At 28.0% G+C, this 144,179-nt stretch overlaps 4 protein-coding genes across 10 annotated transcripts in view; all 4 read right to left on the reverse strand.

Annotated features, from left to right (window-relative positions):
• Nucleotides 1–5,735: 5,735 nt before the first annotated feature.
• LOC123294591 (circadian locomoter output cycles protein kaput) lies at nucleotides 5,736–17,960 on the reverse strand. Of its 5 annotated transcripts, none has more exons than XM_044875671.1 (12): nucleotides 17,932–17,960; nucleotides 14,440–14,630; nucleotides 14,198–14,379; nucleotides 13,939–14,122; nucleotides 13,480–13,549; nucleotides 12,663–12,901; nucleotides 12,443–12,590; nucleotides 12,145–12,385; nucleotides 11,509–11,748; nucleotides 10,631–10,843; nucleotides 9,875–10,104; nucleotides 5,736–5,944 (listed from the first exon to the last, which is right to left on the reverse strand). In XM_044875671.1, exons 2-12 carry the CDS (start codon nucleotides 14,624–14,626, stop codon nucleotides 5,908–5,910), a joined length of 1,971 nt encoding a protein of 656 aa, XP_044731606.1. In that variant the 5' UTR covers nucleotides 14,627–14,630; nucleotides 17,932–17,960; the 3' UTR covers nucleotides 5,736–5,907. The 5 variants fall into 5 exon arrangements, with proteins under 5 accessions (XP_044731606.1, XP_044731607.1, XP_044731602.1 ...); XM_044875672.1 differs by lacking the exon at nucleotides 17,932–17,960 and adding an exon at nucleotides 17,315–17,343; XM_044875667.1 differs by lacking the exon at nucleotides 17,932–17,960 and adding an exon at nucleotides 17,748–17,895 and having other exon boundaries at nucleotides 5,737–5,944.
• A 2,260-nt stretch (nucleotides 17,961–20,220) lies between these two features.
• LOC123294592 lies at nucleotides 20,221–24,261 on the reverse strand. 2 transcript variants are annotated; one of them, XM_044875674.1, is made up of 4 exons: nucleotides 24,161–24,261; nucleotides 23,697–23,894; nucleotides 21,477–21,746; nucleotides 20,221–20,970 (listed from the first exon to the last, which is right to left on the reverse strand). In XM_044875674.1, the coding sequence occupies exons 2-4, from the start codon at nucleotides 23,796–23,798 to the stop codon at nucleotides 20,326–20,328; spliced, it is 1,017 nt and encodes a 338-aa protein (XP_044731609.1). In that variant the 5' UTR covers nucleotides 23,799–23,894; nucleotides 24,161–24,261; the 3' UTR covers nucleotides 20,221–20,325. The 2 variants fall into 2 exon arrangements, with proteins under 2 accessions (XP_044731609.1, XP_044731608.1); XM_044875673.1 differs by lacking the exon at nucleotides 24,161–24,261 and having other exon boundaries at nucleotides 23,697–23,955.
• A 3,078-nt stretch (nucleotides 24,262–27,339) lies between these two features.
• LOC123295553 (LON peptidase N-terminal domain and RING finger protein 3) lies at nucleotides 27,340–94,231 on the reverse strand. The gene is made up of 8 exons (XM_044876942.1): nucleotides 94,002–94,231; nucleotides 69,999–70,319; nucleotides 33,471–33,640; nucleotides 31,998–32,220; nucleotides 30,476–30,777; nucleotides 30,137–30,406; nucleotides 29,813–30,076; nucleotides 27,340–28,924 (listed from the first exon to the last, which is right to left on the reverse strand). The coding sequence occupies exons 2-8, from the start codon at nucleotides 70,312–70,314 to the stop codon at nucleotides 28,706–28,708; spliced, it is 1,764 nt and encodes a 587-aa protein (XP_044732877.1). The 5' UTR covers nucleotides 70,315–70,319; nucleotides 94,002–94,231; the 3' UTR covers nucleotides 27,340–28,705.
• A 43,689-nt stretch (nucleotides 94,232–137,920) lies between these two features.
• LOC123296688 (hepatic leukemia factor) overlaps nucleotides 137,921–144,179 on the reverse strand; it is a 91,900-nt gene continuing 85,641 nt past the window's right edge. The window contains exons 3-5 of one of the 2 annotated variants that reach the window (XM_044878270.1): nucleotides 141,752–141,962; nucleotides 140,315–140,556; nucleotides 137,921–138,421 (exon numbers count right to left, since the gene is read on the reverse strand). In XM_044878270.1, coding sequence (XP_044734205.1) covers nucleotides 138,335–138,421; nucleotides 140,315–140,556; nucleotides 141,752–141,962 — 540 coding nt within the window. In that variant the 3' untranslated portion in view covers nucleotides 137,921–138,334. Of the gene's footprint in view, nucleotides 138,422–140,299; nucleotides 140,562–141,696; nucleotides 141,963–144,179 lie in introns of both variants that reach the window. The other variant, XM_044878271.1, reaches the window with a different exon arrangement.

The following is a 144,179-nucleotide window of genomic DNA, read 5'->3' on the forward strand; positions in this document are numbered from 1 at the left end:
TTTAGATTACAAAAGTAAATATAATTTTCTAATTTTTCGATATATATATATAAAAAAAAGTTCTCTATTAATAATAATAGCTTTTTTATTTTGGTCCATTTTTTCATTTAAAATTTGTTTTAAATGGATTTGTACTTGATTCAATAATATTAATGGCTTTTAAAGAAATTCTAATCATAACCTAATCTCTATTTCTTCAAAATATTTGTTGAAATAAATAAAAAAACTTCATTTTGTAGTTAAATTTTTGCATATCGTTTCAATTTAAAAATTTGAAACGTATGTAGTATATGAATTAAACATACAGAAAATGGTCCGATTTTTATCACAAAATTAAATAATCTGGTTTTCTTTACAATCAAGTCAATTGGGCAATACATTCAAATTGAATTTCTTAAAATTTGGGCTTAAAAAACAACTTTAGATTCCAATCAAGACTTTAAGTTTCACCAACAAAATCAAATAATTTGAACTGTGACAATAATTAATTTTGAAAAATTGTATCCGCTCTTAATTTAAACAATACCCATCGAGAATTTTATTTTAATATATTAGTTGCGATATCTACGATACTACAATAAGTGATTAAATTTCGATTACGTACAAGAAGTAATCTGGAAATCGTTCGAGAAATATATTTTTTTTAAAATTTCTGGGTAAGTAAAGTAAATTAAACCTTTCTGCTTATGCATTATTAAAAAATATAAACTGAATATTTCATGGTTTGTTAAACAGAGCAGTACTACAGAAAGTAATTAACTGAATTTATGAGCAATTGATTATCTTTTTTGCTATACATGTACCAAATCAAACTGATGATATATGCTAGACCAATACAAATAGAACGAATGTATAAAAACATTTTCTCAGCTATATATACAATTGAGTTGTTGAACAAGAATTTTTGTTGACAAAAATGGAACAATCGCCTTTTAATTTTATAACAAAACTGTTATTATTTTTGCATAATAATTTGAAAGTGACATAGAATTTTAAAAATATTTTCGCCCGAAGAAAAATTTTTCGTAAAACATCACGGGACGTAATAATTTTAATAGCGCAAATCACGAACATTAATTTACTTATATTTAATTATACAAAGCTTTTAAAAAAGTTTTCCTGGATAAGTTCAATATTATTTATGATAAAGAATTGAAATAAAATTCAAAAATTGATTATTATTTTTTATTCAACAACCCAATTTACATGAATGTCTATTGTCACAGAAAGTTGATGAGTTTTTAAATTAGGATTTTCAAATCACCATTTTGTATATTCGATATTCATACACGAAAATTTTTTAATTAAAATGAACTTTATATATATTTTGTTATATTTTTAAACAATTTAGAAATAAATTTATATTCAATGTCGTTCTACATTGATAATTTATCACTTTTCTGTGTGGTTTATACTACCATTGCACTAAAACCTGTATCTATATGAATTTTTATTCTTTAACTATCAGGTAAAAATATCACAATAAATTTTTTTACTTCTTAACAATAAAAATGTGCTAATAAACATTTCCCTGAGGTGTTACAGTCCATTTAAATTTTGAATTTTGTTCCGTGTATTTTTACCTGATACAAATAAAACAATAATTAATTATATGTAAATATTCACTCTAGATTAGCGAGTTTTCTTAGATAAAATTTAGCTATTTTCCGTTTATTAATAATAAATTTATTCCTAATTTTGTGTATATGTATGTTTACAGAAATATTTTTATAAAAATTAAATATGTATATAATAAATCAGTAGTTCTCAACCATTTATTTATCGCGAATTATTTAAAAATATATATAAAATATGTAACAAAGCTAGACAATGAAATTATAATTACTTAAAGTATCGAAAAATTTAAGTAAAGTCGTGTTCCATGAAACGTAAAACTAACGCATGAATTAATCTCAAGTAGCCATTCATAAATTATTCTAGTTTATGTTGTCTTTTTTTTTCAAAAAATGAACAAATACATTGTGAGTACTTGATAAAAATTATAATTAAATTTGCTTAAATTGTAACGAAGTTCATTCCATCTTTAGTTCTAGAATGATATTGGAGAACTAAAACACTAGGCATATTACAATTTCGTCAATTTTTTCTGTTTTTATTTTCATTTATATGATCGTAAGCTGCAATAACTATCATAATTTAGCCTAAATAAAAGCGAAACGTGTCAGCAGTGTAGGAGATAACTCAATGTAGATAGTAAATTTAACTCGGAATTCTGGAAGCTGTGGAGAAATCGGTTTCTCTACATCGAATCGATTTCAATATACTAATAGTGTAAGAGTCAGCGACACATTTCGATCGTCATTTTACTTCGTCTGATATTTTATATGATATATTTCAAAAATTTTTGAATATCAACTAGTCCAGTAGCGATGGATTTAAGGATGGCAAATTTTTACAAATTAAACAACAACAAAAAAGTATTCTCCCCGGCTTAAACCTAGCTGCAATTTTTTTTCAATTTAAATGAGAAAAAGCCGTCATCTGATGTTCTGCACTGTATTTTTTACTGCGCCATGAGATCTTTTCTCCAAAGCATTTTTTCTATGTTACAAACATCTTGCCATTTTATGGATTATTGTTACTGATGCCAACTATTATACAGCAAATTTTCACACGGAGTGAAATCGCTTAGCTAAAATTGAAATATTTTTCGTATTTTCTTAAGTAATTGAAGTATAGTCCACCGCATTACGGATAGTTTTTCATACTTTTTTAAATAACAGACGTATAGTCGACCGCATTACTATCTGTATCTGTACATCAGTCTATGACATACTGAATAAATCAATTTTCAATCGGAGTGACTTCATTTATTGCGATCACCTGACGTTCTGCACTACTATTTTCACTTCGTAAGCCGACGGACCTTCCTCGTCAAATTAATAATTTTTTCTGTATAAGATCAATCAATAGAAAACTACAAATGGAACAAAAACAAAAAAAAATACAGTCTTTTAAGTACCTAATTTAATTTACACCAATCATTTGCTTAAATTTCAAAGAGCATTGTACTAACGGTAAAGAAAACGTAACACTAGTTGAGAATCACTGTTAAATAGACAATTATTACAAAAATTTAAACAAACTATAAAGTAGTAGATAAATAAATAATTTGATGGTTATATTTTGTCCATGAATAATTTATATCCGAATGCGAATACTTTACATATATAGATAAAATTTTTTAATACCCAATAAATATCGTAATATCATGAAAAATTTATATCCCATTAATTAATAAACTATATCTATTTATATGTATAAACATCTATATAAAAATATACAATTCCTACATACAGTTTTAAAATTGTACCCTGATTTCCTATTTAGAAAAAAAAAAATTGTTTATATCAAATTATTATATCATTTTTTCATTATACACAAAATGTGTTCAAAAAATAGTAATAGTTTCGTGATTATTAGCTTTTTTTTAAATGTTCAGCCATTAAATCTAATCAAACACATTTCTTGATATCACATAAATTTTCATTTTTAAATTAAAAATAATTACCATCACATAACTTACACATACACTACCTACTCGATTTTAAAAAGATTTTAAAATTATTTATAATGTTAATTCAGGCCTTTGAATTTATCATTTAAGTTAAGGCTTAGTTAAATGCAATTTTTTAATGAATATATTATGACGTAAATATGGCTAGATGTTTAGAAATTAACACATCTGCAATATAGATGAATTAGAATAAATAATTCTAGCCTTTAAGTGCAATAGATTTCATTGTTAGAAGCAAGTAATACTTATATTCTTATAAGCCTGCCAACAAATTACGATGAAAGTATCAACTTGAAGATCGTGATATCAAGACATCTAACAGTCTTGTGTATCAGATGTTATTATATTTTTTTCTCTAACATTGGTTAACTTAAATGACTTTTAAACAAAAACTGACATTCCTAACAAAATATTTCAACGCACAAACTCTTTTTTGAACTTTGAAACTTTTTAGATTACTGTCTTACTTTCTAAGCTTTCTTAATGTAAAACACATGCTAAACCAACTATCTATGATAATTGACAGCTAAAAATAATTAATAATTATTCCAGTGGATATGTCGCAGCCAACTATTTAATTAGTCCTTCAATAAACAGCCTAGCCTTTTTACTAAACGACGCCTCCTTTCAACTAGCGGTGGCTCCTGCTATCCAGTGCTGAAACCCACATACTGCCAATATGGCGTCGGAAATGCGCAAGATTTTGTTGAACAATGGAAGAGTGTAGTGACCAAAAGGTGGAAGTAAGTATGCTACAAATAAAAACTGATTTTCAGTTGCAGTACTCAGATACAAACTATGTCGACATTTCAGAGAGTCCAATTTCTTTGAGAGATGTTCTGGCAAGTCAGTCACCTTTTAATAGCCAGGGATTCCAAAATTGTAATTGTAGGCCTGTTGTGAATAAAAATGTTACAATAAAGATAAGATGTTCTTGTTTAAAAAACAAAGCTCTTTGTGGATCCAAATGCCATGGAAGTTTTACTTGCGTTAACAAATAATATTTTAATTACTTACATGTATACTTTGTTATTGAGTTACGCTATTTGATCTCATGACTATGAAATAACAATATGTTCTATTTAAAATTACGTAAATAAACAATTTCTAATGCCAGATATTTCATTTTTTTTTTTTTCAAGTAGTCACCTTATTGCATAAAAGGCCTAATCATCGTCAGTTCATTAAATATTTTATTGGACACTTCAGCTGAATATCACTCAGATTTCTAATTAAACGGCGTCGTTTAGTAACAAGGTTAACAGACTGTCAACTTCACAGCTAAATAAGGTAGTTGAATACGACATATAGATGAAAGCTTATCTCAATTTTTTATACATACCAATTTTTCTTGATATTTTCATAGTATTTTATAAAAAGGATTTTAGTTGTAGATTTTAACTAAAACAATTTATTGCCATTTTCATTTATTTTAGTTTTTGCGCGTAAAAATATTTTATTGATGTAGAAAGTTTTTTAATTTAATTTGTAAACCAATATCTTTTTCCACGTGAAAGTTCGTTCATAAAGCTGTCATGAAAAAAATATAAAGAACAAGAATGTCAATAAAGTGATAAATCAACCAAATCGCGTTTTTTTATTACATGATAAGTTGTAAAAAAAAAGAAGCATTCTGTGTTTATATTTAATCTAACTTTCACGGCAACAACCTCAGCATTTACGTGTAAATAGGCAATTTTGAAGTGTGTGATATTCGAAATAATTGGATATTCCACAATATCATATTCGTTCATAATGACTCTAATAGTGGTTTAAATAGTTATAAAAGCTAGTAATATTTATCCTAATACAACTTTTTAAGAATTACAACTAACAACAATTTACACTGCTAGTTTATCATTTTAAAATTAATTTCAAAGATGTTGATTTCCAATTTGAAAATAAATGTAACCATCAATTTATATTATTTAAAATATACAATCGTTTCTTCATTTTCAAAAAGTATCTCATATTTAAAATATTTGTTGATATAATTATTTATAAAATTGTATTAATGGTAACTTTATGTTTAAATTAATAAATATAATCTTTTATTAAATCTATAAATAAAAAAAACCACTTACGAGATATAAAAATATTTACAACTGAAATCAATTATTTATAAAATTTAATAATAAAATATACTGAAGTGTTTTTTTTAAGAATTTAATATTATGCTCTATTTTTTAATTATAAAAATTTTTAAATCATTTTTGATGAAAATATTTTTCTTTGGCAGTACACAGCGTAAAAAATCACGTTGAAAATCAATCATCAATAATTTTTTTAAACAAATCTAATTTATAATGTAAAAATACAGTAAATATATCAGATGTGTTCAAACATCTTGGTCAATCTGCTTGGCCATCTCAACGTTTTCTTTTTACTGTTCTGTTTTCATTTTTTCTTCAAATTAAATAAAAATGTTTAAAAAAGACTATTAAGAATATGAGAAAGTATTTAAGGTGGTTTGATACGAATATTTGATAGAATGTTATATTAAATTAAGAATGAATGAAAAAATAGTGTTAGATTGATGATACTTAACTAGGTAAGAATTTATCGAAGGAGAAAAATAAAAATCGAATAATTTACATCTTGTACTATGCACAGTAAAATTGTACAAGTGCTTAAATCATCAAATGCAAGTTTGCAGGAATTTGATGTTTATATTTCGAACAAAATTTTCATATATAAGGAGATATAAATCTTCACTTGATTTACGAGACACCATTAGATTCCCAAAATGAATTTAAAATGTGGTTAAAACTTTTTGAGAGAAGGGCAACTGTCGAGATCATACTTTCAACTAGCTTTACAAGTGCATGAAAGATTAAATTTGGCACGAAATCAACAATTTGATGGGGAAGACATTTGTATTCAACAGGATAGCCCAACTAGTCGCATCTCGCGTGAAATCATAGATGTTTTATCTGAAAAGTTCGGATGTCGTATTATTTTATATCAAAAACTCCCAACTCCCTTTTTTTTTTGAGATATCCTTTTTGTAAGCGTTTTTCAAGGTTCAGAAATTGTTTAACATTTTGTTCAAGCAAAATTTTTTGCCAGAAAACAATAATAAGGCCACTATTCTCCTATAAAAAATAAAATGTAAAAATTAAAAGAAAACTTCAAGAAATTAAATTTTAAATATAATTTTTTGCAGAAGCCATGCTTTCACTGAATTCGATTCATCAAAATAAATTAAATTCTTTAATAATAAAAATTTTTAACTTAAATCAAACAACACTAGGTATATAAAAATCAAATATATCAATTCCTGAAGCAGCCGAATCAATCAATCCAATACTAAATAAAAACATAGCAGTAACAATATTTTTCTTTAAAATTAAAATATCATTTGTTGCGAGGTTTCACTTTCATTCTTCTGGCTTCTATACTTCTCGTTTAAAAAATAATTATTATTTTTGTAACGGTTTACCTACCGAACCACCTTAAACATATCAAACACAAATTAATTTTTTCATAATCAGTCTCGTTTTGAAAATTTTAAAGAGTGTAAACATGCGAATAAGAACCAATAACAATTTTTTTTATTCTAAAATTATATCGTTACATGTCGTAAATGAGATTAGCTCGGAAGTTCAATTTTTCAACTGTTTCAAGTTTTCTAAACGAAACCATTATTTTACATAAATAATTCACAAAAATATTTTTTAAATTGTTAGTAATAAAGCAATTTACAGCTATTAGTACAAAATTTGAATTGCAAATTTATTTTTATGATTAGCTACAATCCATAATCATAAAAATTAGTGAATTTTCTTTTTGATTCAAATTGTAAAACTATTTTAATGGAACTACATAATCGAATCTAAAGATTTCCTACGTGATGTCGAAAGTAATATCATGAAGAAATTTAAAAGGCTTTTAAATTTTTAAGTTTTTACTTTCACCGTTTTCTAATCATTGTAATTTTATATTACAACCAGATAAAACAAAATTTTTTTTTTAAATATTATTTTTTCAACCTGTGTTACATAAAAATTGTAATTGCATCCAATGTTAATTTTTCTAAATAGCAGTGTTGTCAAGTGACAGGATGAGGCTGTGGCAAAGCAGACACATAACGAAGTCTCACCATCATATTATAAATTTTAAACATCAGTCCAAAAAACCAAAAATATCACTTTGTGATGATTTGTTAAAATTATCGAATCTTTCAATTAAACTTGATTACATATTAAGAAATGTTCTATGTATGCTTTTAATTTACTACGCGGATTAAACTTGATTTTCTTTTGTCTCTAACAATGTTCTCTTTGGCCTCTAACAATAGACCTTCTCTCCTGCAGGACATTGCATACGTTGTACTTCATGATTAATTGTCATGAATTAGTCACTAGCATACATGCACTACATGCAAGTTCTTTTGAAAAGTACTCTGATGGCATCACAAACGGACATGTCGTACTCCTGCAGAGTTACGAGACATTGTCTCCTGCAGGAGAGTGTTCATGTATTCAATTTAATTTGTTTAAAACAAATCTATTATTGGGGATGTTTAATCAATAATAGGACTAGTGGACCATTTAAAATCGGGTCCTATTTTATCTTTAATTACTTGTAGGCGTTATTATATGCTAAAATCGAACCAATTTCACAAAAACATTTAAATAAATATTGTTAAATTGCCATTTTATGTGCAAATAATATTACAATGACTATTGTCTTCTTTTTTTAATTTGCTTTTTTGCGTTTACACTGCGACGTAAAATTGTGTTTCCCAAAACAAAGTACCGTCGTAAAATTATAGACCTTATACTCCTAGTTGCTTATACAACCAATTACCTCAAAACAATAAGAGCGCAGAAATATTACTCGGAACAATGCCTTCTCAAGAGACGTTCTTTTTAAACGTACGTAGTTAAACCAAGATTGTAGACGGCATAGAACAAGATACTAATAGTGTACAGAATGCAATTTTTAAATAGAACAATTGCTTGCGGAAGCAAGAAAAGATTAAACTATTTCTACATTTTATCTAATTTAGATTGAATACACATGCACGTGTAATTTTTTTAATAACGTACTTTATAATACACTTTACTTTCAGAGTAATTGTTAAAATACTTTTATGCAAACATTTCAGTTAGTGATCTAAATAGTTCCACTTCAATGAATTTATTATTAATATTTATTTATAATTAATCCGCCAGTCCAACGAAAAAAAGAACTAATGTCTGCAGTTTTTTTTACACTTATGTGAAAATGAGCACATTGTAAGAATAGCATTATTAACCGACTTCAAACCAAAAAAAAGGAGGTTCTCAATTCGACTGTATTTTTTTTTTTTTTTTCACAACAATAACAAGTGCTTCGATTAAAAATATATTCCAATGTTTGATATTTGTGGTTTACAAGGAATCAAAACTTTATTATTTAAAATAAAAAATTATTATTATTTGGCATAAATTAAAATATTTTCTAATATTTGTTATTTCGTTTCTATGGTGTCAAAATTAATTTCTAAAATAATATTTCCATAAATTTACTTCACAAGAATTTAATTTACTTTACAACATAGTAGAATTAGATACTTTACAATAGAACGTTAGTTTATATTATGCCACTGTGGCGCTGAGATCTTAAGGTTGTTAAGAAAGTGGTGGCGGTTTTTAACAACCTTAATAAAGCCCAATAGTGCGGCGTATAGCAATAATGCGTGAAAATTTCGTTAGTATATTTGAGCGTTTTTTAAATTTCGGCCGACATGTTTGCACAATCTAGTATGACATACATTATTTTACACACAAAATTTATAACCAGTCAAATACTGATTATAACCGTTCACAATCAAAACACAGAAGGATTAAAAACTAAATTATACAAAAATTGAATAAATTTTATTTTAATCGATAAAAATGATTAAAAAACAAATCAAATTAAATAAAGCTTCTTCCCCAATTTTGTAGATATTTTCTTTGATTTTTCAAACAATAAATTCACTACTCCAATTTACTTACGTCAACATAAGCATAGAGGTTGGCAGATTGAATGTTTAACGTAATATCATTTGTCATTTGGCGCAAAGTTGTTTTATTTCAATTTTGATTACACATATATTGATTGACTAGTCTCAAAATAATGAATAAATTTAACAATATTTAATAAATGAATTTTCTAAAAATGTCTGAGGTTAAGAAGGTGATAAATGTTGCTTTACTACACACAAAATTTATATAACACAAATATTACTGACAATACAATTCATTTAAAAAAAAAAGCAGAAACCATTTGAGTTAAATTCATCACCATTCGTATTTGCAATTAATAATTAAAATTAAAAAACAATTAGCTAAAATTCAAACTCACTTATTATGTTGAGATATATTTGGATTTGGTGACGCAAACAACATTTGAGCTTGTTGTTGCGTTAATGAAAATGCTGTAGTATCATCCATTGGTGCGCTCGATAGTGGTGCTACTAAACTAGAATCCAATGCTGATACTGGTATTTGTACATTTGCCATTCCGGGGTTTGAACATTGTATCGTATTTGTTGTACTACTTACACCACCAGAACAAACGTAGGGTACAGTTACCTAAAATAATTCGTATAACTTTATAAAAATTTTTAATATTTACAGAAAAATATTCATACGCGAAAAATTATGGAGCAGATAACCCAGAATAATTAGAAATGAAGTACATAGATTGTCTCACGACTAGCAAGCAAATTTTTTGTTAGTAAAAAATTGAAAGGCATCTATAAACTAAAGTGTTTTTATAAGATGTAAGTAAAGGGTGTCTTAATAAAAAATTACGCCATTTTTGGCCAAAAATTACTATATTACATACTAATTAGTATTTAATATAGTCATACTTGTTTATAATAAATACAAATATGACCAATATAATATCTACTTTCTGGTACATATCTCCAAAATTAACCACACATTTTTAAACAAAAATAATTTCAAAACTTATTAAACTGTTTAATGGGTTCTTATTCAAATGATATAAATAAAGTCCATGTAAAATTCTTATCTCCTAGGCCAAGTAATTTTGGTGACATGGATGGACATCGGGCAAAAAAGGTTATTATGCAATATGATTAGCTTATTTTACCAAAGCAGATGTAGCTGACGGCTGTTGTTGGCTGGCATTACTGGGTAAAATTCCTAATCGTGCCATTACTAATTGTTCCGACACCCTTCTCAATTCAGCTTGTTGTTGTCCAATAAGTGCTTGTAATTCAGCATGTTTTCGTTGCAATTGCGCTTGTACTTGTTGTTGACTAGTAGGATTAGTCAATACAATACTACTATCCGCTGAAACAGACTGCAAACACAAAAATAGCAAAATAATTTACATGTTTTGGATCAACAAGAATTTCGGATTTAATTTAAAAATAACAAATTATTATAATTGATCAATTTATAAATTTATTTTAATTAAATTGTGAGGAAACACTCATAACTTAAATAGGAAAATAAAGATACCAAAATTTGTAATATGCTCTTAGTTACAAGACATTCAGATGCATGATATCTGTGTACTATTCTTTCATATCTTGCTGTCTTTTTTCAATAATGAAAATACTTTAGTCTGTTGTTTAGACTATTTTATGTTACTTCAATGACTTGATGGCAAATATCAAAAATTATAAAACATACCGGAGTGGTGTGTAAGAAGATACACAGTTTAGAAGGTATTATTAGTTGTTAATTTGTAAAGAGTATTAGTTATATCGATTCTTTAAACTACCTGAATATTATCTCCATTAACTTTTAATTTTCGTGCTCGATTTGTAGAAACAACGTGTTTTAGTTTTATGATGTAATACGTTTTATTATTATGTATTTAAAATCCGTTATTTTTATAACTATATATGTGAAATAAATCAGTACCGATACAATACAACTAAAGTCAACTTAAATATTAAAAAATTATTATTTTATCCGGCATTCTTGATTGATTCTCTTTATAAATGAATGATCTCATACCGTTGGAATTTGTAATGGTGACACCATAGGTGCTGTAAACGTTGCTAAAACTGGTTGAACTGGAATCGCTGCAACAAATTGTGGTTGTTCAACAAATTGCAGTGTTGAGGTGGGTTGCGCTTGGATATTATGCTGTTGTTGCACAGATTGTTGATGATTTTGTTGTGGCGTTTGATGTATTGGTACTGAATTTGATACTTGAATATGATTTCGAATTGAATTTCGTGTGACGTGTGATTGCTAAAATTTATACAAAAATTTAATTAGAAGTAAGTATTTTTTACTTGGCGTGGCCGGTATTGAAATATATTCCCAATTAATAAAAATCGCCAATCTATAAAAAAATTCGATTTCGATAGTCTATGCAATCAATTACTATTACTAACAATCTTAACATTCCTAAACACACTATCGAAATCGAATATCTTATAAATGAGTTTTTTTTAGACAGGAATATATATCGATAAGAAATTTTTTTTAGTGTGTAATTTTAAATACTATTTTCAGTCATTGGTTGACTAAAAATATCTCACGAATTAGCTCACAAATTTACCATAAAATAAATTATTTTTATCGGTCGGAAAAAAATCAAGATAAGATTGAAAAACCTTACTAATTTTATATGATGATACCTACCGAGGAATGATGAGTCATAATAGTTTGTCTAGATGCTGGCGAATCAGCTGACATTGACGAACAATCTGACGGAGGTGCTTGAGATCGATGAGATCGGTTCATTTTAGATGATTGTGACTGTGATGGCCAAGGCGAAGGTGCATTGTTACTTCCAACAGTTGTAGCACCGGGCGAAACACATAACATATCTGTGCCTAAACTAGCCGAATTTTTTCTATCTTGTTTCATTACATCCGCATAACTAGAATTGATTCAAATTTATTAGCTTAAAATAAATTGGTTTCTAAAATTTACATACCTAACAACTCGATGTGTACAAACAATGAACTCCGGTTTGGAATTCCATTGATGATATGTGATGTAAAAACGTGTTTGAAGCCAAATCCATTGTTGTCCTTTTGTTAGAAACCGATAATAACAAGAAGTACCTTCACCTTTTTGCATCACTAAAAAATTATATCGGACTTAGTAAAAGATTTCATTAACGTAATGTAATACGTAAATCTTGAAATACTTACAAGATTCATGGCAAGAAACTACATCGTCTAAATCGTCTACATGATAATAATCATAACCAGACGTTCCAAGTACTTCAAATGGTAAATAACCAATAATTGGAGGTGCTCTGTGGTCTAAAAATAAAAATTTCCATTCTAAACTATGCCGTGAAGTAAATTCACTTTTACTTGAATCCACGACACTCATTTCTCGAATTAATTGTGGTACTTGTAATCGTCCAGTTCCAACAAAAACCAGCCTATTAAAACAGAAAAATAAAATAATCAACGTCAAAAAAACAGCTAATATAGTTAATTATTTTAATACTCTGCATATGCTTCGTATCAATTTGATCTTTTTATAATTTAGTATTGAAACTTGATGTAAAAGTACATACTTGATTATTAAGAATTTAATTCAATTAAACTTAAAGCTGAAATTGCGGCAAATCTATAGTTTATGAAAAAATGTTTAAACAAAAGTAGTATGTTTTAGAAAAAAAAACGAACATTTTTTCTCATTGAATTTTTCTTATAACAATACAATTTTAAAGACTGATATTGTGGGTCACATAGTTCCTTGACTCATTGTCCTATTATGGAACTTCAAGTCGCTAGCCCTGTTTTTTTTTAGTAATTGTGTTCACGAACAGATAGACTGTCGGATGAATATACATAGAATTAGTAGGTGATTTTTTGAACTTGCGTACAAATGTTTGGTATCTAGCATCAATATTTCTCAGCATTACAAACTTTAAACTAAATTTAATAAAAACTAATGTATTACATATATGCAGATTTTAATAACAAAAATACAATACAAACTTGAATTGATTACCTTGAATCTAATTCTCCGGAAAAACCACTAAATCTATTATTATCAGCAATAGGAGTTTCTATATCAGATCCTGCAATAAATCGAGATAATTAAAAAACATGAATCTTACACATTATTTTTTTGTGGTTTTAAGTAAATTCGCCTCCTTAATTCGAATTTCGAGAGTAGAATATTAAAAAATCTAACAAAAAAAAGTATTCAAAATTTTTCAACACAATGAATTTTTTTTTAATTTTCCAGGCTCTTTCGCTTTTTGATTCTAAAATTCTTAGTTTTCGTGAAAAAAAATGCTAAATTTTGATTTTTTCGATAATGTAATTAAGTATAAATTATAAAATGGGTTGATTTATAGAATATTGATTCAGGCGTAGGTGTATCATGCCCGCAATGAATCTAATATCATGAAATCTAAAAGATTTCTTCTAAGTTCTTTATTAGATATCACTTTTGAAAACTTACGAAAATAGCCAACGAAATGAATTAATTCGTAAGATGGTGATTCAGATGGAGGTCCACCACGCCTTAAATGGCACGAGAATGATACTTGACTATCTGGGCCTGCAGGTCCTAGTAACGCTGCATACAATGTACTTTGTTCTTCTTCATAAACCATATCATATATTGTCATGTTTAACAAGTCATTCTGAAATTAATAAAATTAGAAAACTGAACACTTACTGGTGCACAATAATTTTTTCAGACGACATATATGACTTACCGGTAAATATCCTAGCAATGAAGTGACACTTTCAGATGCGTAAAAGATTTGTCCTGATGATGAAAATACCATCATAAAACCATCTAATGCTTCTAATATTAAATGAGTAAATTCTTCATTTGATAAAAATGCGGGTTTCCAATCTTCTTGAATTTCATGAGCCCTCGATCTTACAGCAATTTCTGTAAAAATGAATTTGTTTTAAACTATCTGCTCAAACTTTTAATAGCATTTTAACTTACCATTGTGATTTTTAAGAAAAGCTATAGTTGATTTTAGTACGGTGGATTTATCCATTTTACGACTACCTGTCGACACCATAGAGCTCAGCTCATTGACCAACATGTTGAATTGATCCCGACGTTTTTTCTCACTCAAATTACGAGACTTTCGTTTTGTGTCATCTTTATCATCGTTGTCTTCATCCATATCACTGCAAGTTAAGAATGAATAAAATAAATAATAAAAAAAAAAAAACTAAACAACATTTAGCCGCGACATTCATTTCAAAACAGGTTACTTTTTGGCTTAAAAGGTAAATAAATAAAAAACACATCCACTTTGTAACAACGAGACCCATTGTTACAATAAATTTCGACTTTTTACTAAAGTTATTGTTCTTCACTTCAAGAGTTTCAACCACTAACCATTTTTCCATTGATATTATTTCAGAGGGTTATATAAAAGTGCATTGTCTTACCGAAAATTTCTTAACTTTTTAAACAACAGTTAGTGCATTTTATTTGATTTCTAACATACTGAAATAATTTCAGTCAAATCATACTTCCTATCTGATGATCTTCAGAATGAAATATTGCTACAAACAATTAAATTATAAGTTTTTGGAATACTGCGTATTCCGCAATAGCTAGGCAGATGATTTAAAAGTTATTAAAATAAAATATAGTTCAACAACTGAAACCCCTACAAAATGAATGATACAAGAAAATAATCATCTGAAATTGTTATTATAAGTAAAATCCACTACAGTCCGGAGACCTCTATAGTTAAAAAGTTTTCCAGAGAACGGTGCGGTCTTCCGACTATAATGACGATTTTACTTGTGTCATAAACATTTTAGAGCTTGATTTTGCAGTCGTCGGGGTTTTAGTTTTAAGCTTTATTTTATTTAAATTATTGTGAGGATATAAAATTTCACAATACATATAACAATATATACATTTTTGAAAGTAAGCTCTTTTAATGGATACTCAACATGGTATTAGTAAATTAAATTTTTTTAGTGCATGACTTTGTCCTCTAGATGGCGCTATATTCAATTTAATGTGACGTCATATAGTCTATAACCAACGTACGATCAAGACGCTTCCAACAATATATATTTTGTCAAATTATGATAAGTAGTTTAGAAGTGATGATGAAACAAATGAAGCAAAGGCATACATACATGCCGTCAGATTAAAAAGTGCGTATCCGTGCACCACAACATCGTAAATTTTTCCAAAAAAATTTACTTTGGGTTGTATACAGCCTACAGAGATCATATAGCTTAGGACACATGATAATACTTCCTAATATGAAATTTACACAGAAAACCTGATGGTGTAAACTTAAAAATATGAACTTTTTATGAGATTTTTTTGAGTAATTAATAATTTGATACTGTCCATGTTTTCTTACTTTTTAGTTTGTTTCGTTATCTACTCAATCTACTGTCATTGGACTTTTTTACTTAAAAAAAAAATTGGTTTCTTTTGCGATTGAACGAAAAGTTATCGAGATGTTTGAAATTGCTTCATGATATCGCCCTTCGTATACGATTTTGAGCGACATTTCAGAAACTATTCACTCAATCCTTTTTGGTGTCAATATTAATCAAGAAAACAAATGTCATAGAAAACGAAAAAATTTCCGAAAAATCACAAACATCGGGTTAATTCAACGATTGTATGAGTAATTGATATCGCCAAAAATCATTTATCATCTAAAAAATAATCATCTAATTGTTGAATGAATTGGATTTTTATCCTTTTGAGGCCTTATTACTCATACTTGTAGACACGAAAATTTGGTTGATTTTTTATGAAACTTTTTAATTGAATTTTACGCGAAGTACTTAAATTTTTTTAACCTCTGTTTGAGACCGAACTAAAAACTTTGTTGTTAAGTATTATTGTTTTGAAATTTGCTCATAAAAACTCATATGCAAAGAATATAAGATAGAAGATAAGGTCCCGTATACAGAACACAAATGCCATCTGGTAATGTATGTCCTGTAAATACTACTGTATCTACAGCAGAATCAGAGTACATGTTATGGACTAGACTCACAATCCAGAGGTCCGTAGATTGAAACTACGCTCTGCTAACAAAGTTTTTTTTATCAAAATTATGGAGATAAATAGCGTTAATGATTGAACTCAACCACAGGAGGCGTTGAAACTCGTATACTCTATTTTTAACAATGCCAGTAATGGAAGCATTCTCCTCTATTTTCTCAAGTTGACTTTTTAATCTACATCTTAAGTAGCTCTCAAACATTGTGCATAATTTAAAATTGACTAGAGTGTGATTATCCTGTAAGTTTAAATCTAACCCGTTGAATATTCTGTACCATCTTAACGAAAAATAATGTTCATAGAATAATATTTAACCAAAAATTGCAATCACTTCTAATCGATTTCATTTTAATAAGATGTATATTTGTTTATAAAGACAGTAACAAAGGTACGTTTAAGTTATGCTTCTATTTATCAAAATATAAAAGAACTTACATCGTGATAAAATAAGGTATTCTAATAAATTTTTCTTTCCTTACTTTTTTGCACACACTTAAAAAAATAAGCGCATCCTGCACTCTTTTTTACATCGATAAATGATGCAATTCAGCATTAAGCTCATATTATACATTTTTACTTGAAAAATAATATAATTTGAATTGTAAAATTTTTTGACAATGCCATTGGGATTTATATTCTAGAAGTTATTCATACTTCTTCCATAACATTATTTAAAAAATATTCAAAAAAAAAATTGTAATTATGCACATATAATTAACTGTTATATTTATAAATCATGGTTACATAATACTACTTATGTAACTTTTCAAAATGGTTTTATTTTCTTATCAATTATCAAACATAAAATTTTTCTTACGAGTTACAAAATTTCAATTTTTAATTTTTGCGCTCGTTGCTGTATATAGGAGAGATTAAATTTTTGTATTAATATTAGTTTAATATAAAAAATACCAATAAAAATTTTTTAAATCAATGCAAATAATTAATAATATATTTTTATATAATTATAAACATATAACATGGTTTTATTGAAACAATGCAATAAGGAAGTAAGCTTTACAAGGTTGTACAAGTGGATATTTACAAAAATTAACCTAACTTAATATCCCCGAGAAACAAAAATATTTGCCAAATTCAGGCCTTAATCTTAATCAATTTCTAAAATTGTTTTTAAACAGCCTACTAATTTACAAAATTGGGATTATTTAAAGGGCGAAGTGTATCATTCTAACCTTACAATTATTGAAGTCTATAGATCAATGTCAACATTTTCCTTTCAAAATACTTACTTAGAACGGCGGCAAGAACGTTTCATGAAACTACTAGTAGACATTATAGAAATAGTTTCAATTTATGTTTCCAACACATAAAAATAATCACAATAAATTGACACATATTCACGAATTTGGAAAAATTGTAATTTCTTACAACTAAATACTATGTTAAATATCATCATAAAATCGTATTACAAACCCAAAATTATATTAAAAACTGTAGAAATTATGTTTTGTTAAATATTGCCCAAAAATTTCATTATCAATGAACAATCACAAAATTCTGTATGTTTATTACAGAAAAATTTTAATATCGCGTAGCCATTTATTGCAACAATTTTTTTAAACTTATTGAATTCATTACTTGAACTTTTTATCACATTAATTATATTCGCACACAATTGTAGATTGTAATTAATATAAAACTAATGTTAATTCGAGTAATTTCATAAGTTTATTTATTAAAAATATTAAATTTATTTTTTAATATATTTTATGGTTCGATCCTCCGATCTGTCATCCGATACACGCGTGCGTCGAATAATATTTTTTTTATTAGAGCCACATATCTCCCAGTATTGGTGCACATAATTTAAATTATTCTTTTGTAAAATGATAAATGATAATAGTATTGAATAATTAGTATTGGAAATTGGTTGTAAGTATTATACTTATTTATAATATTTGAATTTAATCACGAATTCTCCAAAAAAATTTTAATTACCTATTAATTAGAATTCATAATTTATTAATTGGAAAAACAACCTTGCTCAAATACATTAAAACATTTTTCTTATACAAAATTTAAATTTTTCTTGCATTTTGCGTTAATGAACTTATAATTTGAACGGTTTAGATCGACCGTACATTAGAAATTCTGAGAGCACTGGAAAATGATATACAGGATGTCCTAAATAATGAACAGCACTACAGCAGAAAAATGGAAGATAGAGGATGGAAAAAATTCCTTGGGTGTTTTTTGATCTGATGTTAATAATTTAGAACTCCTTTAATATCGTTTTTTATTTTACGAATTTCTCAACTAATACTAAAAAACTTTTAATTTTTATAATAAGGGTTGTAGGAAATAAAATTTACTACAATTTACTATCGAACCCTCAAAGGTAGCACGGGACTGTCGTACGTCGTTAAACGAGTTGGCGGAACAAATGCATGTAAACCTGGTATGGGTACTGGGACACAGAGACATGAAAGAGGATATCTCAAAAAGGGCCAATCGTAGATGGAGGGAGTAACGTACTTGTGGAACGATAAGGCAAATATGGTCTGAGTACAATCGTAAGCGTTCCGAAGATCTAACATCGCTTCAAAGGGCCTCTATTGGCAAAATTTTTGCTGCTATTACAAGATACTGGCGGGGCGGCAGGCATGCTGAATGCCTGGGCCTGACAGTGTAGCACGACTATTGAAGCAGTTGTCACAGTGTTTTAGATTTAAAAATCTTTTAATTATTAAATCAAGTGACTTGAGCCTCTCAAAAAATTATTAGCTTAGCATACACAGAGCATTTTTAAAAGTTATTTAACTCTTCAACTAAACTACCTAGTGGTTAAATCCCAGCGGTTTCACATTAAAGATGATGCAAATTCCATAACACTTGAATAATTATTATTTGAGTATAATAGACTCGCACCAATTGAACTAGTTTTCACCAAATTTCAAATTCGTTATTTGTCAACGACTTATATATGAAATGAAACTATAACAAATATATTATGGTCATTACGTGACGTCATTACATTATATCATTATAACAGTTACGACGTCACGTAGGAAAGTGACGAACTTTTTAAAACTACATAACGTCATTATACATTATATCATTATAAAAATTATGACGCAACGTAGGAAAGTGAAAAACTTTTTTCAGCAACTAACTTTCTTTGATTATATTTGTAATTAATCTGTGTTTCAGCCACCACACAAAAAACTGAACCCTCATTATTCTTAATTCTCTTTGGTGCTGAGTTCTAACTACTGAAAATCTCATTTTGTTTACTTATTTGCTCAAAATACTTTCCGTCGGGCTGCCCTCCCATCCTATGCGGAGTTTTGCGAGACATAGCTCATTTTATTGGTATTACCATCTAAAAATACAAAGTTTATCGCAAAATTTGATGTTAGCAAAAAAGTAAATTAAACCGTAAATAGTGGTCCTTATCTCTTTTTTAAAAAAAAATTCGCCTGGTTTTCGGAATAATTACAGTTCCGGTTTTAATTACATTATAACGAAGTCAGTTTAAATTACATTAAAAATGAAATGAAATATGGGATTATGAAAATTTGGTTATGTACTGTTAATCAACTATATGGAGATTTGGAGTGGTTTAATAACAAATATATTTCCTTTAGGTAAAAACCAAAGTTTAGTAGGAATTGTAACTAACCCCACAGTTCTTTCTGAACTCAGATTTAAAATAGTGATCAGAAGCATAGCCTCTATATTTTTTTCCTACATTCTCGGTGGTACAAAACAGACCCAATTATATCAATTTTTACACAATGCATAAAACATTATTATAAACATGAAACAACAATATATTCAAAGAATTACAGTTTACAAAATACAAAACTATTTGGTAAATTTCGAAATTGTTTGCTTAGTTTTTTGAGAATCGGACTTCTGTTTAGTTTCAGTCTTCTTTAGTAACATGGCACTTTTCGATATCAGTGTACTTGAATATAATTTATCTTGATCAATTAATTTACTAGTCGATTTACTGAAATTCAAAACCTTTGGTATTTTTAATTGATTTTTTATATCCATATTTGATTTATCCATTATTGATTTTCGTTGATTTATCGTGTTATTAGAGATTTCAGTACGTAGAATTCTTTTTGATTTTACATTGCTCAACGATTTTGTTTTGTTCAGTGGTGCTTTAATTGCAGATTTTTCATTAACTCTTGGTTTTAAATTACGATTTGTAACCATTTTTAGGGTTGGAGTTGTTACTGATGAATTAATCGATTTTTTTACTTGGGGTTTAAAATTGTAATTCAGTGTTGGTTTCGTATATTCTGTTGTTATAGCAAATGGTCGTACAAACGTTCCCCTCATCGATTGTTTCAGTGATTGAATGACACGATTTTGTAGTTTCGAACGTAATACAGATTTCCAACCAACAGTTTCACCTTGACGAAAATCTTCACGACTCATTGGGAAATTTCTACGTTTATTAAATATTAACTTCCATACAGTGTTTGTATTACAAAGCTAAAAAATTACTACATTAGAATTATATTGAATGAACTTTCACATCTTTGATTTATAAATAAATTTTGGCGGATTCATTTATAGTGACTGATCAAAATAAACACGAAGAATTTCGAAGTTTAAGCCACGTACTTACTGGACTAAAACTTTTAACTTTGGCCAAAAATAGACAAAGAGAGGAAAACTAAGTTTTTCAGTGTCAAACGTATCAATTTAGTACATAGGCCACCATAATCCAAAATTTTCTGAATAAATAAATTTGTGAAATATAGTTATCCACTCAGGTCTAAGATAGAGAAACAAGATTGTCATGAATTAAAATTAAAATTAAGGATTATAAGTAATTTATGTCCACGACTTTCTCAAAAATATACTAATTTAAGTCTGGGAACCTCTCCAAAATTTTGTCTTAGATGCGTTTCTGTTTTTTACTCTTCTCTACGTTGCTGCTTTCACTTAAGAATGCTGCTTATTTTGAATGAATCCAATCGAATAATTATTTTTACCTCCCAAAACATTTTTGATGTCTCTGACAGCCTTAAAATGTCATGGTACGACAACATACGCAAAATTTTCAACATTAACTTATTTGGAATTGTAGTTAATGTGTATTGCCCAGTTGCTAAATCCATTATATAAAAATGTAAATGATCTCCAAAGACATTGATTATATCCGTTTGTAAAAGTTTGTCAAATGGATAATCCTCGATACTGCATCTTTTAACTTTTGGAAACACATAAGGCCCATGCGCAATATGCCATGAGTTTAAAGTTACCTAAAATTCAGAAAAATTGAATGGTTAATACGCTGGCTCCATAATACGGCTGTAGCCGGCTTTAAAACACTGGGAGTTGCAACTCGCGAACTGGCGATAGTAATACGAACTAATTAAAATCAGAAGAAGACCCGAATTTAGTACTTACAATTTTTTAAGGCCAATAAAAAAAAAATCGAATTCAAATCAGATAAATCCCGCCAACTGGCGATAAAAATTTGTACTATTAAACAGGAAGTGGATCGCTTTTTCAGTAGTTCCAATTTAGACCACCTGATTACTTACCATTTATCAATACTTTAAATGTTTGTTTTTTGTGAATACTGTTAAGGTAGGTATTATTATTTTACAAATAAATCTCATTTTATACTTTTTAATTACTTTTTACATGTTTTTTTAAAATTATACCACCGCTAAAAGTAAATACTCCAAGGGCGCTTTTTTAATAATCCACCTTTCGTACGTTTTACCGACCCAAGTAATTAAAAAAATGTTCATCCCTTCGCCCTCTCTAGTCGTTGAATTTTTATTCAAATATAAATAGAAACACTCGGGAAGTATACACAAAAAAACTGACTAAAAATAGAACTCTTCCTTGGATTTTTCGTCGGATAAAAACATATAACATATTTCTTGAATTTATAGGAGCATTTTCAAGTCGCTAAACTGAATTTTACCGTATTTTTTTTAGTTGATTGATTTGATATATGATATGATCGTGCCAATTCATAATATTTCCAACGCTATTAGTCTATTTTTAGGTCAAAAGGAATAGATAGTTTTCTTTTTGTAACATTGAGTAGCATTTAAAAAAATAAATTATCATAAAATTAGCTAGATCAGGGCTTCTTAAACTATGGGTCGCGACCCCATTTGGGGTCGCGTAGCAAAATTCTGGGGTCGCGAGAGGTAAGAATACAATTTAACAGAAAATATTTATATTATTTTTTACTTGTAAAATTATTGTTATAAAGATAAAATAACAATTATCGTAGATAAATATATCATAAAATCTTCTAGTTCGGAAAGATTGTTTGTACCTGCATTTCTATTAAGAGTATTATAATAACTTGAATAACATTTACTATGAATTATGAAATGTTATTGGAATTAATAAAAAATATAAATTTATTTTTGTCAATCTCTAAAAGCCGAAATAATCCCGAGAAATAATTATCAACAAAATTTCTAGGTATTAATGCTGAAGAAACAGCTTTAACACATATTAAATCCCAATATCGTTCAGCGATAAAAAATGTTGAAGAGGTTTTACGTCCAGCAGTTTCAAACATTCCACCAAGATTTGATTTGTTATGCGATAAAAAACAGGCACATCCATCTCATTAAATTTTTAACTTTAATTTAATACTTACCATGCAACTACTTGAATTTTATAATTTTTTGTGCAATTTTTAATTTTAGATTTTTGTATGTTTCAAAACGAATTCTAAACTTATATATTTTCATATGTATATGTATATTGTTACCTAATAAATAAATCATCAAAAAATATTAATTTATTTTTCTTTTATATTTGTATGGGGTCGTCAAGAAACTGGCAATCATAAATGGGGTCGTGAATTACAAAAGTTTAAGAAGCCCTGAGCTAGATAATTAATTTTAAAATAATTCATATTTATGTATGTAGCTTCAAATTTTTCATTGCTTTTCTGAAATCATATTTTGTTTTGGGGCGTTTAATTATTTTTGATGTTTTCATCAGGCCCTACATTATTTTACATGCCCTAAATTCACCCATATAAGAAATAATATCGACCTCATAAAAAAGCACAATAAATTTTATATCTAATGCAAATAATTTTAAATCAACACGTATTTTCAAACAACGTAGCTGGTATTTTCTCGCCCATTTTATCACCCAAGCCCGTGAAAATTTTACTTAATATTTACACATATGGTTTATACATTTATATAGTTATACAAACTTACAAGCTCATGTGTTATACTTAATCCATGATAGTCTCGACTAGGTGCTGGAGATGTACCATAAATTTGAAACGTTTCTTGCTGTATACGTACATCTTTTTTCATGATATCGGTTTATTCCCAAATTCTATTGTTGTATACAAAACATTCCCAGTTTATATTCTGTATTCAATTCATGGATGATTCGTTTTCTAAAAGATACTACAAATAAAAAAATATTGATATTAGGTGGTACATACATTACGTTATATGGAACGCCTTAAAATCATAACATAGGCGCAGATGCGAACACGATCAAAAATAGTGTTTTAATTTATATGATTGAAACTAATTTATTATTAACTGATCTAATTTATTATATATACATAAATTAAATAATATAAATTAAAACTGTTTATTATTGATGCGAAAATATAAAATTATTATCTGATTTTATATTCCACATTGCCCGTTATAAATAAAATTACCAGATGCTTAGAATTTGTATTTATTTGAGATATTTTTTTTTTAAAGTGGAAATGGTTGATTTTTAGTTTGGAGTATTTTTGTAAATAATAATTCGATTAGGTACTTTATGTAAAAAAACAATAATATTTATTTATGTAATGTGTCTGTGTGACTCTTGATCATTTTTAATGTTAAATAACTAAAATTTAGTGCAGGCGCTGGATGATGTTGAGTATGCAAAAAAAAGAGCGTTGGTGTTGAGTATCATCCACATAACTTTTTGTTGCATTATGTATGTTATATAAATTAAAGTTGACAAAAAAAAATACGGCTTTTTATTTTAATTCAACTAAAAGTACAAAATAGTTTTTAAATGTAATGTAAAAAAATTATGAAAAATGCTCTATTTACTTACATAGTTATACGGATATCGAGCATCTCACGCTTTTTTATATTAAATTTGCATTTAAAAATTATTTTGTAATATTTTTTCATATTCCAATAACAACATAATTACTTTTATTTTTTTAATTACTAAAAATCATATTTGTTTATTATCGCTCTCACTTTCAGTTTAATAGTCCATCGTTTCCACCAAATGTTTAATTTGTATCGCATTTTTGTAGGCATTTTAAATGGCCATATTTATTATTCCTGAAATTGGGAACAATTAACCGTAATGATAGCATAATATAATATATACAAAAATACATATTAATAGGTAGTTGCCTCATGTCGAGTTTGCCATAAAAAATGTAAAACTAGGCTTGATATCATGACAAAATTTGAAGGTGAAATCAAAATTGATTAAAAAACGAAGAAATTATAAGCATTCAAAGATTGTTGCTCATCTCTTTTTAGCAAAACAAAGTTTTATATGTATTTTATATGCATCTCTATGGTGATATCGAGCACTATATCTTCTCCTTTGTTTTATTAGGAATTTTAAATGTTCGTATTTTGCGTACTTCTAAGATTTTCAAAAATCAACTTCCATTTTCTGCCCGTGCAGTGAGTCTCTTCACTTAAAGTTATTTTGTCAAGAAGTTTATTAAAAGATACATTTTATACCAAAATTTAATTTTTATAATTAGAAACCTTCTGTTAATAACGAGACCCAGAGTTATTTGAAACGGGGCATTAGAATAATCACTATGTACCTTAAAGTTTTAAATTGGAAGTTTTTCATATTTTTCTTTATTTATAATTTATATCTCATTGCTTATTGCATAGTTATAACCCGATATCAACAGCTTCAAAAAATTTTTTTCTAAAAATATTTAATTAGAGTACTTACTTCATTAGTAAAGATGATAATTAAATAAACGTTATCCTAAATATAGGATACTAATATACTGTTTTGAAAAAAATAATTTAATTCAATTTTTTGGGTTCAACAATTATTTATAAATATGGGGTCACAGTATTCAGTAATATCAATATGTATGCTATTATTATATACAAGGGGTTTTTCCTTTCTTTAACTATATTGAAGATTGAGTTTATATGCCTAATTATAAGAAACCTAAAAATATGAAAAAAAAACTTTTCAAGTGAGTTTAAAAAATTTTAAAAATCCCCCACATATCGGCCAAACTTATAACACCCCTCTTTTTGGTTTGGGGATTAAAAATTAATCTTAAAATTTCTATTCCTTCAAAGCTATGGTTACCATTCCATACTTATACTAAAACTACAAATTGTTGTAAATATTATCGAAGATAATAAATGAGAGCTCCAGGGTATTTCGAAATAAATTTCGATTTTTGCCCCAATTTTCTAGATCAGTTTTTTGTATTTTATAAATACGTATTTAGACTACCAAGTAGTCATCATCAGTATGAATTAGCTAATCGTAATTACTGTTATTATGTATGTTACTCGTTGCTAATTTGGTGGCGGACTGCACGATTGTGTAATAAACACTGTCCATACATGGTATTTCAACAGTTAACTCAGTCAATTGATTGTTTCCACTTGTTGAATATGGTATAAGTTTTAATTTTGAAATGATAAAGAAAAATGCATGTCCTCTATATGTTCTGCATTTTCGGGCCTGTGAATGTACCAGGAAAATCACCGATCGGTATGTTTTATAGATTATCAAAAATTCAGAGCCTTCAAAAAAAAAAAAAAAACGAAAGGTGCGCTTTAACTGATTTGATTGAATTATTTTTTTGTTTTATATATAGGTCCTAAGGAATAAAGAACTAATAAATGGTCTTTATTGATGGATTTTTAGTACGCGGGAGGGGGCTAATTAATCCGCCTCTGATCGGAACACTAAATAGTTGGACATCAGAGGGGTTTTCATAGATTTTCTATAAATATATGAAATTTATTTTTTGTGAGTGATTTTTTCTTCGTATAAGAAATAATGATGCTTAGGTAATTATTATTATATTAATAAACAAATTTTAATATGTTTAAATGATTTATTAAAATTAAATATTACAATAATATTGTAAATTCAATATTTACATATAAAGTATGAAACGTTTAATTCGAATTTTATCACAAATGTATACCTTATGTATGTATTGAATTATTACAGATATATGTATAAAAAAAATTAAACAAAATTTGTATCCATAATTTTAGTATTATGTTATTTTAAAATTTAGTGAAAAAGTAATTTGAAAATATTTTTTTTACGGATAAAATTTTGTCTTTATTTTTAAAAAAATATTTTTTTAGTATATACATTTTTTTACTAGTTTTTTATTTTATTTTTTTTGTTTGTTAATTTTTTAATTTTAATTTTTTTTTTTTTTTTTTCAGAAATATAAAAATACAAATATTTTAAATTTAGAAATACTACTTTTTACTCTTATGAAAAATAATCATGTTTTAAATACTATTCATTATAATATAGATAAAGAGATAATAATTAATTAAATATGAAAAACAATACTTACTAAAATAAAAATATAATATAAAAATAGAAGGAAAATAATAATAAATATCAATATAATCTATTCATTTTTGTGGAAGAAAATTATCACAAGAGGAAAAAAAATTTATAAGCTGAATACATCAAATGAAAAAGGAATCATTTTAAATTTTGGTCCAAGGATCATGGTTCAACTAATTAAAAAAATTTTCTCATTTCTACCTTTTTTCCTTTTTATTTGATATATTTCATTTGATCTTCTTAATATAAACTTAAAAATAAATAAAAAATACAAAAAAACCATGTTATTGCATTTTTTTAGTGACGACTTATATTTGGAATAGTTTTATTTATAGTAATCTTTTATGGTCATGACCAAAGACAATATATACACAGCTCAGCAATACCACTACTAAGAGTTCGTATGAATCGAACTTTCTTTAAACAAGAAGTTAAACTTTAAAAAAATTATTAAGAAAAAATTTGTATCTAATACCGAAAAATCATAATAACATCAGTTTGATATAATAATTTTAGTTTTATATCTATAGATAACTTTTTTTTAAAAGAAGACTTTCCACATTTTTTTGAAAATTATGTTTCTAGTCTCTAAGTCTAAGAGAAGGTTCATATTAGATTGTATTATGTCTCCCGCTCCTCCATTATTTAAATAAAGGAGTTGTAGATTTTTAAGTGTTATTCGGTTACAGTATCACAGCAACTTACATACTAAAATCATTATTATGGTGAACGTATACTGGTTGTTTAATTTACATCATGGCATAGTACATCTTCCACGAATATGAGAGAGTACGTATGTATACATTAAGCAATGCATAAAAGAAAGAGGTGTTATAGGCATGTATTCTTGCTATGAGTTGAATGTAGCTTCGATACGCGTTGAGCTTCGATACACAGCATACACAGAAGCAGTAGAACCATCGTACAGCTTAAAAGGAACCGAAGCTACAACACTTGTGAGAAACATATAGCATCTATAACACCTCTTTCTTATACGCATTGCTTAACACATGTACTCTGTCTTAATCGTGGGGATGCCTAATCCAAGATGTAAATTAAGCGCATGCTATAAGACGTGATTAAGGTAAAATTTATGAAATTTTGCATTGGTATTGCTAGTCTATGCCAATATATGGTTTTTGATCATAATTAACCGATTTTAGCACAAATTTTTTAGAGTGGATGATTTTCCTACCTAGTTTTTACTCAACTAATAACGTCAGAGCTAGTCTGTCTAAAATATTGACAAATTTCTTCTAATTCAAATTTTGCATGTTCAATAAAGGAAGTTTTTTTCAAAATTGTACCATTTATTTAAAAAAAATAAGGTTTAGGCAATCAATAATCTAATACAATGAATTTGCCGGAATGTCTTGTCGAATGAAAATTCATAAATTTATGCTTTAGGTTTAAATATACACAAAGTTATGTGCGTTGTTACAGACAGCTAACTCCTAACTCCTAGGCTACAAGATATTACTGCTATATTAAGCAGATGGTATCCGAATTGTTGAGCGATTTATTTTTAGTGCCAAAGATTAATAAAAAAAATCTTTAAAACTGATAATTATAATGTGATTTACAATTCATAGATAGAAAAAGAGTCTTCGATAGAATTTTATCAAGAACCCCAACAAAATTTGATATGCAATCACAGATTAATCGGCTGAGCTTGTTGTGATGCTGTATTTTCTAAACGATGTTGTAAATTATTTTCCGTATTTGCACATGAAAAATTCATATCTCTTGTTTCATTATTACAGTACGATGAATTGTTATCGACTGCACTCATTCGAGCGATTACATGCTCCAACGTTTTATCAATGGCACGTAATCGTTTTTCTAAATTTGTAGTTCCAAGAATTCCAACCTAGAAAATAAAACATATAATTAATTATCATGATATGAATAATTTCATTTGTAATTTTTATATTGATAGTAGGATTGATTTAAACGGATTTAACTTAAAGTCAACTTGAAAAATTTAGATGATTTTGTAAAATTCTATATTAATTAAGCGATAACTGTAACATTGTCCCAAGGCTTAAAATTTCAATCACCAGGAGATGTCATCGTGAGTGATATGAGTTTTTAATTTGTAATCTAGGATATTTTTACTTAAAATAGAGTTAAAATTATTTAAAAATATGTGAGAAAGGGTAAAAACAAACAATTGACTGAGTTTATTGTTGAAATACCATGCATTTTACGTCATGTAAGTAAAGAAAGATAGCCACTCTTAGATAGCCAAACATACATAGACATCACACACACATAACTGATATTCCCATATAATACATACTATACAATTTGCGTCTAATTTGCGCTCTCACGGATAAACAGTGATGTTTACGAAAAAATGTTTCAAACAAAAGTTGTTTATTGCCTTATAAGAAATATTTTTTACATTTTAACTTTTGTTATATCTGTAACGGTTTACAAGATGGGTTCTATGGACCCAAGATCCAATTGATTTTATGTCCTGAGCACGCTATAAAAATTTCAGCTTGATATCTTTTTTCGTTTTTGAGTTATCGTGTCGACAGACAGACGAACAGACAACCGAAAATGGACTATTTAGGTGATTTTATGAACACCTATACAAAAATTTTGTTCGTAGCATCAATATTTTTAAGCGTTACAAACTTGCGACTAAACTTAGTATACCTTGATATATTTCATAAATAAATAGTATAAAAAATGTAGTTTTGGAGGACCTACTATCAAATTTAATAAGGTTAAAGATGTTGATACTCACTTGCAATTGTAATCCAAAAGGTAATATGGCCATTAACCACCAAGTCCATGTAGGACCATCAGGTAATCTATGCCAATTAAATTCAGGTTCAGGCATGGCACCAAATGAATGTTCAACTTCTGATTGAATATTTAAACTTAAAGAATTTACCCACACTTTTGCTTTGTAATAAATTTGATCATGAATTTGTTTTAACAATGGCAATTGAGAATTTGATATTGGCGTATCTTGTATATATTGGACAGACGCGGTGTGATATCCGTCCTAGAAAAAAAAAATCCAATTTAATATAATTTTCATTATGAATTAAATAGAAAATTTTACCTTTTCTCCAGATTCAATAAGGCGGAATCGTTTAACACCAATAGTTGTTAAAATGGTACATCCATCTTGTAATCTTACAGCATCTTTTATTTCTAACATTGTTCCATATTTAGCAAACGGTTCGTTGGGATTAACACTTGGTGCTGCCATTGCAAATCTTCGATTTTGGGATTGTAAGCATCTCCGTGCTAATAATCGATATCTTGGTTCATAAACAAATAAAGGGCATGCAATACCAGGAAAAGCTGTGGTGCAGACAAAAACTGGAACCTATTAATACAAATGGTAGTATTAGTAAAAATATGTCGATCTTTATTTTTCGGAAAAAAAGATAATTACCTGAGAGTCTATGCTATCAATTTCTTGTTGACGAACTCTTAATCTTTCATTATATTCAGCTGGTATCACAAGTCGAAGTAATCGTTCTATGACAACCGTAGAGCCCCTTGACAAATCAGCTCTAGATATTGGAGTTACACATAAGGGGCATGAATTACCATAATCCAAAACACGTTCTAAACACTCTCTACAAAAAGTGTGCCCACATACTGTTGTCACAGGTTCTAATAAACATCGACTACATAATACACAATCTAATTCTACCGTAGATATTAATCGGGAGGCATTATTTGGCGGTATTCCTGAAAGTAAAAGGAATCGTTTTATTAATTATGGGAATATTATTCCTATAAACATTTGTTTAAGGAATAAAGTGCATGGTTATTAAAGTATGTGAAAATTATTCCTACATTTATGTAAATTAATGATCGGGGATTCCAAAAGTATAGCCATGTTAGTACTCTTTCAATTTCAATGTTTCAAAATTATAGTTTTTTTCCCGAAATTATTAAATTATTGTTAATAAAAATAATTGTGAAAATAACTGTGAAAAAAACTAAAAAAATAACTTCTATTAGTAAGAGTTTAGAAGTTATCATAATAAACAAATATATAAGAAGATACATGCGTTTTTTTTTACGGAAAACAGAGAGACACGAAATTTTAATTTAAAGCCATGGTAATTTTGGAGAGGTGAAGGATCAAGAATCATCATTGGAGATTTGATTAAAAATGATAGACAAAATAATATAAAAAGACGGCTAAGAAAATGATTTAAAACGGATTCAATGCAAAAGTTTGAGTCCATTTTGCAAGCTGTTTTCTCACTGTTTTCCGTTAAAACTCGTATGTAGGCTTCAGTATAGAAATGTTCTTATGTTTGCTTCAGAACTACTAATAAAACCATGATTTTTAGTTTTTAATTCTAAAAATTGTTCTGTACTATTTAATTACTTTGAAAATTTATTGTGATTTCCATTGCCACCACCAAATTTCTAATTTCAGCTTGATGATTAAAATTATGATATGAGATATGACCATTAGAATGCGTGAATGTCGACTTCTTAGGCTTGTTTACAAATATACAAATCAATTTAATTTGTATTTTTTCAAAGTTTCAAATTAATATGATCGTTAAAATTGGGTGGATATCGACTTCTTAGATTGGTTTAACGTATTAAGTCCACGTTGGTTCTCTTTAGGGTTTAGGTGGATGCTTTTTCACCAATTTATTATGTGAGGTATCTTCGAAAACCATAGTCAGAATGTCAGATCTTTTGGAAAAACAAAAAAAATATCGAAAAAATTGTATGGTATCTATTTAAAAAAATTATTATTTTATAAGAAATGTGGGCAGAAGAGTGAACAAAAATTTCAGTAAACCATTTTCAAATTTCAGAAGATTTTGGGATACTTCACATAGTTTCACATTATGTGTTAAAAGTATGAAAGTGAAAATGCATATGTAAATTTATGAAATAAAAACAAATTGCTAAAATACATCTTAAAACAAATTACTTACGTCTAACACATTCTAATTCACGAACAATTCTCTCAACAAGTTTTCGTAGGTCAGTAGAATTTGAAATGCCTTGCATAAAATCTTCATCTCCACTAGATGCTTCATCTGAATCACTTGCAACTGGTACATGATTTCGGTTATCTATTCGGGTACATGGAAACACACCCGAAGCAGAATAACGTGCTCGTAGTGAACGTTTTGCAGACAGTAAATTATTTAGTACCTTTAATGAAAATCAATATTGTTATTACATTGTTCTTAAAAAATTTAAATCTATTTTTATTATACGAAACTAATTAGTTAATTATTTAAGAATGTTATTTATTAATTTAATGTTGGTTTATGATTTTTATTGATAAGTTAATAATAGGTAAATACTAATTGATTTGAATCAATTGTCAATAATTTAATAACGAAAAATGCATACGTGCATTGAAACACGACTCAATTTTATTTTCATTTACAATTTGTTTTGTGAATTCTAGGAACTCTTAATCTTTTAAAATTTATTGCAATAATATCAACTTGATACAATACTTGTAATTTTATATAATTAATAATTCAGAGCTAACAATTAAAGCTAGTTCAGAGAAGATACAAACTTCAAAAAGGAAAATTTTCTTACTGGAAAACTTAAATTATTTGACAAAAACTAGAAAAATATCCATTATATATGAATTGGGGATAAAATAACATTTTTATAAGATATAAAACTGACATTATTACTAAATGTCAATTTGTTAACATTTCTTATGTAATCAATATTTAAATTCAAATTAATTGCAAATTAAATGCAAAAATAATAAAATGTACACTAATTCAAAATTGATATGTATATTTATCATTTGATTACAAAAGACGTAGCCCTTAGGCAATATTAGCTGCTATTCAGCACGTGGCTTTATTATCATGAGAATTACTCGGAAAAATTCTGTGTCATGCGCCACTTTTCTTATAGCCACTGGACAATTTTTATATTAGTTGAAAGTAAGTATTTAAAAAAATAGTTTTTTGTCCTAATAAAATGAACCGCTTTCGGCACCTTCAAAAATGCAGTTTTTGAGGTCACGGTACATAAACTCAATATTTTTGCATGACAAAATGATTTTATTACCTACTTATATAATAAAAAAAAATCGGATGTTCAAAAATTGCTACCTTGCCGCTACCTTATAAAATCGGCGCCCGTAAAAGAAAATGGTGACTGATAATCAATTTTTTCGAATAATAAATAATGCGTCATTCTAGTGATGATGAAATCACATATGAACCATTTTTTAATCGCTAATGCGTTGTAACAAATAAGTACCCTTTCGAATGGTGTCTAACAAAGATTAATTTTATTTGACTTTTGGTAACTCGATATTTTGTGTTTCTACGTGAGATTAGTATTTTCGTTATTTTAATGAATTAATAATTTGTAATGCAGTAAGTTTTAAGCACGTTAGAATTAAATAAATCATATTATATTACCTTTTCTACAACTTGACGGAAAGATCGATTTTGAGATTCATAAATTGTGGCCAAACAGAATGCGGCAATACTTTCTTCGAGATGTACTTTTGCTCGTCGTCTATATGCTTTACTCCATCTCCGTCGAAGTTTTATGTTGTCAGTATTTGGAGGTGCAGTCAATGATAACTCTGTAACAATAAAAGTATTACAATTATTATTTGAAAATAAGCCAAAATTGATTTTTCAATGCGAAATCAAATTATATAACGAAACTGTATTTTTCTAAATTATGAATTATTTTTTAAAATGAAAAACAAAAACAGATTTTAATGAATAAGTTTTATGGTGTAATAAGTGAAAATACGTGTTACTTATTTCACTAATCACGCCATATTTTCGTAATTGTTTTGGCATTTAAATATACAACAAATTAATTTTGAAATAAAGGTGAATCAAAAGTCATTATATATCCTTTATGTTAAAATAAGTTTACTGAAAACTTCAAATGACTTGAACTAATTTTTCTTGGGATAACTTAGAAATAATATACTAAAAAATAGGGTACAATCATATAATGTACAAAATCCATCGATGTCTCAGCCCATCTTTGAACAATCTTATTCGTGAAATTGAATGGTGTGGCGCAGTTTGTTATAAAATATGTTAGAGTGTCTAACCAGCCTGCGCGTGCACATTCCAATACAATTAGAATGTTTAATAATATTACGACTTTTAAATCACATCTACATTACTATAAAATAAATTATATTAATATTAGAAAACGAAATGATTTAATAATATTATTTGATTTAAATTATACAAAAAAATACTTCTTAATTTAATTGAAGTTTTTTATGATCTAGTTGATTAAAATTTTCGAAGTTTCGGTTAATTTGAATCATTTTCTAAATTTTTTGTTTAGGTATATTTATTTTATTGTATGTAAACATTCCTTTAGTTTTCAAGTCAAAAAAAGAAAAATTTGAAAACATTTCGTTCATTTCATTATTGACGGGTTGTATTAAAATAATAAAATTTTAAATTTATGGCGTTTTATCAAAAACTTCATCTTATAATTGAGAATAACATGTTTGACAAGACCATTAATGACTAAAAACTGAACATTAATATCGTGTAATTTATTTTTTTTTTTTACTTTTTTAAATTAAATTAAATTTTATATAAAAACTTATATAAAAACACAAATTAGGATTTGTGTCTACAGACAAGCAATGAAATTCCTTTATAGTAGACCGTAAGGTAATAGCAGATTATGGTTCTTCATTTTCTTACGTCTGCCTCGGAGTAGACTGAAAAATATTTTCGTGCTGACTTAAATGAGAGAAAATTTCAAGTGATATGAATGAGGAACATATCGAATTAATTGACCACTTGCAGATCCTGTGTCAATATTTTTTGTTAACTCACGGAGTCTCTTTTTTCAATTTTAATTAGCAGCAATTTTTAGTCCAAAATTCAATTTGTGTTTTGGCTAATTTGAGACTCTATTAACTGTCGTTTTCCGATGCCAGAGCAAGATCCTACGATAAAATTCATTAATTCCGTGACCATAACAAAATATTATATCTAGATAGGCAGGTAAATAGGTTGGAGGGCTGGTTCGGCAACTCCGCCACTTACTCGGAAACAGCAAGCTCGTTGTGTTTTACGATCATTTTCGATTACTTCAGGCGATTATTTCATAGAGATTTGATGCTTAAACATTGAACATGATATTTCTTAATATTACACATTTAACAATACAAATATACTTAATTGTCTTGTGCAGTCGCCCCTATATTATAAGAATTTGTATGTTCATATACACATTATTAATCATAATTTCCTTATTGTTTAAGTAACACACCTAAAAATATTATATAATTAATAAATATAACCTTGGTAACAAATAAATACACCTCCTATTTTCAAACAGAATATTCATTTGTTTTAAAACCTACAGATAACACACTTTTTACTAGTGAAAAAATTTAAATACGGTTTTTTCGTTGAAGCTCTCTCCAAACTTAATCGATTTTCATGAAACATAGCTAAGAACACTCTCCATTAAATTATCTTTCAAGTAAGAAAACCTTAATCGTTCCATCCGTTTTGGAGCTATGATGCCACAGGCAGACACATATAGTACTAGTTTTTTGGTAGTTTTTTAGAAGCTTTGGAAATAAGTGTTAAACAATACGGCAGTTGCCTGATGTAGAATTTGCCATATTACACATACAAATGTAAAACTAGACTGATACCATGACAAAATTTGAAAGTAAATTCAAATTGATTGAAAAACAAAGAAGTTTTAAGCATTCAAAGATTGTTGATCATCTCTTTTTAGCAAAACAAAGTTTTATATGTATTTTATATGTGTCTCTATGGTGATATCGGACAATGACGTCACTAATCAATATCTTCCTCTTTGTTTAATAAGAATTTTAAACGTTCACATTTTGCGGGCTTTTCATTTAAGTAATGATCCTTAATTTTCATTATTAATAGGACCAAAGCGTGTGTTTACCGACACATGTTTTTCATACTAATTCGTAAGTTTTGATAAATCCTATTTATTATCCCGTTGTGCAATGACAATTTATTCCCCAACTGAGAGTACCGTGTTATTGTTAAGCGACTTAATACTTATTTTCTAATAATTTAAATCATGTTGAAAAATAATTTGATATTGAAATAGTAGTAATTTTATTTTATTTATAATTTTATTTATTAATCAACACGATCGTCAGTCAACTGTGAAAAGTTATTTTTAAGTTACATAATAAAACGTGTTATCTATCATCACGTGAATAATAACAAGAAGCAATTTTTGTTATTTTTCATTTTGTTAATAATTATTAACTAAATGTTGTAGAAAAAACTTTTTTAATTTGAATATTTCTATTAGCAAGTTATACGTTTTTGGGGTTTAATCCTTCGAGTGTATCTTCTAAGATTATTCACGTGTACGTTCGAAACTTTTAATATATAATTTTAAAATGCATAGTTAAGTTTTCGAAAATCATCACCAGCTCTCCCTTTTATAGTCGAAACCATTTAGAAACTACTAAAATATTAAGAAACCTTTAAATTTTCATTAAACGGAAATGGATCCGCTCGATTAAATAGGAAATTGGCCTTCTGTGATACTTTTTTAAACCGCTCAAAAAATGTTACTTAAATTTTGTGGTCGTTAAAAAAACCTAAATATGCATCCTGTAAACCACGCAACAAAATCGCGATCACTTAGTATTTTCATTAGACTCAAATTGTGATTATTATATACTTTATACTTCATTAAAGAAAATTTGTTGATAATGTTTTTTAATGCGCAGTTTTGTATAAAAGCATAGATTTGTTGTTTTTTTTTTCAAGTCATTATAAAATTCTAAATTTTGGCATTAAATAACCAACGTGTTGCAAATATTTTAAAAATATGATATTGTGTAACACCACAAAATATCAAACAAATAATTATAATCACAGTAAATACGAAATGATTATTGCACAAGATTGGACTTCGAATTGTACACAATACATGTACAATATATAATCGGCTTTATAATTATTTTAGTCTGAATATTGTTATTATAAGTTTATGTAACTCCAAGTAATAAGTATCATAAATTATATTTCAAGGAGATACTCTGATACAAAATATAATATTCTTGTTGTCATAAAGACGACACACCAGTCTTACTTACGTTTTATATTTAAATTAAATGTCTTTCATGTAATCATTTGCTTTCTGGTAGAAAGTTATTGTATGCTTTTTAAAAAATCGAAACAAAAGTTAAAATTTAATTGAGTATGCAAAATAACACCATAACACTATCAAGGATAAAAGCGTCATTTGCATTTTAAAATACATCCCCATATATTATAAATGTGAAAGTAAGGATGTTTGTTTGTTTGTTTGTTACGATTTCACGCAAAAACTAGGGAATGGATTTGAATGAAACTGCACAAAAATATAGCTCATACGTCAGAATAACACATGAGCTATAATTAATAGATATATATTTAAATAAAAGGGTCAGAAAATGACATTCATCCTGAAAAACTCACAGTTCCTATGGGATAACACACAGAAACCGTATTTTTTAAAGGATTTTGTAAAAGTTCGTGAAATAAATTTTTAGCGGATTTTTCTCAAAAAAGCTTGATTAATTTACACCGTAACGATAAAAACTCTCAATAGTTATGCATATGTATAGAATATATGCCGTTTAAAATCTATCATTTGGTACATTAATCTTAAAATAAAACATGATACATTAATCTTAAATTTAATTCTGTAGCATTTTTACGTAAAACGACGGCCATTGCGCTTTTTCTTAAATAGAATTAGTACCTTAAGCACTGCTACGGCATATCCGAAGACGCATACATATACAGTATGACACTTGAGAAAATTATTATTATGATTAATCAAAAATATAAGTTTTAGAACATTTACTCAATAAAAAAATTATGGATCTTGCTTCTTTAAGTTATATCTATGTTGTTTTACAGCATAATAAATTAATGATATTGGAATAATTAGACGAGATAAACTTACATGACAATTAAAACGTAATTTAATTTACACAACATTTGAGTTAAGGTATTATTTTACAAAAAGGTAAAAATTTCATTCATGATAAGGTTGTTAGTACCTACGTAGATGTAATAAAAATAATTGAATCAAAAATTATGAGTTAAGAGCCAAACAAAAAAAATTACTTGAATTTATTAAAGCTGATTTGAGGATTGGTTACAGTAGTTGTGTACACACACATACTAGGAGTCAAGTAGATGCTTTCGAAAAGGTTTTGTTTTCCGAGTTATTGAAATAAATTTACTAAAGCTGAAAATTGTTATACAGATTGTATATTGCATATAAATAAATAACAGTTATGACTGTCAGTCAGTTAAATGTTAGGGCAGGGCCCCTTTGCCCTAACATTTAACTGTTTGACTGTCATAATTGTTGCAATATACAATATGTATAACAATTTTCAACTTTAGTAAATTCATTTAAATACCACGGAAATCATATCCGTTTCGATAGCATATATCTTACCCCTGTTCTATCGTTCGTTTGAGTGACTATATACTATAGTCTATACTATAACCAATCCTCAAATGATCAGCTTTAGTAAATTCAAAGAATTTTTGTTGACCTGGTTTTCCCATTATTATTATATTGAAATCAAAATAAATTCATGCCTAAAAAAAATTTGCCAGCTTTAGGTTAAATAGTAAACTTCCTTCCTTGAATATTTTGTCTATTAAAAAGTAGTTTTATTTGGTACTTAAAAAGTAATTAAATTCATACCATTTGAGGTGTTTAACAATAAACATTTCATTCATGCTTGACATGTTAGATGTAAAACTATAATTATTAGATTATTATGATGTTAAAATAATTATATATTATAGAGGGAATTATATATTTAGACTAGAAAATAAATAGATTATACACTTCTGAAAATAATACATAAAAGTCAAATTATTTTTTTGTAATACATGGAAAATTTATAATCAGAACATTTCTGTGATTTCCAACTTTACGCAGTTTTTGGGCTGTCTTACCAAGACATTTTGAAAGAGTACACAAAAATAAAAATAGAAGTTTTTTCGCTGCGATGAAGTATTGTTTGTTACCAGTTTTCTCCTTCAAATTGTTATGACTGACATTAAAGATAAGGGTTTTTCATGCATCGAATATAATTTCCTGGATAATGCTCTAAATTATCGAGCTCTTTTGTTTCTATAATTTTTTACGCCTGATTTACAAAAATATTATAAAAAGGCGTCGATGTTGACATTTTTGAGTACTTAGATACGTTGTTCGTACACGTTAATTTTTTCCAGGTGAGCTATTCTTCTATGTTTTAAAAGTACCAAGTCGAGTAATGTAAGCAGTGCCAAATCAGTTATCGAGTTGGCCTTAGAAAAAATGGGCTAAATTTTTTCTATTTCTTACATAAATGTCGTTGACATTTATGAATAAAATTTCCGTCTAGAAACTGATATAAATTTAAAGCATTCATTATATTATTATATGAACTGATTTGAATTATATTATACTCTTGGGTCTTGGTAATAAAGAAAAGCATTTACAACTATTGTTATAGTATTTAAAAAAAAACGTTGAACTTGAGTTATTAACTGAACCAATAAAAGTTTCAACAAAAATAATTTATAGTTATTTATAGAAACGTATAAGTTGCTAAAAAATCAAATTAGTTTTATTAGATCAATGAATTCTCAAAAGTACTGAGGGATATATATTTGATATATATTGATTATACTATTTTATTACAGAAATTGTAACTCATTAAAAAATCATTGCTTTTAAAAGATGAACCACTTTGAGTATTTTTGTTTTAATAAAACAATTTTTTAAGTACATACCAACAATTAAAAAAAAAAATCCAGCTACAGAAAATATGGAAAGAAGAATAAATTAATATAGAGACAGATCAAAATCCTGATTCTATTTGGAACGTTTTGTATTAAAAGTTGTAGTCATATATTAAACAATTTACGAGTGTGAAGGAACACCTTCGATTACAAATATTTTAATACCTTTCGAATAATTAAGAGTTTAGATTTTTCTCTATATTTCATTCTTATTTTTATCTTTTGTTAAGTTGGATTTTAATTTTTAGCTTTTACTTTATTTTTTTTTCTGTTTATTAGCCACTAAATATGAATTCCATAATGTATTGTTAGAATATGCTTTAAAACAGGCATGGGCAAACGTGGCTTAGATAAGTCCCTCAGACTTCTGTATCTAAAATACGAGTACCTAGGACAGTGACAACCAAAAGTACGAGTAAGACAGAGAGACAACATTTGTTTTCTACCTATCTGATTACTGAGATAGGTAGAAAAGTCGTATACCCGTCTCGCTTCCTCCTCTATGAGCAATTCGGACTTGGATAAAGAGACACACAATAAAGTTTATGGTACACAATAAAGTTATAGCAATGGTGACCTCGACTTAAAATAACTCGCCCATGCCTGCTCTAAATGACCTTTCATTTGATACTAAACAAGATATTATGGGTTACAGGCGCCATATATTGTTTGTTTTACTGTTAAAATATTCAGTCTATACCAAATATTGACTCATATGTTTAATGGAAAAAGTCTTGAAACATATACTATATTAGGGTAGGTTAAGAAGTTTAGTGAATATTTTTTTGATTTCGATTTTCGAAGATTGGACATACGACATACACTTGATAATTATTTAAAAGTGGATTTTAAAAGTTTTTAGAACTAAAATCAGAGTAAAAACAAAACAAATATATTAAAGAAGGTATGTATGTATTTGAATTTAGTACAAAAACATTGTCTGTCTGAGAATGCACATTATATTACACATAAGTGCACCAAATACAACTACATTGTAGCGGACGTCAACAAACGTCTGCTGATGAGAATGACCTTCCGACATTGAAAATAAACATAATATTTATATGCAATGGATGATTAAGCTACTATAGCATCAATGTTCAAACTTTCATTTTGCTTTGTTCAGTATTTTAAACAAAAAATATGGTGTGATTGCCGTAAGACATGTAGATTCTAAAAGTTATGACCCCAAAGTGCCTAACTTTTTTTGGGATTTTAAACTTTTCAAATGCTTACTTTTATATCACTTTGCTACGTCTATAAGGTTAAAAATAAGCTGAAGGCTAAAATGGATTTAAATCAATCACACATAATATTATTTAAGACTTTTTGCTTAAATTCAAAAAAAGTTTTGCTATTTTGAAGTCGATTTGTTTGGCTATAAAGAAAAATTAATAATTTTTTTTACTTCCAAAATTGCCACCCAGATTTTTCTAAACGTTACACTGTTTAAAATAATGATATTTGGTTTGATAATATTGGTGGGAGTGCAGGTCAATGCACTAGACATATGTCTCGTAAAAATTAATGTTTCCTGTGATTCCACCATTTTTATAGTTCTTTACCCGTATGGATTGATTTGAATACTGTTATTTTAATGAAATCTTTTTAATTTTATCGATCCGTTTACTGATAAATGTGAGGATCTTTGGAATCTATGCACTTCAAAGTATAAACAAGTATACTCTGATTTTAACAATGAAAATTCTATTTGAAAACTTTAAATGAATTTTTAGTTAGATATTATTATAATTATAATTTTTTTAATGAAATTGTTCATTTCCTTAAAAAAAAATAATATGTGTATTTATTAAAGATTTATTTAGCAATTTTTTTTCTAATTCTCGCATGGTTTTATTCCGTGGTTGTGTGACCGCGAATTAAAAATATATTTCATGTTTTATTCAAATAATTTAATTTTTATGCATAAAATTTTCTATTATTATCGATTTTTTATGTTAATTTGAATCGAATTAAAAAAATTTATTTGTTTGTTTTAAATTGTGTTGTGCTAGGTTGTGGAAAATATACCTTGAAACTTCCAGCAAGTAAGGTAAACAAGAGTTTGTCAACAAGTTACGAAATAGTCCGCGATACCTTGATGAAGTGAAAATTCACAAGACTTTTAGAGGTTTGATAAAAGTAAGGTGACAAAATACCGACATCTTCAAAAGGGTTCGTTTCCATAATGCCACAAGTCACAAATGCACTTGTTGATAGTGAACTAGTGACTTTTTTTTAAGTTGGTTTTATACTTGTGGGTGGTACACATTTAAAAAATAAGCTAGTGTAGCGCCGTATTCTAGTGATATTCTTCCGTACTTTAGTGATATCTCATATACAAATTGTTTAAATATAGGTTGTTGTTTTTTTGTTAGTAAAGGTTAATGGAAAATCCATTATAATCCCTTGTTAATCACTGACATATTTGACAACTACATTATGTTTCTGATAATCAGGAACTTGATAATACATTTTTTATTTATTTTTTACAAGCAACTATGAATAAATAAATATAATAAACTGTTATTATTTTGTTTTCAATGCAAAAATAAAATATTATATGGTGGTGTAATGTAATAACAATATTCTTTGTCACATTTTCTAATGCACATTTTTAACCACGTGTTGTAATTGTTTTGCAACCGAATGATTACAATAACATAATGTGTACCCAGTATGTTATCTACTCGTGTTAGTCTAGGCGTTAATGGAACGTATATGCTAGGAAAATTGTATATGGATAAACATGTATTATTATTGGGTAAATTAATATGTCATGTACCAATCTACACCTTAAAAAAGAACTACGAAAAACAGGCTTAAATTGAATCTCAGCATTTGCTCTCAGCATTGAGCCTCACTCTATTTTAGTGAATTAGTAATTCCATAGACGAAACAAAATAAAAAACAATAGATAACATTTCTCTCATTCTAAAGCTTTTTTAAAGTGAAAACAAGAACAATTTCACATAGAACCCCGCAAGATAAGAAAAAAATGTTCTTTGGTCCATTCTGATCAAAAGCTCTCATGGCCACAAAACTTTTTAACGAGTAGTTTTCGAGCTATGAGAGCTGCGAATATATTATAGGTTCAGTATATCACTAGGATAATGGCATTTTGCGAAACTTTCTCAAACCGCCCTTATAATATACTTCAGATCGTTCTGATCAAAAACTCTTCTCACAGACTACATAATTATAATGAGTGTGCAGCTTTGATTGGCCGTAAGCCGTAGCTCGAAAACGTAGTTTTCGAAGAATTTTTCAACGGGTAGTCTTCTATTCGCATAATAATAATAATAATAATAATAATAATGGGGGTTTAACCTCCGTTTTTCTGACGCATGCCTTATCGCAGAGGCCACCCACATCATTATTTGTTAATCTTTATTTATTCCATTACATACATATTTACAATTACATTTTTGATGTGGGTGGAGTCGGTTACTTCGTTCTTTTCCAAGCGACGACAATGTGATCAATTCTGCACTCATTCGCATAATATTTTGGGGGCGGTTTGAAAAAGTTTCACAGAAACTATTTTCCTAGTCATATAGGTACTATAAATATTATATATTCGTGACTTTGATCGTCCATAGCTCGAAAACGACTCGTTAAAAATTTGTATGGCCTTGAGAGCTTTTGATCAAAATGATTCAAAGAAAATATTAGTAGAACAAGTTTCACAACATTTTTTCTTTACTATTATTGTGGTTCATTTTGGGAACCCGTGAAGTGGTCCTTTATAGAAACTTTTCCCGGCAATTAAAACGAATTTTTAATGAAAACCAGCGAAGGATACATTCAACACTTCGGTTTTTAAGAATGCTTTCGAACCTAAGTAATTTGGTATTAAAAAAAAAGGAAAACTGTTTTTCTAAAGAAACATTGAAAAGTTTGTACATATGAGGTTATAAATCTTAGGCAATTTGCAACATGACTGATAAACCGCCTACCGCTACAAAGATGACGGCTCCCTACTTTTGATACGAACTAACAGTTTTATCTATGGCACTAAATAAACATGAGCGCGAAATATAAGCTTTTTCGAACGTTTAAAAATGTTAGGTTCTGAAAATTGGCCATCTTAGGAAAAGGACCATCTGAAGCAACTCACTATTTCGACTAATTTTCAAAAGTTGTGCGCCACTATCGGTTAGTCTATATTCCATAGAAAATCTTAAACACTGTTATACTATTATTAATCTAAATGTTACATACTTATATAACTGAATGAATTTGTAAAATAGATAGTTAGTATGTATTCATTTATGCATAAATAAAAATATATATTTAACCAATTGACTCACGTTGGAGTAAGCAATTATAACTAAAGAATAGATATTGAATAATTTCATTGACGAGCTATTTCTTCGATATTTCTCATTTCTTCTAAAAGTGTACTCTCAGAATGAGAAATAAATTGACCAATAAAAAGTGAAAAAAGAATTGAAAACCCAAATTTTAATTATTTTATTGAATACTATTATTAATAATTTATTTTATTTTTCAATTTATTTGTACAAATTATATCGGAATTTCCATGAAACAAAACACATCATCATTTTTTGTTATCATGATACACCATATATCAATTATTTAAAAAAAAATTTCTTCTCTGATATTAAGTTAAATTTCCAATTTTTCCCTGCGCCGCCACCATATTTATTTAATATGGCATATTTCGAATTCCTTTAACATATATCGGGTGTATTAGAATAAATGGTCAATAATCCGGGAAGTGATAAGAAATACATGTTCTCCTTCAGAGTGATAAAAATTTTATATATCGTGTCGAATTTCTGCCGAATCCGAAATATGCCGAACAAAAGTTATAGATTTTTTTATGAAAAATATTTTTGACTATGAAAAGGAGCCTTTTTTAGATGCTTCTTGTCAATTCCAAGCTTATTGGCTAAATATTCTGATACATCTGGTATTTGTCCTCAAAAATGAATCAAAATTTTTTAAAGTTATTATACTAATTAGTGCAGATTTGACTGATTGTGTATTTTTATTTAAAATTTTTGAAAAAGTAAAAAAAAAAAATATTCTAAAAATAAGAACATGATTATTAAATTTAAAACAATTTTTTTTAATTTTTTTTAAAAATAATTACTGCAGTAAACAGTATATTTATGATTATTATTATATTTTTGTACCGAATTACAACATTGACCTTAAATCATAAAACTTATTCACGTGATGTAGTGATAATTTTTTTTTTAGTAAATACTAGTGACCCGGACCTGTCTCGGCACGGTAGGCACAACCAAGTATCCATCTAGTTTATTTGAATATACAGATAATTTTTTAATAATATTTATCTACGCCCGTGTAGAAGTACTTTTCTTACTCAGTATGCACGGGAAAAATATTTTATTACCGCACTAGGGTGGTTATGAATCCTGGTACTATAGTTATAAATAATAATGAAAAAAATTTAAATAATAATTATTTATTTTCACATTTTAGAGGCGTAGATAAAGTTTTGTACGATATACGTGTGATAACGCATTATTAACGTACTTTTGCGATTGTTCAATTCGTCGTGCTATGCACTCCATGTGCAAATTTCGTTACGCGTACGTTAATAATGTTGTTATTCTACTTGTATCGTAAATAATTATTTTTTGCGAGCCAGTTAATCAAATAATTATCCGGATGTGATAAAACACCCGGATTGACAAAAAAATTTCTCAAAATTTTTCTATTCTTTTTAGAAATTTTTATCGAGGAAAATTAAGTCAATTCGAACATTTTCATGTTAAGATTATGCATTCCAAATTCTATTACTAAAATTTTTGGAAGAAAAGAAAGAAAAATCGATAGAGGCTGGTAGAAACCTATAAAGTTGTAAAATGGATATATACTAGAATATGCAAATCGGATTCTAAGAGATAAATAGGGTCAAGAGAATATAAGGTTCATAGAGGATTAAGAATAGTTGGTAAAAACGACCAGAGTGGTGTACACAAAATATCTTGTGGATTATACACAGAAGAAGACAACTGAAGGTATAGCTATAGAGTAAAGTGTAATTCGCAACTTTATCTATCACATCGGTTTAAGTGCCTTGTGAAAATGAATCTATTAAGCTCAAGAACAGGTGGATAGATGCATTTTATTTATTCTAACAATTAACAAAACTTTTCAAAACGAAATCAATATAGTGAAAAAATCTTGTCTAAGCTAAAATGTACGACATATACTGTGATTTAAATGCCGGCATACGTCATAAATTATAACAGGATGTATAATTTATACAGTCATTGCCCTGTGTAAGTAAATCATCACACGATGATATCTCTCCGTTCCTCTTCAAACATTGATTTGATAAATATAAAATTATAATAGCGTTAAAATGCATTAATAATAATGAGCCAGACTACACTACACTAATATTATTTAAATTATATTAATTTTTGTTAAATAATAAGTTTTTCATTAAGAGTGTCCGAACTTAAAAGAGTTTAAAGTTATATATGAAATACGAGAAGTTATACAAGAGATATCTTAAATTTTTTTGCCATAAATGCCATTATTGTGTGATATATAATTTCAACCAAATGGCAAACGCAATTTCGATAATCAGCGCAATGTAATTATTGGAAAACTCATCATGCAATTTGAACTTACCGTAAAATTTGTAAAAATCAATTAGCTCAGTAAACAACATCAAAACAAGAGGCCTTCTTGATGATAGCGATCTATGTGATAATTGTACTTTTCGCAAAAGAACTGCATAGTACAGAAATTTCCATTTGCTGGTATACAAAAAAATGGCACTCATTCAATAATTTTTTTTCAAAGATATCGTTTGTAATTTGTAAGTTTCAAGTTCGGACATTCTTAATGGAAAATCTTTTATTATCTCTTTTATATTTATATTTATATCGACGAGTCGTCGGCGATTGTTGTTTGGTCACAACACGACACAGTTCAAACCACACAAAATTGAATTGATAACGATTTGATAAATTATGTTTAGATTAAATCGGGTGATTTAAAATGAATGATAATCATGTAATACGGAAAACATATCATCAATAAAAAATAATGTAAAGAAGTTAAAATTATTATTATAGATCTGGAAGACTTTTGATACCTAGTCAAATTGCACTCTCGAATAACGAAAATCGTAATCAAAGAGATCTCGTAAAGCAGATCTTTATTTCAACCAATATTCTTCTCAGTTTTTAATGTACGTGTCTCAATTAGTCTTTTTAATCTCTCTGTAGGTGTATTAAAAAAACATCTTCATTTGAGTTGCGTAACCCACGCTCTTAATATTCATCATTGTGGAGGCACGCAATAAACTATACATGATTAAAATTGAGATGCTGAATATATTATATCTGAATTTATTGAGTCGAAGACCCAAACGATTGACTTACTTTCTAGTAACAGGGGAGCCCCCAATGATAAATGGCAATTTTCTCTCGTGCGACGTGGAGATCTATTGGACTTTGAAGATTAGATGATGGAAAGAAAAAAGAGTTAAATGATTTTTTTGGAGCCCACAATGATAAATGGGAATTTATTCGTGCGTCTTGGAGATCTATTGGACTTTAAAATAACAATTTAAATCAAATAATTATTTATTATTATTCATTTTGATAATTTATAAAGGATTTTTCATTAAGAATGGTAGAAGTTTAAGCTTTTATAAAATCAGCATCAGCCAATTCGATAGCCTCGCCAAAAGCCAGGTTTTAAACCCCTAATACCACTCCCGTGCGTTCGGACCTGAAGAAAAATATAGCCTGTACCTTCTCTGGTATCGGTGTGTGCAAAAAAAAAAAATAATAATAATTCGGACTGTCAAATGAAGCTGTGGCTTCCTCTTGGTAGGTATCATATTATATCACAAAAGCTCTATCAATCTTAATGGAAAACTGTTTATGTACTTTATTTACAGATAGTATTAAATACTGTTATCAAATACAGCAAGTAAACATTATTTTGTTATGATTTTAAATAAAAAAATATTCATGACGAAATATTGCTTTTTGGTGTAAAAATATATTTGATTCACTTTCAATTTGATTACATATTATTTTAAAAATCATAAAGTATCAATCGTAATTTTGTTTCAATGTCTGTAACAAAACATCTTAACATAATGTATTATGTATATGTTTATGTAATTCGATTGTATAACTGCAAAATAAAAGTAATTTATATTTTTCTTAAATTCATTGAATAAAAATTTTGTAATATTTATTTTTGTAATATTCAAGTTTTTTATTTAATAATAATTATTGTGCAAAATTATTTTATTTTACAATAATTGTAATATTCTTATTAGTTTTGAATAATATTCTATTCAAACGTAATTTTATTTATAGATTCTTAATTTCAATTAACATAATTGGAGAAGAGAGGAAATTTAAGATAAATTGCAAGTTTTAAAACTTCCAGGCTTTGAAAAAACTGACTCCTGGAATAATATGAACATTGAACAAGAACAAGGCGGTGGAGTAATTGAGCTATATTTAAAAAAAAACTGAGTACGCAAAAGCACAACATCGTTATTTATAATCTCATGTATTTTCATATTTCACGATTTAGAAATGTAAGAAATGAAACCTTTAATGAAGATGATAATTTGATTTCTCAGTAAGAGGTAAAAATAAATAAACAATCATAAATTCTTATTTTTAACTGTATACCTTTGTATATAAAATAATATTGAAATTGAATATTAATATTATTATAATAAAGGTCATTTCCCTTTGTTTTTTTATAACATGCGTAATAAAATGGAAAACTAAAAATTTATTAAAATAATAGACCATGGCGGCTCATATTAAGGTTTATCACCAAATTAGTTCAGCCGAATTATTTTATATTTACCTAGATCCTTCCATTCCTTCTTGACGATTTTATGATCCTATTTAGGCATTCGACCTCAGAGTTCCCTTCAGTCTTTTCTAATCTACAATCGAACTGGGATAAGCGAAAGTTCAAGTGACTGTCGTCTCTAATACATTCATAATTGATTTTTAGCGAATTGTTGAAGGAAATGGAGCTATTGGTTTTGTACTGATGATGGAATTTTGAAAAATATGTACTTATACGTTTATGTATCTGTAAACTTTCTAGCATTAGCAATTTAAGTCCGATTTAAATAAAATGTGGTATCAAGAAGTGTTTTGGTATTTGAAAGGTCAAGTTCGGAGAAAAATCGACTGATAAACAAGGGGTGGGGATGAGTAAATTTTGAATTTTTTCAAAATAAAAAATATATATATATATTTTTTTAAATCAGTTTTAAGCAAAGAATACTTTTGTGATTTTTTCTCTAGGCGCTTAGTTTTAGAAATAAAAGTTCTTGAAAAATTAAAAATGCAATATTCGATGTTATTTTTCAATCTCTGAGGGAATTCACTTAGCCAACGCAGCTCCTGCGCTAAGAATTTTTTTTATGTATGCAGATATACAGTTACGAAATAGTATTCGTGTAAGAAAATTATTAGGCTGTCAGAAATTGTGGTTGTTATACCACGTTGTCGTATATTCTTTTGTTCTTACATTTTGTGTCCGATTATCAAACAAAATTATAAATATAATACACTCTCGTATACTTCCTGTTATATTTAACAATATTACCCCGTAATCATTAAAACTACGCACGCATTTGACTTGTTAACTGATGAGTAATGTGACTTATGAACAACCACCAATATTCTCATTTTAATTACCAACATATTAAATTGCTGTTATGTAGTCTTCATCATAATATATAACTCGCTACATATGTAAGTTTCCTCTCACTTTAAAATTGTTACATAAAAACGTTATTTAAAACAAAATTTAACATGTAGTTAAATGGAATATAGAGTGTTTTATGAAGAATGGAAAGCAATTTTTTGGGATTTTAACTTCAAAGTATAGGAACGTTAACAGGACAATGACAATGTCCAGGATAATGTTTTATCATCACTTTTAGATTGATGTCTGTGTGTACACAGATCTTTTCTCGTTGAATATTTCTAATAGCTATTCGAATTTGACAATAATTGCGTAATAATACCAAAATGTGCTGAAATTGCACCTTCCGCTGGTAATTTCATTTATTAGCACCTCAATTTCAGTGGCTGAGTGAACCTCCTTCATGCATATACTATGCATTACACCAGCCCATCATAACCATTAATTAAATTAATTTTGTTGTGACGGCGGAAATTGGTTACGCCTTAACCAACTGAGCTAATCGGGCGACTATTTTTATTATAATAAATTTTAAAATTTTTTATTTCTCGCAGTATTTTTTACTTAAATTTAATTAGCCACTCTATAAATTGAAAAAGCTACCATAGGCTGATGTTAAAAAAAGATGTGTACATATATATGAAGACGATTGTCTGACCCAATGTATACAACGCGTACAGGTGTGCAGTATTTAACACACTCTCCAATTTTGCATTAAACGAAGCTGTATATTAAACACCAACCGTTCAGATGTTACGAAAAAGTTACAAATTACTTAAGGTAGTACCTACACGAAAGTGATATTCCACGAATTTCTCAAAACTCAGAATATAAAATATTTAATTCATAATACACTTGCTGTTAAAATTAGAAGATGATTTACCATGCCATACATGAGATATTAGCAATTAAAAGTGACGCAATTTGTACGTGTACATGGGAGAAGTGTATAAAAATACACAAATTTACAAATATTATATTTATTTACCAATGAATGACGTCCACCATCTCTATGAAAAACTAATATAATGTAGAATACTATATTTAGAAAATATATAAATAAAAATAAAAATTATTTACCATATAGTTTCGATAAAAAACTTAAATAAATAACTCGTTTTAGCGATGATTTTTGTGGAAAAGATATGAAGACTAATGTTAAAGGCATATGTCATAGTGTGTGTGCTTATATGTATACTAGAACAGTAGTGAGGAACTACAGTCTTTTGAAAATAATATATGGTATATGTATAATAGTCATAGCACAGTTAATGCACTGAATGATAGTATTAGTCCAAAACTTTTTGACTGGACGGTCGCGGAGGAACTACCTTAACAAAAAAAAAAAAAAGAATGATTATTACAAAATCATATTTTTTTAAATGATATTTTTGTATATAATTTTTTTTTTATTATTAAATATAATAAAGTTGATTCTTATACAATAAAATGAAATTATTGAAAGTGGAACAAGGCCTATCACAAATGAAATAACTAACTCAACGTGTAGTATTAAAATATATGCCTACTCACACAGTATAGTAATATGTATAAGGCATTATAATGCACCTAAGTTTTGTGTGTAATTGTTTTATAGGTATTAATGGCCTACTTCATTTAATTTAATTTATTATATAATTAATTCTATTATTTAATTACTTTATTAAATTTTATAATTGTTCATTTAATTTGATGATGCGTAGACGCATCAATATTTTATTTTTCATTAAAAATTTTTATTTTTATTCCTTCAATTTTTTTTTTCTGTATACTGATCAATAAAAAAGGGTTAGGTTGCCTGGTCAAGCGTTAAGGCTTCATAAATGAGCGTAGAATTAAATATAAAAGATCTTATAAGGATTTAAGACTGTGAATTTATATAAGGATTCGTAAAGATCTTACCATTTTGTCGTTATAAACGGTTTTCACTACAATAACTTGTATTGACTTTTTGAATTTTAATTAATGAAAATATTTTCTTATCAAACGATTTGATGGATTTTAGACGGGTAAGTATATTACAATCATACTTCAAATTATTATATAATAATGATCTACTTAAAAGAATTGGTTTTGATTATCTTTAATTTAATTAAAACATAAAGGTGTCGATGACTTTTAACTTAAACTAATTTCTTATCAATTGAATGAAAAAAATTTCAAACAATAAGAACAATATAATTAGTATTACATGGTATTTATTTTGATAAGAGTGAATTGTTACAGATTTGAATTATTTATTTTATAAATCATATAAATAGGTATTAGGTAATAATTTTCATTAAATCATAAGTTTAAAAATATGATGACTACCAGGCCCGTGGAGAGGAATTATCCAAGGGAGGGGTTCAAACTTTTTTCATCACGTTAGTTCATAAAGTTAATAAAAACAAGAAACTCTTTTTTCGAGAAAGGGCAAATTTTAATTCGTTTTGAGACGACGCAGAGCTGAAAAGGAGCGTTCATTCGTCACAGGCAAAACTACCAAATCGCGAAGAATTTGGTAGACATTTGCAACGCATCTTTAATCTTTATTGCAAATATCAAGTGCTAGGGGGGAATTATTTCCCGTCCGACAATGCGTTTTGGTCAAAATTGAACGTCGCCGACCCAAATGTCACGAGAATTATCGTGCAAAATAAAATAGTCTAGTTCAGAAACTTGAGCGTTAGAGTCTTCATCAAAATTCTTTTATTTTGTTGAGAAAGAGACAAGCAAAATTAGATAAAATATTGCTATGATTCAGAAATCGATCTAAAATCTTCAACTAAAATAACCTGTTCATTTCAGCGTTGAGTCTATTATGACGCCTTGGCTTTCGCAATTCTATGTCGAGTTCATCGTAGATATCGCTCACAGTTTAAAAAAATTTTGTAAACTCTTCTCCACCGTTTCCTGTTCTTTCAATCGAAATATGTTTCGCAGTATCAGCCAGTTCGGCAGCCTCGCCAAGACAAATGTTTTCTGTTTTGAATAGTCGGCCCAAAGACAAAGTCAAAGAATATACCGAGCTCAAAATATGCATCGATATCTGGCTAACCAATAGATATATCTCACTGCGTTTCATAAATGGATGCATTTACAGAACTATTTTTGTTTTGACCCTCACAACCCCTCCCGTGCGAACGGGCCTGATGACTACTATAGAAATATGAATTAAAACGGGCAAAATAATGTTTAAATCTAATATAGAAAAGCATCATTTAAAGTAAATTTTTAGAAAGGTTTAATATGGACATTATTGGTTGTTCGAAGTATTATTATTAATCTACAATGCATGGTGTAGCTTGCTGTGTAGTTTATTACTAGTTATTAATTTTTTATTTAATTTACTCAATAATAAAACAGTTGTAATGTAAGTGCCTAAGTAAGTATATGCAACAAAACCTACCATTGTTTAAGTAAATAAATATTACTTAACAATGAAATTTCATACAGTGATGTAGAAATAAAATTCTGTAGTAATGTAGTAATAATTTTTTGTTGTTGTTGATGTAATTATTATTATTTAATATAAAGTAATAAAATTTACTAGCTCGACCCGTGCAGTGCGGTACTCGTGACTAAAAACAGGCTAGAGAAATAATAGTGATAAATATCAATAGTAATTGACTTCCTTTTTATTTATAGGCAAGTTTATTACAGATATGATATTACATTGTCAACAAAATTAAATTTAGCCTGTTTTTTTCCTAAGCGGTACCTGTTCATACCGTGAGTCTATTTTTGTGATTACCCAGCATGATAAGCTTTAAAATGAGGGGTGGTAACAACTCGTGATGTTCCATATTTCCAGTAAACTAGCTAGGGAAATAATATATAAGATTACGAATTTTATAAAATATGATTTCGATTACAAAACATGTTATTTAATTGTTTAACTAATTAAAAGTTTATTTTTAAATCATGAATGTCGTTGATGACCTTGGGGGGACTCATGCAGCTATCCAAAAACCTCCCAATATTGTGGAAAGTGGGTTTGTTTACATTACAATTATTTGTGTAATGCAACCTTGAAAATGTGCGCTCTTTTCGTATCGTTAAAATCCTTAATCGTACGGACAAGAAAGTTCTCCGGCTTACATCCGCCTTTTCATAAATTTTGAAAATAAAATTTGAATTGTAAAATAAGATTTTTCCACAAATCTGTTTTAGTTGTAACAGTTAGTTTATTGTAACGAACGTTTGGGTAAATACTTTTGTGCTCCTAGTTTTAATTATTAAGCAAACATTTTGTTCGGCTTTGTATATTTATTATTTATAGATAACAAAATTATTATATAATAATATTTTTAATAATTACTAATACAAATATAAACTAATCTAGCAAATAAAATTTATCATTTAATTTCCACTTCCGTTAAACACCATATAATTAATCTAGGCTATCATCTAAATTTATAAAAAACATTAAATTTTTTATGAATGATATTTTATTAATTTAAATCAGTTTAGTCGCCAAAATTTAGAACTTCACTGTGATGAATCAAATAATCATTTCGAGATGATGAAATGTATGTAAAGAAAAGTATTTGATCTAAAGATGCAAATAAAACGTTAAATAATCAAAGACAATTTTGATTATGTTAAGTTTGGATGTTAAATATTGATTGAGAAACAAATATTTAAATTTTAATTCATATTTTTCACCATCGTAAATAAATTGTTTCAAATGTATTATCCTGAAATACAGGAAGTCTCACAGGTAACGCGAATTAATTATAATGTAGTCAAGCTAAAAGTGCTACAAAATGATTTTGGTAGAAAAATGACTTTTGGCTACATAATTTTGTCGTTAAATCGGAAAACCGTTTCTAAACCAGAACATACAAGTTAACATACATGTTAACTAATATGATCTATAAAATACCTATAATCACTAAAGTTAAATAATATTTTTTTCTTAAAAATTTAATCTTTCATTATATCTAAATATATTCAAGGACTTTGGCTTTAACTTATTTTATTTTATTTGGATTTAGTTATATAATTTTTTTTTTTTTTAATTATTTTTACTACATATATCATATTACATATTATTATCTTATGACTTTTTATATATTTAATGCACTGCAATAATTGTAAAAGAATTAATAACGACCAACGAATGATTTAATTGATATATACTGCTGTGCGTTATGCAATTAAAAATATGTAACTTGATATAGTATTTTATTCGCAATTTATTGAAACTCACCCATTCAAGTTTTTTTTTTTAAATAAAAATTATAATATTTATAAACTCAAATAGAAACAAGGAATTAAATATAATTCAAATTTCTCACGTTGCATTTTGATGGCAGTGAATGGTAAATATTACAATGCGAAAAATTGGACATTAAGCTTACAATTTGGTAAAATATTAAGATAAGTTTTTATTAAAACTGCAGTTAAAGTTCTTGACTTATTTTATTTACAAATATTTTCTCTTAATACAATGATAAAAATGTTATGTAAGTATATTTGGTTTCACAAGTGAAATTTACAAAATTTAAAAAAACCCGCGGAAATTTTTTGGATACGGAATCCTAAAATCGCACTTGAAAACGAAATAAAAAAAATCAAAATCGGTTCATCCGTTTAGGCACTACGATGCCATGATGTCAAACTTATAACACCCCTTTTTTTACTTCAGGGGTTAAAAATATCTTAAAAATAAATAATCCACCGTACTATTGAAAAAAGCTTTATGCAATTCGTGATAAATGAACATTAGATGCAAAAATTTATTAAAAGGAGCTAATCATTCATCATATTTCTACACTACTCTTTTATTATTTGATATTTTTCTAGCTGTTGATTAAGGCCTCCACATATTGTGTGATCGGTTCTACCCACATCGTTAATATGTTGGTGGACAACCCAAATAGTGATAGGTAAACCTGTTGATGTGTAACACACAAGACGAACACATGAATTTCTGCTTAACCTAGAGAACGTTGGAGGACTCAACAGATACTGTGTGGTCAAATGAATGAAAAGGATGCACACCAGGCTAACTTTCGTACGTGCAGGAATTAATATTTTTTACTGTACTACTTACTATATCATTCAAATATATCTCGAAAACCAATAATTTCGATCATGTTTTCTATATTTTCTTATTTTAACGTGTTATGTTACTTTATAAAATTTCCCATCCTATATATTCCGTTGTAATAAGGCCCGATAAAATCACTGCTCTTTTCAAAATAATTAATAACATAATATTGTTAATACCGAAATGAAAATATGCATATTTATAAAAATATAATTTTAAAAAATAAAACATAATTTATTAACTAAAATAACCTTTAATTTTATTTGTCACTCACTATCATTAATTATTAATAATTATTATTATGATTATTACATAAATGCTATTAATAATGGTAATAATAATAATATATATTTACTTATTTATATATGTACTAGCTGGTACCCATCTGCTACGCTTTCCTCAAAAATAATTTTCAAAATAATATAATGATATAGCTAAACATAGCTAAACAATTTTTGATCCAACAATTACCTCTCAATTTCTAAGGAAACGTTCGCCGGAACTTAGGTTCCGTATTCAGAGATCCCTTTACTTGCTATATCGTTTAAGTATTAAGATTTTAGCCTCCTTAGCCTAAAAAAATAATTATAAATCTTCAATTTCATTACTTGAGAAGCTTATGTTTATCTCGAGAGAAAAAATTCTCATGTCAAATTTTATTTAAATCTGTTCAGATTTTTAGCTGTCAAAGTCAAGCAAATAGAGTTAATTCCGTATTTATAATATTGTAAGTGTATATGTACAATTTTCTTCCTTATATTAACAAATTTTATGGTGACATAGATAGAAAGTCGGCCTTATTCTCCACTTTAACATCATTTCACTCCTTCTGAGATTGATTTTTACAAAAATTTTGAATGTCCATATCACCCTTTTAGAAAAAAACTAGCCCATATTCATATTCAGAGTTCAACATATCTCCATACACAATTCCAAAAAATCAAAGAATATAGACAAACAGACAAAATTACTTTCGCATTTATAATATTAGTAAGAATGTATTTGTTATCAATAGATATTTTTATAATTATGTACTGAGTATATTAATAAATATAATAAAACTTTGGTGTGAACTGTAACATGATGTCTATATACAGACTGAGATTATTTAGTAAGGTTGTGCGGTAGGTTTATCATTCCGGCTGAGAGGTTTTTAATCCTGCTTATCAGCATCAATCTCACAAACTTTCACTAATTTTATTATCGATTTGAAAACGTACGTTTTATCGTTAATTAATAAAAGAAACCATTTTAATTAAGACTTAATTAAAAGTTACTAATTAGGTATATAATATGTTTAATTTAATAATGATAAAAATTTTTTTGTAATTTTTTTTTAATAGAAAATTTAAAGTCTAGACTTGACTACGAATGTCTATAAGTTTATTGTATAAATAATTCTTTGAATTTTAAAATAGAAATGCGAATTACAACTGTGTCATCAAGCTTTGATTAAACTAGTAAAAATAAGTTACCAGACGCTATCAGGATATACACAAAGTCCAAGTGCGTTATTCCATGATAGATTTAAATCCGGCCCTATTTTCGATATTTATATTTTCTAATATCTGTTATTTACGTAGAAAAGTGTTGTGTAATTTTAGAAAAATAAATGTATATATTAGCAAAATATATTAATAAGCAAAAAACATAATGTGAGAAAACAAGTTTATAAATCGTAGAAATTGACCAAGGTTAGTACTTAATAATAAAAATTTGTTATATAATTGTAAAAAGTTCATATCAATATGATTATTTTTTTAAGTATTGCGATCAATGTATACTTGAATTCAATAAAAGTGTATTACTAATGTAGTTATTGAAAAAAAAAAATCAAGTTAAATAAGCAAACGATGCGTCAAATGTGCGTTGCACAAACGGATATCAATTTCATCTCACGTTAGAGTTACAATCTTAGTTCATATACAATAGATTACATGATATTACTACATTAGTGTTACAAACAGGCATGGATAAAATGTGCACTAAAATTAACGTTCGTGTAACGTAGTTCGTGTAACGTAGCGCTAAGCATTTTTTTGATTTTGGTTATATAACGAATTTTTGTAGTACCGGGTTTTCACAAAATATAATGAAAAAAATTAATTAATTATTTACATTAAATTTAATGAGATAACCTACTTAATCGACATAATTGATCCAAATAGTTATCATGTCATAGTTCATTTCATTGTGATAAAATTAAATATTCCCCATTGACTGACTGAGAATTTTCTTCTCAAATACAATTTTCTTCATATATTGAAAGGATAGTTTGATTGAAAAGCACATTTCTTTTCAGAAAGAACAATATTCTGTGACAATTATGGCTAAAATATGGGGTGTTAATCGGAATTCAGTAGAAAACTAAAAATGCAGAACAAGAAAATTTAAATACATTTAAATAGCTTTCCACATATGAATGCAGCACTTAGTAAATTGAGAGAATGCAATACTTAGTAAATAAAGATTTTATTTTGGTATTTTGTCTTGTCTGAATTTGAATGAAAATTTATATTTATAAAAATTTTCAGTAAATTTAAAAAAAATTAAGTCTTGCTATTGTTTACATGTTCATAAACCTGTTTACATAATATTGAAATGGAATTTTATGTAATCAAAAATCGATAACAATAATTGTTTAGTTATGACATATACATAATGAAATTAATCATCAAAGAAGTAAATGTTTCGTTGTTTGTTGTTCATTGTTTTCAGTTCAACATATTATGCAAATGTAATTAAAGTTTTGATAAAGTTATTTTTAAATGTGTTTTCATTATAAAGTTGGTACTACAAGCAATTTATAAAGTTTTAGAATATACTTAGCGCAGAGAACAAAATTTAGAATTTTTTCAAAATAAAAAATATTTTTATATTTTTTGATCAGCTTTAAGCTAAAAAGTACTCTTATGATTTTTTTCTCTAGACGCTTAATTTTCGAAATAAAAATATTTGAAAAATTAAAAATGCAATATTCGATTTTAAGAAAAATGTGATATCTTTTCAATCCCTAGGGAATTCGCTTAACTAACGCAATCGGTTTACAAGAATTAAATCGCATTTGTCGGGGGTTTTTTAAATTTTGTAAAATTCACTTGTTTCTTTTGATACGTCGCATGGATTAAGTTAAAAAATTACATAATTTGCACATCTAAATTTACTCCTTAAATGTTAATTAGTTATTTACTCCATGATTAGGTCACAAAGATCCTAAAATAGACTCTAATAGCCCGACAGATTGATACGAAATCTTTTGAAGACAGTCTGTAAATTCGATATAATACGTCAAACGTACTCATGTCGGCTCTGTGCAGTTGTTATTTGATCATCAAATTTTTATAATTAGTTATTTAAGAAGCATTAAAATATGTATTGGCATTACACGCCTTATTTGTTATATTTTTGGCTTCAATGTCATATATACAAAATAAATTATATAATAACAAAAAAAAAATATTTGTTATATTAATTATTATAAATTAAAACGCAGTAGCTAATTAAAAACTAATGATTTCAAATCAAATTATATTACGAAACAATAAAGTTAGTAAAAATAAGTCAAATCAAATAATGTCAATACAAAAAATAAATGAACCAATTGTAATAATATCCAATTAAGTTAAATGTGCGATGATGGTTTTTTACCGTGGACGTTTTATTGCTACTTGGTACTGTATATGAAGTGTACACGTACAAATAACCAGAGTGGGATAGAAATGTGTTTAGAGGATTCTCGATCCTTTTTTCCAGTATCATATGAACCTATAAATACGCGGAAAGACAAAAATTTGAATTATTAACCTCAAAAAGGTATTACGTGATTATGGGCCCATCTGGTATTCCATCACATCCAGTAAGAACCGCTTCCCAATGCTCATAGCCCGATATCTCAAAACGCATGGTTTTTCAACCAAGTGTACACGGTAAGAAATGGCGTTTACTACAATGCTAATATCAATCCATAAAAATATCTTATCGGGTAGCGGAAAGAAAAGTCTCCTGTTATCACCAACTAGTAAATTGACAGATGGTCAGGATTTTTACATAAAAATGTCAGCCTGTTGACTATTACTCACGTATTTATGGAGCATCCTTTATTATTTTTATTAAGTATTTATTTTTAACCCCCGAAATAAAAAAGGGGTGCTATAAGTTTGACGGCTATGTGTGTGTGTCTGCCTGTGGCATCGTAGCGCCTAAACGGATGAACCGATTTTAATTTTTTTGGTTTCATTTGAAAGGTAATTTAAGGGAGAGTGAGTTAGCTATGTTTCAAGGTTCCGTAACTACAAAACTGGCGATTATGACATATAATTTTAACATATAAATAATAATTACTATGGAAATGAATGGTCAAATAAGCCTGGCTCAATTCATTTCGAAAAGTGAAATAGTAAAATAATTAGGTAATTCAAAACAAAAATTCAAATGAACAAGGTCAACACAAATATTTCAATTTCAATTAAAATATTTCCAAAAAATAATAGCTGTCAAAGTATCCTTTTCATTTCATCTGATGTCCTTGACCATCACTTTGAAATTGATTTAAGAGTGTTATAAGTTTACAGTGTTTATCTGTGCGTCTATGCGTTTCTCAGTTTCTCAGTAGTCCTTGAACTCTCGCTTATCCAGGTTTGACTGTAGGTACATCAATTTGTTTGCCAGCCAATATATTTGTTTTCATTTTAAAAGTATATCTGTTTTGTTATGTAACTATTTTTAGTTAGTTTTCATTAAAAATAACCACACGACAACTAATTTTAGAGTATATCCTCTGTTTATATCTAATGAATGACAAAAACAAACATACAACGATTTAAAATGACTAATATAGTATCCGTTAGTTTAGACGCTTCGGAATTAACGAAATTCAGTTCTAAAAGTGGAAATTATCTATAGAGATACCAAAGGAATAATTGATCTTAATTAGATTCCAAGCTGGGCATTTCAGCCTTGAATAGCCAAGTCTTAATAAGTCAGCCGATATAATCGGTTAACAGAGACCAAGTGGATTGACACATTAAAAGTCGAATTGTTCTCTATAAAAAATCAATTTCATTATCCATTCTGTTCTAAATCGAATTTTTTTTTTGGGAAGAAATACTGACCGGTCAAATAAATCCACAAACTAATAGATCGACGAATTTTGAGCAAAAACTGCTCTATAAAGCCAATATATAGTTTGAGCTGTTCGGAATTAAAAATATCGATTTTATTCATTAAATAAAGAAATGGAATGTTTTTCATTATAAATATCACAAAAAGTGTGACCAATACAAAAAAAAGCTTTTATTTCTAAGAATCCATCGCCTTGACGATAATTGAGCATAAATGTTTAAAAAAACTTTTAGTAAATTAAAATCAAAGTTATACTAATTATGAATAACTTTTCCCCGAAAAACTAGAATGATTTATTAATTATTCTTTTAGATTGATACATTTAAGATTAGATTGTATCAAAAGTAATTTTATATCAAAAAGCGCTATAAAATTTTCGAGATTAAAATGCAGATTAAGAACAAAAACGTAGAACTGTACTAGAAATTACACCATGAAATAAAATGTATGGCAATCGGCGAGGTCTACAGCGCATATTCTATCTAATTAAGTATAGAACTTTATATAATGTTTTATCAGCTTTTTATTTTTTGATAAAAAAAAAATTATGCTGCAATAGTTATTTGTAAAAAAATTTGCCAACGTAAGTAGTACCTACGTGGCAAATTTTATATGATTTTCCTTTCAAAACATGTTTTTGTGTGGATGGGAAAAATTATGATCAATTCAAGAAAAACAACAACAAAAAACTAATTATTAAAAAATTTGTATGTTGTTGCATAATCTTCGTAGAATGGAATTTTTTTAGTAAACATTTTTGTTGAATTTTGATCAAATACTGATGTTGTTTTTATATTTTCAAGGCTTTCAGTGTGTGTGTTTCATGTCGTGTTATTAATAATTTTGCATTGGTTAGGTCAGAAATTTTGTAGTGAATGTGTTTTAAGTAGGTATACAGTCAAACCTCCCTAAGTGAGAACTGGATAAGTGAGAATAGTAGCCAGGACCCGTCATTTTAAGCTCCCAAAACCTCTATTAGCGAGAAACAGAAACCTCTGTAAGAGGGAGTCGTTTTTCCCTCGTGGACCTCCGTGAGACTGCTACTTATCTATACCTCTATAAGTGACAGTCGAGCTTTATTTATATATATATAATTTAGGAGGAACTATAGCTACAATTTACTACATTCGTACTTGCTGTGACTTGTTATTGCTGCGAACCTCTATAAGAAAGAAACGCTACCCACGTACCTCCATTAGCGAGAGACTCGGGTTAGGGAGAAAACTTTATAAGTGAGAATGAGATTGTCCTCCCTTGAACTCTCGCTTATCCAGGTTTGACTGTAATATCAAAAATAATTTATAAAACTGGCGTGTAAGAAAGAAGACAATATTTATTAAAGAGACCCAGTCTCCAGTCATTGAAATTCATTATATTCCTCTCTTGGTTAAGAGAATATAAAGAATAAATTTTTGTAATTTTTTTTAAAATTTTAAATGTAAAGATTTTCATAAAAACAATTTTTTTTAAAATCTGAAATGTTTACGGGCTACAATCATGCTTATGCTGAATGCACTTAATCCACCTTAATTTAAATAAATAAAAAAATTTACATAATGAAATAAATATGTTATCGGATGTGTTATACATTCAATTGTAAATGATTGACGACTTCAACATGACAATAAAAAACAGCAATTTTAATTTAAACATTATATAATATAATATTATAATAATTATTATTCATATTTATTTAAGACTTTAGCAAATAACACATGTATAAATTATATTTATGAACTTTATTTATATATACCATATGTTTTTAAAATCATTTAATATCCTACACTCATTGCTTATTCAATTTAAAAATCCGTATATTACAGTTAAAACCAATCAACTAAAAAATTATCCAATTAAAATTTGTTTCGGTCGTTAAGATGTTTGATTTTTCGTACATGGAGTTTTAAGTGACAGAATAAATAACAGGGCAATCTCATACATGTTCAATTTTTTTTAGTGAATTTTCAAAAAACGGAGATCAATGTTTCCAGCTTTATGTAGTAGCCATTCAGTCTAATTGAATTAAAAATTTTGTGGAAAAACATAAAAATTCGTATAATCGAAAGTAATTTAAACAAGTATCTATAATAAATACGATCCGAAAGAATATAATAAAAATATTTAAAAAAGAAAATAATTTTGTGTAAGGGTCCTTTTTTTGTCGGATTTAATGGACAATTCAATCTGTTCGTCTTACATGGACAAAGATGTATTTCTGTTTAATACAAAAGAAAAGATAGTCAGTCATGGAGATTGTCGACGGAAGTAAGAGCTTAAAACTTTGGAATAGCTGGCCTTCAGCCTGGCTGCAGCCTTCGGTTGTGGAGCTCGTTGCGCTCGCATATAGCTGTAATAAATACCTATTCACAATACCTGAATAATAATAAATAATACCTCAATATTATTCAAATATTTGTTCTAGATAAATGGCATAAATGGCTGTCACAATTCTAGATAAATATGGTGGGAGCGCTAATAAAAACATTTGAATAGTAAGATGCAATGTAATATTTTATTTATATGCGTTTCCACCACTTATTTAACAGGGTTTAATATGTTGGTGCGGAACCCTCAAAAAACCACCCTCAGTTGACCCAATCAGGTTTAAAAGGAGTTCAATTACATCATGTCGCGAGTTCTATGATTTTTCTTCATCCAAAAAGTCCTCAACGTGCCAAAAGAAGTTTTCACTTCAAAAATATAATAGACACACTGTCTAAACAATTTGACACAATTTTTACATGCGTTTTAGGTCTTTATTCAATTTGAGTGACTATAATTGCAGTTAAATATAACATAATTTCAAATTATTATTGAAGCATCTTTTCTCGATATCTTTAGTAGTTTTTATTACGTCATACGTGAGACAGGTTGAAATTTTTCTAATACAGCTTATTATTTGACTAATTAAAAGAGCTGAAATGAATTCTTGATTATATCTTCAAATTCTTACTTGAAATCTTCAATATAAATGTCTAACTATGAAACTATTTATAAAACAATCGGTAAATGTACACAATATGTAATTAAGTAAGGTAGGTGTGATCGAGGTCATCATTTGGAACTTACTACCTACAAACAACAAGCAAGCAAGCTATTCATTTACAATTATTAATCATTAAAAATATTAAATTAAAAATTTGAAAATCAATTAAATGGTTTTTTGAAAAAAAAGTACAAAAAGTCACAATTTTGTCTATTGCAATGAGTTTAATTTAATGCGTCAAAATACAGGTTTAGTTTTTTAAAATACAATTAGGGCTATATCAGGATATAAGCTATGTAAAAGTTTGTTAATTGTATTTCTGAATCATATAAATACTTCGATAAAAAAAAAATTTATTGCAAACTTTTATTTAAAGGACTAGATAGAATCTTGAATAAGCCAAAATATTAAAGTCAATTGTTTTCCGTGTTTTAGCATTTTTATTATTTGCATAAGGAGGCAAGATTGATAATTTGTTATGCATGATGAAGACACGGACAAAGAGGGTCAGTGATTTACTAAATTCAGTTGTTAAAAAAATTAACGTATCTTTTATTTCCTGAGAAAATATGTTTCCTAAAACTTTAAAACTATATTCACATTTATTAATTATTTTTAATATATATTAAATAAATCTCTATATATTATAAATGCGAAAGTAAGTATGTTTGTTTGTTTGTTTGTTACGCTTTCATGCTAAAATTAGCGAATGGTTTTTAATGAAACTGAACAGCAATATAGCTCATACTTCATAATAACACATGTAATTTATAAAGATATATTAATTAAAAAATTTGACATTACCATAAATTACAGATTTCTGTAAAAATAGTCAATATAAAATATTTCACGGCCATCTTTTCTGATATACTCAATGAACAATTACGACTATTATAAATTTAAAAAAATAGAACCATACATATATTTTATCTGTGTAAAACAATTTTTACAATTATTTCGAGTGTTATAGAAAGGGCATAAGCGAGAGCAATCTTTATCAATCTTTACTTTTAAATCCAGCGAAGCGGTTGGGTATCATTCTAGTAAATAAACAGATTTATCTTTAATTAAATGAGTGATTGTAGCAATCACAAGGAAATTTTTAAGAATAATTCTCCTAAATCGTGTACAAACTGTATCTATTAATGTTATGAAAAAAATTCATTCCAAATATCTAATCTTATTTTACGAAATAATCGATTGAGAATGAATAAATGAATGAGACACTTCGCTTTGTAAAAGAATACAATTTTTCGATATCTGGCTTAGTTTTTGAAATATCAAAGGGTGAATAATTTCGAAATTAAAAAAATTTTATTTTCACTTTTTGTCTAATTTCATCAAGTTATATCTTTAACAAATAGTTCATTATCAAACTTTTATACATGAATTTACTATAACACAGATCTCACAGTCTTAAAGAAATAAAATGCAGATAATCGATTTTCTCAACGAATTCTGGTTTAAAAGTTATTAAAAAAAAACGGAAATGAACATTTCTTTTATTGAAAAATATACTTTTCGTGATTGTTGTATTGCGGCCAAAACAAATAAAACATTAATTTATTTTATAAAATATCGGAAATTACACAATTATACTATTTTTGTACTACAAAAATAGAAAAAATTCTGTTACATGACAATGAAGAAAAAAAATATGTGATGTAATAATTTGATACACGATATATAATATTAATTCAGATTATTAAACGTAAAAGAATAAAATTTTTTCCTTGAAAATACAGATATTGAATTCTGCTACTATTAAACCTTTGCTATCATTTTAATTACTTCTACAAAAATATATTCTTTACTTTCGTAAAAATAGGTTTTTTTTCGAATATTTCCAATTTACTAATGATAAATGTTTTTATATAACGTATTTTCTATTTTTATGTCACAAATTGTTTAATTATACATATGGCAAAACATTATTTTAAATATAGAAATAATATGTGCATAATATATATAGGATGAGCCAAGAAGATCACATTCAAAATATTACGAGTACAGGGTAAAGCAAAAAGCAGAAAATTTGTGATTTTTAAAACGCTGTAAATTAAAAATCCATCAGTTTTTCTAAATTATAAATTGTATTATCAACTTTATTTGAAATGGGGATGTTGACTTAATTTTTTTTATTACTTCAAGTGAAGATTTCTCTCTACACGAATTGCAGAAAAAGTTGGTTTTTGAAAATCTTTTGAAGAAGGAACCCAAAATATGAACATTTAAAACCCTTAATGTCGCCCTATTAGCTCAGTTGGTTAAGGCGTAAACAAAATTAATTTAATTAATAGTTGTGATGGTCTGGTTTAGTGCATGTTATATGTATGAAGGAGGTGCACTCAGACTCTGGAATTGAGGAGCTGATAAATGAAATTATTAGCGGAAAGGTGGTAACACACATATATGGCATCACAATAGGCTCTATAGCCTAAGAGTGTCCTCCGTGGACAAACAATATAACCTTACCTAGCCTAAAAGTAAATGAGTCTAGTTTTATGGAAATTAAAGGAGTCGATCTAGAAATTTCAAATTTGTCTGTAGCTTCCAAATCATCTTTTATACCTCTATTATATTTTCATTCTCTATATTTATTTAAAAGTGCATAGGTGTAATTATTTCTAAAAATGAATAAAAATATTTGTTGTTATAAAATGCTTGATATAAATAACACATTATATTTATTATTTTGTAACAGATATTTTTATCCATTGTAAAAAAAACAATTATGTACGATGTGTCAATGAAATATTTAGAATGAAAGTAAATAAAATAAAATAAAAATAGGACTTTTAAAACTCGATATAAAAAAATTTAATATTATATCGAAGCAATTTTGCGTTAGTATTTAAATTTTTAACTTGAAAACTTATTGAAAGAAATTTATTGCTAAAATAAAAATTTCAAATGTCTATGATAGATAATTTTTAAATTGTTCAAAACAAACAATATAATTAAGTTAAATGTTTTAATAATAGTTCTATAAGTAATTTTGTATGAGCACCATAACTGCCATGCAAAATACTCAAAATTCATTTGAAAATTCGTACTTCTAATTTTTGTTACAGAAGCTAAAAAATACTTATCGCTTTGTGCCGTTTATGGAAATTGTAAGCTAAATTTGGACTCATTTTTTTATGAATTTAGAAAGTGTACATAGGGTATTCCAAGAAATCCAATGTAATTACTCGCAAAGTTGTTAATTTTAATAATGCACACTTATACATAGCATATTTCAAGGTACTTTTAAAAACATTAAAGAAACCAACTTTTTCAAAATAGTTCATTTCTGGAAAATTTAGGAAACACATTATAAAAAAAAATGTACAATTTTGTATTTGCATACGGCGAAAATTCTATAGAAATTTATAACAGATTTCAAAAAATACAGTCACTTTTATCGACTACAAGCCAATGCTAAAATTTTTCGGACAAAATGGCCCTCCAAGAATCACGTTGAAAAAGATGCTTCTATATGTAATGAGTAAGTTTATCCATCATGGCGCCTGTTTTGCGCGGTACAGGTAAGAATATGAATGTCACATCCTTTAATGTCTCAACCATGCACCAGCAAATATGTGCGGAGTTGCTGGATACTAACTCTGCGTAAGTATTCGAAGCGAATTACATAAATTCCGTACCGAAATAAATGACGTAGGGCTTCGGAATTATGATGAATATGAATATATATAAATGGCTTCGGACGAGAGATCAAAAATTTTTATGAACTTTCGATATCGAAGTTACCGGATTTATTTTTGTACGGTAATTATGTAATTTGCTTCGAATACTTATGCAGACTTAGTATCTAGTACATATTTTATAGTGCAGGGGTGAGGTACCAAGGGGTGTGGCATTCATATTCTACCCTATAGTCACCTGTACCACTCAGAACTGACGCCATGGCGCTCAAACTTACTTTTACAAATAGGAGCATATTTTTCACATGATTCCTGGAGGATCACTTTATAAAACAACACTTCTCCCGAAAAATTCACTGTTTAAAAGTGAGGGTGAAATTAGGCGCAAATTGTATAGTATGTATTATATGGGAATATCAGTTATGTACGTGTGACATGTATGTATGTGTAATGTGACAGAGTAATTAACACTGTCAATACATGGTATTTCAAAAATTAACTCAGTATATTGTTTGTATACACTTGTTTTGGTAAATTATGCACCACTAACCCTATTTCTCGCTAAAACAACATAAGTCAAGAACTGTTTTTCAGATTTTTTTCATTATTTTTATTAATAAACTGTAAAGGTTATTCGCAATTATAATTTTTACCATCCAAATACTAAATTAAACACTGACAAATTCTAATTGAGTGATTTATGAGGTTTTGAAAATGATCGGATTCGTTTATAATCTGTACATGGAGGTGTTTATAATTCAAACGACAATATAAACCAGTTTTAAATAAATTATATTTCGACATACCACATAATTATTATCCTACGTATTAATACCGTAGACGATGTAGATTGTAGACGTTGTTGAAATTATAATTGTTTTAAAAATAAAATTTGTGTAAAGAAAAACAAACATATGAGTGTATTACAATGTATGTAATTTGCAAACAAAACCATTTTATGTCTAAAACTATTTTCAAGTTCAAGGTGAAATATTTTTTTTCATGATAAATATGCTGTTTAATAAAAGCATATTACGTTCTTATTAATTGTAGTAACGAAAATCAAATTAAATATAATTTTTTATTACGAAATATTACGAAACATTTTTACAAAATTTGTCTTTTGTTATTGAGAAAAATATTTTGCAGACTTTAGCAGGCGTAGTTGAATAAATAAATGCTTATTAAGAAACCATAGTTATTTACAAAAAAGCTGTTAAATAGTTTAAATGAGCTTAGTTGTCGTTCAGAGCCCAATCTATTAATATCTAGTTATTCCATAGACCACTACTGTTTTTTTTTAGATAGCCTACTTATGACTGCCATATAGACTGTTATCAGTGACTTGATCATTACCTACTCAGGTTCTTTCCGGAAGTAAAATCATTGAAAATACGAATTAATTTTTCTGGCGCCGACAATAAATATCTTCATACAATTTTGTCAGCTCTAAAGTGAAGCTAAAAATATTACACCAAAACATGAAGTAACTAAGCGTGATTTATCAGCTAGAATTTAAAATTTTCTTGAGAAATAAGCCAAAAAATTGTAGATACGCAGTAGTCGAATTTCGTCAGAGGAATAAGCAGCATTCATCAACTGATGAATAGTTATTATTTTGTCGATTAATGATGAAATTATTTTAAATCATCAAATTTATTTGCGGCTAAAACACTTCCACATTGTACGAGCACAAAAAAGACAACGACTAAACGACTTTTCATTAATATATACAAACTGCGTTCTTTGTTTTTTACAACTTTTGTAAAATATCACAAAAAATATAAACTTTGAAACTTTATAGGGAATGAATTAGTTCAATGCAAGAATTGAGCTTTCTCAAACTTTTAGAAAATATCTCTAAGGGGAACGTTCGATCAATTAACGTATTGTTACATTTAATTGTAAATCGTATTATTCGATGGATAATCAAAAGTTTACATATTAAGGTAGTACGAGCGCCAAGGCAAGTTTAGACTTGTGATTGAAATCATTTGTACCTTATTTTGAATATCGATGGTAAATTTTGTTATAACTTCATGAATGTAGATGAAAGATATGTATAAAATTTTTTGATATCTGCCTTGGTTTTCGAAATATCGAAAGCTAAATAATTAAATAAAGTTTACAATTTTCGATATTTTGAAAATTACTCAAAATATCGAAAAATTTTATTCTTACTTTTCGTCTAATATTGCCAAGTTATAACATAATTCATCATTAAAATGAAAAAAAGTATTTTTTTTAAATTAGTGTCCTCACTACCGTGCTTATACATTCTTAATTAGTCGGGTACAACGGGTATTTTTTTTATTTTCAATAATTTATTTCGATTTTAACTTTATTTTTAATTTTTTTTTTTTAATTTCCACCGACTAGTTTTGGAGAAATCTATGAAAACATATCATTCATCTATCGTTTTCCCATGCGACCAATGTTAGATATGCCTACTTTTGAAGTCATTTATTTATATAAATATTAGTGCAACCCCTCCCCCCTAAAATTATCAGTATTGATTTAGGCTTAGCCCAACTTCATATAAAAAAAATCAAACCTTTTTATCCAAAATTGCCCTGGCGCTCGTACTTCCTTAAGTTAAAAAAATTGAAAAAAGGACTTACCATCATTATCACCACTTAATTCCTTCCGATAACGATTCACCAACCCTTGTATTAACACATTTATCCGACAATTCGATATATTAACTGAATTTTGTGTATGATGATTATTTTGTGTACAACAATCACTACGATTTAAATTTGTTTGATGATGATTTGTTGTAGAACTTGTTGTTGATGCTGGATATGAACATATTATACAATTTGTATCAATACATGATCTACAAAATGTATGACCACATTCTAATGTAATTGGTGTGTGCAATATGTTTTCACATATTGAACACAATAACACATCTCTTATCGCTTGATTCCACATTTAATCTGTAACAATAATATAACAACATTATTTAAAACAAACTAACTAATAATAATTATTAATTTTTAATAAAATTATAATTTTATCTTATGATACGTGTTCTATGTGAGTCGTGTTTAATGTATATATAACTAAAATTATTATATTGACTTATGTATATAACCTAACCTTTTAATATAAATCAAGTTTGAAATATTCACATTACCTCTATATGATAGAACAAGAGTTACGCCTACTTAATTTTTGTCGAACGTTAGATATAGTATCTCAAAGGAAGCATTGGACTGCCGAACGTCCTTAAACGAGCTGAAGGAACAAATGATTGTAAGCCTGATATGGGTACTTGGAGACAGGAACATTCAAGGAAATTGTGAAGCCGGGCACAAGCAACAATTGACATCCGGGAGTTGCATTCGCTACCTGCAAGTTGCTCCTCAAAGAGAAATCGAGAGAGGAACGCATTTATGGTACTAGAAAGCAGATATGGTCTGACAATCATAGGCGTTCCAAAGATCTCATATCACTTCCAAGGGCAACTATTTCCAAAATTGTTGCGGCTACCACAGGACACTGGCTAGGCGACAGGCACGCTGAACGCCTGGGCCTGGCATTGAATCATGACTATTGCAGTAGCTATCACAATGAGAAGAAGCAAGAAACGATGTCTCATCTTCTCTGTCACAGTCCAGCTCTTACCACGAGGAGGTGGACTCACTTGAGTCAGCCTTTCTTTGACGACCTCCGATTAACTGAAGTCCGTTGACGTCAAGGTTCTTCTGCTGTTCTTAAACAGCTCTAAATGGTTCATGGGATGGATAGTGGACAGGGATGAACCAACTCTTTCCGTATCCTAACGGACCCTACGGTCTAAGAGTTTCCCACCCTTGGACAGCCACTCTAACCAAACCTAACCTAATCTAAGTCTAGTTGTATATACTTGCCCTAAATGAAAATATGTACAGATCGCAAGGGGAAGATTTGAGAATTATGCTATCTTTCTTCTTTTTACGATTTATTCAAGAAAAATTCGAGAATGAAATGTTTCTTGTATGGTCCTATGGTCTTGACTTGTAAAAATTGTCTATCCTCTTGTCTTGTATGGATGTTTCACCTGAATTTTGCTATCGTCTCGTTTTATTTATGAAATTGAAAATTTTATAGATGTACTTCGATTTAAATAAAGAAAATAAATTTATCCTAGTAGTTCTTTTGTATATGAATGGAGGTAGATAATGTATTTATAATATAAATCGCCTCTAGGTAAATAGAAATGATGCATTTAAATCAATTTTATTTGAAAACCTGTATTAATTATATGAAACATGAACAACTAGAAAAATCAAGTATTTTGTAAAGCCGGTTCATAGCTAAAAATGGGAACTTTTTGTAAATCAATATTCAAATAGTTATAATATGATAATGACAATTTTTATTTTAAAACAAAGTAGGTAATATTATTTCAATTATTATGTAATTAACTTATTTATAACTATCAAAGTGAATGGACGCGTGATAACTTACTGCCTTAAGTTCCAATGTATACACGTGCAAGAAAAATGTACGATAGTTTTGGAACCCCCCAGCGTATATTGTCATTGATAAGTACACCTCTAGAAATTAAATTGTGGATAAATCATAGCTTAGCTAACGGTTTCCTTTACCAAAACTGTATGTTTGAAAGTGATTCCGTTTCGTCGACTGTCGAACAAAATTATTTATGTATTTAAATTAAGATAAAAGATTGAAAAAATGAAAATGCATCAATTTAAAGCTGGTAGCGCAATTACAAAAATTCCCGGCACTCGGAAAAAGAAATATCGACTCGGGCGAATTTTTTAGAGAAAAATATTATAGACAAAATATTATATTTACTAATGGAAACATCTGGCGATAAACATTCAAGCTTATATGATATTTATCACCTCGGGAGTGCCATGATAAATCAAATAAATTTTGATATTTATCATATAACATATACGAATCATATTTATGCATCCCACGAGTTATTATATTCATAATAATACTACAGCAGTTTTAAAAGTAGCATTTAGTTTATGATGCAGCTGTATGTCCATTAATTTAAAGTTAAAAATTATTTATGAAAAAAAAAACTTTTTGATTAAAAAAACAATATTAATTAAGGTTTAACATTTGTTCACAAGTAAAAGCTGTTTTTCGACTTCGCACATCATAAAATTATTATAAAAATAGAAAAATTTATTATATTTCAAAAAACAAAATATAGCGAAATTTCTCTAGAAACGCAAATGATAATAAGAGCAGAAAGTCAAAAGATACTCTATTTGAAAGGAGTTAAAACTTGAAACGGAGTAAATGACTTCTCATCAAAAGCACCATTGTAACCAGAGATTTGGAGGTAGTGTGATCAGGTTATTTTAACTGACATTGGATATTTTTCGGTAATAAAATTCAAAAAAACTGAAGATATAAAGGACAAGAAATTAATATCTTTTTTTAGAAAAAAGAACTGGTTATTAATACATGAAAATAACTTTTATGTACAATTCTCATTTTGCAAGTGCCGAATGTTTATACATTTGTATATGGATATGTTTTTCGATATGTTTAAGCTTCATCTATTATTACAGGCGGACTTTCTACGACTCCTCACTCATAGCAGGGATTGACAGCCTTAAAAACAGAACATCGGCTGAGAAGTACAGAATAAATTGAAGGAATTGTTGAGGAAAGTCAAAGAACGGTATTTACCTACGTCAAGATTCTTATTTGGATGTGTGCATAGCAATTATTGGAAGAAGCTATAATTATAGTTTTGAAAGAATTCGAGTAGTTGATACCAAGCATCCAGATCGAAGGCGAACAGAACGTGAGGAAAATAATCGGAGACTATCCATTTTTTCGAGCTCAATACAGACTCATTAAAAATTTAGAATGATAACTTTTGTGCTACTTTGTACGTAGATTACAGACTTATTTATGTAAATTCTTTAAAGAATTGATGTAGATTATTACTGGATATAAAATTTATTTATATAAAATGTTATGCAATCGTTATAATATATTTATAACACACTTATAATAGTAGGTACAAGCATTACAGTTTAATGCCCTGATGAAATAAAACTGATCAATAATATAATGATGAAATAATAATAGTTTAGACGTTAAGAGTATAATATAATATAATTCCTTTGTTTTATATAAAGTACAGTGATTGTCAAAAGTTTGGAAACTCTCAAGTTACTTTCAAATGATTCATATCAAGGCAGAAGGCTAAAATTAAAGGTTGGAGGGAGCTATAATACATATCATTTTACGAAGCTTCTAATCGGAGGCAATAATTTCGTTAAAAATAATCTCATTTTAAAGAGTATTTCATTAGGAATAATAGAAGTTTTTTCTTTTATCAAGCAGATGTCAACCATTTTTCAATTCAAGCAAAAACAAACAAAAACTTACCGGTAGAACGCGGAAAAAAGTCGTAGCGGAGTTTTCAAAATCGGTTGTTGTGTAAGAAACCAGATGATGCATGTTTTTTTATACAATTTTATTGACTTATAAACACGTCTATGATAGATTCTCTATCGAAAAGTGGTCATAGCTATTTTGTACCTGTTCATACGGTATGAGCGGATTTACACCGATCTGTAAACCAATCAAAATTGAAAGTCGACCTTATACCGTTTCCTGTACTTTTGTTTTCGTCCTAAAGAACTATTACAGATAAGATATCAGTCCCGTTCCATTATAAAAAAAACTTAATTTAGCTCCCCAAAGGGGTTATCTCATCTTGAACCGTTTGAAAGAAATTTAAGGGCTGCCGAACTTTTTCCCATAACTGTATAAAGTATGTGTAGGTATAGACCTACTAATGAGTAGTTCAATTAAGATTTGCAAACGCGTGTGCTGTTTATTTTATGTCAGGTAACGTGTAGTACCTGAGATACAATGTACCTTAATACAATGAACACTCTATAGTTTCTTGACAGATTTTCTAATCTATAAGATAGTAATTTTATGAAGACAAAGTAAAAGGCAAGCATCAACAGAGTGAAATTCTCATTTGTTAAATAAAATTAAATATGTTTCAGTGGTTCAAAATAAAAAATTTTAATTTTAAATTTACTTAAAAGTTGACTTTTATTTTTCGATTTTAAATTATATTGTTCCCAAATTACTACTTACTGGTGGGTAATTTTGTTATACCATATTTTAGTTCTAAAAATATCGTAAAATGTTGAGGAGGTAAAGTTTGAAAAGGTGCACATTCATGTATCATGTATCAAACAACATACTGTACCACTGATATATATGATAATAAATTCGCATTAAATGTTAGAATGTAGAAATGATGCTTTAAACAATCCTATATATATTAATTTGAATCTCTGATATCACAATTTCCCCTATTGTATGTATCTAAAATTCTAAAACAATTGTATAATTTATTATTATGCTCTGAATATGTTTTATAATAAATATATAATTTAATTAATTGTTAGAGTTCCGTAACAAATCCGAATACAGTTAAACTTGTATAAATAGAATTCTTTTAAACAAGTAGAAAGAAACAAAATAATTTTACAGTAGCCGAGAATCGAACCTAGTCGTCTAAACATACAGCCTAGGACATTGTCTTTTCATTGTTATTCGTGACAAAAAATTTGTGTGTATTTATATTATACAAAAATAAGTTCACACTGCTCATATAGGCGATACGACCTTCATATTTTCCTTATGAAACCAAACGTAAAAACATTTTTCCAAAACTGGAAAGAAAAGGTAAGAATAATTTGAAAGCACTGACTCTTGAAATATTAACTGGAATCGGTTCTTTAAAATTTTATATAGAAAAAAGTAATGGTTTTAAAAAAAATTAACATTAGATATAATGACTGTACGCAGCTGATATGGATTCTAAATCTGAGTTAATTTTAGTCATGTACTTTCAGAAATGACATTTTATTGAATGATTATAAAAATAAAGAAGAATCTAATAAAATGCATTTAATGAATCATTGCATATTTTTGGCTATTTAATAATTATTTTAACAAATACCTATACGATTACATCATATATTTATTTGTATAAATATTGAATCCATTAAAACACTTGAAAACAATAAATATCAATTACAATCACCTACTGATTAGAATTCAATAAATCTTTAAGTATAGTGGGTATTCAAGTATTTATATCACGCAAACATTGCTTTTGTTCAAATTACTGTCACTGTGAATTATGTGATAATGAATCATTAATGTCTAATGAGAAACAAGTGTTTACATTATAATTATCGAAATACAGTAATATAAGCATAATACATTTCACCCTAGGGAAGCGGATTCGATTCCTAACGTCACAACAAAAATTAAATTAATTAATAATTTTGACGTCCAATTATTAATCACATAATAATTTAAAAAACACATTAATGGATAGTGTGGCCATTTAAAAAGATACTCTCCAAAAAGTTTTACTGGACACATGACCGAATAACAGTTATCCACACGCAGTAAACTTGCATCTAGCTACTGGACTATACATGTTTAGAATAAACTGTCAAATAAAATAGAAATAGCTAATTATACATAAAAAAAATGTATAAAAAAAATGTTCTTACATACTTCTGTGTTATCGATGTTTAAATTGAGTTTCCAAGAAGTTATTAAGTCATCGATATAAAATTATTATTTTTTGCTTCTTTGATTTTCAATAAAATTCATTTATTGAGAATCAATAATTATTATTATTTATAGATTAGGTATTATTTTAAGCCTACTTGAAATCTAAATCATAAACTTTCAATACAAGCACGTAACATTTAATTTACTAAAGTTTTCCGATTAAATGATTGTGTAATTATTATTTTCTTAGATGGATAATTTCAAAACCATATTTTTTGCAAAAATAAAAATAAATTAATAAGGCTTTTGCACAAAAATCAGGAAAAAGGATAAACTTTTGGTAAAAAGTTATTTTTCATTTTCCAGTTTCCAAATAAAGTTTCGAATGAACAATAATATTGAAAATTTTCCTTTCACAGAAATAAGAAATAAAGTTCAAACATTTGGCTAAAAACTTTTTATTTTTAAGATATAACTGATATAACGAAAACACGATGTGAATGATAAAATACATCAACTATTTTTTTTTTTGTAAATCCTTGTTTATTAAAACGATGAACTTTGTTTATTTAAAACGAAAAATATTAAAATCCTTAAATGATCCAGAACGAATAAATGTACTTTACCTAATCTATATTTTATCGAATTATTCTTAAATCATTTAACACTTCTGGAACAAATTATAATTGAAATTGAACGTGAAGTATGCTCAAAAACATTTCATGTATTTTACTAATAACAAAGCTAATTAATATTAATAATTAATAATTCTGTTAAAACAATGAAAAAATGTTGTTAACACAAAAGCATTTTCATATTTTATTATTAATTTGAATCAGTGCCAAATAATTTCTATTATTTTCATTAACAATTTAAGAAATGATTTTTGAAATATTTTAAGTCATTAATCTTATTGTTTTACGATAACAATTAAATCAAGTAATATGCGAGTGCAACCGTGCCTGGTTGTTCACATAGCCCTCTTTACGAGAGTGTTGGTGTTTAGGTAGAAAACGAAATACTAAATCTGTCCACAATGTTAGATATTTTAACAGACATGTTTATCATGGGTCGCAAATTATGTTCCAAAGTGAAATAATAATTTCATTTTTGGGAAAGTCAATAATGAAATCAAACAGTGGTCTATCAAATGATTAGATCATTAAAAGGGTGGTCTATATTTTATATGAGAGTTTATTCATTCACTGAACATTATTGCTGTATATTACTATTGTTTCTGAATATTAATGTATTTATTCAACACCTGCTAAAACCAATTTTAAGGCTGTTGTACAAATTACTATCAGTCGGAATATATATTGTAATATGTTCCACAAAAAATTTATCAAAAAACTTATTCTTATCCGAAATTCATTCAAAAACTACCTTGACCGATTTAAAAAAAAAAATAAGCTTGACATTTAAGAAAGGTCAAAATCCGTCCAATTTCTAATATATAGATAAATCTGTTTATTTAAGAATGAATATTACTATTTATTACATTGTAAATATAATTTACAAATTTTACAATATTATGTATTTGCTAAGTTTTGCAAAATAGAACATCCAATGCGGATTAAAAACAATCTTTTGTATATAATATTCCAAGCAACGAACATTATTACATAATGTATACAAGTAAAGTAACTATTTATGTAATGTTAAACATGATAATTAAAAGTGGAATATTCGTGAAAAAGGTTGGTATTTTAAAATATAATAATAAGTTTAATAATTTATATATAAATACTTCCATTTAAGTGTGTAATGTTTTAAATATAAAACAATAGGTATTGGAATGAATGTTGTTGTTACTGGTATTGTAAATTTTGGTTCTTGGATTGATATAGCTGATTCAATTAAGTAATAAGTCTCAATTTATATTTCTATCACTCTGAACTCGAATATATATTATAATTGATCACTTGATATTGCAATATGAGGTTGGGAAGATTGAGCCATAAACTGGAATTAGAAAAAAGTGTGCTTTTTATTATTTGGTCGGAAATTGGAAGGATACATTTGTAGGATGGTAATAGATTTAATAGCGATATGAAGTCGTTTTTTGCTTTTATTTATACCTTTCTTCCGTTTTGATTGACACGACAACTAGCTTACGAATTAACAGGGTTTTTTAATTGTTCTTGATATCTCGCAATTTTCAAGAATTGCTCCCCAGAAAATCATTTGTTAATTATGCATCAATAAGGAGAAAAGATGCGTTATTTTGGAAATTTTGTATCTTAATTATCAATAAGTATTGTCACAATTTTGCTTAAAGCTGATATACTACGTTGAAAGACTATTTGCATTATTTTCCTAACGTTAAAAGTTAGTTTCTTGAATAATCATTTTACCAATAAATTATAAAGAAGTGTTACAAAACTTACAAAACTATTTCTCAGTACAGTTAAAGGACATTTAAGCAGCTTTGTAGGATTATTAATGTTAGAGATGATTTATGTTTTATCAATTTATGAATCATTATTTTAGAACATCCGGTATGTGTATTAGGTACCCATATAGGGTGAGATGTAAACCATGGATTTTTTGAAAGGGTGTATAGAGGAAGCAATTCTAAGACGGAAAGTCCATATAAATTTTTCCATCGTTAATTAAATACTTAGACCCATCGTTAATTAAATACTTAGACCCATCGTTAATTAAATACTTATTAAATAAAGTAACCAATTTCTGAAGCGCGCTAACGGAATAAGAAATGGTGAGGTGCGAACGCAGCGGCAGCAGTGAGCCGTGAGGAGAGCAAGCTCTCCCCCCTCACTACCGTAGAGCGAGTCAATAAAGAAAAAATTCAAGCAAATGGGGAAAAAATTTGGGTAGCTAAAAAATGTCCAAGGACTTTTTTTTGCTTTAGAATTTCAACCCCTACCAACCCTTTCAAAAAACTCTATCACTTACGACTCACCCTGTATATTAAAATATCATCTGCACAGTTTTTATAATGTATAAGTGGATATGATTGCATGACTAATGAGTTTTTTTCTTTACGTAAGTGTACAGTTTGTAGGCGTGCTATAAAACCAATGTATAAGATTTTTAGTAAACTATTTTTTTAATAAATTGCTTTTTTTTTTTTTTTACCTAAAAATAATTTATTTTTATAATTGTTTGTTAGGTCATGACTTTATGTTCTCAAAAAAAATAATAACCCTATTTGAAACAAGAAATTTTTGGTTATTATAAATAATCTCGAAAGAATCCACAGCACCCGCAGGAAACTGTCACCGCATGGAATATACTTCCATAAGAAGAAGATTATTTGTGTTCATAAGTAGCAAAGCATTTTTTAGAATGAAAGACATCGATCCCTATCTTTCAGCAGTGTTGTTTTTGTTGTTTTTGTTGAAAAGGCAGCGAATATATTTTATTCTCGCAGATGTGAAATTTTTATATTATACCCAATTATTCCGTTATTTGAGAATAGCACATAATTTTTAAAATTTCACACAGACCATTGACAATTATACATGGATGGCACCCGTGGTCTACAATTCCCTGAATTTTCCAGATTTTTTCAGCTGAATAATTCTAAAATTTCCTGGCCAAATTATTACTTTTTTAAATTGCTTAACTAAGTAACGAACAGAGAAAATCGTAATTTTCTCTTTTTTTTCACAGAATTCTCTTATCCAGTAAAATTTATCTATGACATTTACAGGATGATCATGTTTTACATTGACTCATGTTTTTTAAATTTGTTTGTACATATTGCAACAATATTCTAAATGCGTGAATATCTAAAGTCATTAAAGAAATGTTGAATGATTAGACGTATTTATTATAAACTGTTCTGTTTCTGTAAGATTGTTTTCAGGTGTATGTTACTTTGTAAAAGGGGACCACACGTGCAGTATGTACAATGAACTATTTTAATTATGAATGTAATTCGAATTTCTCTTTATTTCGTTCTTATCACCTTTAATTATGATCACCACATTGCTTTAGATATTGTAAAATTCAATGTTAAATGCGTGGAATGCTTTCTACAAGCATTCTTATAATTATTAGTCTGTCATATCGAGAAATTTTTTAACATTGAATTTTTGAGTATTATAAAAATTATTTTTTACTTCGTGTTTCAAAGGTTACCAAATAAAGCATATTTTTAGTTTTTATAACCATATTTTAAATTTAAGTCCAAAAACCACCGCTCTAGAAAAATGTGTAGTTATCCCTCGCACCAAAAATTTCGTATTCGTATCTAATTCCGTAATTAAATAAGTTTAAAGACGACTGCAAGTTCGAGTCTTAGCTCCTGTGTAATTTTTCGCTTCTTTCAATTTATTCAAAATACGAGAAGTTCGACAAGATCTGCCTCTGGACAAATTTCAATGCAAAACTTCAATTTTTCGACATTGAATTTCAATTTCAACTGAGAACCGAATTCGCCACCAATTTTTTAAATGTTTTATAGATTAATACAGGAATAAACGAAAAGTATGTAAACGTAAATTCATTGGAACTACCTCCTAGACTATATACATTCATATCCTCCTTAAAAATTATAATATAGTAAAACCAAAATAACTTATTAATTTATCTTATAATTTATAATGTATAAATCATATTATTAAAAACTAGCTTGATACCCGCCCGTTTCACCGGGCTATAAAGTAAAAAACACCGCTTTATCTTGATGTGCACAGTTTTCAATTTTCTTAAATGTAAAATTGTCATAGTTCTTTGAGTATATCAGAAAAGTTGGCCATGAATGGTTTGACATTTACTATTTTAAATTTTTACAGAATACTTTAATTTATGGCTCAAAATGATGATTATGGATCTGCGTCATCATAAATTACAGATTTCTGTAAAAATTTAAAATAGTAAATGTCAGATTAAATGTTATTTTTAAAAAATATATCTTTATAAATTATAGCTCACGTGTTCTTCTGAAGTATAAGCTACATTGCTGTACAGTTTCATTAAAAACCATTTGCTAGTTTTAGCGTGAAAACGTAACAAACAAACAAACAAACATCCTTACTTTCGCATTTTTAATACATAGAGAAGAGATATATATTTTCAAAGGAAACATTAAGATGTTCAAATGTCAATGACCTAATATTTATAGAATGACACTAAATAAATTCTTGAGACTTGCGAGTGTATCTCACTCAACAAATTATAAATTATTTTTTAAGGTTATTATTTTATGTTTATGTTTATTAGTTGTCCGTTGTATTTAAAATTTCTAACAAAATTTCAGATTATTATTTTTTACTAATTAACACATTAAGAAAAAATTATATATAACCGATATAATTGGAATCATTTCATTTTGGTTTCGCTCTACTAATTGACAATCCGATTTAACATTTTTTTAATGAATTTAGATCAACGATTTGTTTTATTTTTTTTTATAATAAATATTTTGTTTTTAATTTATTGTAAAATGAGGTCTTCAATTATGTGTGGTAAAATAGTTTCTTCGTGCCTGCGGGCATGCGCTATGTGAAACGAAGGTACCACTTCCTCCCAGTAGTGGTACGAAAAATAGTACACATGCCACGAGAGTATAGAAGCCCCAGAACACAATGTCTATGACAGTATGACACCTGAGATAATCTTTACTTTTTGTCCCTCGGTGAGTAATACAGTATTTCTAGGAAAATGAAATATGTGCGTCAAATTAATAAAAAAAACTTTTTACAAAAATAAAACCGACTTCAAAAGAAAAAGTTTTAACATAATGTAGTTAAAATTATTGTTATTTCTAGAGTCGATGTCAGCCAAGGAAACAACTCTGACAGAAGAGTTTGCTACATTAGCTTGACTGACACCAACTTCAAAAAAACAATAAGTTTAACTAAAAACAATAATAATTATATTATCGTTATTTTTTTATTTTTTAGTGCAAATTAATTTGTTTTGTAAAAGTTATTCTTTTGAAATTGATTTTATTTTTATAAAAAGTTTTTTAATTTTGTGATTTTTAGTGAATCTGAAGTACACTAATTAATTTGTCACTACAAAAAGAAACATTGAAATCGGTTGGCGTGATATTGAGTTCTTCGTCCTCTTTTCGTGCATACTTAATGCAAGTTTAAGACTTTTATGGTTTTCTCATGAATGCCGTTGTCAAAACTGGACCAAAATGAAATGGGATTACACGGGAAGCACCAGATTTCAAATAGATAAAGAAAATCGGTTCACACAATCGAAAGTTCTGAGGTAACACATAGAAAAAAAATACAGTGAAGTTGCTAACCTATTCCGTTTTTGTTTGAAGTCGGTTAAAAGCTTGAAATAATGGAAATGACTCATAAAGATTAAAGATTTTATTTGCCTTTTTGATAGATTGACGTGTCTGAGTTAGTGTTTTTGTACGAAAGCACGCCATATATTTTATGAAATTATGACGAATATATATTTTCGAAAAACATTTAGTAAACATTTATTAATAATTTTTTGAACAACGCAAAATCAATACCAAGAAATATTAAACTGTTATATGAAAATATTACCTGTGCCAAATCAATTCAATATAAATACGTAATCAATTCTTATCTATTCAATGTGAAAGTACGCTTTAAAACACTTTAAAATCTGAGCCAAAAAATACCAATAAATGTTTGTAAAGAAATTTCATGAATAAATAAATTAATTTTCATTGCATTTGTAGTAAATAACCACAAAAATAATTTTTTAATCTTAAAAAAGTTTAACTAAAATTGCTAAGGTGTTTAGCTAAAAATAAAAATAATAAAACCGTTTTATAATCTGTATGTATCCTATTTAATATTATAACCGCTCCAAAACTATTAAAGATAACTAGTAGTCTTGTGAAACACTCTCGAAAAAAAATAGAAAATATTTTCGAAATTTTTGAAAATCAAATAACACACTGATATTGAATATTTTCTATACCAGGCATGTGCGACTTCCATGGCTTATCTGTTGTAGTTCATTTATTCAACTAAGAAACTCCCACTCTCCAAGCGTCTTACAACTATCTCAAGGCATATCGAAGCTTCAACATATATAATAACTCTCACTTAGATGCATTGCTTAATGCATGTATTCTGTCTTACTCGTGATATTTATATGCCTAGATGTAAATCGAACATTCTGTATAATATTTTAAATTAGGACTCCGTCCGCACACTGTGCAGACTTCGCGGTCTTGAAACATATTGTAGACGAATGTAATAATCTATTTTAAGCAAATAAACAAAAGCCATATAGTTGCTAATTGCCTGTCAAATAAACAAATATATAAAATGAAACATACACATATACATGGCAAGCAAGCATATTGTTTCAACATTTGACAAATTGTTTCAGAATCATTATTTTATTGTTTTCACACAAATTATTATTAAAATAGACAGACGTATTAGACAAAGACAACAAACTGAATAGAGTACAATCAACTGTACGACAGTTTAATACATTATAGTTTGTTACCACCTCATAACATATAACAACATATTCTGATAGGTAAAGTTTACTAACTATTATTATAATTATTATAAACTAAATACAGAGAGTTCTTGAGCTGTTGAAGATGAGAATGTCACAAATTATAAATTCAATTTCAGTTATCACTGTACACATATTACGTACTCATTAAAAGTTACTTTTTTTTAAAAGAAAATGAACGCCAAAGTCAGCGTATATTTTTTAAAAGCAAAAAGTCATAATTATGGTAAACGTAATCTCAAGGTACTCGATAACACTAAGCAATGGGAGTAGTGTGGAAACTGCAACATTTAAGTAATGTGTATCAGACAAATAATTAATTTGAATACCAGCTTAAAAATTGACCTGTTTGCATCTATGTGATTTTCAAATGAAAAGATAAATCTATCTTTGATTACAAAAATCATTTTCCCGCTTACTGTCCAAATCGGCGGTCCCAAAAATGGAAATGTTTAAACCGCTATCCCTTCGTATAAATGTTCAAACTGTGCCCCTCCTACTGATAAGGCAAGTGAAATTGAATGATAAAATATGGAAAGTTAAGAAAACAAAATATTAAAATCTTTTCGGAAAATCTCTTATGGCAATCATAAATATGCTTAAAAATAGCATTGGATTGTAAAATGAATAGGCTATTCAAGGAGTGGGCACAATTTTTTATAAGATACTTCATTCATGCAATTGACAAAATATTATTGTAAATTACTATGGTTTCCTAGCACCTCTCTATTTATTCAAAGTTTGCTGAAAGACAGTTAACGCCTGTTATGGAAGTTTTATTTTAAAGCAAAGTTTGGCGCATGGAAAACATATTTTCCCAATAATATATTAAAAAGTTTTAATTTCAAGCATTTTTCATTAGTTGTTATTAGTCACCCTATTAGCTCAGTTGGTTAAGGCGTAACTAATTTCGTCTGATAAGGAGCTGATAAATGAAATTATCAGCTAAAAGGTGGTAAAATACTAAGTGTGTCGTTCGTGGACAGCTAATATAACCTAGCCGAACCTAAGCATTTTCTAAACAAAAATTCATCAATTTTTGAGAAAAAGTTGACTGTTTTGTGTCGAAGTGTTTTTAGAAATTTCAAAAACTTATGGGGAGATTTAAACTGAAATGTGACAATTTAATACATATTTTCGATTGATACTTTGATTATTTTACAAACTGTTTAATATATCGACCTAGTTTAAAAAGTAAATTAAACGTAATTATAATAGTTACATCTATAATATTAAAACTATACCAAACATATATACTGCATACTATCTAATATTAAATTGATTTAGTATGTTTGTATTTATTGTATTATGTTTAGTTGAACTAAAAAAAAAAGAATGGTTTTTTGTTCTAAATACAAAAAATTGCGGCAATTGAATATGAAATACCTACATTTAATGAGACGTTTATATAAGATTTCTTTTCATGTATCAAAATGAATGTTGAAATAACGTTAAAAATAGTAAATTAACAAAAATAAATAACTAATCTAGTCGACAATTTAAATTGGTTAAACAAAGAAATAATGGACGTAAAAATACGTGTGATAGCTCGTTAGATTCGAAATGATGTATAGAAAAATTTGCCACAATGGTTCTTCAGCAAATAAAAAATTGCATAAGCAATTAAATATGAAAAAAAAAATATTTCGTTTTTCGCCAACATATTCATAAAATATTAATATTTAAGGGATTTAAAAATGATCCTTAAAAGACAAGGAAAAGCTCCCACTCTTAATCTTAATATATACTTAAGAAGATCACGTCCTAGGTTATATTGGCTGTGCACGAAGGACACATTTAGGCTATAGATCCCATTGTGATACCATATATGTGTTTTACCACCTTTTTCGCTTATAATTTGATTTATCTGCTCCTCAATTATTTTCAGAGGCTGAGTGCACTTCCTTCATGCATATACTATGCACTACACCAGCCCATCACAACTATTAATTAAATTAATTAAAAAAGATTTGTTGCGACGGCGGGAATCGAACTCGCTACACTAAGCAAACCGCGGACGGAATAGGCAATGCCTTAGCTACTAGGGCGACTATCACGTCAAAAGAGTTTAATAAATTTTAATACTTTGTTTAAAAGAAAATTTCTTTAAAATTATTTTTGTAAGTTTAGAGCGTCGTTTAATTAAATTACCTTTTTATAAAATATATTTAATTAATATAAATTAGCCAAACAAAAACCTTCAAAATTATTATTATTAGTCATAAAAAACCACAAAATTTTCTAAATAAATTAGAAATATTATGGTTGACTAAATAAATAAATGGCGTTATTGACCTGAATCTTTTTTGTACTTGATTCAAATAAAATCAATGAAGCTCAAAGTGATTTCTCTCAACTGTTAACACCTATATCGTCAAGAGCTATACATATTGAAAGACCTACAAAATTTAGAGATAGAAAGTTTGTTTGTTTTCACAACGAAAACCGAAATATGATTCTATATCTTGCGTTTTGTAAACTTTAAAGAGATCTTTTAGCAAATTTTAGGCTCGAGACAAATTATACGATAAATTTGAATCTCATAACTTTATAATAATAATTAATTGTCTAATTTATGAAGTATTTAGTAATTTACCTACTTAATCAGTAAGTTATTCATCTGGTCTCTAAGGATAATAATATCCACTATGGCTTGTTAAAGCGGATATCAATTTGGAATATGATTAATGAAGAAACTTTATAAAAAGAAGATTTTCGTGTTTTCGACAATGTTGTGAAAAACTTTTCCATCAAAATTATTTAATTTTATGAAAAACTTTTATTTTATCAAATGTTCAAATACACATGACAGATACAAAGTTTTGTTGATCATATCATTTTGAAAATAAATTTTGTGTGACTAAAACTTCTATTTTTCAGTTGCAACTGTAAAAACTTTTTTAAATTTGTTTCTCTTTTTTGTGATTTTAGTTTGATTCAACTAAACAATTTACAAGAAAAAGAAACTTACAGAGCAAAATTTTTATAGCGTTTCATAAAGGATGGTTCTAGTGTGTATTAAAAGTTTCTCACAAGAAGTTTCTCAAAATGAGTTTAGCCTCTCGATGAAGAAGTGAAATTAACAAAATTTAAAAAAACTTCCGGCTTATGTTTCGGATACGGAAGCCTAAACTCGCACTTGAAGCATTGCTAAGAACACTCTCCATTAACTTTCAAACAAAACAAAACAATCAAAATTGGTTCACTCGTTTAGGAGCTACGATTCCACAGATAGACAGGTATTCGGACAGACACACACATAGCTGTCAACCTTAAAACATCCCTCTTTTAGGTTCGAGGGTTAAAATACGTGATAATTTAAAGCGTCTATTTGTTTCTATATGAAGCTTTTTTCCTTTCATTGAAGTTTTTAGGATTGCTAGTTTGAAGAAAATTTAATCATTAATTGTTTTAAATATAAAGTGTCTTATAGAACGAAGGATATAAATTGCAATATTAATATTTCCAAAACAAATATGGCAAGTTTTTACAATAGTAAAGCAGAAAAATTTCCAATAAGGATTAAAAATAATATAAATTCATGAGACAAAATTCTTAAGCCATCACTGTACAAAATGGAAGTATCAAAGAAGACGGCGGCATCATTATATAATTGCTTGTCATGTATTTAACAAGGCATTACCAACTAAAAAACTTTCCTACAAACCAACGGATGATGCAAGTAAATTGGTGAAAACCAATGCATGGGTGATTCTACAATAAGAGGATATGGCTAGAAACCTTTTGTGGTTATCACTATGCCAATATCGATTTGAACGCCATACTGATTTGAACATTGGGGGAATAACAAAATTAGCAATAGCTATGACGGACGAGCCAATGCAGTATGGACGTCTAGTCCGTACTGGCTAGCGATAAATACAATACTTCTGGTCGATACCTCTAGAGTCTAGTCAATACTGTAATAGTACTTATGCTAACATAGATAATGCATGTGTCTGTCTCTACATCATACTAACATTGTAGTAAACGCCATGCATTTCCTACCGTGTAGTTACAGAAGTTTTAATTACTTATTCCTCTATAAAATACAAATTTGTGAATGAAATTGAATAAACCTATAGATAAAACTATTTTTGTTGCTTTGTAATGTCAGCTGTATTGATTTTCTAAGCTCTTAACAACAACCTCATAACTCTCACAACGCTCACATACGTGGTATATGTAACGTAACATGATAATATTTTTCATACATAATAGTAATTGACGTCTGGATAATGTATCTAACAAGCAACAAACGTATGTGATGTTATTATACAAGCACAACCTTCCAGTTCTAGTATCTACTTGTTCTAGAAGATGAAAATCATCAATACTCTTTTAGGGTTTCAACCCTTCTCGATGTATGTTCGTTCTATATTATTTAATGGCTTGTGTTGTTACGTTTATTTAGTATTTGGTATGTCGGTTAGTTCACCGAATCTTTACATTTTAAGAACCACTTATAAAAATAATCATTATTTTTATACATTACATCATTTGATTGATATTGGATGTTTATAAAATCATTTAGGCTAGTTGCAATATATTAAAAAAGGACCCCACAAGATTAGATAGGAAAACGGCTTCCTGTGAAACTTTTTCAAACCGCCCTAAAATGTTTAGTTTTGAGTTGTGGGTAATTAATGCTAAACATACATTATAATTATATAGCCCGTAGATCGAAAAAAACTATTTAAAACGTTTTGTGGCTGCGAGAGTTTTTGATCACAACGATCAGAAAACATTTTGAGGGCGGTTTGAAAAATGTTTCACAGAAAGCCATTTTCCTAGTCATATACTAAAACTATAATATAGCTTTGATCGTGAAGTAGCTTTGATCGTCCGTAGCTGGAAAACTACTCGTTAAAAATTTTTGTTTCATATAATTTTTGAAACGCAACAGTTTGAACAATTTAATAATATCTAACAGCTGTTGTATAATCTTTTACTTTTAATTAAAATTTCAAAATAATTGATATTTATGACTCATACAACTGATAAACTATTATGTAAAAATATTTGTTATCAGCATATTTAGTATCACCAACCGTAATTTGATATAAAATTTTTGTTTAACTGATTAAACAGTTTTAATTATTATAATACATATTATGGTGAAATTCTTTGAAAAATTCTATTCAGTGACAATTTTAAAACGTTAAATAATCTTGATTTTGGCGACTTTTTATGACAGACCAAACGGAATATCGATATAGATAGTTATAAGGGGGAGGGGGTTAATTCATTAATTACGTAACAATTTTGGAGGAAAGGGTGGTTTAAAACATTTATTCATGTGCTTACGGGGGGAAGGGTGGTGAAAATGTGATTACCTTCTTACGTAAGATTGTATGAGTTGAAATTTAATTTAAGAAATAATGTATGTATTGTTATTTTCTAACAACTTTTTATTATGCAGCAAAACGAGATTGAATCTTTCGTAAGAAAACCATCCAAATTATGCTTGCGTAATTAATGAATGGCCCTTAACAGTTTAAAGGGAAATTCAAAATCAAATACGTAATCATCACAAAGGAGGCAACGTAACTTTCTATAGTGTGATGATTCGTTAATACGTAGGTATATTTCGCGATATATCTATTTGCATACACATCGTTTGTACACACAACATTCAACTATCATTGTTGTCCATTTCTATGTTTGTAAACAATTATGAATTGAATAATCGAGTGAGGTTGCCAAATTAGTTAAATCTTTCGATTGATCAGACACGTAGCCAGTAATTTTATCCAAGGCGACTTTGGGCCTTATGGCTGCACAATTAAATGCACAATTTTAGTCCCTTACAAAAAAAGGGGTGTCAAAGTTCAAAACGTTTGAATTTTTACTATGCTTTGCAATCCTTAACAATCTAGCCTATTCCGAAGAATTTTTATTTATTTCTAGATTTGCATATTATTTTCTGATGGATGTTAAGTATGTGGTGGAAGCGCAGTGAAGAGTTAAAAAAATATAAGAACTGAATAATGATAGCTTAAAAATTCTCAATAAAAATGCCTCAAAAATCCTCAAATAGTTTTCCTGATTTAATTGTGACAATTAAATGTTTGATTCTATATGTAAATCTTTTTCTGAGCTATTTTTAGATATTTGTTCTTTTTGTTGTTGTTATGTAGTTGATTAAAACTCAAAACAACAAAATTCGAATGAAATCAGTAAATAAACAAATTAACATAAAATATAATCACGCAGTATTCATATGAAGGACATATGTCCTTAATAAAAATTCATATAAACAATGATCATATAAGGTATAGTAGATGCAAAAATACCAACAGATTGTCTCTCACAATAAAATCAATATCAATCATCGCAGGTATCCACTAATATTTAATACTATTTTCTGATATAAAATCAATACTACAGAGCAAATACATTTCTTGACCAAAAAATTTAAAACAAAGCAATTATTTTTATTTCAAAACCAAAGAACTGAACGCCTAGGCCTGGCAGCGTATCACGACTACTGCAGGAGCTGTCACAGTGGTGGGGAGGACGAGACAATGTCTCATCCTCTCTGTCACTGCCCAGCTCTTGCCATGAGGAGATGGATCTACTTGAGCTAGCCTCTCTTTGACGACCTCTCCGACCTAAAGTCCATCGACATCAAAGCTCTCCTGCTGTTCTTAAACAGCTCCAAATGGTTCATGGAGTAGTGGTCGGGGATGGGGCAACCCTTTTTCGGTATCACACCCAGGACAGCCACTCTTACCTTACCTAAACTAACCAAAGAACTAGGTGAATTGAAATAAGTGAAGCATTTAAAGCTCTCTAAAATAGGAATCTTATAAAAGTTAAATCAAATAAAAATTTCTCATTTTAAAATTTACGTATTAACTCAATATTAGAATGCAATTGAAATAATTTTGGGCCAGTAAGTTTACGTAATGTGAGTGTCTAATAGTTATTAAGTAGCATTTCTCAGTTCGAAATAACTAATATGATCAGTATCATTTCAATGAATAACGCAATGAATGTTCTTGTATTTCTACACTAAATGCTCCACCCTGTTTCATTGAGGTTTTTTTTTTCTTAGTATACATTCCTATAAAATGCGATTTCTGCGAATTATATAATATTATTTAGGTTATATTCACGCTTTTATTATGCTTCTCTCCAAAAGTCTCGTTAAACTTTAAATTAATGACTTAATAAGCAATCAACGTTTGATTATTTTCAAATCACAATTTTTCTTGAAATTGGAATTGTTGAAGCGGATATAGCAACTATAAATACAAAAACAAAACATGTACAATTTTATCACGTGAATTAAAAAAATCATCGATGAATAATTAACTAATTTCCTGTAGAGTTTAGATACATAAAAGATTGGAAAACTCATGTGTAAATAGACTAGCGCCATTAAAATAACATACAAACAAAAAGGTCAAATTAGTTGACTTTGTTTTCAAAAATGTTGTCAAATGGATAGTGAACTTCTAGAATCGCTTGCATTTATCAAAAAAGTTAATTCAAAAGCTTATGCTACTAGGCAAAACTGCAGAAATCTTTAATAAATGACAAATCGACTAAATATATTTTGTCTTCTTTTTTCTATTTAAGAAAATAGTATTTTTAGTGTACAAAAAATAAAAAATTAAAGAGATTTCAGCGAAGAAGTTAGTTAGCCGAAAATCGACGTATAAGTTTGGCCAAATCAGATAGAAGAAAAGTTCAAGCTCAAAAAATGTTCTTTTTTTAAACGAAACACATTTTTCCATAAACGCGATAGGATGTATGTTTATAGAATGTATATAGAATAGATATAGAATATCTTGAAATAAATATACGAAACACTTTTCTCCATAAATACGATAGGATGGATATAGAATGTATATAGAATGAATATAGAATGAATACAGAATCTTGGAATAGATATAAAATGTATTTAAAGATATGATATAATTTTTATGTAACTCTTGAAACGTTTATTCATATATCTGTAAATTTTGCTGCTAAAATGGACACCAAATAAAGCTTATCAGGCCGCAGTTAAAAGTTGAAATTTTCCAGAGAGTCAGGTGAGTAACTGCTGGTATAGTATAAGTCACAAATATAATAAAACAGTGATAATTTTATTATGTTGCTGACTGTACCTACATCTATACAATCGTATACAATTTATAAGTTAGCTAGGCTACATGCTGATTGTTGCTTTTGTTACTATCACAAAATATTGTAATTCATTTCAAGTTTAAAAGTTCATTGACTTTAGATTATGTTTGCGTTAAATTAGAGTCAAGAGACAAAGTTATTATTTTTTTAGCAATAAAAAAGATAATTATTTGTAAAAAGTTTGTTAAACTCATTTATTTATTTGTCTAATTATATGGTCTACACGCGAATTAAATAAATCTTTGTTGCCAAGAAAAACATAAATTTTTAATCGAAATTAATTATAAATGCTTGGCTTGGCATTATTCAAACATTTTTATGAATAATTGGATTGGTTTTGAATTTCCATTGTGATTTTGGAATGCCTACGCTTCGTCTTGAACATAATAAAGAGGTCAATATTAATTGTTGTTTACATTGGATTCATTATCAACTACCAATGATCCAAATATAACTCATTTTAATGAACTATTACATAACATTTTTTACTCAATTTTAATACGTTATCTATTATCATCCTGAGCTTAATGGCGAACGATCCAAATATATGACGAGTTTAGATTGAGGACCGAACACAAATACTTTTAAATTTATATAAAATTAAAGTTTTAAGATTTATATTGGTTCGATTCGATAGGCAAGAGCATTACAATGAAAATTAGAATAATTAAGCCGGTATTCAAAGCAATATGGACTTAACTTCTAAATCTACGCTGTAGACCAGTTTGTGGATGCATTTGCATTGCGTGATTTAATTGACATCATCCGCAAACCTTCAATAGAGACGCTTGCAGAAACATGTTTCTTCTTAAATTAGTCATCAAACGCCGGTCAGATAGTCTAACTGCGTGGTATTTCTCAAAAAAGAACAATATTCGGCAGCTATTCTACTCCATCCGGTTTTATGTTTTACGTTATTTGTTTGTAGGAATTACTGAGACGAATAACAGTCAATATGTCAGCCATAAGCTAATGCCATCAAATAATTGTGATTTCGTGATTATTGGGTTTCGCAATTAATTCTTCATTAATGACGATTCCTTTGCAATATCAAGCAAAAATCGGCAAACGTTAGGATATAGTACATAATATTCATCTACTTATTCAACGACTGCAGAAACCCAGTTTAACCGGTTATAGTAGTTCTATTCGGAACCTGAATAGATATTAGTTCTTTGAACGAAATTTTTTTCGAACGAAGTTTTAATTCCTTAGGTCGGTCTTAAAACTTGTATATTTTTTGTGAGATTGAGGCTGTGCGCTTTCAAAGCATTACTTTATTCCATATTATACCAAATTTATTTTCAAACTAATTCCACAAAATGAAAATTCGTGGCCGGTTTATATTATCACATTGCTTGCGCAGTTTTGATATTTTAATGCACGTGAAAATTAAAACACGTGTACATAGATGATTCACAAGCTCGGAATTTGAAAAATGAAATCATTCTCGTTAATAATTTCTAATTACATCTAAACTTATAATAAAATTAATCATGAAAAATCCCAAAGGATTTTATTTGTCATGCCACTACTAAATTATATAACTTTCTGTAAAACTTGTTTAATCAAATTTAGGTAATATTTTCACATTGGAAAATTGTATATAGCCTATTAAACAGGTTTCTTAAATAGGGTTTTTTTATTTGAAAGATTGCAACCTTGTAAATAAAAATAAGGTCATCCTGTTACAACTAACAAAAAATATTCATAATGTAACAATCATTATTTGAAATATCGCATAGAATTATTTTCGAATATTACTAATAAAGCGATGATTAATAATTAAGTAATTACACATGAGTAATCAGAAAATAAAAATAAAATATGCGCAAAATAAAAAATTTGAAAAACTTTTTGTCTATATAGAAAATTAAACGTCATATATTTTTTGACACCATTCCGAAATAATTTAAATATGTATTACATAACATCAAGGTTTTTAAATCTAATATTATTAATATTAACTTAATTGCGATCAAAAAAATGACAATTTAAAAAAAATAATAGTTTATGTAACAATACAAAAAATTGTTCTTTTTTGATTGTACTTAAAAGTATGGCTCAACAACGATAAAACAAGGATTAAAAGTGATTATCATTAATAATAATAATAATAATAATAAATATAAACACTCATGTTATCAATGTTATCAGAAAAAATATGTTAATGTTTATTTTTATATATTATTTTGTTGAAATCACTATGAATCATTTTATTTTTAAAATTTATGAAAACTTACATAACCGCTATATGTATTTAATCAATAATTAGAAAATTGTTATATTTTTATAATTGAAAAAGCCTTGAAACTATAATATATATACAATTTTCCAGAATGGAATAATAGGTTATGTAAACATACAATGATGATATCACTACTCCAAAAAAACACACAAAAAACGCAAACATTTATGTAACAATTACATCAAACATTTTTTTAAATATAAAATAAAAATTAACCTTACGTAATATTAAAAAAAATACTAACACTGTGTATTAAAATTGGTGGAGAGAATAAAATTTATTGTGGAAATGATGAAGGAAAAAAGCACTCAAAAATGTAATCACAACAATCACGATATTTTAAAAAAACACATTGGAGGATCTTTTCGATGTTATTGACACGTGTTAAAGACTAACTTGACTAATTAGCACAAAGAATAATATAATTCCTCTATATTAATGTTGACACTGGCTTGTTGGTAAAATATAATATAAGTGAATGGGTATTTACACAACAGTTCGTACAATAATAAATAAAAATATTTTGTTGTGTTAGAGAATTACAAACTCACTTGAACAATGGTTTGAATTCAACTAATTTACTATTACAATATAATCGTATAGCCATGCGCTTCATAGATACGCGCTACATTTCAATGTTATATTATTTCTTATGCGCATGTCTGTTAATGATGTAATCGTAAGTTATGGCGATTGTTTGTACACACACGTATTATACATATAGACATTGTTGTGTATGTATAGTATTATTAAATATATAACATCGACAATATATTTTAAATCCTCTATCAGTATGTGTTAGTTTATGTATGTTCATTTGTGAATATGTAGTGGTGTACCTTACAGGGTGACACAAATTGTATATACACTTTCAAAGGTTAGGCTAGGTTAGGTTATATTGGCTGTCCACGAAGCACACATTTAGGCTATAGAGCCCATTGTAATACCATATATGTGTTTTACCACCTTTCCGCTGATAATTTCATTTTTTAGCTCCTCAATTTCAGCGGCTGAGTGCACCTCCTTCATGCATATACCATGCATTATATCAGCCCATCACAACTATTAATTAAATTAATTTTGTTGCGACGGCGGGAATCGAACCTGCTACCCTAAGCGTATCGGGGACAGAATTGGTTACGCCTTATACACTTTCATACAAATGTCAAAAATCAAGCGGGCTGTATGCGCTAAGTTTATAAGTCAATAATGAATTTACTATACGGAAGTATGTTTTGAATGCAATTCCACTAGCTCAGTCAGATGCCTAAAGGTACAGCGTTTAGGCAGTGAAATTTTATTATTAGTCAGCTGAGGCTATTTTAGGTCTTTAAGGCAATAAATTCCCGCAATATAATACTTATACGAACAAACATTTTTAAATGTATTGTTATTATACACTAGACCTGATTGAAAGATGACAATATACGAAGCATTGTTCGAATTAATATGTAGTTTCTAAGAGCATTTTCTCAAAAATATCCATATTCTTCCTTTAAGTTCATTAAAATAAACAATTGCAAAACAAAAAAGTCTTTTGCAAAACAAATAATTTTTTTAAGTCCAAAAGCTTCACACTATTTTAATAACGTTTCATATGCTCTTCAATGCGCTTCCACCATAAACATATTTCAGAGAAATATCTAATGCAATTTATTTGGGATTAATTCTCTATCGAATAAAAAAATGATTGCAGCAATCGGTAGATATTTTCCAAGAATCTACACATATGTGATTGTCTTTTATACAAATGAATGTTCTTCAATTTTCTTTATCATCATTTACTGCTTAGTACTAAAGCAGATGATCCCAACAACATTATGACAAACCAAATTAGGAGTGGTCCCAAATACATTTACAAAAGTAACTAGTGAATTTAACTTTTTGGCAAGAAAGAGTATGTATCTTTCTGAAATAAATTATTGTTGGCTTTTTATTAGCAAAATCAACATTTTGAAGTGCTTTTTCAAATAGTAGAATACCCTATTATTGAATGACTTGACTGACGAATGAGTGTGACACTGTGTACTTATATATGTGAAAATCCATTATCAGAAATTATGTAAAATACCTAATTGAAACATATTACAAACAATATATGTATATCTGTAAATAATTTTATTATACAAATACATTGAAATATTTGGTTATATAAGTTTATAATAATATACATTCACACTCACATATACATAATACATATACATTTAATATGTACAACACTCATACACAACACAACACACTTATTATATCTAGAATTGTAGAACGTTATACCTACTTTATATATAATGTTGTGTATAAAGTGTGTTTAATATAAAATTATACTTAGCAAAAAAGAGGACAAAATTGAGTATGATGTAGTCACTCATTAAGAACGAACGCTCTTGAAAATAGTATAGTTTTGAGGAAATTAAAAATCCTTTTGACATAGCTTATATCATCCCATCTCATAGAAGATAGGAAGCATCTTCTTGCATATGAGTAAACTAGACACACGTGACACAAGTTATAAATGCTGTAAATTTTCCATCGTATTTAGGTTACAAACAGTACAGCCAGCCCCAATGTCATAACGTAAACAATACTGCCGATTGTCAGTCTAAGCCTAGACCTTCCACATGTACGCAATTGACAAAAGTGAAATGGAAAGGTTTGATTTTAACTATGCATGAGTTTTCCAATGATATTCAAAATTATGGTAAACTAGGCTATAACTGGAGAATTTAGCTCTGTCTATATCTTTTAAATATATTTCTATATATTTAAAAGATATAGATTCTAAATATATTTATCTGTCTATATTTAAATATAGCGTATTCACGAGAAAGTTTATTTTCCGTAAAATAGTTTATATAATCAACCAACAACTAATAAAAAATAATTATATTTTAACTTGATTAACTATAGTTTCATATACTCTTAAATGCGCTCCCACCATAAATATCTTTCATATGTCTATATATATATATATAATGCTTTGTCCTAAATGGCTGATCAGTCGTAGAGACCTGAAACTTGGAGAGAGTGTTCTTAATATGACGTAGGCATACGATAAGAAAGGATTTTCCAAAAATTTACCCCTAAGGGGTGAAAAAGAGGATTGATATTGACATTGTCTATATTGCAGTATATAGAGGGGTAAGTGGGGTAGAGGCAGGATCACTAAATGAATCAATGATTCACTAAATGCATCATTATTACAAGCGACATTTGCCCGCGTTATTTTCCAAGGTAATGTAAGTCTTTCAAATTAATTTTCTAAATGAATCATCGATTCATTGAATGACTCATTTATGGAATACATTGAAATGAATCATTATCACAAGCGAAGCCGTGGGTAAAAGCTAGTATAAAATTGGAGTGTGATCGATGATCAAGTTTTCCCTACCAAACAAAATAATAATCAAATCGGTGATCTCAGTTACAAGTTTACAATTTATCAAAATTATTTGAATTGGGAAAGTTTTACGAAAAAATGTTTCAAGTAATTTGAATTTTTCATGATGGTTGATGTTCTTAAATGCGAGTTAAAAACAACAAAAAATTATGGGCAATTCGGATGATACCGCATGCAAAGTTAAGCCCTCAAAAAGTTCTATTATTAGTAGATTTATTGGCAGAAAATTCATGTTTCGAAAAAATTTACTGAAATAATCCGTAAAGATTAAATCGTAAGGACGAGGAAATTTGAAAATTTTTTCGAACACACCTGTAGTTTTCCACATCAAAAAGTGCAAAACTTATTGCAATTAATCGTTCATTAAAATTTCATATAAATTTCGTTACATTGCCATTAACCATTGTTATTTTTTTGTTTGATAAACTCAAAATTACTTTTAAATAATTGCGGTAGATTTTTCCAAATGCTAGACTTCACAAGAATTCACTGTAATTATCACAAAATTCTTTAAAGTTTAATTGTAATAAAAATTTACTGTGAATTATTTATCAACTAACTGGTAAAGTTGTTTTACTGTAGTAATATACTTAATGTATTTTATGTATTGTGTTACCATAAAAGTTACTGCAGTAATTTTGAAGAGGTTAAACGTTATATTATTTTATGGGTAAAATTTACTGAATTATTTTAACCAAATTATTTGTTTTATTTTTATTTTATATATATCGCAGAATAAATACAGTTGAGGTGCTTTTGAGCAAAATAATTACCTATTCAGTATATGGTATCGTTTTTTTAAAGTGTATATACAAACTGGGCCATTTTAATTTATATATCTAAATATCTCGTTTTGTAGTAAAATAATCAAAAAATAACTTAAACAAATATTGCCAAGTTTGAGGATAGAGGGCATCATGTTCTGACATCAGATTGGACCTAGTTATTCGGGTTTCTTTAATAGCCAATTTAGATTCTAAACGGTAAGAAATAGAATTTCTAACACTTTTCTTTACGCTAACTACAGAAAAATACTTTGGCCAAAAGTTGTCAAGGGCAATAGAGGAAATTCGCCTGTGTACATGACTTTGAACTAAACAAAATGCAATAATTACATATTTTTAAGTCGCATTTCCTCTGAAAGCTAACTTTTTTCGAAAAAATGTATTAGTACCTATTTTTAGAGAGACCTGATTTCTAGATTCTTTGTTTTGCGAAATTCTAGGCTTTCGTTTATTAATTAGATAATTTCACGATCCTGACCATTTAGCACTTAATAAGCACCTAATTGTGTTTCCTAAACATTTATTATTTCATTATATTATATTCAATATTTTCTAGCATAACTTAATGCTAGCAAAGTAACTTTGATTATTGAGTTGCGGTGTAATTTACAGAGCACCTTATTTCTGACTTTTGTACCCAATTAGCACCTAAAAAGTACCTAATTTTGGAATTTTTTAAATGCGATTTCCGTATTTTGCGGCGCCAGCGAAATAGAGCTAGATTTAACACGATACGATAAATAGGGAACATTCATGTATTTTTTATATATTTTTAAATCATTGTTTATACCATAAACAATATAAATACTGTTTAAAAATGGTGTAATTAAGTGTAAAAATATTTAAAATAGAGAATAATTTTGAGATGATTAAACGCAGTTCTTTTGGCGCTGTCTGTTGATGACGTAATAATAGAGATCTGTCAGTTTTTGCCAGTTTAATGTACTTTTCATTAAAAGTGTAATACCCACGTATGTAGTAATTGTAGTATATATCCATGGTAATATCATACAAAATATAAGTATGCCAACAAGTCTGACAAGCCCATAGAAGTAATAACATTATATATAACCATTTAAAATTTGAATTTCCATTTTAGAAATTTGAATTTCTCTCACATACTTTGTACTTTTATTAATTAATTTTAAGTAATTTAACAGATATTAATTACTAAAATAATGGTTTAGTTCAAATGTCCAGACAATAAAGTTACGGAAAAAAAATATTTGAACCAAATATAAATTTCATGAATATTCCCTATTGGAACAGAATTGATTACATGAAACACAGGTATACAAGTATAAATCTACTTGCTGTAATCTTGTAAGTACAATCAGTCATACTTATTACATGAATATATATAATATATATATATAATATGTATATGTATATATATATATATATATATATATATATATATATATATATATATATATATATATATATATATATATATATAGAATGAACTACTATATAACATATAATATATTTGTACTTTTTATTAATGAGTAGGTTATACAATTTTATTTACGAATTATATACCTTCATATAGCACAGTGCTATTTTATTCACAATATGCGAATTCTACTATTTATTGAAAATAATATCCAATATGCGTTGATAAGATATCGTTTTTCAAACATCAGAAACGTGACAGAGGCGATACTCAGCTTTTCTGTAATAAATTTTCTTTCAATAATGGCCATTCGTAGGTATAAAGATTTCAAAAATACTAATAGTATGCTCAAAGCGGCCGTGTTCTTGCGGTAATGGTGGAACGTTATCAGATTCAAATTTATAGCGAAAATAGTTTCTACCTGGTGTCCCACGACACATCTCTTTTTTTTAAGAATATAAAAATAACTTAAATTAATTAATTCTTGAGGCAGTCAAATTTATTAAACCATAAGTTCACTTTCTTGCACGTTTTAAACCTGTGTGCTTCAAGCTTTAATTTATACAATGCTATTGGTTCAATTGGTACAATTGGTTCCAGTATATTAGTCCAATTCATTAAATTAAAGTCTTATTTTGAATTTTATCACATTAGGAAAGTAATGGGCTTAACAAAATGGATTTTCTTCTAGTCGCATGAAAGAGAACATGTATTTTCGTATAAATAACAAAGTTGTTAAGATAAGCATGATTAAGCCATGAAAAAATTTCTAGAGTAGTATATTAAATGAAAGTTGCATCAAGTCCTTTTAGTAACTCGGAATCAATCAAGCCCAGAAATCATGCTATTTCGCATTATCTATCTGGAATTCACAATAAGAAAATTTCTTGGATATATTAGCGACCAATTATTATACTATAAAAATTTTATTTTTGTAAAATTATACTCATAGGAAAAATTCTTTGTGATCGAAAATAAATGCCCAGGAACAAAAATATACATAATATCCAATAATAACTAATAAAGCTTTATTCGTTTTCGAAGTATTTAAATAAAAGCACTCCCACAATAAAATCGATCATATAATAATTTTTATTTATACATAATAATAATTTATTCTATTAATATAACAATAATTTATATTCCAGTGGATGAATGTAATAATTAAATTGTGCATGTAATCCACAAAGTATACAATTGAAATTATTACATGGTCAAAGGTTGTACCTTGGAGACAAACGGAACCTTAAATCATCTCAAATATTGCTAATTATGACACAGAACATGAATTCGAAGTTTATTTACCTGAAGGCAAGCAACCGAAAGAATGACTGTCGACATGCATTTGTTTATATTATAGGTCACATTATAACGAATATTTGGGCCATTGAAAATAAGAAAAAAAATTTGGACATTTCTATTTTATATTTATTATTATTTATAAATAAGTTCATAGTAATAATAGCTTTTTATGTCTTTGATGTATTGCATTACGAGGTTGATTCTAAAGCATCATAAATTGGCCATTTTAAAAGATATTTAAATGTTGATTTATTGGTTCGTTTCATAATTTCAAGACAATAATTCAGCGTATAAAAATGTACATTTCAAAATTGTGATCAATGGTACTACAATCTCCCATAAATATATTTTAGATATTGAAAATGATGCAATTGATAATGTAACATTATCTATATTTACTCTAAACTAATGACAATATAAATGTAGGGGAGTGTCGCCGTTTAAATCGCATCAATTCTAGATTTCCATCCCATAATTTTAAAATCTGGGCATTTAAAAATGGTATGTGGAAGTAAAAAATTTCTTTCGAGTTTAAATCTGATAAATGAAATTATCAGCGGAAAGGTGGTAAAACACATATATGGGCTCACAATGGGCTCTATAGCCTAAGTGTGTCCTTCGTGGACAGTAGCCTAACCTAACCTATCTGGGTGGCAAAGATAGTGTTCTTTTTTTTTTAAAATTTGTGGCACAATTTAAATACCATTGTTACCAGTGGCCGAACCTCAGAAAAACTATGGTTTCGACAACGTTTATTGAATTCTAAAAAACTTATTCCTCTGCGTATAGTCAAGATACAGTAGGGAATATCACTATTGACGTCACCCAATCAATATGGCAATCATAAGCAGGCTTAAATCTAAGATTCAGTGATCTCTCGTCGAATGACCACAACAGGTAAACACAACAAGTAAAAAAAGTGGACAATGTTTTATTAGACACTACGCACGTTGATACATTTGAACAGTATTTCATGAATTACTACGATTTCTTAATATCCAGCTATTTATTCAATACCAGTTGAAACCCAGTTTGAACGAACCTGTTATTGTAGTTCTATTTAAAGATCTTATCGCATGGAAAAATGATTTTCCCAATACATTGAAATACTTATTTGCTCATATCTATAAATCTCTGCATATACTTAATATTAGATACAGCCTCACTAAAAAACTGATACATTATAATCGACTTTCCCCTATAAAATAATTATATCATTGTAATTATTACTTTATATCTAAATATAAGTATTATATCTTTATTTTAATATTGTCTGCATACTTTTCTGCTCATTACACTATACGAGATTCATTTAAGTGAAAAGAAAATTATAACATTTTATTACGAAGATGTAATTATTATCTGTTATGCATTACTTATCTGCAGTGGTGAGCAGTATGGGGGCTCACGAGCAACAGGCTCGCACGAGCTCGTTGCTTTACTTATATAAATACAAATAAATAGTTGAATTTATTAGTTTTCTGTGTACCTAATATTATTCAGTTAATATTAATAATTATATATTAATTCAAGCTGTATGCGAGATGATGAAAATCTCAAAGTTTTTCACTGTTTAGTTGTGAAATAATTCATGCTTAATATATTAAAATTTGTATTTTGAATTAATTGTTCTTGAAAATATTGGCTATTGGCAATTAATTTGAAAAAATATTTAGCAACCGTTTTTAACGCTAAGTTATGTAAATATAATATAGTTATACTAATAATATAGTTATATAATATAGTTATATTATTAATATTTTTGATAGTTTATTTGTTCTTCATCCGCGTTGCTTGGCATGATAATCCATGAATAATTTGAAAAATTGCGTCACTACTTTGGGAAAATTCTCATAGGAATTGAAAAACATTGCACATGTTTTAATATACATTTTAGGCACGAGGAAAATTACACTCTAGTGCGGAGTTTTTTTATTCTACTATAATCTTTTTGGTTTTTAAACTTATCTGATTCACAAAAATAATACAAACACTGATATTCAGAATTGTCTATATAGGGGATTCGTCTTAAATATCGTATTCGATTTTGCTATCGTTATCATGACATCAGTAACGCATGCTGATACTGGGGAACAGCTGTATACAGTCGTACTCTTCATAATTTAAATTCATTCACATTGGTTTCTTTGCAATTTTCCATAAAGTGGCAGCATATATTGTGCGCAAGATTTTTTGGTTCGGTGATTTAAAGCACGGTGGGATTGTACCTGAGTCAAAGTTTATTACTTTAAAAATCTTCGTTTACCGAGTTAGAAATAAAACAATTTTGGATCAATATTACTCAAGACAGGTCGATGCTTTTACAATTATGCACTCCGTATATATTTTACGAGTGTATTCTTGAATCGTTTCCATGTCTGTTTCGTCGTATACAAGTTTTTTGTCACCGAAATTTTTGTCGAAAAATTGTTCAATAGTTGGCTTTGTTCTATTAAAAGAAGCTGTATAGTTGGAGCCAGTGCACGATAGGCAAGTAATGATTAACATAAAAGGGTATCTAACGCCATCGCTAACTCAGACATATTAAATTGCTACATTTTTTTCGCTAAATTGCTATGTTGACATTTCACTTAGGCGCTAAAATAATCATTTTTAATATCTGCTACTTCCTAAAATTTTTTATATGTAAATAACGATCATATCGCAAATAATAGAATCGCTAAATTGATTCATACTATGGAAAGTGGTTGCCTAAATTTCCAACCGAACAACTTTTTGTGTGACAAATATATATTATATCTATGGAACAAAATAAAGTGTAACAAAAAAACGAAAGCTATGTTATAATAATTAGGTAATTGATTCTGATCTTTGGTAACTTCTGATTATTCTGTTATTAATAAGAAAATATCTATTTTCAGAACTTGATAAACGAAAACTTGCTACATATTTAAATAATACATTATTTAAAACGAAAGAAGCTCAATTCCTATCGGGTGTCACAACACATAAATTACCGATAAGACAAGTTATTTTGCGATTCGCTTCCGGACTATTGTGGATGAACATAATATATCCTTCTAAACTATCTTCTAACCATTATGAGAACTAAATAGAAAATTGGCGAAAATGCGGTTTTCTCTTTTTTTGAATTTTTTAAGATTTGTGAGAGAACGATATGGCCTAAAGACATCGTTCTTTGCTTATATTAAAGCTAATTATATTTGCTTGAACATCTTTTCCAATGAATCCACCCATAAAATGAGTATTTTCCTCGATATCCTAGCCGAAAATAGACCAAGTATAAAAATTTTACTTTTTTTGAAAAAATTGCCAATTTTTGGGAGCTGTTTCTCAGTAAGTAATAAACCTACAGAGCTGGCTTTAAAAACTTTTAGAAAATATTTTCTAAAAAAACGCATAGTATTGGGCTTATATTGAGAAAACTAAAAAACAGGGCAAAAATCTGGCCGCCATCTTGAATATCTCACTTCCGGTATAGATTTCAGTTGGGCAACTTGCATATTCGGATTCGGCAGGGACGAAATAGGAGGTTTCTGAAATTCTTACTAGTCTAATTGTAAATAACGCAATAGCAATGGATTTTACGGTAATCTATATATATAAAAAGAGAGTGTTTGTTTGTATGTCCCCGATTTTCCCTAAAACTAACCATTGACCTTCGGTAGGGGATTATGTCATTGGGTAGCCCTTAGGCTCCCATTGTGAATAAGGGAGTTTGGTGGGGGTGGAATTAAAAATGATCTAGGAATTCATAGAAAATAGATTAAAAAAATAGTTCTAATAATTTTCAATAGATGGCGCCACTGTCAATAGTACAATTTTCACTAGATGGCGCTACTGGCGCAAATGTCTTTCGATTTTTCTCGAAAATTCTGGAATGTTCCATGGATTTCTATCGAATTTTCTAGAATTTTCTCGAACATTCTGGAATGTTCTATGGATTTCTATCGAATTTTCTAGAACTTTCTCGAATATTCTGGAATGTTCCATGGTGTAACATATAAATATAGTGTATAAACAAGTTCTATGAAGAAATAATAATGTACAAAATTATGAATTTAGTATAAAATAAAAAAAAAAATAAAATTAAAATTTTGATATTTAAATGTGCAAAAACAACCCAGCGAAGCGGGTTTAACAGCTAGTATATTATATAAAATATATTACGATACTTTTTGAGTATCTGTCCCTATATACCATTGTAATAATGCCTATAGCATTGTAATAATGCCTTCTTTATACATCTAGGGTTCGTGATTAAAATGAATAATCCTTTTCATGGTAGCTTTAAAAATGTTCATGATATCTACGTTCAAGACATCGAAATTAATAACTTTGCAACAGTTCAACTTGGTTACTAATTTGTAATGTTCTTTTCACTTAATTACGTAAAAATTAGATTTGAAATAGGAGATACCATTTGTTCTTTCAACAAGTTTTCTGTCTCCTACAAAAAGTATTTATCTATTTACTTAAATAAACATAAAGGTTTTTTATTTATAATAATAGATGAAAAAATGATTATTTTACTCTGAACAGCATATAACATAATATATAAATAAGAATATCTATTTATATAATACCTATAAACAAGACAGTATCATGTTTTAAGTTAATGTTATGTAATAATTATCTTACAATATGTCGCATAAACGTTTATATCACATTATTGCATCACGTAGATACAGTTCTATAATATTTATTGTAATTGGAAGAAAATATAATACATTTTATTTCTTGGAAATATCTATTTACACGATAACATTTATGTTGATGAACCGTTTTCAAAAAAAAAAAAAAAAAAAATGTACCTACTTGTCTCTCTAATTTTAACAGTGTGCTTTTAATTACTTTTATAGTAATAGATCTGCAGAATTCTTAAGCTTTTTCTCGTGTGAGTCAACTACCTTAAGTAAAGCTCCGAAAATGAAATTTTTATTTTTCATTATTATCATAAATAGCCTACGGACAATGAATTCATAAATTCATGGAGACTCGTTATACACGAAGTATATGTCAATGATAAACCATTTTTTTAATTAAATTGGAAAATATATATCTCCAAGATAAGTGGCTCCAACAAAAAGTTGCACGTAACGTGATATACACCGCAGGCAAGAAGCGATGTTTTGCTTGACAAGTCGGCGGTATTTTCTTCTATCTTGAGATTTGAGGCCGCTGAAAACTAATGTAGGATTGCCATCACGGTCAGGTCTCTGCCCGACACATTATTAAGGTGGCGTTGGGGGGGGGGGGGTGAGTTGCAGTGAGAAGAAGGAAACTCAAAAAAGTCCAATTTCGTAATATTCAATTTATTTCAAGTACATCAAAAATATAAGTATGAATTATAAGTATGTGGGGTGAGTTGCAGTGAGAAGAGGGAAACTCAAAAAAGTAAAATTTCGTAATATTCAATTTATTTCAAGTATGTACATCAAAAATATAAGTATGAAAAAGTATGAAGTAAGTAATATAAATGTATTATAAATTTTCACATTTTGTCCATCATTTTGCACGAAAACTATCAGTCAATTTGCTTTGGCATTAATCCTTAGGTATCTATCAGCACTTAATCGCACAATATAAAAGTTTTACAACTGACTTCTTATCGTGATACTAATAAAATAAGCTGAAAAATCCTATGAACACTAAAATCATGTACAAAATCAATTCTCACTACTCTAGTTTCTGAGGTCACATCTATCGTGGTGCCAGTTCAGCAATCATAATGCTAATGTTTCCTTTTCGACCCAGACCACGCGGTAGTACGGCAAGACTTTCAAAAACCCGGCCCACTGTCGGGGGAGGACCGAGCAGGTGGCAATCCTAAACTAATGAGAAAAATTTTCTTAGAACATTGTTACTTACAATTATATTTAACACTCCTCCTCCCTCTGGTAGCAGCATGTAGACAAAATTAGTAGTTTGTTCCTCCATTATAAGTCCTTATAGTAAAAATGAGGTTTTATCGTTATATCTTCGGCTATCGTTATCGTTACAAGATAAATTATTAATTATTAAGCTTATTTTCTATTCTGATAGCTATAATACTGTGAAGTTTCATCAAAATCCATTCAGTAGTTTTAGTGTGGAATAGTAGCAAACATCCAAACATCTTCACCATTTTTTTAATGATTATAATAGTAAGAGTAGTGCTCATTCTTTAACGTGTAAATCCAAAACTTAATTTATAAGTTAACGTATTAATAAACATCTCATTTATTTATTTATAGATTTTAATACTTATTTTATTAAAATATCCAATATATAAAATAAATGACATTACTAAACAATATTTTATACAAAACATATTTATAAGTAATAAGTAATGTTAAAGTACAATTGGAATGAGGGGCGAAGGGGTGGTATTATACGATATTTTATTGAATTCAATTTAAGTGTAGACAGGTCTCATTTCTTCTTTTGTTTTATATAATATCGAATATCACAATTTTATTTATTTTAAAAGTTATCTCCTATGACTAATACCTACCTATACATCATTAAGCATTTCAATGTGTGTGGGTTCTTTATTCAAAATTTATTATTTTTTGACGTAGGTAATAATTCTCTAGAAAATACGGAAGCCTGAATGTCTCACTGTCAATTTATGAGAAAGTGGCACCGCTACACTAGCTTATTTTTTAAATGTGTATTGCCCACAAGTATAAGACCAACTTTTAAAAAATCACTAGTTCACTTTCAACAAAGTGCACTTGTGACTTGTGATATTATGGAAACGTACCTTTTTGAAGGTGTCAGGCGGTGATGATTATCCTTTAATTAGACACTACCGAAACTGTCTGGAATTATTAATAATTATGTCCAGATTTAATAATAATATGATAATACTTATAATTTGTCTTATGTAGTTAGTTCATAATTTTATTTAGTATTTAAAAAAAAATATAATACTTTAATCGTTAATGTTATTCCTTTTGTATTTCTAATTTCTAACCTTTAAAAATATTATTCAATTGTTATTATGATGGTTTAATTAGAAATCTGCACATGATAAAATACCGACATCTTCGAAAGGGTTCGTTTCCATAATACATTAATACCACAAGTCACAAGTGCACTTGTTGAAAGTGAACTAGTGGCTTTTTAAAAATTGCTTTTATACTTGTGGGTAGTACACATTTAAAAAAATAAGATTTTCTTTAAATCTTTTGTTTCATGAAGACAGATGCAACGTGGCAAATAGATACATAGATACCTACCTGCCCATGATATGCAGCCACGTCTCTCCCTGGAATTATTTCGAAGTTTAGAAGTTTATATCTCCCCCTGATTGACGTTAAGAGAAAGTGGTACAAAATGGTAAATAGGACCTTCAACTAATACTAAAAGCTCGATGCAGTCACCTCACACGGATTTTTCTTTCTGCCACACGGGTCATTATCATTACCTTCCTTTTTCGATTTCATTAAATTGATAAGGTACATTGAATTTTATAAATATATTATCAGATTTCCCGCAGTCCTCTTAAGTCTAAAGTATGGAGGAACTACGTAAATGTATCAGTATATCCTTGAATGCCTACTATTCGTGACTAGACATACATCCATTCATCGTGAACAATTGGATCAGATAGCTTTTTAAAATGTTGTTTGTGGTTAAATTAGTAAATATGTTTATGATTTATGTTCATTAAAAATTTTTGCCTGTCTCAAGGTCAATAATGTAATTCATAATTAAATTTTTCATTAATTTTCAATTATTTCTTTTCTTTCATGTAAGGTACGTTGGACCGTTGAAAATACTATTAATAATTCAAGATAAAATTATTAAAGAAGAACAGATTAGTATCTAGTCTATGGATTCTGGTGATCCTAGTCAGGATGCTACATTAAATGATTCAAATCAATCGGGGGAAATGTCAACAATTAGGGGAAAATATCGTTGATAGATTCCGTTTCATTCATACATACGCCTTAAAAAGGCAATACCTAGTTCTTGAACCAGAAGTAGTATTTATTTTCTCGGCCTTCTAACTTAAAATAATACAGAGAACTCTCTAACTATGAAAATTTGTGTATAGTTAAAAGTTATAAGACTTTGACATCAGCTTCACAAATTTGAGCCAGTCGGAAATACTGCTCCTGAATTTAAACCTATAAATTAATAATGGTTCTATCGATTTATTTAATTTATTTATTGTTATAAAAATATTTTAATTATATTCTGAAACATGTGCTCAGTGGACTTACGTGAATTATAAAGGTTCTGCTTCTAGTCTGTTGCTTGCATGTCATAAAAACTAGATGGTTTTTGGAATTAAATAAGCAAAAATTTTAATGATTTTATTAAGTAAGTTATATTAGGTATTACAAAATTTCATGTCATTTAAATTTTTTAATTTTAGCATTCACTGCTAGTACAGTTAATCAGCCGAGATGAATAGAAAAGTTGGGAAACAGCACCGATATTTTAACGAAACTTACTGCAACGTGTTTATAGGACCCCGAGGAATATTCAGCAACATAACCCATTAATAGGGCGAAATAGGGGAATAGGGTTTTTTTTTATTCCGTTTTTTGGACAAAACAAGGGAAATTCTTGTCCAAAACTGGTACGATTTTCAGAAAAAGTGAACCCAAAATACCTTCTAGAACACAGTTTGGACGATAAATACTTAGTTTGCTGTTAAGTGCCAAAAAATGAAATTCGGTCAGAAATGGCACGACTTTCGGAATACGTTACAGAATCCGTTTAATTTGACGTCAGATTCGTATTCAGCGACCAAAATTACCAACTAGATGACAATTTAAAACCAAAATAAGCATTTCAAAAAATTTTAAGCTATATATGCTCGCCGGGGACCTATGTCCCATTATGTCTAGGTTAAATTGGCTGAATGTTATGGTATCCTATAAGCACGACACAAAAAGTTTCATTAAACTCGGTACTGTTTCTGAACTTTTCCACTATCGACTACTTTTTCCGGCTTATCTTTGTATTATGTTTTATACATTCAAAAATACTATCTTTTCGATTATCTTGTGATAAATCCATGTAATTTTACCTCTCATTTTTTAAAAGAAGATTCGGGTATATTCTTAAATAGAACTTGTTATAATAGTTTTTGATTCATTTGCAAATGTACACGATGCAGCTCGGACCAACTATTCCGTAACTAAAACGGAATTCTCCGTTTTCTACTCTATAGGACAGATATTATGTATATCATGTATCTGTATTTCTGGTATAATAAAATATAATTTAAATTTGAAAATCTTATAATTTGTCCACAGCTATGATACCAAGCCATTAGTGGCTATTAGTTAAAACGTAACAAAATTTTCTGAAACAATTGAATTTTACGAAACGATTTATTATTATATGCATTAAATTTTGAAATGCAAATAAAGTTAAATTTGCAAAAATGAAAGTGTCATAGCATATCAAATAAACAACACCTTTGATCAATCAAGGAATTTTTTCATTTGACGATATAAATGTTATGTAACTGAAATTTGTTTTGTCTAATTGATAAAGGTCGCTCAGATAATAATAAAATTATATGAATTACTTTTTACTTTCGTATACCGACTTAATTTCTATGAGGAAACTGATCGAAATTTATTTAGTTGTTATATTTTTAAATTACGCATGCTACCAACTGCAAAAGGCGTAAAATCGTCGTAATGGGTACCGTATACACATATAAAGAAATTCCCACACTTATCATGGTAGATAATTAGAACAAGCGGACTTAACATCTCACCAATTAAAATAAGTTTATCATTTCTAAATAGAACAAACATATCAACAAATAATAAATTTTCTAATGATTAAAAATAAATTTAGTATATCACAACTACTTTCTATATATTTTGTAGGGGAATTTATAATACTCGAAATCGAAACATACATTTAAACACGAACATTTAAATTATTTTTAGAACCATTTTAAAGAATAAAACAGTGAAAATTATTTTTTTCATACCACAGTTATTCCTTCCCCAAAACCAGGCATTAAGATCGATAAAAACGTATAAACCATGCTACAAGAGTATTATATTCACATGATTCACACCCTATTGTACACGAAATAAACCTCACAGATCATACCATAAGACGCACTCTTTAACATGAATTTAATTTTTACATGTCTGGAATAGTAATTTAAATTATTAATTTATAAATAAAACAGTGGACTAAGCAAAGAAAATTTGGAAGTTATTTCTTCAAAACCTTAATTTTTACAGTTCACTCTAACCAGAACTATCCAATAATGTATGTTATTGCAACATTGGAAACATTACAAGATACTCTTTGATACACCTTTACTTATTTCCCACTATTGGTGCGTTAGCCTAATCATGATAACCTGTAACAAAGAAAATAGCTGTAAAATTTAGTACGCATCTATTATCTTCGGGTTACAGCACGTTGCTTGATTCGAGATACATCAATCTGCGTCTTTTCAAGTTAATGTGACTTAAACCACAAAAAACAAAAGTGAACTTTGAAATAAATTTTGGACTTTGGAAATGACAAGAAGTTATTATTTTACTTCTGCGTTTTCACAACTCATTCTACGCAAGCGTGCAATTTTCGCATACGTACGTTAAAAATTCAAAATTGTTTACATAATTAAAGATACTTGTATCGAAAATTACTCTTTCACGTCGCTTCCACCAAAATTCTCGGAAGACAAGATAGTAGTATTTCAGAATGACAAGAAATTATGATTTGTTATTCTAAAAATTAAACCTTGTCACATACACGTTTACTGTTCAACAAAGGCTAAACATGATGGTTCAATGATGATTTAGGAAATTCATTTTTTTATTTTTCATGAAAAATATAAAGCTTAGCTTGTTTAAAAAAAGAAAAAATTCTGATTATTTGAAAATCATAAACGATAAAATAAACTTATCATTTTATCATACTAATTATATCTATAATTTTCTATGCAAAAATTCCACTGTTACATAAAGACATGTTTATTTATATGCAAATAAATATACAATCGTGGAGAGAGTAGCCATAATCGTACTGCTTACTTTATATGTTCCCGAGTAATTAAATCTTAAATGACGCTCCAATATTATACATAAGGAACCCATTAATCTAAAAAATTTAATTATTTATTTGAAAAAAATTGCACACAAAAATGAATAAAACTCTAAATAATTTGTATGCTTAGTATATAAATTGAAAATTGTGAAAATATTGAAAATTGTGAAAATATTGAAAATTGTGTGGAAAAGTGTAGATCAGTCCTAATTTTCAAAGCCAATCTGGTGTCAGATTTTTGTCCCCTCGTTTAGGCCATCCATAGTTTTTAGGACTAAAGGTTTCCAATACCAATCGGAGAATTGGAAACCACATGAAAAAATGTGGTTTTGGTCTGATTTACAACAATGACAGTTTTTTGACAGCTGACGGAATTATATATATGTGGCTCAAGTCGACTACACCAATTTTTTAAGCTTTTATAAATTTTAATATAACAAAGACAATTAAAAAATTTTACGATGACATGACTGAATGGAATTATCAATTATTTTTAAAACACGATTTTTTTTTTTAAAAAGATGAAAATATAGCTTACAAGAATCAAAAAACCGATACAGGAAAAAAAGTTTAGTAAAAACTAACAGTAATGGAAAATCAATTTTTTAGGAACTCAATATTCAAGATAAAGTAGAAAATTTTCACTTAGGTAAATTGCTATAATGTCGATGGATTCAATTTAGTTATATAAACAATTTTCATTGGAATGGATAACTCATTGCCATATCGACTGCCATCTTCATTCATTGAATTATAATAATCATACTTATACAAGAAAATATTCAAGCATTATAATAAAAAGGCATACAAAATTCCACAAAACTTTATTTTAGTTTATAAAGTATAATGTGTAACAAGAATTTTTCTTTTTATTATTATGCAGACAAAAGTGGAAAAATTTAATTTAAAGAATTTATGGCGTTTTGAAGTTCAGTGGGCCTTACCAGATCCCGGTACTAATAATATTAATATAAAGAATGCTATGCTGTCCATCGTTCATCGTTTGGTACCTTTTTAAAGTTTTCACAGTAAATTTTCAATAAATCACGTTATTTAAAGGTAGCACGATACATGGTCATAAACCAGAGGTTATGCATAGTGATGAGCGAGACCAAGAACAAGATCAAGACGATTGTTATCTTGGCCTTGGCCTTAATTTGGGCCATTTTATCTTGGTACTTTTCTTGCATTTTTAATTTTAGTCTTGGTCTTAATCTTGCAAAAATATGTCTTGGTCTTGTAGAATCGAGTCTTGGTCTTGCAGAGATGAGTCTTGATCTTGAAGAAATAATCTCAGTCTTGGTTAATCGAATCTTGTTTTTGATATTGCAATATTTATAAAATTAATGAATTATCAACATATTACTTAGGTATATAAAATGATGAGAACAGAGAGTCAAAGTCTGTCACTCAAACTAAGTTATATCGAGATTTAGTACATTAGTTCCTATTTTTTCTTTATTTCTCTGGTTTTACTAAAAATTCGAAAGAAAAATTTACTCTGGTATAAAAAAATTACATTGAAAAATTCTCTAGGCGATTCATTAATCATTTTCAACAATAAGTTGGGTAAAAGTCTTGTTATGAATCTTGATCGTCCAGCGTTAGGTCTCGTCTTTGTCTTGATTTTTGGTTGCTTGGTTTTGGTATTGGTCTTGACTCTTATCGAAGTTATAACTATATTGGTCTTGGTCTTGAAAAATTTGCAACACCAAAACCAAGACTGCAAGACTTATTTTGCACATCACTAGTTATGCACTACATACTTGCTCATTTATTATACGAAAATTTTTCCTCTCACCCACCTTAAAATGAAACCTATATATATAGCCTAGTTAAATGTAAATTTGTGCTATTTCCTCCTCCGTAAAGTTATTGCATCAAGTCTTTGTTCAATTAGACACAATCAGAGAGTAATTTGAAGCTACTTAGCAGGTTTGGATAAGAAATAAAAGGACAGTCGTAAACACTGCACTATTTTTTTCAGAACCTCAAATTTTGAAGGAGCTATGAAATGACATGTTGTATATTTTATCCTAACTCGATTTCAATACTTTATTTTTACGAGTAAAGTAAAACAGATGATTATTTATGAATGCGGACGATGTACCAACTAATGCGTTAAAGGATATTGTCCGTTTCATTTACCTCCACGTGATTTTCTGAAAACAACATCCATTGTATTTATTTACAATTTATAAAGTTTAGTATTATATAAATTAACAAGAATAATATACAAACGATTTTGCCAGTTCTCTTCTTGTTAGAGAAAAGATGTTAATTGTATTCAAAACAAAACTATGAACGGGCATTTACCTTCTAAATTGTAAGTTTCACCAATTTTTAAGCATTCTTTTACATTTTACACTAAGCCGGAATTTGAATTACTTACGGAACTGCTCTATGTTATTACTTTTCCACATTATCAATATATAGTCTCGGTGATAAGATCAAAAAGCTTTCTGTAACTATAGGCTGTATGTCAAATTACCTGAAAGCATGGAAAGTTAACTATAGAGCTTCTTAAGTGCTTTGGGATATTCCTTTTTAAATTAAAACACGTTTCTGCTTCGTAAAATAATTTTAAAAATTTTACCTACCGGTTTTAGGCAGTTTAAATTGTATATCGGCTACCGACGTTTAAGCTGTACTCGAAGCTACATTAATTTAGAAAATATATCTAAAACAATAATTTTAGAAGCATGGTCGTTAATTTTATATAACGCTGAAGCCTTGCATTGATGTAAATTGAAATTCGCCATCGCAGGTAAGTTCTAAAAAAGTTGTTCGTTTAGATTCGTAGTAATGATGACCCAAATGTCTATAAAAAAAATTAAAATTAAAATAAAGTATACTTATATAGAATTGTTTAGAAAAACGATACCAATTATCTGTAGTTGAATATCTTTATTTAACGCAGTCAATAAAACAAAGATAGTCAAATTTTAATAACTGGTAATATCTTACTGAACAACACTTTATTAGTATATTAATGAAAATTATATCTTCATTTTTCTTACACGATAAGTACTGTTTGCACATCTGAGCATTGGCGATTCTAAAAATTTAATGTATTAATTTAAGAACCGAATATTTAACCCTATACTTTATGAATTAATTGTAATATTGGTTTAAAAAAGACATACTTCTGGTTTAGTAGTGAACCCAATATGGTTACATCATTTGATCACAAAATTTGTTTGATAACTTTTACTTTAACTTTTGATAACTCACAACTCATTTTTTTAATGAAAAAACATAAATTTTGCATACAGCTTTCCTATGTATTTTGAGATAATCCAATAGAATTTCCTATTTTTGCTATGGATGCCAAATTTGAACGATGGGTATAGGCTTTTACACCTAAAGCTATCTAAAATCTCAAAATATTTTATAGTATTATGAATAAAGTGATAATAAACTTTTTTAAACAGAAAGAAAGGGTCATTTGGATATTTTCTGCATCTTCTTAGAAAATTGCTTAAGATTACGTAGACCCCGCGTGACGAATTATTTGCGTGTTTTAAAGAGGCGCCACATAAAATCGGTTTTTCACGGTGCTGCCATAATAAATTTATTGACTTATAATCATTAATATTCAGACCTTGGTAATTACAAGCTTTAAAGTAGGTATTAAAATTTATATGATATGTTGCTTATGCAAAAACTAATGCAATAATATTTTGTGCAAATACAAAATTTTTAAAAAATTATGGAAAAAGTAGATTTAATTATAATATAATTAATTGTGATGTAACATGAAAAAACATGTGCGAAGCCACATGAGATTAAAATCACGTGTTAATTGCATTAGATATTTATATGTGTATATATGTGTGTAAAATGTTTGAGCGGGTAACAATATGTACATTCAATCCTACCTACCTTGTTGTTGCAATTGGAATGAGATATGAGAGGCACTCATATTTATGTAACAATTTAATTTAATAAATTTTTAAAAATTATGGAATAATTTAATATCATTTGTTTTTTTAAAGTCAAAAGATTCTTTATCGGATTAAGCTGAGTAACATTTGTTTTCCATTTTCGGGAAAAATGTTTTGCTACGATTTTGTCGACCTTACAATATTTATCGAATGTTTTCTATGAGAGAAACTAGTAGCGGAAAGCGATAGTAATAAAGTTCGTTTAGTAATTGTTCCTCTGTATTTTTAACCCCCGAACCAAACAGAGGGGTGTTATTAGTTTGACCGCTATATGTGTCTGTCTGTGCTATCGAAGTGCCTAAACGTATGAACCGATTTGGATATTTTGTTTCGTTTGAAAGCTACTTTAATGGGTAGTGTTCTTAGCTATGTTTCAAGTGCGTTTTTAGGGTTCCCTACCCGGAAAACTAAAAAACAGGCGATAATATTCAAAATCAGTTCAGTTTGGAGAAGGCTCTAAGGAAAAAGGAAATTTAATTGAGAGTGTTCTTAGATACGTTTCAAGTGCGGGTTTAGCGTTCCGTACCCGAAAATTTTCTCGGAAGTTTTTTTAAATTAGCATTATCAAGGTAAAATTAAAGTTTTTTCTTAAATTTGAAAACTATTGCGTTATAGATAATAGTATTAGATAAATTATACAAATATTATAAATGTTAATAGTTATTATTTCTTGGAAGCCAGAAACAAGACAAATGCCCGGGTGAAATTTTTATCATGTTTTTATTTTCTCTTTTATATGTCCGAGAAGAATTTCGTAATTGATATTAAACTGACTTCCCGATGAGCTAGAGACTTGAAATTTGTACCATAGCTCAGAAGTGAGCGACAATGCATTCATATAGCTCTAAAAAACAGAAAAAGATTTTGAAAAATTTTAATGTACCATGTTTTTATAACTGACATATTAATACTTTTAAGATTGGAAACGAAAAACAAGGGGCGTCAGCGTATGCAATACATAACTATACAGTGTAGTGTCTGCAACATGTGCCCCATCTTTTTCATTTTGATAGCTATTTATTGGGACTAAACTTCATATACCTTGATGTATTTCATATACAAGGTATAATAGCTAACACCAGTCGTCCAGTCCTCAAATGGCCAAAGTATGTCATAATTTTTTTATTTACCAAAAAAACGTTTGTTTTTTCTTTCGAAAAAATTTTTTCTTTAATTATTACAAAATATTTTATTGCAATAAATACAAAAATTTCTTCAAAAAAATTAAAAAAAACGTCGATTTTTCATCTAAAAAACTGAAAAGACCCCTTAAACCTGTACACAACCGTTTAACGGTTCTGTTTAAACAACCACAACAGGAGACAATATACACCTTAAACAAACTTTTATTTCAATGTTACGATAGAAGCAGAATAGCATATAAAATCCGATTCGACAGTGTTATATAGAAAAAATAATTAAATTATTAAATTTTATCGGTGTAACTTGATTGACAGACTAAACCACCTATCGTTTTGATCACATTTACTACATGTGTGGTGTTGTGTTGTATAAAATACGTGAATATTTATTAATTAAAGCACCGATTATAATAATTATTATTATTATAATATATATATTGTGTACTCATTACATGTGGCGCTTCAACTACCTGGATGCGATGCCTGTAATGAAACGTGTCATTGTAATTGGTACACATCTATGGAAAAACTACATTATAATACCTACATTCATATTTACATTATTCTGTTTAATAATATTAGACCAAACACAAACCATGAACTCCACCCCTGTGTAAATAGCATCTTCAAATGCAAATTTTCATACAAATGAAATTTACAAAATTTAAAAATCGTCGACAATTTTTCGGTTACGGAACCCTAAACTCGCACTTGAAACATATCTCAAAGCACTCAATGAAATTGAATGCCTTTTTCCTTAAAGCCTTTTATAAACTGGGCCGATTGGGAAGATCATAGCCAATTTTTAGTTTTTTCGGGTACGGAATATTAAATTCGCACTTAAAATATAGCTAAAAACACTCTTCATTAAATTGCCTTTCAAACAAAACCAAAATAAATGATAAAAACCAATTGACTGAGTAAATTGTTGAAATACCATGTATAGACAGTGTTGATTACTCCGCCACATTACACATACATACAACACCCTCTTTTTTAGTTCGGGGGTTAAAAATGCTGATTAAATTCGTTTGTCTTTCATCCAAAATTTTCGTTGGTACAGCCTCTAATTAAAACATCGGCACTCCCGAATGCAAATTTTCATAAAAGACAGATGACATTCGTTTGAAAATTATTTGTCCAGCCTTCAATTTTAAATTATGAGGAAATTAAAATTTACTTCAGCACCCCCAAATGCGAATTTTCACAAATAGTTCTCCCGTTAGCGCGTACATTAGGACAAACATCAACTTCCATTTTCTCCAAAACTTTATAATATACTAGAGAAGGTTGAAAATTTGTGGGTATCTTCAATATTTTCCATTCTATCAAACAGCTAATTTACAAAATCATAAAAAAGTAATTTCACAAGATAACAAAAGAATCAAGTAATCGTAATATTGATGATGGTTGCAGGCAAATATAAATTGACAGCGAGAATGTTTTTAATATTTCATTTTTCTAATTGGCAAAAAATTATATTTTATTCTGATTAGAATTTTTCTATCATCATACAAACTCATTATTAAGTACATTATGCAATATCAATAAGTATCTCATTTAGGTCTTTTAATTTGTAAACATCTAGGCCATTATATCTAACTAGATAATTCCTAATTTCTATATACAAGTAATCCTAGAAATATGTTACGTTATATAAAATGTAATTACAGCTCAGTATGCTAACAGTGTGGTCGGATAAAAATTGTATAATTTTAAATTTCAAAAAAGTGCATAAAATATCAATTTCAATTTTTTTAAACTTTAGGCCTTGGATCATTTTAAAATAAATTCATGTAAATGAACGCCTCTTCGAAGCAAAAAAATCGGGGTAGTTTCATTTTCAAATATACGATCTAATTACACTTCCATACTACAAACCCACAATAAACTGTTAATTTTTGTGAATGTAATCGTGATTTATGAATATGCAGGTTTATTGTAAAGAGACTTAGGTTTACAGGTTTTTTATCTTCAAAACTTGGAATTTCATCTTTGAAGCAGATCCAATATTTCATAATCGATGAAGATAATCTTTAATTTTTTGTTAAATGGCTTTGTGAAAAAGCAAAATTGGCGCTTTGGTGTTGAGAATGCATTGCATATTCATTTTTACATTCACAAAAATTACCAGCTTTGTGTGGTTTGTAGTAACGAAGTGCAAATGAAAAATATTTGCAAAATACCACATTGCAATTTTGCTTTATTATTGTATAAGGGCCACCCATAAAATACGTCACACAAATTTTATGATTTTTGGATCCTCCACTCGTCTTTGTCACATGTGGTCAAATTTATCTCCCCCCCCTTCTCTGATGTGTCGTTATAAACGTACATAGCTTTCGCGTTTTATATTTTAAGTTTTATCGTTAAAGCTTTTGAACCCTCTTCTTGCTTTTTGCCACACAATATCATATTTCGTTGACGCTCTCGTCACTTAATGTGTGACGTAATTTAAGAATGCCCCCTTACCGCCAAAAATACGTTCATTTATAAGACAAAACGTTTAAATAAAAATTCCATAATGTAATAGAAATCATATTGATATCTCTTACCGTTTTGCTTTTATTTCGAATTTAAAATGCAAAAACCAACCTAATCACCCTATAACTTATATCATGAATATTATTATTAAATACTTAAGACTATTAAGTTATATGTTTAAAATTAATTAGAAACGATAAATTGCTTTAAAAAGTTTTAACATAGTAACAATAAGAGGGATTTTTTAGTCCTGCGATACTAACAAGTCTAAACTAAAAGAAATTCTTTAAAAAATCAAAAACTCGACAGCACTAAATTAAATCTGCAAAGAAAGTACAAGTCCGGAGAACAAGTCCAGTATTTTACATGGCGACTTTATCAGTCGGGGTCCATTAAAAGCTCAACCGACTCAGATCTGAGTATTAGAGTTTTAGAATGTCAAGAATCATAAAAAAACGTTTCAAAACATCCTCTCCAGCTTTTCAGGATGATTTAGCAAGCTGGAAAATGATCTAGAATTATTTTTGTACGTACTACATCCATCTGCGTAAGGCAAATAGGAGCTGATTTCATAAGGCATGTGATATATTCTTGCCCGAACTTGTCCGAAAAAAAACTTTCAGCTATAGATTGTTTAAAAAGAGCTATTTTATCAAATAGATATATTTTTACCAATGCTTCCACGAAATTTCAAAGTTCTAAATCGCTTTACATCATTAAGCCATACGACGGGTCTCAATAATCGCATAGGAGTAAAAGTTAAATTGAATAAGTCAGCCAATAGGCATAAATATAATATTCTTTCTTCCTAGATAAAAAATTTTTGTGTTTTAAAACATTTCTAATTTTATTTTAAATTTAAAATCAGATACGGCCTCGTAACGAATTTCAGAGCTTCTCATAGTCAAAACAAAATTTTGAAACAAAATATAAAAAAAAACGTCGGTCGTTATAAATTGCTTTATTTAAAATAAACTTAATAATGTCATTGATTTTCAAATTACTGGCATATAACATCCTTACTAATATTATAAATACGAAAGTAACTCTATCTGTCTGACTGTTTGAACCGAGCGAAACAATTTTCATGAAATTTTCTATTTTGTTTCTTCTTTAAATCAACCCATAAAGGAATGAAATGGGATGAAAAAAGCTTGTTTTAAAGAATTTATTTGCTTACATTTATAAACTTGAAATTATTGAACTAAACTTGAAATTAATTAAATTATATGTATATTTTCGTATTAACCTATTATTATGTTTTGAAAGGTAGATAGCATAAATCTAAAAAATCCCTATAGCAAGGAATGCGAAATTTGTGGTCGAACAAAAATATTAAGAATTAGGAAGAGTAGTTAGGGACCATCCACTAATTACGGCACACGTTAGGGGGGGGGGGGAGCGAGTTCAACCAAATGTGACATTGTGTGACAAGGGGTACTGTGGTCAAAAGCTTTGTGACGTGGTCAAATACTGTGTATTTATAAAGATCCAGATGTTGAAGGGCAGAAGGTAACCTTTATTTATTGTTTATTGAAAATTTTTGTATATCCAATCTTTGTAATAATATCTAAAATTATTTTTGAAGAAAACTGAAATCGTTTAACGAAGCCGCCGAGTAACGGCTAGTGAGACATATAAAAACAAACCTTGATAGTAACACTTTGTATCAAAAAATAAATTTAATAAACAAATTAAAAAGATATTTTACACATTTTTTTGTAAATATTTTATTTGAAACAATGTCATCACAATACTGAAATCATAAATGTTATTCATTTTGGCAACAACAAATTGGCTCTTGCTATAGTAGTAATTATTTGCAAGGACGCGCGATTAATAAATAAACAATAAAATAATTATATTTATTTATAAAAATTAAGATTGAGATCTAATCTTAAATAAAAACAATTTAAAAATGCGTCCAAGAAGAGATAAATTTATCAAATGACTACTTTTTATTAAATGCAAAAACCATCATTTTTTCTTCTTTAATTATTTTCAATCGGAATGATTAATGTTTTGGCGCGAAACTCTAATTCTTTTTCTAAAATACAAGTAGTCGTAGTTGGTTAATCCTTAACCAATTCCGCCCGCGGTATACTTAGGATAGCGAGTTCGATTCCCGCCGTCGCAACAAAATTAATTTTATGTGATGGGCCAGTGTAGTGCATGGTATATGCATGAAGGAGGTGCACTCAGCCTCTGAAATTTACGAGCTAATAAATGAAATTATCAGCGGAAAGGTGGTAAAACACATATATGGTATCACTATAGCCTAAGTGTATCCTTCGTGGCCAATATAACTTAACCTAACATATTCCTCATTATCACATAATAATATTCCATTAGGACCTTAATCCATATTTCAATTGAATACAAACTGCAGATTTTTTTAAAACCACTCAGGAAAATACCTTCAATTATTTTTACCCCCGAAATAAAAAAGGGATGTTATAATTTTGACCGCTATGTGCGTGTCTGTCTGGCTGTCTGTGGCATCGTAACGCCTAAATGAATGAATATATTTTGATTTATTTTGTTTCATTTGAAAGGTAATTTAATGGAGAATGTTTTTAGCTATATTTCAAGTATGAGCTTATGGTTCCGCCCCCGAAAAAAACGAAAAAATTGGCGATGAACTTCAAAATTGGCTGAGTTTGGAAAAGGCTTTGAGGAAAGACCTAATTTAATGAAGAGTATTCTTAGATACGTTTCAAGTGCAAGTTTAAAAAATGTATCGGGGGCTTTTTTAATTTTTATAAATTTCACTTGTAGTGTGCTTCAGTCACAAACATCTAAACCTACAATTACCTAAACATCAAAATATCCAATCATAACACCAACAAATTACATTTAAAATATTACTTTACATTTAAAATATTAGTAGGATTATCAAAATTATACCCTTTAAAGGTATTGTTTTTAATTATAAAATACTTCGCAAATATTTTTAATTAAAAAATGCATATTGCCAATTTTTTATTAAATCCCAATTGAAATTGAATTGCTAGTGCTATATTATAAATAAAATGATGAAATTCACAGTTTTGTAACTTATAATATTTGCAAAACACTTTTAATAAATTAATACTTTTGTATGCAAATAAATATAAATAAATAATAATATGATGTTGCTGGTTTTGTAATGTATAAATTAATGAAATGTTATATAATAGGGTAAGATGCAGTACCTAGAGTACAATGTTCCTTGAATTACTCATAAATTTCTTGATGGATATTGCTCTTTACTGGTCAGCAATCGTATTGAAATTTTGGTTTTTAAAACTGGTGATCAATGTTGTTTTGTTTTCGAATAAACTAGAATATTTTTTTTTCTTTTTTGTGAAAAAGGAAAGTAAATACCTCAAAAAATGTACCTCGAGTCTAACAACTTAATGTACCACATATAACATAATATGTATGCACTCTATTTTATTCTTGTCTTTTATGGGTTACCATGTATAGCTAAACGAAGCGTAAGTGGACAGAAAAAAGTCTCATTCAACACGAGTTATAAAAACAAGCCAAGGGTAGGGTCTGGTGCGATCCTTGAAGTCCACACAAATAACTTCCCAGTATTATAAATAGTTATAAACAATTTAAACAAAATTAAATTAAATTAAATAAAAACCTGACCGAATCGAACCCGAATCGAATATTATGAAATTCTTTCCGGATCATAATACCGTTAATATACTTTCGTTCGATACCTCAACGAAGTCGATAACATTTTTTGTTCGCGCGATATCGATCAGGAATATTTTTTTTTTTAATCGCCTGACTCTTAAATAGCATATTTGTGTTTATACGTTTCGATCGACGAAGGTGGTATCATTTTTTGTTCCGCTATATCGATGACGAAAAAAAGGACCATGTTCGCACACACACACATACATCTTCTCCAAAATGGTGTTAAAATCTTTTCCTAACTGTGAAACGTAAAGATATGTAGAAAATATCGATTTCGAAAATCGGGCCCACTACAATAACTTCCTATGATTGAAAATTAAAAAGCATTTAAAGCGGTTAAGGTTGCTAGACGCTCAGATACACTGGATGTCGGTGAGAGAAATGTGTAGAGTTTTCAATATTTTAATCACATAAATTCTGTGATTCTAGAGTGAACTTAAATTAAGGTTTCTGCCATAGTAAATTATGATATTGTACCATGGAACACACATCATGCACCATGGATCACACGATTTCTCGGTAGTTGTTTAGTAATTTAAAAAAAAAAATAGCATATGGGAGTAATAAGGAGCAGCTATTTCCAAAGTTATAAATTAATGTATGATTTAAAAAAAAAAAAAAAACATAAATGTAAATTTGGTATCATGGTACTACACCCTCCCTCATATTTTGATAAAAGTATATACGTACCTATATACTATATTATATTCAATATTAAATTAATATAATCAAATATCAAAATAAGTAATTATTTGATGTAATGTCAAAGATTGCTAAATATCTAAGAGATTCAATCATTCACTCTGTTAATAGGGCCAGGACCAGACGTATTATTTGACAGTCAATTCAGATTTGTTGGAAATTCAAAAGACTGTCGTCAAGGTTTTCTTTTATAACTTTTTTCTCTACGTAAATGTTCATAATCAGGGACTTCTAGGCTTGAAAAATTTCCAGCTTCTTGGCAAATTTAAATTTGATGAAAAGTAATTGAATAAATATGAAAAGTTTTTTGATGTTCGATATCTTCAAAATTTCAATTGTCAATCTGTCAGACGACGGGCAGGCTGAATGCCAGAGTTAAAACTGATCACACAAATAAAAATTTTAATGTCCCCATAATAATAAATCCTCGGTTATAAAAATTTTCTTAGTGTAAAAAGTTATCAGACAGGATGGTTTTTTAATCAATAAGTGCTTCAATATTTCTCAAGTTTTAAGCTTTAAAATCATACAAAAATTAAGCACTGTGCCAAATAGTGAAAAACTTCTTTTGGTAAAATTACACTGACTTTGATAGTTAATTTCTCCTAAACAGTTCAGAGAATCGATATGAATTTTTCACAAAAGCCGTAATTGATAAATAAAATTTCAAATTTATAGGATCATTTTCATTTTTTTTTTTTGGTCTCGAAATACATTAAGATAAAATGAAAAAATTTGTAAAAGCTGCTGAGTCACTTTACCTGAAAGTACATTTAGGTATTGATTATTTTTTGCGCTGGATAGTGCCACAATTCATTATGAGTCAAGCAGTGAAACTAATTTAAAAACCGGCTATCAAAAAAATGAGCAGAAAAGTAAAAAATAAGTTTATTACTTTTATCAATAACTGGCTTCTGGACGATTCGACTCAAATGACGCCAATGCTTTGCTTTGATTGCTGGATAGGGATATGGTAAATATGGTGATTTGAATGTAGTGAATCCGATAAAAGACTTTAAAGTTAATAGGTGCGACAACTGCTACTCTCCTTTTAGGGTTCTATGGGTTATAGGGTGAATAAAATGATTGAAAAAAAGAACTATTCAAAAAAATTTAATGCTCACATAATAATAGTTACAATTTGTCTTTATTACAATTTGAATATTTTGTTTAAACTATTACATTTGGACAACTAAGTAAAAATAATAATAAAAATTTATTTTTATAAATTTATTTTATTAATAATTAATAACTTTTTTTATTTAATATGAAAACTAAATAAAAGGATTTCATAATCTACCTTTTTAAAATATTGTTTCTATACTTTTGAGTTTAACAAGTGTGTGATATATATTTTTCTTCGATTTTTTCGTCTTTTTTTAATAATATTATGACTAATTAATATTTTTTATAACATTTATTTTTCATAATAAACTACGTAGTTATAAACAAGGAAGGCTTCTCTAAAAAAATTCAGCTGAAATTAGTTTCAAATTATTATTTTTATTACACAATTTGAAATTAATTTCGAATTATTGTAAATTCATTTTTATCGTCAACATAAAAGTGATTAATAATTTCCAGATTTTGTGAATCAAATAAATACCGGTATAATCAAATATCGCATTAAATGTTACTAAATTTATTGTTTGAATTTTGAATTTTGTGGAACTGGTTTCTACAAAAGAAATCATTTAAAATATCATAAATTCAAGAAATTCATTCTATCAATTAATTTAACATCGAGCATAGATTTTTCGAGACAACGCCATATGAAATTGTATTTTGTAGCGTCTATTTTTATTTGAGCTCATCGATTGTACATAGGTTAAATGGTATGGAAGCCTGAATGGCTCACAGTCAATTTATGAGAAAGTGGCGCTACACTAGCTTATTTTTTAAATGTTTACTACCCACAAGTATAAAACCAACTTTTAAAAAGCCAGTTTTACTTTCAACTTTCAACAAGTGCACTTGTGACTTGTGGCATTATGGAAACGAACCCTAGTTTTGAAGATGTCGGTATTTTGTCATGTGCAGATTTCTAATTATAACGTCAAAATAAACATTTAGTAATACTTTTAAAGGTTAGAAATTAGAAATGCGCAGTTGCAAAAGAAAAACATCAACAATTAAAGCATTATATTTTTTTAAATAATACTAAAGAAAATGTTGAACTAAGTACATGAGATAAATTGTAAACATTATCATATTATTATTAAATCCGGACATATAATTATTAATAATTCCAGACAGTTTCGGTAGTGTCTAATTAAAGGATCGTCATCACCGACTGACATCTTCAAAAAGGTTTGTTTCCATAATGCCCCGAGTCACAAGTGCACTTGTTGAAAGTGAACTAGTGGTTTTTTAAAATCGGTTTTATACTTTTGCGTAGTACACATTTTTAGAAATAAGCTAGTGTAGCGCCACTTTCTCACAAGTTGACAGTGAACCATTCAGGCTTCCGTAAAATGGCTTAACTTATGAAAATCAATCAGCAACGATCTTAACATTTCTGAATACTTTTATGGCTCCCGTAAAATATTTATTGAAAATATTAAAATACTACCATACGCCTGATTAGTTGATATTTAATGTTAAAGGAAGTTGTCTAGAAAACAACTGAATTTGTTGCGCGGTGATGTTTTTACAAAATTCACTTTTAACCAGATCTTTGAAATTAAAGGCTAAAAATTCTATAAATTTGTAAATTTAATGTTGCTTAACAATTGTATACTTTTTAACGTTCTTAAATATTTTACAAAACAAATATTTTACTATGGTACGGGATTTTATTTAATTGATTGTAACATTTTTATGTTTGTCTTTTAATTTTCTTGTGTTATATAAAATTAAAAATGATAAGGACATTCATGTTACATAACCGTTACATTTTTGTTACTTCACCGTATCTTTAAATCTTGTGGTAGGACTTGGAAGGACTTAATATAGGCTGAGGTGAGAGTTTTTAATGATTAATTTATAACATTTAACATTGAAAAATATTATGATATTTAGCAACAATTTTCTTTTTGATCAACAATTATTTTTATTTTGTTTTGTTTGTTTGTATAAATGATATAATATTCGATTATATAATTTTTATATGTGTTTGTAGGTATATGAAATATTATGAATATCATCTAAGGCATTGCCAAAAAGGCTCCGATATATATCGGTATGGTTATGAGCACATATTAACATTTATATAAAAAAATATAAAAATTATTCTAAAATTTGTAAACATACTCAATAGGTAGGATATATTATACTTATTTCGTCACAAACATGGCACACTATGCCTATAAAATCAGTGAGTATTATTTAGAAATTTATTTCCTTTAATTAATTTATAATATTCATGAATTTTTTTTGTATTATATTTATTAATTATATTCATATTACTTAATTATACATAGTTTTTAGAAAAGTTTTCTTGGAAAATTTCAATATTATTTATGATAAAGAATTGAAATAAAATATAAAAATTGAATATTATTATTTATTCAACAATTTAGTTCCCATTGTTTTCATAAAAATACTATTTGAAGCATAAAAGAGGAATTTTTTTTAGTATTGGATGGTAAAAATTTCATATTTCTATTAGCCATCGGCTAAAATGACATCGATTAGGACCTCACCTTATAATTTTTTTTTGAAAATTATTAAAATTATGCATAGTGAAATTTTTTTTCCTCATTGTATCTATTATAGTTATTGACACCAAATTTGCTTTCTAAATACAAATTTCAGATTATGTAGTCCTTTATTTTTATTTTCACATACGAATATTTCTTTTCGATAGTAAGAAAAGCCGAATTCCAGAATGTTGAAACATACGTTTGCTAACAATTCTTTAAAGTCAAAAGATTAAAATTTCAATAAAAATTGAGCACGGAAATCGGTTCATGCAAGCTGTATGCAAAAACACATACATACAAACACAATACAGGCTGTCTTTTTAACTTGACATATATTTCAAACTCTATACCGGCATAATCTATAGGTACCAGTATCCCATTCTATCTAAGTTTTCAGGTTCAATTAAAACCTCACTCGGATTCATAACTGACAAACATTAGATTAACGCTTTAAATTAGAAAGTTGTTTTTTATAAATACGCAAACATTTTTTGTTTGAAACACTTTTTTGTAGATCGAATAGTTTAAACAGTAATTGATAGCAAAAATCTAGCTTTTTGCGTTTGCTCATTCAATTTGAACAAAAATGGTCATTATAGAGAAACAAACCACTTTTATTGGATTTATTGGAAAATTTTTTCGAAGAGAGCCTTGATTTCGCAGAAACAATTATACGAAATAACAATTTTGATACGAAAAAAGAATATAGAGTAAAAACTTTTCTTTCCGTTTTTGCCTAAACTGTACGGTTTGCGGAAAAAATGTTTGGAACAAAAAAATGTTACTTTTTTAATCAATAACAGTTTTGTAACTTAAAATGTTCATCTATCGATTACTACTTATGGAGTAGAGTGATCTTGAAAAACTAGGACAAGTTTAATATCTGCGTAAAATGTACGCCTACACACCCAACATTTTTCGCTTAAAACATTTTACCGATAAAAGTTATTTTTCGAGTTTTAAGCGTATGACAACTTAAAAAAGCTACTTGTTTATTAATCTAGTTGTTCTTTTGTTCGTGTAAAATTTAGCGGAATTCAAATTGAATAATTCTTTCGTGTTTATTTTAAGATGTAGGTATGCTAAAATAAATTTCAGCTTGATCGGAGAAGTAAAATTCAAACCGGTCTTACAAACTTATTTATAAACATTGTAAGTAAACACAATTATATAAATGGCGACTCTTTTTTTAAAAAAAAAGCTATTTTTTTTAAATATGAAGTATGGGTTTGTTTTTCTCAGTAATTTACTTTATTTTTTGGATAGGTATTCAGTTTTAATAAAAGCTAGAAAAAACTTTTCGTGAATGAAAATACTCTCCCCTTTTGGAAGAAACTTTAAAAACCGTTGATGCAGCCTATTTTCCGTCGAGTAATAATAGCCTGGTATTTACACAGTCAAATAAATTATATCAAATTTTTAAGGAATCGAATAATTTCCAAAACCTTTTATGGAACCACACTTCAAATAGTACTCTTTCAAAAAATAGATTTCAAAATGAAATTTAATGTTACAAATTTCAGAATAATTCCAACATACAAATAGCTGCTGGCATTTCCTATGATAAGACATAAAAACACATTCTCCATTTCTCAGAGTTATTTTTTGTCTTTTTAATTATTTTAAGTTTTAACACCACACTACACTTACATACACAGCGTGCACAGCTTTATGGATAATTATCTTTATATTTCAAAAAATTAAAAATTTGAGGCACTAAAATAGCACTTTTGTCTTGAAAATAAAAATTTTTGAATTTTCTTGTAATAACAATTCGTTTTGTTTTGATAGCATTTTTAGTTTTTTTGCTACACCTAAAATATATTTGGTGATTTTTAATTAGTGCAAAATGTTAACCATGGTTTTTTGTTTCAAATCATTTTCAAAAAGCATAAAATCGCAAAATATTTACGTATAGAAAAAAATTTTTAGTTTTTTGAACACATGTTCTTAAAGCTCATTAATATATTCATTTCACATGTGATGATTTATTCTGATTTTGGCAACAAAGCTTTTAATAATTTTTTTTTGTTTTTGGCCACATTCTTATACAAATCGACAATAAGCAATTATTTAAATATACTTTATTTTTTTCATTATACTATTTTTTTTTATATTACTTTTTATTCAGACTATTTTCTGTACTAATGAAATATTTTTCCTATATTGGAAATGATATTGTTTTTGAATATTATGAATCTTTAAAATGACACAAATAAAAAAAGAAATTTGAAATTTTTATATCTAAACAAAATTTCTATCAATACATACAACAATACAACAGTACTTGGTTTTAATTTTTTTTTCTTTTGATAAAATTGTATAAAATGAAAAATTTACCCTATCAAAATTATGTTTTTTTCTTTAAAATCGCATCAAAAATGTTTGTACCATTATCAAATCAAAAATTTCAATATAAAATTTAAGCCTTCAGAATGGTTGCGTAGAGAAATTCTCTCACACATAGTTTAAAAAGTTTTTTTTTTTTTTTTTTTTTAAATTTTAAATGGACTGATTGTTAAATGGACATTCACAAAATTTCATACTTTACAGAATAGTGAAATAACAACTCAAAATTTATTTAAAAAAATGTATTTACATCTGTCGATTTATTAAAGTCGGTTTAAAAATACCGCAATTGGGATGGCTTCTTTATACTCCGTTGATACACTGAGTTTTCAATGACAGATGATAGATACATAAAATGTGATAACTAAATATTATTATTATAATAAGTGGCATCTATTTTATAAGTGGCATTATTATTTTTATAAGTGGTGAGTAAATTTAATATACTATTCTTTCATATTAATTAATGTTCACGTGTAAATATATGTAACCTAAAAGTTGACGTTTGCGCAAAAGCGTGAGACTTTCTCTCATCACATGAGTAATAATTGTGGTGCGAAAGACGACCAGTCTCAAGGAGGGTAAAACATTTCTTTGTTTATGAAATTTAATTTAATGGTTACCAATTTAATTTTTAAATCTCGTAATTTTTCTATAAAAAATTAATTTAGCATAAGATATTTGTTTATTCGATTAGCTAAGAATTTCTGGTGTATTTTAGTCTACTACCTGACTGTTAAACAATTTATTTTTTTCGATTTTTATTTTCACACACATACTTCTAGAAATTGGTGTTAATGACTTAAAACGTAATGAAACGTAAATCGGACCTATTACAATAACTTCTAACATTGGGAAGTAAAAAAATAATATAAATAATAGAAAATTAAAACAATATTTTGGATATTTTTTTATTAAGAATATAAAATAGGGTACATTTTTACTAGAAGATAAAATAAAAAATAAAAAAAAGTTTAATTTCTGTCAGTTAAAAAAAATAGTTCAAGAAATTTAACCAAGCTACAAAATTGTTTTATCGTAATAATCATTTCTCGCTGATTTACGTTTCGCATTTTATTAATTTTATAGAGTGTGAGAATGATTGTTACAAATAAAATATTAGAAATTTAAATCGGAATGAATAGGCATAGGTTTTATGGATCAATTTTAATTATCAATCATTCTGACTGATAATTAAAATTATTTTTGCCGATTTATTTTCTTCATTCTGATTAAAAAATTTAAAGAGGTTGGAATTGAAAATTATTCATTCTGCGATCCATCCCGATTAAATTCTGATGCATTTAAATAAGATATCAATCGGACTTGTTTACTTTCGTTGTGAAAGAACAACTAAAAGATATCTCGGGATGTGTGTGCAATGATAAAACTTGAGAAGCATTGGTGCTGAAAAAGAAGAGGATTATCACGTCACTTCTTTCCACAAATGAATTTTGGGCTTCTATCCGGTGAATTACAAACGTCGTTTATTCGGGTGTCAACTGCATGCAGTCGATTTCAGTTCTGCAGATATCTCTGAAGTCTGATAGAAAAATAAAGACTAGTCCTTAAACTTAAACGGACTGAATAATGGATATATCAAAGACTAACCAAACCTAGAATTTCTTCTTCGTTCTTCCTCAATTCATATTTGGAGAAGTTTTTTTTCAATTATCGTTTTGTATTAATAGAAATTTTTTATTGGATTTAGCAGTAAGAATGCCGGAACTATACAATGTTATATTAGCATTATTGTAATTCTGGAATCTGGAGTTTCATGTATTTTAAGAATTTGTAAGTTAAAATATTCACTCAACTAGAGGGAATTCCATTGTCTAAAATACTTGGTTTCGATAATAACCTTATTAATTTTAAATAGTGCCATCTGATAAACAGAAGTCAAGAAAAGAGACCACGATCGCAGACAATCTGCGACTTTCAATCTATATGGCAATCGAAAGAAAATGGGACAGGTGTCGACCTCAAACTCAGTGTATGAGGCGACCATATTTTTACTTTCATTGCACGGTCTGGAAATTAAAAATAAATGCGGATAATGTTTACAGTAGTTCATTAAATCGCATATCTTTTTCATATACTCCGTCATAATTCCGAAATTCTTATTTGTAAACCGTTCTACCGAGAACAATATCAAAATAATGATCACATATCTATACAAGGTGTCTAGAAGTATGGACACAGCTGAACAATTGATCAGGCTATTGAGTTGTAAACTTGTATACAAATTGTGGGAAAATTACGAGATATTATATAAAACCCCGGATTTAACTTTGAATAGCTAATTCCAAGGTGAATATATAATATGAAACTCATTTAAAACAGTTTTTCCTACACTTATGTTTTCCTTTTACAAATATGATACAACATTTTTAGAGGCTTGATAAAAGAAATATTTAGAGGTTTGTGCTATATTTAGAGGTTACTTTTCTGTGCTAGGCTGACGATTTGTTAAGCTGTATCCACTTTTTTTTAGAAAAGCGTGTACATATACATTTAGGGATAATGACAGTAAAAAAGCAATAATTAATATGAATTTATAAGAAAAATACCTAAAACCTAACCCTGTTGTCCTGTGAGCATAATTTATTTTAAATTCTAAATCTTATGACAGGCGTTTATTTTTATTTATTTGTATTTAAGAAAAGTGATATTTTATTCGTATTTTTTTCTCGAATAAAATAATAATATATTTGCTAAATATTATTATTTATAGCTTTAACCAAAAAATAGACTATATATAAACATAAAAACAATAATAATATAACAATAAGTACCTAATATTTATGTTTGTTTAAAAAAAATTGAGTGTTAAGAGTTGCCAACTATACGATCTTGAACCAGAGTTTCCGGTTTTGGAGTTCCAGATTTATGCGAAAAAAATTTTTTGTTCTTTCCGGATAAAAAGCTAATATCTTTTATTATTATCAAAAAACTGAACGCCCCAATCCGATTAAATTAATGTTTGAAAAAATCCAAACCGGTCCTTTTTAAAACTGAAGCAATGAAAACAATGTAAAACTTTTATGTCTCCCAAATTCTTAAATAATCATCATCTTTCAACAAAATTTCGGAATTTCTTTCGAAAAAGTTTGGGCATAAAAATATAACTCTCTAATTTTGTTAAGGATATTAAGAAACATTATTTTATTATTTTGATTGATTTTAAAATTTCATTTTTAACATTGTTTTCAACCATGAGAACGACCGTTTTTACGTTTTTACAAACATTAAAATATTTAACTCGTAAATGGACAATTTAATCAAAAAGGATAGGAGATTTTTCGTACGGAAAATATTATAATAATAAATCATAAATAGAAAATCCTCAAATCTCCTGAATAAAAATTTTTTTAAACCAGAGACTCTGATATTGAGAATTGTTTAGTTGGCAATCCTAAGTTTATGTAATCATCTGGATACCATTTTTATCTTACTTTGTGTTTACATAGAGAGGCAGAGCCAGCTTCTCTTCACTTATTGCTAAAATTGTTGCTACCTAGCAGAAACTGTGAAGATCAAATATTCAAGCATAAAAAAAATTTTTGGAAAATTCTAAATATTCCTAGAATTGATACAAATATCAAGGATTGTTTGTTTTTGTTTTTCCTAATTTAAAAAAAAAATCTAAGTCAACCTTTAAATTCAAATCGATTAATACGTAAAGAAATAGCAAGTAGAAAATTTGATAATTTACGCGAATCTATCAAATCTCAACAAAAATTTTGTTTGCCATTTTTCATCATATCATTTGTACCACGAATGAATTGAAATTTGATTGATCTTCAAGCGAAATAAAAATAAAAACTTGTTGTTGGGATCAATCTCTGTATAAATACTATCAAAGATAATAAATGAGAACTCTAGGATATTTCGAAATTAATTTTGATTTTTGCCCGCAGAATTTGCAGTCCGCCACCAAATTAGCAACGAGTAACATACACAATAAAAGTAATTACGATTAGCTAATTCATACTAATGATGACTACTTGGTAGTCGAAATATGTATTTATATAATACAAAAAATTGATCTAAGAATTTGGGGCAAAAATCGATATTTATATATCAATCTCTGTCCAAAAACAATATACACAGGGGAAGAAGATATAAGGATAAGTTTAGTATCCAGATTATACACACTCTTAATAATCTCTAATGTTTCTATTTTGTTTATTTAAGCGAACATAAAAACCCTACATTTTTATTGTTCGTTTTTTTTTTTGTGATGTCTTGTTATTTTATTTTCTTTGACATTTCAACTCCTAGACTACTTAACTTAATAATTAGAAGACATAATTGCAAACTTAATTTGTTTAATTTTATTCAGTTACGATTGTTATTTTGTGATAACATACCGTGGTTTTTTCTCGTACAATAGTTTTTGTTTTGTTTATTATTGGCGGACCACTTAATTAAATACATATTAAGGCAAATTTATTAATTCACTTAAAATATTTCATGTTGTAAAAGTGTTTGTTTTAATTATTTTATACAACCAATATTGAACCAACGCAGAATATGATACTTGTTTTTAGTTTGGTAAATTTATACATACTTAAGATGACAGAAGAGTTAATGTTCTGATAAAGCTCATGTATAGGAAAGTCTGATCACGCTCAATAACCCACTTGAAGTAAGAAACAGTGTTTTTGTCTTTTTCTCTCCAAAGTTTTCCTCTTTACGGGAAACATATTGAAAACGTTCATATCTGCCAGGAAACTTGGATATTTACAACATTTTGCATTAATAAGGCCAAAAATTATGATGATGCATGTATCTAACAAATTACTTCTAATGGTTTTACCATTTTGATAAAAGGGTAACGAACGTTAATCACATACTGAGCGCCATGTTTCTTTCATTGGCACCACTTTTTTTTTTGCAAAAGAAAGTTCAGGGACTACCCTTGATAAATAAATAATGTTACACGGAAACGATTTTATAACAGTTACTAGAAAACGTTATGTTTAACTGTTTAGTTAGCTTTTCATTTATTAAATACTTTTGTTTGAAAATTGTTTACCTCACAATCCAACTTCAAACTATATGAATTGTTAAGTTTTGAATGTAGGAAATCCATTTTAGATTTTCTAATAAAATAAATCATAAACGTGCTGTATGAAACCTGTTGAAATATTTGGAAAAATGCATACCTTTGAAAAAAAACCAAATCTGTTATACATTTAGCAGTCTCAAAGAGACACTAACTGCGATTCTTTCCTTCTTACAATAATAATTTGTAATCAATCATGAAAGACTATTTTCTGTCTAAAACCATTTTGTTCGGTTAATCTTTTTCATTCTTATGAAGTAAACTTTGAGGGAAATATAAATATTGATACCTTTCTCCTGGTGTCAATTGCGGTTTTTCTTCAATTTAACATCCTGTATATGTTCAATCTAATGATTACACAGGTTTGCAACTAAAAACTGCACAGGATTTTTAGCTGCTTGTTATAGATTTTTGCTGATTAAAACTGTTATACATATTAGAAAACTTCTATACCGTTCGGTTTTCTTTCATTTAAAAAATCGAAAACTCGAAACTGATTCAAGAGGGAATCTCCTAGTCTTGCGTAAACTCGTGGAATTCGGGGGATAATACATTGGATGATGATTCAAGAGTCAATCTCGCAGTCTTGGAAATTGACAGTTGATCATATCCCAACAAATTAACGATACCTGATTAGTTTATGAGGAGTATCAAAAAGACAATGTTTCAATAACAAAAAGGGTAAACTTGTTTCAAAAACAAAATAGGTTGTGAGTCAGTATCATTCCTACTAACCCCTTCAATTAATCGAATTTTCGATTTTTGGCTTTTTTAAATTAGTTTTGCAAGAAACTCTGGTGTGATATAAGGAAATGGATATTATGTAGCTGAAAGTACTTTTCTCGCTAAGGAAGAAGAATTTTTCATTCTAAAATTAATACTAATAATAATTAATATTTTTTACTTGCCATCTCCACTGTATAATATTGTAAATTTCAAGAGACACCAATTTTTAAATAAAAATATTTGTTATTTGTTTATTAGACATTTCTTCAAATTAATTATAAATTCTTCAAATTTTATGATTTTATATCATAAGATTCAAGGTCAAAATACATATAAAATTAAGTGGTTAACCCTGTAATAAATTTGAATTCAAATTCAATTTTTTATCATCATAGAGAGTTAATATTTAAACCAAAAGAAAAAATATTAAATGATAGATGAAAAATTTGATAAATGATTAAAAAGTGCAAATAAGAAATTAACAGTACAAGAAATAAAGGAAAATGTCAATCAGAGCTCAAACATTTTAGGGATTCACTGAATATTTGGAAATAGTTTCTTAAAAGGGTATCAAAATTGCTGTCACTGGAAAATTGAAAAAAAAATCAAGTTTCCATAAATAAGTTGGAAGCTTTATATGAAATGAATTTAAAAAGTGGCTGGCGTGATTAAACAGATTTTACTTTTTTATACAGCTTGCCAGCGGAGCCTATAAAAGAGCCAAGTAAACAATTTTATTTTTGCCATAGTTTTATGAATAGTTTCATACTACTATTATGAATATATATCTGATATCGGTACTAAAGCTCATTTCGACGACATTTTTACGAACATTAAAGTTCTTTTGAGTTTTCACCAAATAATATACTGTTTTTCCATTATTAAAGTTTGAATGAATCTACCTTAGTTTTCGACCAGTAAAATGCAAAATCAATTCAAATTATTTTATGAGCTGCATTGTGATTACGCACTTCTGCTCCCGATTAGAGGGACTGTTTTTAATTTTTTTGGGATTTTTCGTATATTCGTTCATAAATAAAAAAGTACTTCGTAAAATATCATAGCCTAGTCAGTTCTTTAGATAGAAAATTTTATGGAAATTCGAAGAACAAGTATTAAGTCAGCTATATTTTTTGTATGAAACTTTAACATTTAATATATTGTTTCCAAGTTGTTTATGGTTAACTAAGATGCTTTTTTTATTTTCCACATCTCCTACGTGGCAGCAGCTTTGAAATGTCATTGCAGAAAATGACCAATATTCAGCGAATCCTTAAAACCTCTGTATTGCTTCTACTATGAAAGAAACCAAATAAAAAAACAACAAATAAAAAAAAAATCTACGTATATTTTAACTTAAATATATTTTTGCAATATATTACAATAAATTCAAAAAAAAAAGGAAAATCAAAATAAATTTATTTATATAAGCAAAAAAAATTTTTTCTTAAAAATTAAAATTGCACCAATGAACATAAAGTTTTTTGTTTGATAAATAAATACAACAGGATCGACAAAATCCGATCTGTTTATGTGCTTGATTCTCGCCCCTTTTTCATCCAATAAAACTTTATAATTAAAAATTGACACAAGTGTACTTGGGGAGTGCTTTTGGGCCCATAAATTTTAACTTTTAATCACCTGCATCTAAATTTTCATGTAACTGGTCATCTGAGAAATTATTATCGAGTTAAATTGAGTTATATTCTCTGTAGTACTCAATTTAAACAATTAAAATTAAAGTAATTAAAAAATTTGTAAAGATATAATAATTTTTAATTTTTACGATAGAAATTTTATTTTTCTTAAAGATACTCGATTTACCAAACTAAACGTTTGTGAATTGAGTATATAAATAAAAATGGGGGGCACTTTTCTGGCAGCTTTTTTGGAATTGAAGATTTGCACGTCTTATAATAGCGACAAGCATCCTTTTATTCGATCAAGGATAATATGGTGATACAATATGTGTATAATATAATTTTTTATTTTTAAACAATCTTTGTTTAAACATTTACTTCATTAAAACCAAAGTACACTGCAATATCGGCAGGAATTGAGCCTTTTGGTTTTTACAGCAGCTGTTATTCTATACCACAAATGAAAATAAATGGTAGTTAATTTCGAAATCGATACTCAAGCAACTCTATTATTCGAATAGTAAAATGAAAACTTTTGTCAACAGTGTCATTTTAGAGAATAATTCATTAAATGCTTATTCACTGCACTTAATCAATTAACTGAAGTTTCAGAAATTATGAAATATCATAGACATGATTTGAGTAATTAAAAGTTAAGTGGGTCACATCAAAAAATTGTCGGAGGTCGGATTGAGTCTTACCTGTATGCATTTAGTCAATTATTAAATAATAAAATAAAATTTTTCTATAAAAGAAAATAACAAATTCTTTGTTTTAATAAATTTTTCTCTTTTTTTGTTACTAAACAAAATAACAATGTTACTAAAAACAAAAGAAAAAACTAAATTTTTTTTTTAAATTTTTAAATATAATCTCTAATTTAATAATAATCTCTAAATATACATAATAAAACTATTATCTACATGATGACTACTGAAATTAATTTGTTTGGATTTATTTTAAGTTTTTTTTTTTATTTATTCCAATTTTAATGGTGGCGTGTGTATGTTTCTATATACAAATGTTTTTGTTTTTTCCAAATAAAAATTGTTTCTTTTCTTCTTCATTTTCGGGGGAGAGGGCGAAAGGCGCGAGATGACAATGTTTTTCTTCTTATATATTAAAAATGTTGTGAGTGTATATTATTATTTTTGTTGTGAATCCATGTGAATTTGTTTTGTATTGCGTTAAATAATTTTCCATTTTGATTTGTATGTTTTTTTGTTTTGTTTATTTTGTCACAAAAAATGGTGATACACAAATATATAAAAATTTAATTTTGCGTTCTATTATACATCTGTATACTTCGCTAATTTATCTCTGAGTAAATGATTTTCTTTCTTCAGCCGTTCAATTTCCTGCCTTAATCCCATATTCTATAATTATACAAAAATTATAAATATATATTTTTATAATAAAATTAAAAAACTACAAACTAAAAATAATTCTTTCACCATACATAAAATATGAATGTCAAAAAGAGGGTATTGTAGTACAAAATTTTGCATAACTTTGTCGGAATTTAAGAGATATTATTGACATTTCCAGGCTCACCTAACTCGTAAGTTGGAACACATACATGAGGATTGGCAATTCGATAAAATGATTCTGCCAAAAAAGTACTAGGAATATGTTATAGTTTTAAATTAAAAATTAAAAAAAAAATCTATTGACGTGTATGGATTTCGATCTGACGACCTCCTGAGAATCGGGTACCATAGTTTTACTTCTTTTTGTAATCGAAGTAAAATTACTTTTCCGTAATCTGTGATATCCGTTTCAAGCCCATAATATCCATCTATAAAAATCTATGGAAAGTAGCTGAAGGCTATACTGGAGAGCTTGTATAAAAAGTGTTTCGAATACTTAGAAACACGCTGGCATTTAAGAGAATGGCATCAAATTTAAAGGTGGAAAAATAAAAATTGACCATTGAGGGAAATTTCTGTGTTTTACTTAGGCAATCATTCGGTCATTCCTACTACTTTTTTGGCAGTAATCTTTGATTGCAATCGTACAAACAGCCGGACAACTTTTGTTAATAATATTAGTTTGGACGAAAAACATCAAACAATACTTAAAAATAGAATGTTATATACTTAGAAAAAAAAATTAATAAGCAACATGCAAAAATATAATGTTCAAAAATAAATAAATTTAATGAATTCATCGAAAACATAAATCTTTTATATTTGATAAGTATTTTAATTACGCCTAAATTATTTAAATTTAATTCAAAATCTATTTCAGGCATCCATATAAGACCGTGAACCCAAAATAAAGCGAAATTACTATATTTCTTATTGTCTGAAGCCATTTTGGGAACTGGCAGATGTAATAAAGAAGAAGCGATGTTCTTTTGCCTGCCGCCTTTGTTAAAAAATAATATGTGTTAACATTTAATACGTAGAAACAAACGGCAGGGTGTTATCAACGTATTACGATGTAACTTTATCAATACTCTCAATACCAAACAAAAAGAATTATACAAATTTCGCTTCAATATGGGCCCACGACCTGTATTAATTAGGATAAAATTCTGCAATCATTCTAAAGAATAAATGCCAAATTCAAAAAACATCTTATTCATAAGTTGAACCGATTTAAGGCCCCTTTAAATAAGCATAATCGGATACAAAACACAATAGCATTTATGTAAATGTAATAAATTTAGCATTTATCCGAAAAAAATACAGTATGTAAAGGTACACAAATCAGGTCACATGATAAAGAAATCCGTGAAAAATATCCCAGCAGATATGGTTTTGCAAAACATTGTTGATTATCCGTTATCGAAGCAATTGGTAAAAATTTAATAAAATGTCCAATTTTCTATTTTAGAGAAGATATTTTTGCAGGACTCTTTTGATGTGAAGTTTTCACACACGCTGTAATATCGATTATCTTATACGATTGAACAATAATAAGATTAAAAATCGGTGGCTTGAATTTTAATTATATTTAACTTTTTGACGTTTTAATTTGTGGATTTGATAAAAATTTTTGGATTAAAATTCCCTAACTTTTCAAATCTTTATTATTTGAACATTTCATAGCAAAGAATATAATATTCAAAATAAAAATAATACAATTTTTAAATCTGATTTAATGGTCGAAAAATTAAATGAATTGTTTAAACCATTTTGGCTTGAAAACATTGTTGTTGATTCTTTAGACCATAAAAGCAGACTACAAAATTGACTTAATTAATAAATAAAATATTTATGCATTGTCACTAAACAACAATTATATACCTTTAGAGCACTTACTTCTTTCTCAAGGTAACCAGCCCTCAGTGCAATTTGATTCTCTTTCATACGACGTGCATCTCTCGATCTTTTTGCTGCCATATTATTCTTCCTTCGGCGTGCCCAATACTTGTCATCCTTTAAATCGTCAGGAACAAATTGTTTACGTGATTTTTTTATCATTGGTTGTGGTTTTAATTCTTCATCGGAAAATGCCCGAGTTCGTGGGTCGAAATCACGTCCCGAGGATGCCATTGATAATGCTGATGTAAAATAAAAAGATTTCTATAAATTATTTTGTCGCTATGTCAATTAAATTTAAATTAAGAAAAATAACACACTCAAACTGTTCAAATCGGGGTAAATACAACTAAACTTTAATAAGCCACACTTTTATAAAATGTTTTGTTTAAATGAATCGGGAAGATTTAATAATTGAGGAGAGCCGATATGAAGACGTGAAGATATATACATCTCGAAGAAGATTCCGAAACAGGTCTCTGATGATTTATATCTAGAGTCTATTTTTTCTTCTTTCCTATGACATGTATTTTTCTTTAGTTCTAAATGAACAAAATTTAGGATTGCTATTTTTCAATCATTTTTATTAATAAGACTCGCAAAACAATTGAACAAAAAGTTTACTTGACTATATAATAATTGTTTAAAAATAACATTAAGGATATTTTATATTTGAGGATTTTTGAATGACTTTAACGTGGTTCTTGCTACAAAGACCTTGTTTTCAAAATTCAAAGCCTTGTTTTCTTCGTTAGTCGTAATTTGGTTCGCCATGAATTCATTATGGATGACGATTAATAAAGAGTACATTTTTGTCGAACCGAAAAGATTTCTTGAGGAATGCATAATAAATTGTCAGATTAGAGGAAAAACAATTTTCGGATTTCGACCAATGATCAACTGATAAACTAATTTGAAGAATAATTCGGACACTCTAATGAAATTATAAAATTCGTTAAAATATTTGATTTCGATTCGACTTATCGAAGTTTAACTGTATTATTATGTGAAGTATTATAATTTTCCCCTATAAAATTTCGTTGTAATACACAAGTTGTGTATTATGTATTGGGTATTTCTCCAAAGTGTGTGTTAAGAATAGAAAAAGTTGGTGACGCTTTCATCAACTTCAGCTTGATTCTAACAATTCTTTTTTTATCCAACGGACGAACAATATACCAAATTAAAGGAATAGTTTTATTAAAAACAAGCTTTTCCAACGACAAAATTGAATGGTTGTTAATTTTTTTTTTTAAATAGACAGTGACAAAAAAGTTCAAAGCGTTATTTCAAAAGTTTTAAACACTTCAACTACAAAAATTAATTATTTTAAAGCTAAACTTTTAAAACGTAAAGCGTCACCATCTATATTGGATACTTATCGACATTCAAAGTCGTCGCGGGACCATTCATAACATAAACTAAATCGTGTCTCACTGGAGTCAGCCGGTGATGGGGGATTCAATGTATCTGGACTCATACAATCACTAGGACTAGGTGATCGTTCACGTTTTGGTAGACCGTGTGACGCCATACTGCTACCCCCACTTCCTCCGCCACCACCCGAACTACCACTGCTGCCCAGATGTGAACCAATTCCATCCATAGATACTCCATTTTCTGATAAAAATTCATCCAAATCCACATACTGAAACAAACAAATTGAAGTCATATTAAATTACAGAAGACATTTTTAGGATAAGTAATTGATATTTGCTGTGATTAACAGTTTAAATATTTCAGCTAGATTTTACACTACAAGCTGAGGCAGTTTTTACGATGTTTGAAAATAAATGCAAAACGTAAAGAGTAATGCAATTTCTAAGAACGAATTAAGTAAAAATGAATTATACGGATTTTGATGAAACTTTCTTAAAGTATCTCATATTATGAATTCCGTTTATAATTTTAGAAGTGACAAACATTTACATAAAAATTGTCAGCTATGAGGTCGCTGTAATATGGCGTGTTAAATAAACAAGGGATTAATGTTGTAGAAAAACTACAGCTAATTCTAGTCATACGTCACACGCACATTTTTATTTGCGAAGAATTTTTGGAACACAGAAAATAAACTTTTCTTGATCGTTTTTCAGTGGCTCATAATTTTGAACATTTCATGTTCTTAATAATTAGTTTCTTTAATATTTTGTGTATTTACATGATAATTTATTTTGCATTAAACAAGCCAGTTAAATTTTCAATATTTAGTGGAGTAATTACATCGATAATCTTGTCTAGTCTAAGCCTAGTAACCACATGTCACATTTATAAAATAATTTCATTTTATAGAAGTCAATAGTCTCCATTTTTTTTATGCAAGAATGTGATGTAAATATGATGTAATCGCTACCTTGCAAAGTAATACTTACATCATACTTACGTTTAAAATGACATGTGTTCACTGAAACAGTCCTTAGGCTCAAATGCTGGTACCTAAGGACTGTGAGCCCACAAATTTTTGCCTCATTGCAAATAAGAACAAAAAATGTACGCTAGTTTTATCACTAAATGTATTACTTCCATTTTATTAAAAGTGAAAGAACATTCATGAAAATATAAAATTAGTCTAATTTCATGTTACTCAATCACATATTTCACCTCTCTATTAAAAAATATTCATATTTATATTATTTAAAAAAAAAAATGAAATAATATTTCTCAATAATTATATGAAATTTATGCATTTTAAATTAATATAAAAAACAATAGACAATACACAAAGATATTAATATAATGATGACCAATAAAATTATCGATAATATTATCTTTAATTAATAAAACGTAATTAATATATAGGGTATTTCAATAAGAATGGCACTTTTTAAAACATTAATAAAAAAAATTCATCGTATCAAAGTAAATTATGCCCTGTTTTGGATCTTCGACATTTAAATTCTTCTTTAACCGAATTTGCAGTCGAATTTGTTTTTAATTTCTGTAATGAAAAAATTGGACTAATTTTGATAGTTTGTTTTTATCAAATTTTAAAAAGTAACACTCTTACTGAAAGACCTTATATAACATAAATGGATAATATATGTTAAATACTCACTCATATTTCAAATTGTTTACATTTTAAATTGATAATATAAGAAAATGATTATATTAATATTTCTCAAAAATTAAATTCGATTTTAAGGTTCATCGATTTCTACAACATTATTAATAAAAAAAATGATTAGATAGTTGAAATAACACGAACAAAGATTCTTTTGGTTTTAGAAAGGGGCAGTTTTGGTCATCAAATTTTTCTTCTATTTGTCACATAGAGATAATACCATAGAGCTGTATAGACATAGGAAACGCAATAGGTAAATTTTTGTTCGCTGTGAGACACGTTGAACGAGATAGAAATTGTAGGCTTATAAAAGAGACGAAGATACTTTATCTGTTTTAGAAATTTTTCATGTTGCTATAGTCATTGTACAGCTTTAATTATTAATGCATAGGTTGCGTTTTTTTGTTACACAAAAAATTGTTACGATTTTTTTGGTTTAGCCTCTCACCCCGCAAACAAATAAGAAACGTGTGAGAAATAACATAGCTCCAATAATTGATCTAAGGCAAAAATCATTCATTAGTGAAAAATAGTTCTAGAAACCACCATCGTGTCTTTATCAGTTATAAATAGACCAGATTATGTAAGAGAATGATGTCAAAACTTTGTTTATATGACAAGCATTGAACGCACTTTATAAAAACACGAATGTGAGTGATTTCATGCAAAACGCGCATTTGAATGTGAACACCTACATTAGATATTCATGTTTTTGTAAACGCGCCTTAGCAAAATACACGTTAAACGCCAGTCTAATGAACATAGTCTTAAAGTTAACTCAATTTTTTGGAGTATAATCTAATA

This window comes from Chrysoperla carnea, chromosome 3 (assembly GCF_905475395.1).
Source record: "Chrysoperla carnea chromosome 3, inChrCarn1.1, whole genome shotgun sequence".
Taxonomy (NCBI): domain Eukaryota; kingdom Metazoa; phylum Arthropoda; class Insecta; order Neuroptera; family Chrysopidae; genus Chrysoperla; species Chrysoperla carnea.

Excerpts from the sequence above, each read along its gene's own strand:
- LOC123294591 (XM_044875667.1), bottom strand. The coding sequence starts at position 17,791 with ATGTCTACTAGTAGTTTCATGAAACGTTCTTGCCGCCGTTCTAA. Across the intron at positions 14,631-17,747 it reads CGTTCTTGCCGCCGTTCTAA|TGATATGGATGAAGACAACG; the intron begins GTAAGTATTTTG and ends CTTAACTTGCAG. Across the intron at positions 10,105-10,630 it reads CGTCAGCTACATCTGCTTTG|GTAACTGTACCCTACGTTTG; the intron begins GTAAAATAAGCT and ends GAATTATTTTAG.
- LOC123294592 (XM_044875674.1), bottom strand. The coding sequence starts at position 23,798 with ATGAAAAAAGATGTACGTATACAGCAAGAAACGTTTCAAATTTATGGT. Across the intron at positions 21,747-23,696 it reads TAAGTATAACACATGAGCTT|GTAACTTTAAACTCATGGCA; the intron begins GTAAGTTTGTAT and ends TCTGAATTTTAG. Across the intron at positions 20,971-21,476 it reads CATCAAAAATGTTTTGGGAG|CTTTGTAATACAAACACTGT; the intron begins GTAAAAATAATT and ends GTAATTTTTTAG.
- LOC123295553 (XM_044876942.1), bottom strand. The coding sequence starts at position 70,314 with ATGTGGAATCAAGCGATAAGAGATGTGTTATTGTGTTCAATATGTGAA. Across the intron at positions 30,407-30,475 it reads TTGATAGCATAGACTCTCAG|GTTCCAGTTTTTGTCTGCAC; the intron begins GTAATTATCTTT and ends TTGTATTAATAG. Across the intron at positions 28,925-29,812 it reads CTTTTGGATTACAATTGCAA|GTTGGAATTCTTGGAACTAC; the intron begins GTGAGTATCAAC and ends TTTATTTTCTAG.